General features: G+C 35.2%; 3 protein-coding genes across 4 annotated transcripts in view; 1 reads left to right on the forward strand and 2 right to left on the reverse strand.

The window, feature by feature from the left end:
- Positions 1-9,455, reverse strand: part of stk16 (serine/threonine kinase 16) — a 15,827-nt gene extending 6,372 nt beyond the window's left edge. The window contains exons 1-7 of the mRNA XM_056463178.1: positions 9,400-9,455; positions 7,515-7,647; positions 5,104-5,323; positions 3,256-3,389; positions 2,565-2,685; positions 2,372-2,467; positions 654-775 (exon numbers count right to left, since the gene is read on the reverse strand). Coding sequence (XP_056319153.1) covers positions 654-775; positions 2,372-2,467; positions 2,565-2,685; positions 3,256-3,389; positions 5,104-5,323; positions 7,515-7,600 — 779 coding nt within the window. The 5' untranslated portion in view covers positions 7,601-7,647; positions 9,400-9,455. The remainder of the gene's footprint in view (positions 1-653; positions 776-2,371; positions 2,468-2,564; positions 2,686-3,255; positions 3,390-5,103; positions 5,324-7,514; positions 7,648-9,399) is intronic.
- Positions 9,456-10,675: 1,220 nt separating this feature from the next.
- On the reverse strand, positions 10,676-24,073 carry tuba8l2 (tubulin, alpha 8 like 2). The gene is made up of 4 exons (XM_056463192.1): positions 23,956-24,073; positions 14,210-14,432; positions 12,731-12,879; positions 10,676-11,708 (listed from the first exon to the last, which is right to left on the reverse strand). The coding sequence occupies exons 1-4, from the start codon at positions 23,956-23,958 to the stop codon at positions 10,734-10,736; spliced, it is 1,350 nt and encodes a 449-aa protein (XP_056319167.1). The 5' UTR covers positions 23,959-24,073; the 3' UTR covers positions 10,676-10,733.
- A 7,235-nt stretch (positions 24,074-31,308) lies between these two features.
- Positions 31,309-119,239, forward strand: ndfip2 (Nedd4 family interacting protein 2). Of its 2 annotated transcripts, none has more exons than XM_056463207.1 (8): positions 31,309-31,565; positions 42,994-43,156; positions 45,734-45,864; positions 52,392-52,479; positions 59,241-59,365; positions 59,511-59,577; positions 61,879-61,984; positions 118,812-119,239. In XM_056463207.1, the coding sequence occupies exons 1-7, from the start codon at positions 31,530-31,532 to the stop codon at positions 61,980-61,982; spliced, it is 714 nt and encodes a 237-aa protein (XP_056319182.1). In that variant the 5' UTR covers positions 31,309-31,529; the 3' UTR covers positions 61,983-61,984; positions 118,812-119,239. The 2 variants fall into 2 exon arrangements, with proteins under 2 accessions (XP_056319182.1, XP_056319177.1); XM_056463202.1 differs by lacking the exon at positions 118,812-119,239 and adding an exon at positions 65,890-69,432 and having other exon boundaries at positions 31,310-31,565.
- The last annotated feature ends 24,940 nt before the right edge of the window (positions 119,240-144,179 follow it).

Genomic DNA, 144,179 nt, shown 5'->3' on the forward strand with positions numbered 1-144,179 from the left:
TACATATATATACATATATATATATATATACATATATACATATATATATATACATACATATATATACATATATACATATATATACATATATATACATATATATATATATACATATATATACATATATATATATATATACATATATATACATATATATATATATATATATATATATATATATATATATATATATATATATATATATATATATATATATATATACACATATATAGTAGTCAACAAGTGAATCAAATACGTTTTTCAAATTTGTCTTAAGACTTTCAATCATTTTCCTTTGGCTTAGTCCCTTTATTAATCTGGGGTCGCCACAGCAGAATGAACCGCCAACTTATCCAGTGTATGTATAGCGCATGTCTTTGGACTGTGGGGAAAACCGGAGCACCTGGAGGAAACCCACGCCAACACTGCGAGAACGTGCAAACTCCACACAGAAACGCCAACTGATCCAGCCAGGGGCTCGAAGCAGCAACCTTATTACTGTGAGCCTACAGTGCTAACCACTGTGATTAAAGGTTTTGATCCACTTTCATCCAATGTTGACAACTACATAAATATACTTGATTAAAAGTAATCAGCAAACATTTCCATCGGGCATTCCAATAAACTATTGTCCTGAAAGTTCTTAAGCTCACCTGCACGGCTGTGGGATGGAGACTGGATTCTGCACAGCGAGAGCCACACTGTCACCCTTCTGAAATATCAAATCATACGGTCCCTCCAGCATCATCATACAGTACAGGACACAACCTAGAGACTACAAGCAGGAAAAAAAAAACAACAGCAAACAGGTTATCCAGACATAACACTATAGACATAAAAAGACCATGTTTACCAATTCCAGACCTACACAGACACAACAGTCTACAAACACACTGAACAGCAATAAAACAACATCACACAGTGTTATTTGCTCATATTCATCAAGTTTCAATATTATCAAAGAAAGCTGTATAATTGTATAACTTTAAAGTTCGTGGTGATGTCAGATTGTAGTTTTGGAGATGTCCTGTTCATAAAGACCTAACAAACTTATGCAATTCTCAGTTCTATTATTTCTCACTAAAACAAGCCTCACAACAGGTAAACACACATCCTCTTCCAGACTGATTAATAAAACTTTCAATTGACTACTTCATTATTGCCCTGATGGTGAAAATGGGCATTATCAGTGTTCTTGGTATTTTTTTTCCATTCACAGCTGTATTCTCATATCCATTGTTATGAATGACTGAGCAAGTCTGTCTTGTATTTTTTCCTCATAAGTTAAGCTATGTGAAACAGGAGCTCATGCTCATCCAGGTGTACAATTTTATTTATTTTTCATCTTTCAAAGAGAATATACTTCAAAATATTTAGCTTGTGTATTCATAAGGGTGCCAATAATTTTGCACATATATATTTAACAGCTTTTTTGTTTGATAAAACTATAGCTGTGTCTCATTTCAGAGGCTGCATCCTCCGAAGGATGCAGACTACAAAGGTGAGTCCTGCGAAGTCCACACAGGCTGAACCAAGCATTTTGAAATGAGACGATCTAGCCTACAGAGGACAGATCTTGTCACCTAGAAACCGTTAATAAGTGGTAATAAAATATGTAGTGACCTTTATTCAAAGTGATTTTAAAACTTATATATATTATATTAATATTAAGTGATCTAAAGGCAAAAAAGGTTTACAAAAGCTGAAAATATATTTCATTTGATCCATACACGTACACATAAAACTGTAAACCATCTATAAAATCACTTTTTAGTAAGACATGTCATACTCTTTTTGTTTATTAACATGTTTAGATATCCAAGTAAACTAAAACCTAATTCATTTAATCCAGAGTTTTCTTTTAAAAACATCCTGTAGTTATTAGCGCGCAATAAATCTTGGGATGTTCGAGGCTGCAGAAGATCCACCTGTTGTATCCTTCCTTACCTGGGAAATGAAGGACACATCTGAAGAATGCATTTGAAGGAGCCTTCGATTAAAAATAAAAATGAGACAGCCTTTGTCGCACCGGGATGACTCAGTGCCGTTCAAATGCATCCTTTAGAAGATGCAGCCTCTGAAATGAGACACAGCTTATGATGTGCTTGCTCTTCTTGGTTGTTCCCAATGAGAGCAATAGTTTTTTGTTAATATTTTAAGCAAATGATCAAAAGATAAAAAATTAGTGATGTTTATCACAGCCTTCCTTGATCATATTCACCAACATGGCCAAAATTAGATTAATATTATATACATTTTAAGTAATATTGGGTTTTGACTGCTTTTGAATTCATGTCATTAATGTTATTTTGGGAAAGAACAAGGTGAATAACTTTCACAAACACATACAAAAAAAAAAAACAAGAATTACCCAAATGTCTGTTCTCTCGTCAATAATACAGTGACTCTCCACATTAAAAAGCTCTGGCGCTCTATAAGAAATGGTGCATCTCTGAGCTGCCCAATCCTGAAAGACAAAAAAAAAAAAAATCCATGAATCACTGAATGTTTTATTGGAATGATAACTCTAAATAAAGTGCTGCTTAATATTTTTCTCCTCTAACCTGGACTGTCATGGCCTCCCGTGACCCCCGGACCTCAATCCTGGCTTTGTTCATGGAGCCCAGGTCCATTAAAAAAGGACGATCATTTTCATCCAGCAAAACATTGGTGGGTTTCAGATCTCTGATTTCAGAAATAAAATACAAGTTAGAGTCATAGGAAGATATTATATACTAAAAAAAGGGCATCCCTGCCATGATATAATAACTTATTTGGTTTACTATTACTTGAAGTATCGTTAAGATTTATATAAATGAGACTTTCTTTGTTTTTTACTTTACATCTTCATGCTTATTTTCAAATAAAAGCAACTTGTTATTCCTTTATAATAAGGTCTCATTTGTTAACATTGATGAATTAGCTAATTTGAACAAAACATTGTGTTTAACAGCATTTAAAAGTATTTGTTAACATTCGTTAATAAAAATATGAATAGCTATTTGTTTATGTTCATCCTTATTAACCATTAACCATTATTAAGGCAACTTCTGGTTAAAAAATATATCAATAATTGTTGTAAGTAGCAGTAATAAAGATAATTAAATGACATTTAAGTTTTCTTCGCTGTTAGTTTATGTTAACAAACACAAACTCATTGTAGTGTTGCATTTGCATAAGCACTATAATGTAATTAACAAGGCAGAAATAGGGCAGTAATTCATGCTTCAGCTTGATGGTTTTTACTTTTAGTACCTGTGTGCATAGCCTTTGTCATGAATTGCTTTAAGTCCTTCACAGATGCCATGCAGAATGTGTAAGATTCGGCTCTCAGGCATAAAGCTTCCCTTATCCCGCAGCTTTTCCAGAACAGACCACACGCTCCCCTTCTGCACAGAAACAATTTTAAAAATCACATACTTATAAGGCAACACACAGCATGTAATAAATTAACGAATATTTCCACAGTTAATTGATTACATTCTAATTTTTGCATGTGCATTCATTGCACACACTAAGTTTTCTAAAATATTATGCTTGCATATGAAAATAAGGCATTATTTTATTAAATATGCACTAATTTGCACACATTTCTACCAAAAATTCAGAATACTAGATGAAGTCAGTTTAAAAATCTTGTTTTTACAAAAGAGATTTTGGGAAGCTATTTTTATACCTCAATAATTCAGAAACTACAGCAAACAGTCCAAAATACATTTTCACAAATTCTTTTTTGCACAAAAAATGTTTGTATATATTCACGCAAATTATGTATGAACATATCCCCATGTAAAACTTTTTATAATATACAGTAGTTATGAATTGCATTGTGAAGTCTGGTATATAAAAAACTAATTTTGAGAAAACTGCCTTTATAAAATATGCATTGCAAATAAAATCTTCAGACACAAACTGAAAAAGTGCAATAAAAGAAACACATGAAACATTATTTTGGATGTTTTCTTTACATTATAATCTCATAATTGAGTGGTGCATGAAAATAAAAAGTCTTTTAGCCTTTAGTGTCTCGCCTTAAACAGCTACTCTTATATTTATTATAGGCCTGGGGTATGACTTATACAATTGCGTAAAAACCTTATATAAAAACATACTCTGGAATAAATTTTATTCAATTTATGAATGACTATGGCTCATGTGATTATTTAAAGTGGTTCAATTAAGTCAATATTTTAGTTAACCCTTATGCGCTGTAGGGAATGTTTTCATCCACTCTGGGGTGATTTTAAGTCTTAATTTGGCCACAATTTTCTCTGTGTTTCAGCAAATGGAATGATTTTTGGTGAAAAATCTTATTTTGACACATATTTTGTAAAAATGCTTTGAATTTTTTCAAAAATTCAACAATAAACTCTGGGAAAATGTACTACCCTTTCATTATGTTGGGGGCTGTTTTTGCCCAATTGACTTTCATAATAATGATATTTTTTGATTTCAAAGCCTTGACACTATATAATCATGCATTCTTGATTGCTGCTGGTTTTCCCTGTTGGGAAGAGGTAAAGTTGATCATCAGTTGCAGGGCAAAAATAGCTTAGTTTCTGGCTTAAATTTATATGAATATATGGAGTATAGTGTGTATGTGAGACCTTTGCGAAAACGATTTGCGATTTGAGAAAACTAAAAATAAGCAGCTCAGCTCTCCGAACACAGTAAACATAGTAAGTGTATTTATGCATGCACACTATAATTTGTTGTTTTAGACCATAGAACTCCACCTTGCACAGGCCTCTCTAAAGGGTTAATGATGCCAACTGATGATCGACAGTAAAAATAAAACTTTTACCTCTTCCAAACAGTGAAAAACACCTACAATCAAAAACGCAAAATAATTTGGCGCCATGGCTTTGCAATCAATGAATGTCATTATAACGGAAGTCAATGGGGTAAAAACAGCCATGAACACAATGAAAGGGTAGTTAATTTGAACAATACACAAAGGTTAAATATCTTTACTTATTGTTTACTTGCAGCAAACACACATTCTCCCATCAAGTTTGTTTTTTTATAGAACACAACATTTCCACCACCATTCTGTGTGTACGGCATGTTTATAAGATGAGGCAGAACCCACAATCCACTCACACTGATGTAGGGGAGCAGCAGCCAGGCTTCACACTTGCCGCTACGCTCCATGAAGGTGTGTGCGGTCAGGCTGAGGACGTTCGGGTGGTTAAAGAGCCGATGCATCTCCACCTCAGTCTGAGCCTCCTTACGGGCCTCACGGTCATGGCAGAGGATCCGCTTCAGAGCATAGAAACGGCCATCATGCGCACCTTCTACCAGGTCCACATAGCTGAAACCACTAGACAGAGTGGAGAAGATGGTCATGTTCATGATGATGATGATGATGATGATGGTGAATTCTTATTTGATACCATGTCAGCAACAAAGGCTATTTTCATGGCAAGAATCTTTCAATAACAACTATACAATGAAAAACAACAAACTATTGAATACATAAATTAAATAATATTTTTTGCGTTAATACTTGATACAAATCCTAAAAATACTTCTGGTGACACTTTGCTACAAATGTCCTTAATATTCAGTAGTTATGAATTACATTGTGAAGTCTGGTGTACAAAAAAACTCATTTTGAGAAAACTGCCTTTATAAAATATGCATTGCAAACAAAATCTTCAGACACAAACTGAAAAAGTGCAATAAAAGAAACACATGAAACATTATTTTGGATGTTTTCTTTACATTATAATCTCATAATTGAGTGGTGCATGAAAATAAAAAGTCTTTTAGCCTTTAGTGTCTCGCCTTAAACAGCTACTCTTATATTTCTCATAGGTCTGGGGTATGATTTATACAACTAAAAACCTTAAAAAAAACATACTCTGGAATAAATTTTTATTTAATTTACGTATGACTATGGCTCAGGTGATTATTTAAAGTGGTTCAGTTAAGTCAATATTTTAGTTAACCCGTATGCGCTGATCGGGATGTTTTCATCCAGTCTGGGGTGATTTTGAGTCTTAATTTAGCCACAACTTTCTCTGTGTTTCAGCAAATGGAATGATGTTTTCCATTGGAAGAGAGTTTATTTCGTAAAAAAAGCCTTCTGTAGTCATTAACAGCAGGACAGTCCAGTAGACCATTTAGGACGGTCATGATTAAAGAATTATATTTATAACACTTATGATAAGGTTTTATTAGTTAGCATTAATTAACAATACCTGTTTCCACCATAAAGAGAACAATATGCTAATTTTCTGGGTAACTACTAATCAAGTGAATATTATTAATAAGAAAACATGGGGTTCCTAAAACCTAAAAAACCACTGTAGATATGCAATTACGAAAGATATCATCACATGATTTGTTGATTTTTATTTTGCATATTTATTTAGTTTTTTATTTTTGTTATGTATGTAACGTGCATTTTTAAAGTCCTTTATTTTTGTGCATATTTTATTTTTTATAAGCCTGGAAACTTTTCCTGTTTCCTCCTAAAGATCCAACAAAAAAAAAGTGTATAATCACATGACTTGTTTATATATACAGTTGAAGTCTAAATTATTCGCCCTCCTGTGAATTTTTTATTCTTTTCCAAATATTTCCCAAATGAAGCTAGGAATTTTTCACAGTATTTCCTATAATATTTTTTTCTTCTTCAGAAAGTCTTGTTTTACTCTGGCTAGAAAAAAACAAAAAACATTTAAGGTCAATATTATTAGTCCCCTTAAGCATTTTTTTTCAATTGGCTATAGAACAGACTGTTTTTGAGAGAGAAATAGAGATATAATACTAGTTAATAAAAATGCAACTGTTAATTGTTACTTAATTTTAACCCAGATCCATTTCATGTTATGGTTATTTGATGTTTTATTTGTTAACAGGAACTAATAATGAAGAATATTCTACAGCAATTATGAATCTTTAGCAATGTAACATTAAAAAGAAAAATGTTGAAGTGTTATCTTTATTTTTATGAGACCGGCTGCTTAATCATTTCCATTAGAGCATAATTCTAAAGAGTATCAAAACACATTCTCAATACTTTTCATCAGTAATAGCAATCATGTTTGGACTAACACTGCTCTGGTTTTGAAGGCCTGAAACTGAAGAGAGGGAGCTGGACGCAGACTAGGTGCAGTCACAAGGTGAGCTGCATGCAGGGGCATAGCGGACATGTGTGTGTGTGTGTGTGTGTGTGTGTGTGTGTGTGTGTGTGTGTGTGTGTGTGTGTGGTTGGGGGGGGGGGGTATCAGCTGTATGAGATCATACCATCATATAATTATTAATCACCTGTTTCTAAATGGTCTGTCCCTAAAAGTGAGACCCCCCAGGTTGCTACGCCCCTGGCTGCATGCAATGCTTTTTAATGCGCACACCTAACCCTACCCCTCAGTGACATCACTAGCTCCATTGAGCGCATTGCCTGACATTGACATCGCATGTCTGAGATGTGCAGTCTCAGCTTGCAAATCCAAGTCTGCATCTAGATACTATTGAAACTGAACAGTCTAGTAAAAGAGTCTTACCCTTCTTCTAGTTTCTGAATGAAGTAGTATCTCTTGTTGTCAATGGTGATGGCACTGCGAGAGCAGATACACAAAGCCTGGCCCATCTTCTCTGGAGCATCGCTTAACACCAACCATGGGTGGAGGAGAAGCACTGAAAGTCACCAAAACCGGATTACTTACATTTATATGCTTTTCACAATTGATTCCACTCCATTTCTTCAGATCTCGATTCTATTATAAGGACAAAGGTGTCACTGAAGACTAGAAGTAATATTGCCCAGGCTGTTTTGTGTGAAACTGTTTTAGACTCAGGGTTCCCATTATCTACATTATTCCCATATATATGTTTATGCAAGTTTAGTTTTTATTATTTTTATTATTAATATTATCATTATTGGTCCACTGTAAATTGACAAATTGTAACATTTGAGCACAATTATTGCATTTGCATTAAAAGTATTAGAATAAAACTCTTAAAAAAAATGGTTAATATTACATTAGTATTATTAATAACAAAGTTTTTTCGTAATTAAATTAAAATAATTCTAAAATTATAATGTAACCAAAATTCAAATAGCGACTAACAGGTCTAAATAAAAACACGCTGTTATTTTTGTATTGTGGTCCACAGCCAGAAACGAGAAACTGTTATAATGCAAAATAACATGCCTTCAGTAGATAAAAATGTTATGTGGTTTACAGCTTAATACAGTATATCCAACTTCAATCAAGACATTTTTAAACTAATAATACTAATACAACTGTCATCATTAGCATAACACTTATGACTAATATTAGAAAACGACACATTTTAAGATATTGTATGGTCTTATTAGGCTTACATCAATAAATGTGTTGTTTCTGTTTTAGTATAAAAGGCTGCATTATATATCATTATATATACAGTTTATTAACCCTCCTTATTTACTTATCTTTTTCAAATATTTCCCAAATTATGTTTAGCGGAGCAAGGAATTTTTCCACAGTATCTCCTATAATATTCTTCATCTTCTAGTTAAGCCTTTAAATTATATATCTGTAACTATAACCTTGTGGAAATATGTCTGTAGAAATGTTCACCATCTACTTGGTAAAAGGAGCCACTTCTCTGTATTTTGTATTACAGAATAAATATCCTCTTTTCTCTGTCTTTGTAAAGCACCGTACAAATTCTTTATGAATCAGACAATTTTAAAAGCAAGACAATTTTGACAGTTTACAAAAGCCAGAGTCAGTGTCTTATTTCCCACTAAAATAAATTATTTACAAGTTGGTTTCAGATTGGGATATTCAGACATTCTCCTTAACAATAGAATTTCAGATAAGTATTCTTTGCAAAGACTAAATAGGGAAATCATATTAGCAGCAAATGACTATCAAAGTACAACATTGTTCATAGTGAATTAGATAGTGTTGATGTTGTTTAGAAGTCATACTTGTATGCTAATTCCGCTCGAATATTCAAAGTAACATGGTAAACAATGTAGTGACTTCCAAATAAACGAATGTACGAATATAATGTACTTTACCTCTATATTATTTAGAGTGCACTTAGGAGCTTTCTGACCAGCTCCTAATATTATACCCCCTTGTGTGTTGAGCTCAAAGCATGACAGACTATACCTTCAACGAGTTGCTGTAAAACAAATTGAATTCATCCCTAATTCTTTGTGAGATAATTCATGACTGTTGTTTCACACATTGATTTGATTTGTCGGCTGCAGTAAACGTGGCGTCTTCGAGAACAGCTGGTTTGTGTTTCGCATTGGGTGTTTTCAACGAGAGAGACCCGAATTATCCAGCTTTACAGTAGTAATTATTAGCTTGTTGGCTAATGTTTTTTTTTTTAGATATTCGTTATGAATTTAACCGAAAGGGTACTAAATTGAGAGAATTCGTTTACCTTTATAAGACGTTCCCTCTGTCCTCCGCTGCTGATTTATCGGGTTTCTTCCGTGTACAAAGAAAACGTAACCGTGACGTAAACTGACGCCTGCCGGATTAACCCAATCAGTGCTGCTAGGCCTTTTTATTGTATAAACATTAGAAGCAGAAATGCGAATGAAAGAATAATGATAAAAAATAAAATTAATCTTATGAGGCGTTATGTAAATGTAATCTGTGTAATTAAATGTATTGTATTATTATTATTATTAATATAATGTTTTAACCTCTGGCAACTCTCTCTTTCTCTCTCTCTCTCTCTCTCTCTCTCTCTCTCTCTCTCTCTCTCTCTCTCTCTCTCTCTCTCTCTCTCTATCTATCTATCTATCTATCTATCTATCTATCTATATATATATATATATATATATATATATATATATATATATATATATATATATATATATATATATATATATATAGCTTACTGTTAGAATAGGCCTACTCTCTCTTTTTTTCAAAAATATTGTGCGATGTATAAGTTTGTACATATTTGCATAAAAAGAGTTTCGGGGAAAGAAAAAAATGTAAATAAAAAAAAATGCTTGGCTAAATCTCAAAGAATGTTCAACTCTCTTTATTAATCAGTGTTTAAATAATAAGTAAGGTGTGGGTAATTCATGTAGCTATGTAAATAATATCATTATAGTATGCAACAGATAGAGAAATATATATTAATTCATGTATTTGCCAATTATTATATATAATGTGAATGATCTAACTATAAAATATTTTAAATATGTATATGTTGGTCTGTAATAATGTGGTAATGTAATGTAATGTAAAATTTGACAATGATAATTTCACGCAGACAGAACATTCATAAAACTTTTTAATTAATTACAATTATGTTAGTTTATTATTTTTTTAATTATTTATTATATAAACACTGAGGGCGACGCAGTGACGCAGTAGGTAGTGCTGTCGCCTCACAGCAACAAGGCCACTGGTTCGAGCCTCGGCTGGGTCATAAAAGGACTAAACCGAAAAGAAAATGAATGAATGATGAAATACCACATATTAAAACCAATAAATATTTTAAAACCAAAATTAATAAAAATTATTTATATAGAGAAATAATACATATTATATCAAAACAATATTATATAATAATAACGCAGTATAAAACATGATAATAGTATTTACAAATGTTTCATTGTCAATGTTAAGAGTAATAAAAAAGTTTAATTGCATATTCTCACAATCTCAGCACCACATAAAAAAACACAACAGCACAATTAAAAGCTTTACTTTATTTAGTTTTTTAGTAGAAAAACAAGCAAACACTTTTCTCTTTTAGAACTCTTCCCCCTCCTCATCTTCCTCAAACGAATCAATGCCCACTTCTTCGTAGTCCTTCTCCAGAGCTGCCATATCTTCTCGGGCCTCAGAAAATTCCCCTTCCTCCATCCCCTCACCCACATACCAGTGCACGAAGGCTCTCTTGGCGTACATCAGGTCGAACTTGTGGTCCAGACGAGCCCAAGCTTCAGCAATGGCTGTGGTGTTGCTTAGCATGCAAACGGCTCTTTGCACCTTAGCCAGATCTCCTCCAGGAACCACAGTCGGGGGCTGATAATTGATGCCCACTTTGAAACCAGTAGGACACCAATCCACAAACTGGATGCTTCTCTTGGTCTTGATGGCGGCGATGGCCACGTTGACGTCTTTTGGCACCACGTCTCCCCTGTAGAGCAAACAGCACGCCATGTATTTCCCATGCCGCGGGTCGCACTTCACCATCTGGTTGCTGGGCTCGAAACAGGAGTTGGTGATTTCCGCCACAGAGAGCTGCTCGTGGTAGGCTTTCTCAGCGGAGATCACTGGAGCGTATGTGGCCAGAGGAAAGTGGATGCGAGGGTAGGGCACTAAATTGGTCTGGAACTCCGTCAGGTCGACGTTTAAAGCACCGTCGAAGCGCAGAGAGGCAGTGATGGAGGAAACGATCTGGCTGATGAGCCTGTTGAGGTTGGTGTAGGACGGGCGCTCGATATCTAGGTTTCTCCTGCAGATGTCGTAGATGGCCTCGTTGTCCACCATGAAGGCGCAGTCGGAGTGCTCCAGGGTGGTGTGGGTGGTCAGGATGGAGTTGTACGGCTCCACCACAGCCGTAGACACCTGTGGAGCTGGGTAAATAGCAAACTCAAGCTTGGACTTCTTCCCGAAGTCAACCGAGAGACGCTCCATCAGAAGGGAGGTGAAACCTGAGCCCGTGCCTCCACCGAAACTGTGGAAGACCAGGAAACCTTGCAGTCCTGTGCACTGGTCAGCCTGCGGGTATCAAATAATTAAAAATTATTTTTAAAGAGCCACTGAATATTGGTTGATGAATCAACAAATTCGTAGTCATGTTTAAAGTACAAGCTTTATGGGACATGCATGAGATGGCTATTAATTTAGTTTAAAGGGGATCTATTATGCAAAAATTACTTTTATAAGGTGCTTAAACACAGTTGTGTGGCAACAATGTGTGAATATAGCCATCCTCTAGTGGTAAATATGAATTAATTCAATTTTTATAATCACACTTGATAAAATAGAAACACTTTGATCAACATTCCCCCTTTGTACATGTTATAAGAGGGGAAAACCCCGCCCATTAGACATCTTTCCCTCATTAGCATAAATGATCCTGAGTGAGAAGCAGCTGTTTTAAATCTGCCACATAGGCATTTTAGCTCCGCCCTCTTTTCAAAATAGTGGCTAGGAGCACAATCTCATTTGAATTTAAAGCAACAGTCACCAATTAAAAACATAACACAATTAACCCTACTCAAACACAAATCACAGTATTTAATATTCTAAGTTGGCACAAATGACATCTGATACACATTTTTCCTTACTTGAGGTTGCCTGAAACGTCTTTTTGGTGGCAAAAGCTGGATATCTGTTTAATTATCATTTGACACATTTAATTAAACTGTTTTTTGCAGAAATAGATTTAATCCAGAAATGAGAATTGTGACTTCATATGTAGTTCTACTGAAAAAAATGTCTAATGTCACTTTTAAAAAAAAGGAACTAAATGTGTTACATGGTTACTTTTTTAAGGAAAGTAGCGTAAAAGTATGCATTGTTATTTTTCCATTTATTTCTTTTGTAAAATAAATATTAAAATAAGTAAAGCAGTAAAAAAAATTTGCATTTCTTTCAAGCAAAAAATACTTTAGATTGTAATGTATTCCTTTTTTACTCTAACCAAATAATCCACACATATTGCCTGAGGTGAGGAAATGAGCAATTTTTTAGGTGAACAATTTCTTTTGTAAGCTAATGTAAGTGTTTGGCATTACCAGTTTACGAATGCGATCCAGCACGGAGTCAATGATCTCCTTGCCGATGGTGTAGTGACCGCGGGCGTAGTTATTCGCTGCATCCTCTTTTCCTGAGATGAGCTGCTCGGGGTGAAACAGCTGGCGGTAAGAGCCTGTGCGGACCTCATCTGAAACAAAACAGGATTACATTAAACCAAATCCTGATCTAAAACTATTTATATGTTTTGAAATGGTTTCGAAATGAAAATTAAATATTAATATTTAATTTTAAATGATATTGGATACTTTATCATATGACATAATACAAATTTAAAATTATTTAAAGCGCTCAGCATAAATTAGTTCACCCCTCGCAGATCTCTATTTTAAATGATTATTTTCTACAGGATGCTTTGCAATAATATGTCTGTCCATATACATTAGATTAGTCAGTATCAAAGCCAAAACTGGAATGAATCTAACAAAAAAATTGTACATAATGTTGGTGTTTTTAGTTTAATTTGTACATTTACAAATTTTAGTGCTTCTTAACCATGCTTGATTGATTGTATAATTTTTGTATTGTTTTTTAGGTTGACAATTTTAACATCTGTCCAGGGACAACTGATGAAAAGTAGCCTTCTGGCTAATTCTTGTGCATTTGCAGAAATACTAATTAATGTACACTGTCCCTGCCAAATAAACAAATAAATAAAATAAATAAATAACTAAAAAATGAAGATCACTGTGCAAAAACTAGCACCTATTAAATACAATTTTATAAACAAGAAAAATTAAGAGAAACAAAATAATATATTAAATTTAGTATTTGTATTTTGTAATTTTTATTTGCAATAACTAGTTTGAATTTAAACTTATTAACTTTCCGGATGTGTTATATTTCTATTTCTAAAGATGTTAGGTGACCAAATTTTAATGGATATAATTATTTATAAAATTATTATAATTTTTTTTTTAATTACATGTAAATGCACCAAAATATATTGTCTAAATGTTCTCACTCATGCTGAGAACTGTATATTTAATGTAAACAATTGCACAATCCCACATTACTCTTTATACAAATTTAAATAAATTAAATCCATATTTACTTATATTAGATATGCAAAGAATGCTAGGAATGTTCAAAATATATTTATTACTATTTTCTACTTAAATATATTATTTTTATTATATTATTTACTACTTATATATATATATATATATATATATATATATATATATATATATATATATATATATATATATATATATATATATATATATATATATATATATATTATATTTACCTTTATTATGTGGAGTTCTGAGGAAACCACTGGAGCATTCTTTGTCTTATTCATAATTAAAGTAGTATTAAAAGCATTACAGATAGCAGATGCCGACATCTTTCTAACATGACTACACTAATGTTACTCTGTGTTGCATGTGGTATAATGGTAAAATCACGTATGCATGTGCTCCTGTTTCCTTCAATTAAACCCTGTGATGATTTACCAATGACTGTCGGCTCCAGGTCTACAAATATCGCCCGGGGTACGTATTTGCCGGCTCCAGTCTCGCTGAAGAAGGTGGTGAAGGAGTCGTCGTGTCCGCCCACTGGTTTGTGGCTGGGCATCTGCCCGTCCGGCTGGATGCCGTGCTCCAGACAGTAGAGCTCCCAGCAGGTGTTGCCCATCTGGACACCAGCCTGACCCACGTGCACAGATATACACTCACGCTGAGGAGAGGAGATGAGTCACATTAGTGAATGAGGGATGCTCAAAGTCAATGTGAAAATCACAATCACTTAATCAATATCGATCAGCATATATACTTTCTTACCACACATTTTTTTGTAGTCCTGTGCAAAAATGAATCGTATCGTATACAAAATAAAAGTTTGTTTTTACCTAAGTGTGTGTACTGTGTACATGTATTATTATGTATATATAAATATACACATGCATGCATATATTTGAGAAAATGTTTATTTATATTTAGATCTAAAATATATTTGCATGTGATACCAATTATATATACGTTTAAATATCCATGTAACAAAATTGTGTTGCATAGCTTTGTTTTTATGTGTGTATTTAACACACACAGGATGCGATTAATCGCGATTAATCTTTGCCCAGTACAAATCTTTAGTCTTTTTTAGTTTGTTTATTCATTTTGATAAAGTAATAATATTCATCAACATCATCATAATAATAATAATGATAATATATCTTTTCAGTAACCAATATCACAAACTCTGAGTGGCTTCGGATAAAAAGGAACAAACCTAAAATTAAAATTAGAAATCAAAAACTGAAATATTACATTAACAGCAACAAAATTTATAAAAAGTGTCTATCCAATTAATACACAATAATAATAATAATAATAGTAATAATAATAATAATAATAATACGGTGGTGCAGTGGGTAGCGCTGTCACCTCACAGCAAGAAGCTGGGGAACCCACGGCTGGGTCAGTTGACGTTTCTGTGTGGAGTTTGCATGTTCTCTCTGTGTTGGCGTGGGTTTCCTCCGGGTACTCCGGTGTCCCCCACATGTCCAAAGACATGTGCTACTGGTGAACTGAATAAACTAAATTGTCCGTAGTGTATGTGTGTGAATAAGTGTGTATGGTGTTTCCCAGTGATGGGTTGCAGCTGGAAGGGTATCCGCTGCATAAAACATATGCTGAAAAAGTTTGCGGTTCATTCCGCTGTGGCGACCCCTGATTAATAAAGGGACTAAGCCAAAAAAGAAAAGGAATGAATGAATGATAATAATAATATTAATAATAATAATAATAATAATAATAATAATAATAATAATAATAATAATAATAATAATAAAAATACTACTACTAATAGTAGTTATACTAATAATAACAATAATAATAATAATAATAGTAATAATAATAATAATAGTAATAATAATAACAATAATAATAATAATAATAGTAATAATAATAATAATAGTAATAATAATAATGATAATAATAATAATAATAATAATAGTAATAATAATATTAATAATAATAATAATAATAATAATAGTAATAATAATAATAATAATAATAATAATAATAATAATAATAATAATAAATGTATATGTATTGCATTTTCCAACTGACATTCCAAATAAATCCACAAAAAATCTGTTTACTTTTCTTACTGCACTTTATTTTTGCTTTAGGTCTATCCAATAAAAATGACATAAGGCCCAAAATGTAAACAAATTAACTAATTTAATACAATACATTGAATTCTTGCATTTTTAAGAATTTTACAGATTCTTTTTTTCCAAAAGAAAAACGGGCATGCGTCAGTTTACATTTTAATGCACATATTTTATATATATACATGTCTATCCAATAAGAAGCCCACACCCTTGAGTTTTTTCCAACTAAATAACAGCTGTTTAAAATTTTAGTTTCGCCCACCAGGGGGCAGACGAAAACCCAAAACGTTCCTTTATTATTATTATTATTAGAGTGAGGGTGGTCTACTCCAGTATCCCATTCACAGATGACTGACGTCTGCAGCTGACAGGAATCAGGACAGAAAAATGTGCCTATCAGATTCCTCAAAAAGCCACCAAACATGTTTGTCATTGTAAGTTTGTTCTTATCTACATATCAACCCTGAGATAACAACGTCTGAACCGTCCTTGAATGCATACTGTGGCGCGTTATAGCCTAGTTAATCACCTCTGTTTGTTTGTAAAGGGAGTTTCCTGAAAGACTCGACCTGTAGGCCTTTTACGATGTGACACTAGAAACATATGGCAGACAGACCTACTAACCCTCACAGCCGTTATTTTCTCTTCACACATACACACACTAAAAACCTTCCACAAACAAGACTGAAGCAGCAAGATGAGGCTTGAGGTGTCGACAACAGCCCCGACAGGTTCAAATCAGAGCTGCACCCTAACGAGGAATTCATAGTATGCGTCCTAAAAGAAAGTTGAAGATCAATGAATGGAAAAACTGATAATGAGTATGAGGAGGTAAAATGGGAGATGTTGTTACTTGCAATTTTATATAGTAGGCTTTACTTATGGTTCAAATTGGCTGTTTTTTCTTTTATCAACATAAATGCATTTATTTGATCAAAACTGACTGTAAATACATAGTTGAAGACAGAATTATTAGCCCCCGTGTTTATTTCCCCCCCCCCCCAATTTCTGTTTAACAGAGAGAAGATTTTTTTTCAACACATTTCTAAACATAATAGTTTTAATAACTAATTTCTAATAACTGATTTATTTTATCTTTGCCATGATGACTAAATAATATTTGACTAGATATTTTTCAAGACAGCTTAAAGTGACATTTAAAGGCTTAATTAGGTTAACTAGGCAGGTTAGGGTAATTAGGCAAGTTATTGTATAACAATGGTTTGTTCTGTAGACTATTGAAAAAAAAAATTAGCTTAAAGGGGCTAATAATTCTGACCTTAAAATGGTTCATGAAAAATTTAAAACTGTGTTTATTCTAGCCAAAATAAAACAAATAAGACTTTCTCCAGAAGAAAAAAAAATGATCAGACATACTGTGAAAATTTCCTTGCTCTGTTAAACATCATTTGGGAAATATTCAAAAAAGAAAAAAAATTCAAAGGGGGCTAATAATTCTGACTTCATCTGTATGTGTTATTTATAACTTTTCAGTTATAAAATGTACTTGTTTTTAAATGTTCTTTTGAGCTTAGTCGTCTAAGCGTTCTGAAAAGATGTTGTGCTTCATGGTATTCAAAAAAGAAAAAACAGCACGCAGCTGTTTTCAGCATTGATAATAATAAAACATGTTTCTTAAGCAGAAAATCAGCTAATCAGCCATATTTTTTGAATAAAATTTTATTTTAAATAGCAGGAATATTTGCTGAATTTTTATATTATATTATATTATATTATATTATATTATATTATATTATATTATATTATATTATATTATATTATATCATATTATATTATATTATTCATTAATTTCAGCTTAGTCCCTTTATTAATCCGGGGTCACCACAGCGGAATGAACCACCAACTTATCAAGCACATGTTTCACGCAGCGGATGCCCTTCCAGCCGCAACCCATCCTGGGAAACATCCATACACACTCATTCACACAGGTACACTACGGACAATTTAGCCTACCCAATTCACCTTTACCACATGTCTTTGGACTGTGGGGGAAACCGGAGCACCCGGAGGAAACCCACGCGAACGCAGGGAGAACATGCAAACTCCACACAGAAACGCCAACTGACCCAGCCGAGGCTCGAACCAGCAAGCTTCTTGCTGTGAGGCGACAGCACTACCTACTGTGCCACTGCGTCGCCTATATTATATTATATTATATTATATTATATTATATTATATTATATTATATTATATTATATTATATTAAATTATATTATATTATATTATATTATATTATATTATATTATATTCCTAAAGTGTGAAATTTGTTATACAAATTACCAAGTACCAATTTTGATTAAAATTGTTATACAGTAAATAAACCCAAATTGCCAAACAGACGGTTGATGAATGACAGAGCAAGGAATTTTTCACAGAGTTTCATTTAATATTTTTTCTTCTGGAGAAAGTCTTATTTGTGTTATTTTTTGTGTTATTATTATTTTTTTAAACCATTTGAAGGTCAATATTACTAGCCCTCTTAAACAATACATTTTTTTGATTGACTACAGAAAGAAAACATTGTTATAATAACTTGCCTAATTAATCTAATTAACCTAGTTAACTTTTAAATAGCACTTTAAGATGAATACTAGTATCTTGAAAGGTATAAACTCGCATCATGAAAAAGATAAAAAAAATCAGTTTATAGAAATGAGTTATTAAACTATTATGTTTAGAAATGTGTTGAGAAAAATCTTCTTCCTGTTAAACAGAAATTTGGGAACAAAATATACAGGGGGCTAATAATTCAAGAAGGCTAATAACTGTACATATTGTGTTGCACAATCAAAATCAAGGCCAACGTTTTCATTTCCAGGGAATTCAAGGACTGCTAATATGCAAATTGTTAAGTTACAAGTATCTGCCAAATGCATAAAAGTAGGTGTTGCCATTATGCAGTCAAAACAACGATGCAAAAATGAAAGTCACGTGGGGTTGCAATAAAAGTGCTCTGTAATGATTCAGCCCTTAAATCTGTGCCTGTGCTCCAGAGAGATGGCCTACTTCAGCCTGAGAAGAAATATCCAGACTCTGCTTCTCCTCTGTGGGCTTGACTCTTCCTCTGGATTCACTCTCCTGGGGTTGGGGCTCTATTTTTACCCCCCGTCCCTCTCTGTCTATTGGTGTGTCAGTGGGGAGGGGAATGGGACATTACACAGGCACATGGGACTGCCTAGTTTGGGCATGGCAGCCAGGTTAGAAGTTATTTATGGGTCGTTACAAGTCATCTTTCCCCACTAGCTATTCAAACCCTCCTCCACCAACCCATGAACACTTTCTACTCATCTTTTGACCTCACAGTTAGCTGATACCTTGTTTTTCTGCATTTTTTTTTTAACTTGCACGAATTCTGTTGCCTCATAAATTTCACATCATCTCAGAATACATGCAAATTATAATACATGGCCTGGGGAAACCAAAATCAAAGCTTAAACTAGAAATAAACAGATATGTATGTTTGCAAACAATAGTTGTTTTTAAAAATTGCATTAGCTGACAATACAATATTAACTCAACATCAGAGATGAATCATATTTGAATAATTCACTTTTTATATAATTTGACTGGTTTTAATGGAACAATATGTTAAACTTTTTCATTAAAATATTCAAAATTATATCCTAAATTATATATATTGCTGACCTCTGAACTTACATTATCCCAGATGTTTTAAAGGATGTTCAAATCCAGAGAAATAAGCGATTTTAACTAGTGACATGGACCTGTGCTAACACGCCAACCTGATTCCATCTAGTAGGACATAATCCTGGATTAACATCTACGTTGATCCTGGAACAACATTCCAATCAGCCAATCAGAATTAAGGGATATGTTTACCGTTTATGTTAAGTTTAGGCTTACGATTAGGTCTATGCACTTCTACATGATTGTTATCCAACTATAATTCCCCTCTGATTTTGGGAATAATTTTGAGTTATGGTTGGGTTTAGGGGTAGAGAATAGGTATGGATTACATTTTCCAACTAAAATGATGTCCTAGGATCAACATAGATGCTAATCCAGGATCACATTGTACTTGGCAAAATCATGATATGCTGTCTTAACATGTCATGCTAATGAAGTGCTAATGCTAATGAAGTCATACCCTCGATTTCTAGTTTGGTTTTATAGAAAAACCAAAGATGCTTTAAAATCTGTGTGAATCTGAAGTTGCTGAGACTCTTATTTGAGTATTTTGATGTACTTCCAACTGACATTGAATATTGAGTAGGGGGTGGGGCTTTCTTTTGTGCATTATTCCCTCATAGCTGACTAGCAGTTAGAGGGGTGTGCTTAAAAAAGATATTATGTGAACAGAAGGACCGACACTCCAGACGCGGAAGCAAATGGTCAGACTTTTGCTGAAGATTACCGAAACAAACTTTTTTTTTCAATGCATTAACTTGCACAAAAACATTTTCACCTTTAAAATAACAACATGAGCTTGCAAAATAAACATTGTAAATTTTGTTTCACACTAACTAATATGTTGTGCATTTTATTAGACTGCACAATACAGCATTATAACAGAAGCCTAAAATGTTTTAGTATTATAAAACAGCGTCTTCCGACATAAACACGAGCCAAAGAACTGGAAGCAATGGACTGTGGCATAATAAAAGCTTTGCTGCTTGTGCCACGTCTCTCATTAGCAATTGATTCAGGACTTTCATTTCACTCCTTAGGCTGGTTTATACTTCTGCGTAGAGTGATTGGCGTGACCCACGGCACCTGCCTTGCGTGTTGCCGTGCATTTATCCTTTTGTGTGCTGTTTGTGTTGCTCTGCAATAAACAATTCAATTCAATTCACCTTTATTTGTATAGCGCTTATACAATGTAGATTGTGTCAAAGCAGCTTCACATAAAAGGTCATAGTAAAAATGAACAGTGTAGTTCAGTTTGTAGTGTTTAAGTTCAGTTTAGCTCAGTTCAGTGTGGTTTCATAATCACTACTGAGAGTCCAAATATTGAAGGGCAAATCCAACGATGCGCAGCTCTACAGATCCCGAACCATGCAAGCCAGTGGCGACAGCGGAGAGGGAAAAAAAACTTCACTAATGGCGGAAGTGAAGAAAAAAAACCTTGAGAGAAACCAGACTCAGTTGGGCATGGCCATTTTAATTTCTCCGCTGGCCAAACGTCTTGTGCAGAGCTGCAGTCTCAGTGGCGGAGGCTGGAAGCTGGCCTCAGCGAAGACTAGTCTGTCTCTGGAGCGTCACAGGAATCAGTCTCATGTTTTCCACTCTTCCATGACCATCACAGTAGCTGCTCAGGATTCGGCCTGGTCCAGGATATGGAAACCTTGGGATCATCTCGTTGTTGGTCCGAAACACATCCGAAACACTAGCTGGCAGTAAGTTTTTATGTTCCTCTGTGTCAAGTTTCTTTGCTGGTATTTTGTTTTTTCTGATGCTACTTTAATGTACAAGTAGCTAAAACTCGCATATTCTAAGACGGGAACTGACGGACATGCAACAACTTTAATCATAAGGTAAACACAAAACAAAAGTTTTCGTCTGGAGCTCCTTCACGGGAATCGACACTCGTAAACACTCGCTCCAACAGGTTCGCACGGCTCTCACCCACGCCCATACTCATCAGCGCTACCAAGCCGACCAATCACAGAGCTTACGCTACGTGTGGTTGCGACGTGTAGTTACATTTTTTTTAGAGGTGCGCATCAGCATTGGCGCCACCCACAGCGAGAGGTATGCAACCGCGCGAAGGCAGTACCAGAGACCATACATGTGTGCTTGACGCAGAAGTATAAATCAGCCTTTAGGGGCCGATCACACCGAATGCACTTTTTGCGCATGTTTTGAGCTAAAGAGGCTAGTTTTTTGAATGGTTTGCTAATGGCTGCGAGTGTTTTGTGTGCTGCTTATGTGCCCTGTGTGCCTCGCGTTTTTGCAGCTGTGCGCTTTGTGTTGAGAAAAGGTAAACTCTGATCGGAAAAGGTGCGTTACTTCAGTCGTGTCTTTTTCATTCTCCAATCAAATGAGAGCAGAGGCGGGGTTTCCGTTGTGATGACAGCAGTGTTTGTGTTGACTACGATGACTATGGAGATTTTTAAAAATGGAAGAGAGACTAGTGGTCGCTGTTTCAAGTTATCCAGATCTGTATGACTTTGCAAATCTTGAACATTGCAATATTATTAAATATTACAATTATAACAATATCGGCAGCAACACTCGCACACAATACGCAGCTGATTCAGTCATTGCCTAGTGACATAAAAAAGCGAACTGCGCTTCTTTTTTTCTTTTCAACAAAGGCAGTGTGTTGTGCCTCGCGTTTTCAGAACGGAAAACAGCATTTGGTGAGATCGGCCCCTTACTCTGCTTCAACTTTATAAAAGGTTTTGAATACTTTAGCTCATCCATCAACATGATTTTTAGTGGAGTCCTGTAGGATGTAATCAAGACCAAAATTCCCATGATTCCACACTCAGTCACATCATCATCAAACTATGCCTTTGTTTGTTGCAAACATGCGCCGTCCAGTGGTAAAAATTTCCTACTTGTGATGTTTAAAGTAGTTTCTATACAGAAATGTATTGGGGAGACCTGTTTGGAGACAGTCATCATTTTTTGCAATCTCATTAGGTGGCGCTAGTGACAGAATCACACGTGAAACAGTATTTGCAACCTACTTTACCCTTTACTTCACATATCTGAAACAAAAAGTGCTAAAATTTGATTGATTAGAACAGTCAGATTTGCATGAGTTGAAACAACGCCCAAGTAACTGCTTGCCTATTTGTTAACACAATAGCTTTCTTTGCTCAGGCGTTGTCAGTGGAAAAGGAAAATCATGCGTGAACTTAATTCAATTTGATAAATGATTATGCAGGGAAAAAAATATGTTAAGTATTATGTACTTTGATAACCATAAGAACTGAAGTTAGTTGTAATATTTATTTTTGTTATGAAATTGACTTGAATGAAATTATCTTTAAAGTGACTTACATGAACTTGAACTTTATTCTGTCTAATGATTGCAAAAAAAAAGCAAATAATTGACAAGGAAACGAAGGTGATATGACAGTCTGTTAATCGTTAACATGTGGTAACTGACCTGGGCTCATGAATTTGTAAAGGAAATAAAAGAAAACATTTTTTTAGTGTGACATTAGACAAAAGTATTAAGGTTTTAGTCCAGACAATCACTGATATGACTTAATAAATCTTAAGGAATATTTTTCAAGGTTTGGGTGGCATCCAAAGCACCCAAAAGATAAACAAAATGGCCTCAGGAGGGTGATTTGGGTCTTTTAAGTATGTGAAAACCATTTGTCCCCAGAGTCCATTACAAACTATCTCCTACACATGTGGTTCTAATATCTTTTCCATTAAAAAAACAGACCCACAACACTTCTTTGGGTGACTTGTTGGCTCTGACGTTACAGTTTCACAATGTAGGTGGATTCTGAAACCCACACAATGTTCCACTTATTTAACCAAAGCTTGAGCTATATTCACAAACGCAGAGGTCTGCTAACTGATATATACAGTTACAGCAATAAAAACTATTATTTTCACATTCAAGCTCATCAGCACAAATGGATTTGTATCTGGCTCATAGGACACACACACTCATAAAAAAGAGACCAAAAGCCACATCAGCGCTCAGTAAAATCCCAAACACACCCATAACCACACTGCTGGAGGCATAAACCTTTCAGCAGTTTCCATACTAGTGGAAATATGGTTGTGAAGTGTGCTCAAAACTAGCTATAAAAACAATATGGCAAATAAAACTACACATTTAAAGAGACAGACTAAATTTAGCTATACAGGAGAGATATATGAACACATATATATTTTTAAATAACTAATATAGGCCTATTGAAACTCTAAATGCATATGTGATCATTTTGTCTAGCAGTTGTCTACATCTTTAAACATAGTAATTTGTAAATCTACTGTATTATTAAAATACTCAATTGATAAATGTGCAATGTGTCGACTAATACCTACATGATTGCTCAATATGTTTACTTACATGCAAATCATTTTTCAATGTATATTTATATTATAAAATAATGCTCTACTTACCATTTTGCTTTAGGGTTGAATTCGTTTTTTTGCCTGGAAAGTATTGTAAAGAGCTCTTGCCCTCTCACTGCGTACCTGCAATGTGGTATGAGTGAGACAGTCTGACAGACTCACTGACAGCAGCTTGACTTTATACCTACAGCAGCAGCAGCAGCACAGAGGAGGAGCAACAGACACTCACTGCAGCACTCACTCCCCACACTTATGTAGGACAGTATATTTAGACACGTAATGAATAATGACCAGGCAAAACAACAACAGCCAGATTTCATTAACATGTTGAGGAGAATTCAATTAGGGCAATATACAGGACGCTTTAAAATAATAATAACAATAATAATAATAATAATAATAATAATAATAATAATAATAATAATAATAATAATAATGATGATGATGATGATAATAATAATATTAATAATGATAATAATAATCATCATCATCATCAAAAGCTTTTCAGTAAATTAAAACAAAGATGAATACACTCTTAAAAAAAAGGTGCTAAATAGCACCAAAACTGGTTCTTTGGCTCGTAATCACAGGGGAACCTTTTTTAGAACCTTTGACAAATGGTGCTGTATAGAACCATAAGAATTGCTATATATAACCATAAAATGGTGCTAAATATAACCACTAAATAGAACCATACGTGGTGCTAAATAGCTCCAAAACCTCTTTTGCTGGTAATCATAGCAGATCCTTTTTGGTGCTATATAGCGCCAATCTTTTAAGGTGCTTTATAGAACCATAAAAAGTGCTATATAGAACCCCAAAAGGGTGCTAAATAGAACCACAAATTAGAGCCACAAGTGGTGCTAATTAGCACCAAAAGTGGTGCTTTGGATCGTAATCTAATGGCTCGTTTCCACTGACTGGTACGGTACGGTTCGGTTTGGTACGGGTCACCTTTATCAGGTTTGCGTTTCCACTACCAAGGGTACCCTTTAGGTGGGCGTGGTGTATGATAGAAAGTTTCAGTCTATGTCATTTTCGCTCGAGGAAATGTCTACAATAAAGCTGTACGAGTCGCTCACATATCATATGAGAAGCACTTCTCACAAAACAGATGCTTTACACACATAAATACTTATGTATACTGTTTATTACTAACTTTTCAATGAACATGAGTTGATTATAACTGCAGATCAATGACAATGCAAAACAGCCTACTGTAACTTCTGTAATTATATTAAAGAACTAAATAAATGAACATATATAAACACATACAGCCCCTTACAGTCTCCGATATGTTACCAACTACAGAAGAACTACATATAGCAGACATTTCGTCTGTATTTAGGTTCAAAACAACACAAAATATAGCCTACAGTCAGTGAAAACCTCTTATCTGTATCTGTAATATTCAGCAGCACATGTCGCCTCTGTTAGACAGCAATTCCATCATTCCTGGTTCATATTAGTCCAAAAGGTGAAGATAATAAGTTCATGTTTGCTGAAAAATAATGTGCTCCTTTTTTTTCCAGCTTCTTCTTTGTTTTTTTGCGCTTCACTCTCGCGTTTGTCAGTGCCTGACAGGATCAGGTTTCAAAAGCACGTCAATAATCAAGCGCAGTTAATTATCATCAGCTCAAGAAGTTTGTTCTTTCATATATAGACACGCGGCGAGCGCAAACAAGAAAGCGAAACCGCTCGCGCTTCAAACTGCCTTGTTAAAAACTACGGGGCACAGGATAATTCTGCTCTATGCCTTTGTGGCTTCATCCAGACGACAAGGTTTGTTTGAGCCCAGGTCGACCATGGCTCGTTATTATATGTAATTATAATTCCGCTGTAATCTCTCGGCTCGTCGGCTGTATATTTCAAACATGGCGGTTTTTTTGTTTTTTATTCTGGCTTGTTGCGTAAGCGAATGACGTATCTCTGTAAACCAGTAGCATTCAGCTGCGCGTCTAGCTCCGCCTTTTGGTACCCTTTCTTGTGTTTGGTACCCTTTCGAAAGGGTGCCGAAAAAGTGGTATGGTACGGTTTTGTACGCCTTTTGACAGTGGAAACGGCCGTAAAAGCGTACCAAACCGTACCGTACCGTACCGTACCACTCAGTAGAAACTGGCCAATAGGGAAACCTTTTTTGGTGCTATATAGAACCTTAGGAAGTGCTATATAGAACCAAGTTTAATAGGTTCATTATATAGAGCCCTAAATTGTATGAATTCAAGTTTGATGAAACGAATCCAGAAAAGTACACATTTTTAACATTTGTTCAGATATACAAAAATGTTTTTACAATCAATGTTTTTAAAATTGCACTTTTCCATACTCCATAAATTAAATAGCAAAACTAATCATTTTACATTTACAAGGTTAAATTACATTCAAATTAAATTTTAATGGTTTTACTTTTAAACAAAGATTCATAAACTTGTTTACAAATGCAGTACTTAACTTTCACATCTCTGAAATGAGGAAGAACGAACCATAATGCAGGTAAAAATACATGCACAATTAAAACACCTAATAGTAGGTATTTTAAGAATTTTAATTTACTACTAATGAAAGTATGCAGATTATTTGGGGCAATTCTGTATCTGATACATTTAAAGCATGTAATGGAGTACGACTAAGAGGTTTACTTTCGTCTGCTCTTTTTAATGTTTACGTGAATGAGTTGTAGGACTGGCTGTGTGCTTGGTGATGCTATTATAAATCATTACATGCCTGCTGATGATTTGGTTATCTTTTTCCCAAGTAGCGCTGGTTTTCAGCAGCTGCTTAATATATGGGCAGAGATATGATGTGCAATATAATTTTGAAGAGTGTTTTCACGACAAGTAGAACCAGAGAACATAGAGATATATTTATTATTTGTCAGGGCAAGTTTTAAGTGTTAGTAAAACTGTTACATGTTTTGGGCATGTCATTACTGAAGATGTGAGTGATGATAATGATATGTACAGGGAACGTCGAAAGTTATATGCTCAAGCAAATATGCTGGTGGAAAGTTTTATTTATGTTCGGAGCAGGTTAAGGTTAACCTCTTTAGAACTTATTGCTGTTCTTTATAGCCTACACAGCTCCTCTGTGGTATAATTTTAAATAAGAGAGTCCCCATAAGCTGCAGGTTGCAATGATTGTAAAAGGATTCTTCTTAAAAAACATAGATGGTGCAGTGCAAATGAATTATTTTGTATGGAGTTTGATAATTTTTTGCTTCGATGAGAAATTCGATCTATAAGTTTATCTGTAGATTGGAGAAGTCTTATAATAGCATTTTAATGTTGTTGATAAACGCTAGGCTTACTGAAGGGTGTTTTCAGTCACCTTTGATGAAATATTGGCATAACTGTCTTATTTGATGTATATTGTGTGGTTTGTATTGTTTTGTCTGTCTTTTGTACTATTGGACCTAGTGTCTGGAATAAAGAGAGAATAATAATAATAATAGGCGGTTCACTCCGCTGTGGTGACCCCTGATAAATAAGGGACTAAGATGAAGGAAAATGAATGAATTAATAAATAAATGATATTTCCTACGCATTTACATTATAAAATGTCTTATGCACAGTCTTTGCATTATTTTCCAGTAGATGGAGTTATAAAATAATTTAAAAATACAGTTTCTGAAAATACATTCTGTGTTCTGTTTTTAATTTGGCTAATTTGTTTCTGGCTTAATTTACACTTAATTTAAGCCTTTTCATTGCACTTTAATGTCGTTCATTCATTTTCTTTTCGGCTTAGTCCCTTTATTAATCTGGGGTCGCCACAGCGGAATGAACTGCCAACTTATCTAGCAAATGTTTTATGCAGCGGATACCCTTCCAGCTGCAACCCAGTACTGGGAAACACCCATACAGTCTTGCATTCACACACATACACTATACGGCCAATTTAGCTTATTCAATTCACACATAGCGCATGTCTTTGCATGTCAGACACTAGCAAAACGGAGCACCTGGAAGAAACCCACACCAACACGGGGAGAACATGCAAACTAAAAGCCCCTTCTTGCTGTGAGGCGATCGTGCTGCCCACTGAGCCACCATGACACCACACTTTAATGTGATGCTTAGAAAACTTTATAGTAAATATATAATAAATAGATAGATAGATAGATAGATAGATAGATAGATAGATAGATAGATAGATAGATAGATAGATAGATAGATAGATAGATAGATAGATAGATAGATAGATAGATAGATAGATAGATCACAGACAGACAGACAGACAGACAGACAGACAGACAAATAGACAGGCAGACAGACAGACAGATAGACAGATAGATAGATAGATAGATAGATAGATAGATAGATAGATAGATAGATAGATAGATAGATAGATAGATAGATAGATAGATAGATAGACAGACAGACAGAGAGATAGACAGATAGATAGATAGATAGATAGATAGATAGATAGATAGATAGATAGATAGATAGATAGATAGATAGATAGATAGATAGATAGATAGATAGATAGATAGATAGATAGATAGATAGATATATAGATAGATAGATAGATTAACTAATGAACAGTTCCTAGTTCCTAGAACAGTTTTTAGTTCCTCCTTTAAAAAACAATTGATATATTTAATAGAATGTTTTTTTTTTTACTTTGACATTTCTTTGCCAGTACAATTGTCATTTTGAATTGTCATTGGAATTTGACATTGACATTGTGACATTGACACTAACACAATGACATTGTAATAAGGGCTATATCAATAAACATGAATTGAATCTGTGTTTCTTTACTGGAGCCTATACATCTCTTTCTTTCTTTCTTTCTTTCTTTCTTTCTTTCTTTCTTTCTTTCTTTCTTTCTTTCTTTCTTTCTTTCTTTCTTTCTTTCTTTCTTTCTTTCTTAAAATGGATTTGCATTAAGCCTATAGCCTACTTGTGTATGTATTATGTCTAAAAGGTGCTTTTCTTAGCACTTTTTCCGTTGAATGTTTACTGGAGTGAGTTTAGTGGAAACACCAGTGAATGGTGGTATTGTTTGGATCTGGCGCCGCTTCATCGCATGACAACAAACAGTCATGCTGAAGGCTCTGTGTGAGGAGGCCCTCTAGTGGCTGAACAAGAAATCACACCAGAAACAGTCTGTTAAATCTAATCTCTAATCAATCAATCAATCAATCAATCAATCAATCAATCAATCAATCAGTCAATCAACTTTAATTATATAGCGCCTTACTAGGGACTGCGCAAAGTGCCAAAATTACACATTAAAACACATAAGATGGTAAGAACACAATCTAAACAAGAATGTCAATGAAACAATAAAACAGCCTTTAGCACTTGTGAATATCATGCAGACCTGGTGCAGTGCAATCTGAGCTGCATCCAATGGTTTTTCGTGAGCTCACCTAACCCCATCCTAACCCTAGACCTCACAGTAACCTCCATTCAGTGCATTGTGTCTGCAGTCTCAGATTGCATCATCAAGGCTGCATTCAGATATTATTGGAGAATCATGACCTGAGCTGCTTTTAAATCTTTGCACAGTGTTACCTTTTATTCAGTCTTTTTGCATTGCTTTTCATAATACTAAGTTGTAAGAGGGGGGAATTGTACATTATACAGTGTTTGGCTGCTTTGAAAAACACTAAGAGAAACAAAATCTGTCTATATTTTAATGTATATAACATATGGGATATTTTATCATTTTGATCTATATCCTTTTTTGTTACTTCTTGTTTTGCCTATATGTAATGGTTTATTTGCTCGAAACTAGTTTATGTGCTATATCTGTAAATGCTATATTTTATGTAAATTGTGGAAAACTTGAAAGTTCTGAGGTTCTGGATTTGTTAGGTATTGGTTCGAGTAAATATTAATATTAAATAAAAATGTGTTGTTTTTCCCTGAAAATTACTAATGATCCAAATAATGTTTTGTTTTTATTTGTCATGATTTTATCTTTTTTCTGAAGTTGAAACATTGGAACCGAATATAAACATGTGTAAAAACATTTAGTTATTTTATGGAAAAAGTAGTGCAATAAAAAATGACAACCTTTAAAATTTTAAATGAGGAGAAATATCAGCAGTATACAGATACATGCCATTTAGAGTGTGAGCTACATAATAAATAAATAAATAAATAAATAAATAAAGTGGTCAGCACTGTCACCTCACAGGTCGCTGGTTTGAGTCCCAGCTGGGTCAGTTGGCATTTCTGTGTGGAGTTTGCTTGCACTCATTTACTGTGCTCTGGCTTGTGAATGAATGTGTGTTACCCAGTACTGGGTTGCGGCTGGAAGGGCATCCGCTATTTAAAACATATGCTGGATAAGTGGGCGATTCATTCCGCTGTGGTGACCCCTGATGAATAAAGGGACTAAGCTGAAGGAAAATGAATGAATGAATAAATAAAGGATATTTTCTACGTATTTACATTATAAAATGTCCTATGCACAGTCTTTGCATTATTTTTCCAGTAGATGGAGATATGCATGCTTGATTTCAACTCAGTCTGTAGTTGTTGACCCTGAAGAATCAGTGCTGTGGCTCTTTGACCTTCATTTGTGATTTTAGTGATAAGACACAGACACGGAAATTGATCAGCGAACGAACTGTGACGTCAACTGTTGAGATTCTCATATTAATACGACAATGTTGACATAACACTTCTTGGCAGGTCACCTTGAATTACACGTAAATGACAAAAACTGAAATTCAAGGGAAAAGGGGTGTAAATTTTAGTCAGATTTTCCAAAACCGTACAAACCTTATTAGCTACAAGTTACATAAATAACGGCATGCTAAAAAACGTTTCTTAAGGGCCCTTTATTAATGAGAAAATACATAAATTAATCCAAGAAATCTATAAAAACTAAATCGTTAGTGATGTTTATATATATATATATATATATATATATATATATATATATATATATATATATATATATATATATATATATATATATATATATATATATTTTTTTTTTTTTTTTTTTTTTTTTTTTTTCTGCTGCCAAAAAACTTGTTTTCTGTCAACAAGCAAGACAGTTTTAATTAGATTTATAGTTGAGAACATAAACGCTGTTTTTATAGAACTTTAACGCATTTTGCAAATATATTTCAAAGTCATATATCTATGAGTCAACATTTACAAAAACACCATATAAACAAAGAGACAAAGGGGTTACATAAATTAAGCACAGCAAAGTATACAAGTTTAAAAGATGTACACCAAGAGTTTTAAAAAAGGGTGTTTCTTTGAAAAATGTACATTTGTGGATGTGAAATTTACCCAGAAAAAAGCAATTAATATTACATTAAGCAGGGGTCTAGGTTCAGAGAGTAAAAGAATATTATTTTGGGGATATAAATGACTAAATAAAAACAGTTTGACGTGCATAGTGCAACGTCATGTTTGCGTCACCGAAGTCTCCTCCCGCTCGCTTTGTTTCCTGCGGCAGGACGCGACTGCATCTGCATGAGCGTTTGCGTTAAATCATGGCTGTTCTGTAAATAAAAAGAACTGCCTTTATTTCTGTATATGAAAAATTCGTGCCATATGATCATCGAGTAACATCGAGACCCGCCTTTAATTTGAATTAATCAAGGATTTTCTGTTTTTATTCACCGCTTTCTGGGCTGGCCGTGTATGAAAATGGACCAGGCGGCGAGCCGCTACCAAGTGGTAAGCCTGAATCCACGCAACGTTATATAAGACGATCAAACATGCCTTGTTATACAATAGACTGACATCTCCGTTATGTTGTTTGGTTGCTTTTTATCCGGCTGTCTTTAATCGTTCACGACTTCCGCATCATCACCGTTACAAAGTGCGCGCTGATGTTCAGAGGTCCGCTAAGTGATGTATTGAGGTAAAGTTGGTTTTCTAATCGCACATTCGGACTTTCTCTTTAATATAGTTCCAGAAAAAGTATTCTTGCAAATTTTAAATATGGAAATCATTAGCAGACAATGACTATCAAACTACAACATTGTTCACAGTCAAATAGTGCTGATGTTGTTTTGAAGTCTGCGATTTCAGACCGAATATTCAAAGTACAATAAAGAAATCGTGTCACATGTTGTCACTGGTCAAAAACGAACGAATGTGCAAATATGAGACAAACTTTACCTCAGTAAATGATGATTGACGTCTTTGATAAGTTGTAATAACTTTTTACTGTCCGAGATATGATACAGTAGGTCGTAGTCCATGTTATTTGTAGTAGTAAAGCCACATATCTACAATTAAATCATCACTTTTTAAGCAGTGCATTGGTAATAAAGCAATGGAAATAAAAATAAACAGGACAACTACAGTTTTACTATAGTAACACAGTGTTTCATTATTAAATAGGCCTAAGGAACATGGTGAGAACATTTTTCAAGTCATAACCACCGGGTCAGACAGATTTGTTTTTGCTTTTTCTGCACTGAATTTTAACAAAATATGTGGATTATGCCGAATGATTTTACGAGTATTTAAACTAAAAACTTTAACACGTGAAATAAAAAGTAATAACTTTTTAACTTTTATTTTTAGGTTTACAATTCGAATCACTTAATTGGTAAACAAAGTCTCTATAATATATTTACTAAAAGGCAGAAATATTACTTTACAAACTGTATTGTACTTAAATTGTATAAACATTTGGAAATTATTCAATAATATTACTAAAATGTATATAAAAACACCATAAATATGTATATTTCACACATTTACATAAGTAAACAAAGAGACTCAATGAAGGGCCAAAAAAATCTGCGGATGATTCTGTGTGGGCCTAGTTGTGGGTTTTGAAGACTTCATCTATATTGATATGCTTTTGCTGTGTTCAAATGGAATTTGATGTTTACACGTTTCAAAGGGATTGAGTAAAATTTTATGGATAATACTAAGGCCGCAATAGTGCATTGTTGTTATCGTGATGATGCATAGTGTTGTCATATACTGGGATTTTTATCTTGAATATCTTAAAAATATTGACACACTAGTATTTTCAGTACCAAGTAGCTTGTCACCAGAGCATTAATTAAAATTACAGTTTTTATTTATAGACTAATTTCTTTGTTTCATTGACCTGGTCCAGATTTTTGCTTGGTCTGTCAAAATCTTCACTTGCCCAGATGAAACTGCCCCTTCTAGGGGGCCATTTTGGTGACTGTCGCTTTAATTTCAAATAAGATTGTCCTCTTTTTCAAAAGAGGGTGAAGCTACAAATGCCTGTGTGTCAGCATAGTGGCTATGCTAATGAGGAGATGTTGTTACTAATGGGCAGGGCATTTATGTCAATCAAAGTGTTTCTACAGACTGTTTTTATTTTTGTGATTATAAAAAATAAGAATATTAAAATATAAAAATAACCTTATAAAAGTGATTTTTGCGTAATAGGTCTAATGTATTATTAGAGTACAAACTACTTACCTAATTTACATTAAGTTAAAACATCAGTGAAGACAAGTGAGCAGTCAGTTATACAGAAATAAGCGACAGAACAAAAATACCGTGCTTGACGTTCTTCTGATAAGTCTGAAGTTGATTTTGTCTTTTGTTGTTGATTAATATTAGAGACGGCAGCCGGTTGCTGTCACCTGGAGCAATTTATTCCACATATACTATCAGTAGAAGCACAAGAAGGTGTAAAAACTGTACATTGGTGTGCGGAGAGAAAAAATGCACAAATTGTATTCAGCATTTGGTATGTATTGGAGCTTTCGAGTTTTGAGTAACACTAATGCATTCCAGTGCATTTTGTGGTGTGCACTTGTAAATTTTTAAACCTTTCAGGAGTTGGAATGTCCAACAGTGTTTTAAGAAAAGTGTTTGGAGTTGGGTGTTTTCTGAAGCATTTTACATCATAGAGACATCTTTGAAATATTTCTATGCATTTTGGTGCATTTAAACATATTTTGCTAGCCTGTTGCCTAGTTTTTTTTGTTTTTAGATACTTGGATGGATGGATGGATAGATAGATAGATAGATAGATAGATAGATAGATAGATAGATAGAGAGATAGATAGATAGATCGATTTAATATTAGAGTACAAACTACTAGCCTAATTTACATTAAGTTAAAACATCAGTGAAGACAAGTGAGCAGTCAGTTATACAGAAATAAGCGACAGAACAAAAATACCGTGCTTGACGTTCTTCTGATAAGTCTGAAGTTGATTTTGTCTTTTGTTGTTGATTAATATTAGAGACGGCAGCTGGTTGCTGTCACCTGGAGCAATTTATTCCACATATACTATCAGTAGAAGCACAAGAAGGTGTAAAAACTGTACATTGGTGTGCAGAGAGAAAAAATGCACAAATTGTATTCAGCATTGGTATGTATTGGAGCTTTTGAGTAACATTAATGTTTTCCAGTGCATTTTGTGGCGTGCACTTGTAACTTTTTAAACCTTTCAGAAGTCGGAATGTTCAATGGTGTTTTACGAATTTGGAGTTGGATTGTTTCAGAAGCATTTTACAACATAGATACATCTTTGAAATATTTCTATGCATTTTGGTGCAAACACATTTTGCCAGTCTGTTGCCTTGTTTTTGTCCATTGGAATGGTTTAAATGTGTTGAGCCAAAAGAGAGAGAGAGAGACACACACAAAGTCAAATAAAAGTTCTCTGGGTTTTAAGTCACTGTATCATAAACAACAGAAGTGTGTTATAATCACAAGTTAGTGTGTGTTGTCCACCCCAAACAACATCGCTCTGGCTTTGACCGTTCATGATTCATCTGAATCAAGATCCTTTCGTTTATTATGGAAATCATGTCTACTTACTGCTGGAAATGTTTATGTGACCTCTTCTAGATTATAATATAATATATTTTACAAACAGGCAGCACGAAAATGCTATGAATTACCATTGTAATATATAAATAGGGCTGCACAACATTGGAAAATATGACATTGCAACATTTAGTTTTTGTGCAATATATATTTTGCCAGACATTTTACCAGGCCTGTCACAATAATCAATATATGGACTTATCGCACAAAACATGGACATGACCTCAATCATTTTTGGTGATGCAATGTACAGGGTGGGCCATTTATATGGATACACCTTAATAAAATGGGAATGGTTGGTGATATTAACCTCCTGTTTGTGGGACATTAGTATGTGAGGGGGCTCATGAAAGAATATAGTTACGTTAAAACCAAGCACACCATTGTTTTTCTAGTGAAATTCCCCATAAGTTTGATGTGTCACATGAACCTCTTCCTATTGAAAAAACAAATGTTGGATCCAAGATGGCCAACTTTAAAATGGCCGCCCTGGTCACCACCCATCTTGAAAAGTTTGCCCTCTCACAAATACTAATGTGCAACAAACAGGACGTGAATATCACCAACCATTCCCATTTTATAAGGTGTATCTTTATAAATGGCCCACACTGAGTATCGCCCATACATAAAAAGCAATTATAAACATTTTAGCTGATGTGCAACATCTCTATCTCTATTGGAGGTGTCAGTGTCAGTATGAAAAAACATATAAAAAACACTATAGTATTTACTCTAAATTACTTTAGTTTATTTTCATGTGGGTATCTGACAATTGAAAATAGATTTGGTAGCAGATATCGCAGCTTTTGTTACCTTTTACCTTGCACTTTTTTGTTAACTTTTTATTTATTTAGGATATACATTTTCAATTCAATTCACCTTTATTTGTATAGCGCTTTTACAATGTAGATTGTGTCAAAGCAGCTTCACATAAAAGGTCACAGTAAATTGGAACAGTGTAGTTCAGTTTCCAACATTTAAGTTCAGTTCAGTTTAGCTCAGTTCAGTGTGGTTTAAAAATCACTACTGAGAGTCCAAACACTGAAGAGCAAGTCCAACAATGCGCAGCTCTATAGATCCTGAACCATGCAAGCCAGTGGCGACAGCGGAGAGGGAAAAAAACTTACTAATTTGCCGAAAATGAAGAAAAAAACCTTGAGAGAAACCAGGCTCAGTTGGGCACGACCATTTTAATTTCTTCGCTGGCCAAACGTCTTGTGCAGAGCCAGAGATTAGGAGCTATACATTTTCACATTCTGATTCCAATGCCTAATTATTAAATTGCTAAAATGACTATAATTAAATGAAATATTGCTAAGAATAAAATATTATGTGTTCTTTTGAAGAGTGTACTTGCATTATGATGCTAATATTGTAATTCTGGCATTATATAATGAGTGGCATAAAATGGTCTTAAAATAAAATTAATATAGTTTATCGTAATATAGTTTGGTGCAATATTTTGGATGACAAAAATAGATATCATGACAGGAATAATTGAACTGAATAATTGATGCTGAAACAATTTATATTGTGCAGCCTTAGTAATTATAATAATATTTGAACATAATAATACAAATAACACCCTGACTCATTTGAAAAACAACACATATATTTGCCAGGTAAATATATGCACTGACAAACTACAGCACAGATTGTAGACTTTGGATTTGAGTATCTGTTCAAGGCTAAAGTGGACTTAATGTTTATTCATGGTTTATCAACAACCCTGTTACTTTGTGCTCTGAGAATCATGGGATATTAAAAGCACAGCCGTCTGATATATTTTCATTTCCAGAGAACAGCACAGCAATTGAAACCCAATTCCTGCAGTGTTGAGCAATTCATCCAGCAGCCCTCAGTATGTTTTCTATTCGCTGTTTCGATGAAGGACATTAAAACTACAGCTCGCTCTTAGTCACAAACTTTTTTGATCTCGCTTCATGCTAGAATGTTGCCATAGCGACCACCGCAGAATAGTGCTTCTTTAGAAGTGTCAACAAACAGGCGTAGCTGGTCTTAAGATAAATCGACATTTAGGTGGTTGTGGTTGTGCCACATGAACTGTTCTCAGAAGTGTCTTGCTGCAGTTTTTTTTAAATATCTCAGCCTTCTAGTCCTTCCTCTTTCTGTATTTTATTAATCTTGCACCATCATATCGATTTCTTCCACAGAACATTATCTTTGTCAGAGCGTTTTATCACAAGTTTTATAATTCTTTTAAACTTTGTAGGCTGATTTGCTGCCTCCATTTTGTTTTTCCACATTCAGTATACACAATATTGTTTTCTGGTATGCTTTTAACTGTTCGACTCCTCAATTCTTGTTGTGGATTGTGTGGACCGTAAAACTACACATTCCTTTCTGGCCAATCATTGCTTGCTGTTTTAATGACATGCGTGATGTCATCAAGAAGTTGGAACTAGCAACATAGTTTCAGACACGAGCTGCGTCTCAAATGGCACACTATACTCTATGCACTCATGCGCTATGTACTTATGCACTTACACACTCAACAGCATAGTATATGTATGTATAGTCCTCCCAAATGGAGCACTAATGTTTTTTTACTAATCGGAAATTCAGTTTCCCTGATGACGTTTGGCAGTTGCCAAATCAGTGAAATAAATGACCAAACTATCAAATATTACCTGCCATGAGTATAACCGCATTCACCATCGGAAGGCGCTATAATCACTCTCGTAGGAAAATTTTGCTTGCACAATCCAAAATGTATAAAGTTATCCAACATGTGCACCCGATAGCTCCGCCCCTTCCGCTACGTTAGCAAAGCTGCGGTCGTTGAGTGCGTGAAGTGTCCATCATTCCACACTTCATATATAACCGGCTGAATGAGTGCATCATCTGGGTAAATAAAGTGCACTTATTGTTTTTAGAGTTTTCAGTGTGAACGCACTTCTTACACTATTTATACTACAAAATGGCGTAGAATAGTGCATAAGTATGTGATTTGCAACGCAGCTACATAAACAAAAAAAGGCTAGCGGCTAATCAAAGTCCCTTTAAGGTGAGTAATTTCACTCGGTGGCCATCTTTGAAACGCCTCTCAGGCAGTATACTCGGGCATTCTGAATGAACGGGGAAACCTCAAATTCTCCAAAACTGTTTGCCAAGCTTATGATTACATTACATATTTGGAATCACCAATAAAATTAAACAATAATTGTCTCATAAGCTTCATTTCTAAACGTCTGAATCAAACAAAATTAGCATTTTTTTCAGGTTGCCTGAGCTAATGTGCATGCGCACTCTAAAGAAACGAGATCACGACACCAACCTCATTTAAATTCGAGTTACACATTATCATCCTCTGGAAAATGATCGTCAGATCGCGCTGCTTTTCAGAAGTAATTCACAACTTGGTCCTGATGGTGAATCTCCTCCAGAAATGACAGCAGCTCTTTGTTTACAAGTTTGTGGGCATTTGAGTAGTTGCTGTCAGTCACGTGTTGTGCGTTTGACAGTGTGCCTCGCGTTCATTTCATACAGATTACAAACCCAAAAAACCTGTGTTTTCATGTATAGTTGGTTTATTTCAAAGTACAGATTTCAGGCTTTGTTTGGATATATTTCTCATATCTGTGAAGCAAGTATTCGCTGAGATTCCAGTGCGATTGTTTACTGTCGTAAAATCACACGTCTGGTCCGAGCTTCGGAGAAACATCTTGTCTATAGTGATCGATGTTTGGCTTCTGTACTAGTAGATGGGGCTTCATTTACCATATTGACCGTTACACTTTTCCCCATTCAAAACTATAGGAGTAACATATCTTGTGTTATCTATAGTCTTTGGGCTAATGTAGCAGTGTTAGCTGAGGAAACATCAAAAAGCCAGGAGTTTTGTCATTATACATCAACAAACTGCATTGTATAGTTTCACTTAGCATCATCACCTCTCTTGGGTTTCACAGTACTTGAAAGTTCTTTAGAGAAAAGTTTATGTGCTCCTGTTAATTTGGCATAGATGTGATGAATGTGTTGTGGGGGACTCGGAAAAAAAATCTTTCATGCTAGTCATTTTGTTGGGAGGTTGAGAAGCATTCCACATGTAATGTTGGTTGTCGGTCGACAGACTTTATGAGGAAAAAAAATTAAATTCTAGCATCCTGATGGCCAGTGTTGTTTGCAACTTTGTCCGAACTGTAGGCTTGTTTTATTGTTATTCATTTATCAGTGTTGTGCGGTCTGGTCATTATGGACAATTAATAATAATTAATTTTGTTTAATTCATAGGCTAGATTTTTCACTCTGTTACATTAATAATTTAGAAGCACTTAGGGTTTTTAAAATCGATGTTAAGTGACTGTTAGATGGCAATAGTAGTCTTAATGTTATCTATCTATCTATCTATCTATCTATCTATCTATCTATCTATCTATCTATCTATCTATCTATCTATCTATCTATCTATCTATCTGTCTGTCTGTCTGTCTGTCTGTCTGTCTGTCTGTCTGTCTGTCTGTCTGTCTACAGTATCTATCTGTCTACAGTATCTAATTTTAGAATCTTTGTTTTTAGCTTAAATTGTAGATAACATCTATCTATCATGTCATGTTTTATATGATATAAAGAATGTAAAATGACTTGTAATGGAGTAATCAGAGTTATTTAGTGCAGTGTTTCTTAACCACGTTCCTGGAGGAACACCATCACTGCATGTTTTGGATGTCTCCTTTGTCTGTCACACCCATTACAGGTCTTTCAGTCTCTGGTAATAAGCTGATGATCTGACTCTAGTGTGGTCTCTGGCTGTTTGTTGTATTTTTGTAATGCTCATCAAGGTTGTCTACTGGTTGTCTTCAATGCAGAGCAAGAAAGCGCACGTGATGATAACAGTGTAACTATTCTCATGCAGACTTCATTGAATCTCTAATCCCATTTTTATTCACATTTCATCAAGGCTAGCAGCTGAACCTTAGAGCATTGACCTACTGTATGCATGCAGAGAGTTCTGTGGCTCTCAGCCCTGTCAGGAGGCCTCAGATGTTATCAGGTGGTGGTGTGGTGTTGTGAAAGATTGTGTCACAACTTGATCTGTTTAACTGACAAGCCATTGGTCATCATTTTATTATTTGTAGTTGGAAGTACCCAAGCACGTCTGTAGGATAATCAATGAGCTGTAAACAAAAGGTGTAGTTATTTTCTGCCATTGCCACACATTTTGTTGTTGTAGGTGTGTGTAACGTCTGAGCTATAACCGGAACTATAACCATCTGAGTCTATTAATCTATGAAACAGACTTATTTCATCAGGTTGAGTCCACTCGTTTGGACGATGCTCACAACGCATAAAACAGGTGCAGCTGAAGGATCAGTCTTGTGCCTCTGTCCCGTGGTTTGCATTACCGCCGCTCTCCTGTTACTGCGTGAATCTCTCTGTTGGCAGACAGCTGTGCATCATACTGATCTCTGATGTGCCAAATGCGTCCCTGCAATCTTGAACTGTCATAATACCCAGAGACCTCAATGCTCGGGAGACGTTTTCAGGTCACTTCATGCGGATTAAGACTTAAGCCTTCTCCATGTTTTATTTAGTGCCTGTTTTCTTGAAGTTTAGCTTTACAGATTGCTTTGTTCACTAAAGGGAGTGGGCGGTGAGGTTATGCCACCCAGGAGACCGACTTGTTGACTCGACTTGTTGACGTGTTCCTTGCAGTGTTAGATGATATCCTCCTCCCTTCATTCAGTACATCGCGGTGTCTGCTCTGTCAACATGAGACACAAGGATTTAGGTCCAATCCCAATTCTACCCCTTAGCCCTTCCCTTTACTTTTACCCCTCGTTTTGTGCGTTCACATGAATGGCTATTGGGGTGTCTCTATTCTCTTTAGCTTGAAGCCGTAGGGCTAAGGGGAAGGGCTAGGTAGCCATTGCAATGGAGATTTTCCAGGGCCACACTAGAGACTAAGGAGTACAAAATTTCCCAGAATACACCATTTACAACGGCAACATGGCTGCATATGCTAGTCAGGAGATTCACAAATTAGTGTTCTTTGACATTATTAACAAGTTTTACTAGGGTTGGGCGATGTCGACCAATTTGGCATTGTACGATGTCTAATGTGAAACCGCGATGGACGATGGCATCGTTGTTGTAGACGGTGGTGAATTATTTATGAATAATTTATTAATTCATAACGAATTAATTATTTGTAGCCTACCGTTTCAACTACCTGACCCACATGCTCTTTGTTTTACCCATAACCAAATCATAAATAAATAAAGATAAGCTACACACAAATTACCAACTGTCAATCACTTTTTCCGCAGGACTCTGGCATGAATAGGCAGAGTGATCTGTGTTGTTATAATGGCGTCGGTTTGTTAAAAAAAGGTGCACAACCAACAGTATCTGAGGTTTTCACAAAATTTACTTAATACAAGCATGAAAGCGAAAGATTGAAGCAGTGTACCGACGCTGTGACACGTTACCTGATAGATACAAAAGACAGAAGAGTCGTTAGATAAAGACGAGATGAATTAAATATCACGTTTGACAACTATAGTGAGAGAACTATATACTATATAGAACAATAGTGATCCAGCGGTACATCCTTTATAAACTGTCCAATGTGCACTCCTCTCAGTGGTTTTGTGCTTAAAACATCCGCTGCACTGACTGCCTGGAGCTCCGATGTGCGTATATGCTAGAGTGCATGACAGAGAGAGTGTGTGGTCACGTGATGTGCGTTTTCATCGGTATAGTATGGATGGAGATCTCTTCAGAAACGCTAGGTGAAACGCCAATGTAGACGTGGATCGTTTTTTGTTCTAAAATGCCATTTTAAAACTAAGACGTATTAGTGTAAACACATTAGTGCTTGTTTTGCTGATGTGACGGGGGCGGGGCGGAGGATTTTGATGCCGGCTCAGCATGGTGATGGCTATTGGCCATCAGCCCAACACTAATTTTTACAACAAACAAGCACATGTTTTAATACACTCATAACGGCGTTCATGTTGTACAGTCATGCTTAAATAAAAAAAAAAACATTAAAAAAGCTATAGCTAAAATTTTGCTATCAATAATCCATAATAATAACAACTCCTGTTCAACTCCTGTATAGCAGTCCCACAACATACTTTCACATCTGTCACTTGATGACCCTAGAATACCCTGTCAGAAAAGTCTAGTGCAGAGATGCCCAAAGTAGGGTCCGTGGGCCAAATTTGGCCCATTTTAACCTTTGGTCTGGCCCACCATTCTATCTGAGAAGAGAGTGAGAAAGATGGAGAGGTTTGGGGCGAATTCCTTTCTAATTTGACGTAATCTGTATGTTTGTTTGATGTTTTATTGCTAAACTACAAAAAAGCAAACTGAATTAAAATGTTTTAAATGTAAATAAATCTGACTTTTAAAAAGGTAAATAATGTTGCTCGATGGATAGAGGACTGAAGACATCAGTGAGCAAATCAAGGCAAAATAGTGTAACTCCATTCTGTCATAAATGAGATTGTTTTAATGTTCATTATAAAATGATGCTGTATTAGTTAATAAAAAACAATCTTTTCCAGTTATTTTTAAAATATTATTAAATAAACTAGGAAATTAACCATGCATACTATAGTTACCTTAGGCTCACAAGACTCAGTAAAGTTTGGTTTTGGCCTTTTTTTATAAGAAAAAGTTTGGGCACCTCTGGTCTAGTGGCTGGGAAAGACGCTTTTTACAGTGTTTGCTATAATGCTAATGTTATTTGCCTGTGTTTACATTGATGAATATGGCCACAGTGTTAATGCACAGTACAGTTACAAGCTTATTGCCACATTATATCATTATGACAACATGATATTGTTGCCTTCAGTGGTTTCCTGAAGTTTGAGTCCCGGCTGGGTCAGTTGGCATTTCTGTGTGGAGCTTGCATGTTCTCCCTGTTGGCGTGAGTGTCCTCCGGGTGCTCCGGTTTCCCCCACAGTCCAAAGACATGCGCTATAGATGAACTGAGTAAACAAAATTGGCTGTAGTGTATTATAAGTGTGTGTGTGTGAATGAGAATGTATGGGTGTTTCCCAGTACTGGATTGCGGCTGGAAGGGCATCCGCTGCGTAAAGTATATGCCGGAATAGTTGGTGAACTCTAAAATAGAGACTAAGGCAAAGGAAAATAAATGAATAAAAGAAACTTTAAAATATAAAGATAAGAAAATAAAAACAAAGAATAAAAATGATTCAAAACAGACTGAAATGTGTTACAAAGGAATAAAAAAGAAAAGAAAAACATAATATGATCTGTCGGACGTAGCACAGTACTCATTCGTCGTCTTTCTTCAGTCTGAATAGTTGTGTTTGTGTTCTTCCTCAGTTGCACAATGAGGATGACTCCTCTGAAGGGGCCGCCAGTGCTGAACCGTCCACATCCACCCAGGCCGCTGGCACTGTGGAGGGAATCAGCAACCTAGCGGTGGATACAGAAGCTCCACCTCCTCCTTATGCCAGCGTGGCACTCGGAGCAACAGCTGCACCAGGTATGGAGACCCCAAAAAAAAAGATCACTTCTAGAGTAAGAATGAGTTTACATGGGAGGTGTCAAACTCAGTTCCTGGAGGGACGCAGCTCTGCAGTTTAATTCAACCCAAATTAAACACACCTGATCAAACTAATTGAGTGCTTTAGGCTTGTTTGATACCTATAGATAGGTGTGTTGAAGCAGGGTTGGAACTAAACTCTGCAGGGCTGCAGCCTTCTAGGAATTGAGTTTGACACCGCTGGTTTATTTGGACAGCAATACTCGGATTTTAATATGATTAAGACAATACTCGGATTAAGAATCTAACACATAAACAGCACTTATTGATGATCTTAATCCAACTAAAGTCATAATCGAACTAAACAGAGGTTGAATTAAGACATGTGGAGTGTTTACATGGTAGACTCCTAATCAGAGTATTGTCTGAGTCGTATTAAAATCAGAGTATTGATGTCCATGTAAACCTACTCATTGTTTCCATTGACTGAAACTAGCAGTAATTAGGTTAATCACAGCCTATATTTAATGAAAAGAGATGTAGATGTGTTATCCAAGCTTTAATGATAAGGAAAGTCCCTTATACTTGGGGTCATGTATGATGTATTTCTGAGCAGTTATAGTTTAAGATTTCACAAAGGAACTGAATCAGAATTTCCATATGAACAGATCAACATTTGTTTTGCGTTGTGCAATGCAGTAGGGCCCTTTTTAATGCCTGCTGCATCATGTCTGCTTGTGAGAGCTAAACTACACTATTTATAAAGAATGATCATGTGACTTACATTCGCCATATGCCCTGCAAATGCAAAAAATAAGTCTCACAAAGCATGCGATGCAAGCACATGAGATGGAAGGATGTTTTTGCTGAATTCTTGTGCTTCCATTAAGCAGATTTTGAGTTCACAATTTGAAAGATGCTAAAAATGCAGCTAATGAAATATTTTTGAAATGAATTATTGTTTTCATTCAGCAAGGATGCTTTAAGTGGACCGTAAGTGATTCCTAAATGCATTTATAGGACCCTATTTTAACGATCTATGTGCAAAGTCTAAAGAGCATGGTGCAAAAGCATTTAGGGTATGTCTTAATCCGCTTTTTTAAGGACGGGAAAAATATGGTTTGTACCCTAGCATATGGGTTGTGCTTATTCTCTTAATGAGTTATGGTTGTGTTTTGAGCATAACGTGCATTAAAACAATCAGAGACTCATCTCCTATTCGCTTTAAGAGTCAGTTGTGTCCCGCCAAGGCACATTTGCTGTTTACATGGTGGACTTTGTAAGTGGAAAAACTGAACGCTTCACTAGCGCGAAAATGGTTAAACAGACCATCTGCAGTGAGGATAAAGAACGAGCTGCCTCCTTTCGGTCTCTTTACTTTCTCTTTATTTTACCTTTACGCTACTTTACTCATTTACTTTCATGGAATAAGGAAACAGCACTCCTCTGAAGACATCCATCAGTCTACATATTTAATTATGTTTGCTAAGTGCAAAGATTTGTATCAAAACTATTTGCTAAATTCAGTTCTAATTTCCAGCAAATAATAACGAAGTGTGGTCAAAAAACTGAGTTATCCAAACACACGTCCTATTCTTATGGTGATGCATACGTCTCCAAAATCCAATTTGTTTTTATTAAAACAAATCTAAATATGCATATAATAAATAATATTACTACTAATAATAACATTATACGAATGCAAATTGAATAAACTGAAAAAAGCTCCCCGAGATGAAGGCATGGAGGCAGTGGTTTTTATATTTGTAGAAAATAATACATTTTGTAACATTTTAATCCTTAATTTTTTTTCATATGTAAAGATATTTGTGTATTGCTGTACATCCTGTGTGTATTAAGCAATGTGTAAGCGTTTTGGACCTGCATAGTTTAGACCAAGTTTCAGTTGATCAATGGCGCGGCCTATTTCAGTTCTTGAAAGTAGCAGTGCGCCTTAACACACCTCCTTTATAGAACAGAACACCCATGATACCACAAAGTAAAGCAAATGGATTTGCTATTTAAACAACGTAGCGCAAAATGTGAAAATTAGGGTCGCGCTGTTCTGAAAATGGCAACAGATCACGCCAAACACATCTTGCATCTAATTGCGCTGGGTGTATGATAGGATATCAAAATTGTGCAAGGACTTTTTGTTTTTCAAAGAATCCACAAATTTATTAATAAGCTATTTTTTTGTCCAAGAGAAAACAAAGTAATTTTTCTTGAGAATCAACTTAGAATATCAGAATGATTTCTGAATTCATCATGTGGCAGCGAAGATTAGTGTAATGATGCTGTAAATTCAGATTTGTATCATAAGAAAATTACATTTTGAAGTAAATTATCTAAAGATATTCTGACGATGTTCTAAATAAAAGTCTGTCATTTATTTACTACGCACAAGGCAAAACTTACTGCAGATGGTGAGTTATGCATCATAGTCATTCATCAAGGAATTTTTCTCAGCTCTCTAGAAATGAACAATAGTAATAGTGATTGTAATACTCCTTTGAAGACTCGAAACTAGAAATGTGTGACGAATTGCTGACCTGTGTTTTTTCAATTGTTTTTCAGAGAGCACATTTGTAGGGGACTTTCCCGTTCCTCCTCCATACAGCATTGCCACGTCTCTGCCCACATACGATGAGGCAGAGAAGGCCAAAGCAGCAGCCATGGCTGCATCAGCGGTGGAGGTCATTCCACGAGTGAGTTTCTCATCCGCCTACAACACCACATGCTCTGCAGAAACAAATACCAAGCCCTATATTCACACGTCTTTCCACTAGGACTGAACCATTTCAGAAAATAATAGATTTTGACCAATATTGGCAATTTAATTTAATAAGTAAATCTAGGAGGTTGTTATCGCTGAATAAAACTTGACAGGATTATCGGCTGTTGTCGGACTGAAGTGCTTTATTCTTGACAAACAACCATCCTGTATGTACTTTATCCATCTTATTACTCTACTACTTGCCGCGAAATATAACAATTGGACACAAAATATTCTAATGAGCTGGAAACAAATCCCAAATTATAATCTTTTATTAATTTTCTAATTAAATGCAAAGCTGATAGAAGAGAAAACAGCTGAATAGAGTTGGTGGAGCATACAAGATGGCGCCAAACAATCAAAAAACGCAAATCTGACAGCAACAGAAACGGTTGAATGGAGAATATATTAAACAATGTATTATTCATTTACAAGACTGGGCCGAACAGTTAAAAACAACAGTAGTGACAGACAAGCAAATACAAATTAATGGTAATGTAAGTATATGGATGTGAAGGTAGACCTATTCAATGACAGTCAGGGTGATTCGCAGTTCCCAGATGAGCCTGTGTTATTCAGGGGTTGTTAACTGGGAAAAACACCTTGAAATATCACAACTGACCAATCAGAGGTTTGTTAAACTGAACTGAACTTCAACACAGAAAACTAAACTGACACTGTTTCAATTTACTATAATCTTCTATGTGAAGCTGCTTTGACACAATCTACATTGTAAAAGCGCTATAGAAATAAAGATGAATTGAACTGAATTGAATTAAGTATTTCACACAGACGTGTTATAACTAAGGTATAAAGTACATCCAGCCAGGTGGTATTACAGAATCAGCTGTTGTATATGACCGAAGGGATTCATTTTGCAAAAACTACGTACTTTATCTAACTTATTACATGGCTACTTGCCACAAAACATAAAAATTAGACCCAACACATTGTTTTGAGCCATAATAGTTTATTAATTCTTTAATTAAAGGCGAAGCTGACAGAAACAAAAAAAGTGAATAGAGCATACACTTACCTATGCATTAATCAGATTAATGCTGACAAACAGTATCTACATAAAGATGTGAAACTATTCACTAACACTCAAGATGATTCAAAGACTCTTATAAGCCTGTATTATTAGTTTCAGCAGTTTTTAGTGCTTTTAAAATCAAGTATTGTGATATCATTGCTTTTTATTGTCCAGCCCTACTTTTAGGGTTGCAAAAGTATTAGAGTATCGAGACCAATCACTACTTTAATTTTAAAAACATCTATTTCCTGCTAACATTTGAGCATTAAATACCGCTGATTGGCCATTATGTTCACATGCTCAACAGATATGACTGTGATTGACTGTGAAGGTCATTGGTTTAGACACTTGAGCGTTTCAAAGCCACGTCAATCAGTCGATCCATCAGCGGATCGCTCATATGTCATCTTATAGATAGATCGGCAGATCTATGCAGCTTTAAACCACTCTAGTGTCAATGTATCTGTGTTTCTTTCATTCATTTTCTTTTCGGCTTAGTCCCTTTATTAATCAGGGGTCGCCACAATGGAATGAATTTATCCAGCATATGTTTTACACAGCGGATGCCCTTCCAGCTGCAACCCATCACTGTGAAACATCCATACACACTCGTTCACACACATACACTACGGAAAATTTGGCTTATCCAATTCATCTATACCACATGTCTTTGCACTTGTGGGGGAAACCGGAGCACCCGGAGGAAACCCACGCGAACACGGGGAGAACATGCAAACTCCACACAGAAACACCAACTGACCCAGCCAAGGTTCGAACCAGAAACCTTCTTGTTGTGAGGTGCACGTGCCACCGTGCAGCCTGTATCTGTGTTTGTACTTGCTAAACAGCAGTGAAGAGTGGTAAACCAATGACCTTCATGGTCAAAGTCATATCTGTGAACACAATGGCCAATCAGCGACATTTAAGAACGAGAAATTTAACGTTTTTAAAATTCCAGTACCGATTAGAACCAAACTTGATACTTTTGACAACCCAACCTACTTTCCACTACGGCTTATTAGAGTCCAATACTTTCTCTCAACAGGACAACAAAAATCTGTAGATGCTTTCTGATTAGCTTTTAGCATCAACATAAAGGAGACATTTTTGGAGGATGTGGTGTGCCATAAAAGCCTTGACCTAGAAAGAGAATCCCTCAGAAACTCTGATTTCTCTGAGCTCAGATCTAGATGTGTTATGCAATGCGGCCCCGAAAAGTATTTGAACACTCTTAAGATTGTCTGAATGTCGTCGCATTAGATAACAGAACGTCAAAGCAGCTGACATCTGCAGACAAACTGTGCTTTTTCTCAGAACTATCTTCCCCTTTCTGAGGCTTTTTTTTTTTGCTGTGACTTTCAGTCCAAGTCCAAGGTTTCGCTTTAAGTCCAAGGTGATGTGTTTGAAACAGAATGCCAAATTACTACCTGCTGAATACTAAAACATTTCAAATGGTGCATAGTTTAAATGTTTAGGGTCTATATTTATTTAAGAAAGGATTTTTAGAGTGATCAAAAGTAACCGACAAACCATAACCATAAAGACCAAACTATAAAGGTGGAACTAAAACATATTTTAACAAAATGTATGTTTATAAATTCAATTCAATTCATCTTTATTTCTATAGCCTTTTACAATCTGGATTGTGTCAAAGCAGCTTAACATAGAAGTTCGAGTAAATTATAACTCTCAGTCCAGTTTTCATAGTTGAAATTCAGTTTAGTTCAGTTCAGTGTGGTTTAATTTCACTGCTGAAAGTCTAAACACAGAAGTGCAAATCCATTGATGCGCAGCTCCACAAGTCCCAAACCAAGCAAGCCAGTGGTGACAGTGGCGAGGAACAAAACTTCACCAATTGACGAAAGTGAAGGAAAAAAAAACCTTGAGAGAAACCAGGCTCAGTGTGCACGACCATTTCTCACCAACTTCTTGTGCAGAGCTGCTTTCTAGGCGCAGAAGAACGCTGGACGTCCATCGTGGAAGAAGCTGCAGATGTATGAATAGGTCACTGGTGGGTGTTCAGGCCTGCGCACGAGATCAATGCGAACTGTTACTGGGGTCTTCAGGAATCAGTTTCATGCTCTCCACTCCTCCATGACCACCACAGCATCTGCTCAGAATACGGCCTGGTCCAGGATTATGAAGAGCTCGAGATAAGGAAAATGATATTAGATATTAGAGAGTTCATAATGATATTAGAGAGTTTTTAGTCAGGAATTATTTTACGGGAAATGTTTAAAACTGTCTTCTGGAGGAATTTCACAATATTTATCATTGATTGAAAGATATCTTTTTATCAGTGTTGTTTTTATTGCTATGTTTTTTGCACAGTGCATGATTATCAACAAATTGTTATAATTGTAAATTATATATTGAGTACTTGGTTGTGTTGACATGAATATAGCCAATGTAGCTGACATGGCATTAATAAAAAAAATAATGAGTGAATGAAACTTGAACTTAAGGAATATAAATAAAATGTAAAGCATGATATGGTAAATGGTTTCATAATATGACCCATGGACTTCTCTCCTTGTCCTCTCAATTTGACAATTATATCCTCAACATCATACTTCATGCTAATTTTCCGAGAGACTGAATTTGGGGTTTGTTATTAGTTGTCATCAAAATGAAAAGAAATAAACACTTGAAATACATCAGTCTGTGTGGAATGAATGCATATGTTATACAAGTTTCACTTCTTTAATGGAATTAGTGAAATCAACTTTTTGAAGATATTATTGAATTATATGACCAGCACCTCTATACACAGTAGTCAACATTTAAAGTGGATCATCACCTTTCATCAAAGTTGTCCTAAAACTATTAACCCATTCTTGTGCTAGGACAATTTTCCAAAATATCTCACTTCAAATGTTGTCGACTTTAGTACACAAATATAAGGGCGTACTCGCACTATGCTATCCGAACCGTGCCCAGGCCCATTCCCTGGATCGTTTGAAAAGTGTAAGTGCTCTGAATCGGGCTTAGGCACAGTTCAGTTGGCCGGCCCTGGCCCGGTTGGAAGAGGTGTGCCAGGGACTTTTTCGTATGGATTTATTAATCATTCTTACTGTTCAATGAACGCAAACTGTCTTAGATTATTAAAGAAGCAAACCCCTCACTGCTTGACAGTTGCACCTTCAGCAAACCTCCTAATTCCTGCAGCACGAGGACTTTATGATTGTTTAAAAATTGGCTGATCTGTTCGGCGAAATATTTGACTGCGTGTCACTGCATCCCAAAACGACTAAAACAATATAACTAAAGAAATCTCCACTGTGTTGTGCGAGAGCGCTTACTGAACAGCGCATCATCGATGATGTAAGCGTGCCCAGGCCCCAATGTAATGTGAGTGTGGGCCGTCAGGGGAAACGGCAGGGGGGGACAAGCGTGAAACAGAAACAGAATGAATCAGAGTATTATTGAAGAGTTTTGCTTGTTATGGAAGCTCAGCAGCTCTGTTTGAAGCTTTGGAAGGAATGCAGAGTTTTACTGGGAGCTGCTGAAGGCGTAGGTTTGATTATAAAGGAGCAATTCACATAAAAAATGGTAATTATGCCATTTACTCACCCTCACGCCATTCCAGTGGAGTGGAACACAAACCATTCTGAAGAACTTTAATGTTGATCAACAGTGGATTCATACAGTTAAAGTGAATGACTGTAGATAAATAAAATAAAATAAGATAAAAAATAAAAGATAAATAAAAAAAAATAAAATAAATAAAAAAATATATATAAAAAAAAGATAAATAAAAAAAAAATGAAAATATAATAAAATAAAATATAATAAAATAAAAATAATAATAAAAAAATAATAATAATAAAAAATAAATAAATAAATAAATAAATAAATAAATAAATAAATAAATAAATAAATAAATAAAATAAAGTGAAATAAAATAAAAGATAAATAAAATAAAATAATAAAATAAAATAATAATAAAATAAAAAATAATAATAAAAAAATTTATAGTAAACCCAGTAGTTCTGCAGTCACTCTTTTGCATGTATTCTGAATCAAATATTGTTTTATTTTTCCTTTTTTTCTATTCTAGCTTGAATTTTCTGAAACGTTTTATTATTAGGTATTTTCACGTGGAATCACCTGCTGATTTCCTCATCATAGAAAGCTGTTCTGTGACATCCGAACACATAAAATATAACATGGAAGTCATATTGACCGATATCTTTCTGATCTTTTGATTTATATTTTCATTCATTCATTCATTTTCCTTCGGCTTAGTCCCTTTATTCTTCAGGGCTCGCCACAACGGAATGAACCGCCAACTTATCCAGCATATGTTTTACACAGCGGACGTCCTTCCAGCTGCAACCCAGTACTCGGAAACATCCATACACTCTCATTCACACACATACACTCCAGCCAATTTAGTTTATTCAATTCACCTATGCACATGTCATTGGACTGTGGACAACATGGGAAGAACATGCAAACTCCACACAGAAATGGCAACTGACCACCGTGTCGCCCTGATTTATATTTTATTTCCCCAATTTATACTGTGAACAAAATTATGTTGTAAACATATGTAAAAGGTCATTTGTAACTACGTAACTGCTGCAGTCATCAATTAGGTGATTATTTAAAGCAGTTTTATTTAAATTCAAATGTTATATTATTTATTATGCTTGTTTTTTAAATCACTGATTATAACAGTGTGTTTATTTAGTTAGCTTCAACTTATTTTTTATTATTTAATCCGACAACTAATATAAACATTTGTTTTATGTAAATATTTTTTTCTTTCTTTTAAGAAGTATATTTATTTAGTAATAGCTTAAACTTGGTTATATCTATTTATTTTATTTTTTATTGCTTATTTATTTAGATTTGATTTATTTATTTTGGGGTATGACAGCTGGTGAAGGCCTTGTGGAAATAATTTGTTGTTGTGTAAATTATCAGTGGTTGTTGCTTCAGAACATTGTGAGCGTTTCCTTTTAAAAGCAAAACATAGACGAAACTCACAGAACATCCATTGCAAATGCCCTTGAACTGGAAAAAAGCTCTTCTGAAGGGACTGTCCCGGCTTTTAGAGCACTCCAAGTGTCTTTCTAAACAAAACAAAAAGTCATACATGTTTGAAAAGCCAGAAAATTAAGATTTGTATCACTGTACTGTTGTCTTTTATCATTTTTTTCTATAACTAAAGAGACTCTTTCAGAGAATTCAGTAGAGAAAACTGCAGAGATTGTGATTCAGTAAGACAGCAGTTGTTTAGTTGTTTGCATCTATACCTTCAGTATATGCAAATGTCCTCTGCTGTGATTGGCTAACATAACATTTTAGTTAACTTTCAGTGTTTAGCTCACTTTTGACTTTAAATTCACTTCTAAACACATGATTTTTTAAAAGTTTAATCATGTTTTGTAATTATTATGCATCTGCTTTTTGGAAAGGATGAAGATTTTCCGGTTCGGGATGACTTCAGTGATGCAGATCAGCTCAGAGTGGGAAATGATGGGATCTTTATGCTGGCCTTCTTCAGTAAGTCATGCATACGGGTTAAAGACAGGCATCAAACAATGTGTAGCATGTATGTATTTTGTATCCCATTAGAATGTTTTTGTCTCTTTTTTTATCATTTATAGCATTTTTAAAGAGGTCTATAAAATGACAGTTCCTTATTCTTTTATAAATCGTTTAATTTTCAAGCAAATGTCAGATTAAATATGTGTAATTTGTACAAAAACTAAAATTTTACTCTGTCTGATTGATGATGGAGCATAATGTTGTTTTCTGTTTTGCAAATGTTTTCTGAAGCATGACAAAACAGCATTATAGTTTGACCTAAAGTAATCTCAGAAATAAATAATCAGGTTACTGTAGGTCAGAATGCACTAAATATTATCTCAAAACACTGAAAACTCACATATACTTCTCTTTTTTGCAAATGTTATCTAATTAAAATCTAATATCTAATATCTGAAAAAAGAGCTGTGTTAAATATGCATTCTTTGCAAATAAAACCACTTTTACACGTTTATTTTCAAGCAGACACCAAAATGCTTTATCTTTAGTTTGTCATGAATTGTTTTTACACACCTATTTTGGAATAGTGTATTATTGTAATCACACTAGGTTGTAAAACTGGCACACCTCGCTGCAGCTGGAAGTTTATGAGAATTATTTACATTATTCATTAAAATACCCTAAACCCAACCATGAAAGTAATGTAAAAACAGTAACTATACCCACAAGGGGGTTTGGTGGATTGATCCTTCTAATTAAAGGTGCAGTAGGTGATCTACCAAAATGCTAACCGGTTAGCATAAGATCTTTGAAACACAGTCCCTCCCCTGCCGTCCAAAGCCACGCCTCCTGATATCATGAACACGCGCACCTTAAAGATGACAGCAGACAACCCGCTAGATCAGTGTTTCCCAACCCTGTTCCTGAAGGCACACCAACAGTACATCTTTGTACTGTGTACTGTGTACTGTGTACTTTGTACATAAGGGATGTCTCCCTTATCTGAACCATTCATTTCAGGTTTTCAAGTCTCTTCTAATGTTCTGATGATTTGATTCAGGTGTATTTGAATAGGGAGAGATTGAAAATGTGTACTGTTGGTGTGCCTTCAGGAACAGGGTTGGGAAACACTGCACTAGATCATGTCATTCACCAGTTATAAAACTTTACCGTACTTTATAACACTGCAGTTCTGAATGAAAAACTGTATTATATCTAGCACGTTTTCAGTTGTGCAGCAAGCTGTCATAATGTGCAATTTTTCATGCATGCAGGGATCACTGGTCTCACTCTCTCACGTTCGTTGTCCTAAATTGACTACTGTGTGCTTATGGCTCGTTTACACTGAGTGGTACTTTACGGTACAGTGCGGTTCTGTACGCTTTTATGGCCATTTCCAATAAGGCTGCACGATTCTGGCAAAAATGTGAATCATGATTTTTTTTATGCTTAAAATCAAGATCACGAGTTTTCTCATGATTCTGTTAATGTAAAATAAAGGTTAATATGATAAGCCTATTATTATTGTTAATTCCCAAACATATGGTAAAACAACAATAATAATATTAGGCCTATGTGTTGCTCTACTGTTGCTTACAATGCAAAATTTTGTATAGTCATTATGGTGAACTTGAACAGACTTTCAATATGTCCTGTTTGTTATTTCACAGTAAAATCATGACATCAGAATATAACCAATCATAATTATAAAGTTGATTTATTATGTTTAAGACATGTGCTTGTCTTCTGTCATTGACAACATTATTAGACCATTTGTTTTCACTGGTAAAATTAGAATTTTGTCATTATCAGATTCCTCCTTGCATTATATTCAGCATTATATCTAGGCTAGGGTTGTTATACTGACACAGTAAACATTTATTTTCATGCACACCACTATGAGTAGACCTACACACAGGCCTAATATTATTATTGTTGTTTTACCATATGTTTGAGAATTAACAATAATAATAATAGGCTTATCATATTAACCTTTATTTTACATTTACAGAATCGTGAGAAAATCGTGATCTTGATTTTAAGCAACAATTTTTCACATTCACATTTTTGCCAGAATCGTGCAGCCCTAGTTAGCACTGACTGTGGGCTATATTTCATGTGTTTTTGAACCTAAATAAGGACTTAATATATGCTGTGTGTAGTTTTTCTGTAAGTGGTAATATATTGGAGACTGTAAGGGCCTGTATGTGTTCATATATGCTGCATTTTTTTTATTTATTTCATACAATCGCAGACGGTACAGTAGGTTATTTCGCACTGTCATTGATCTGCAGTTATAATAAAATCATGTTCATAGAAAAGTTAGTTATAAACATTTATACAGAAGTATTTGTGTATAAAGCATCTGTTTAGTGAGAAGTGCTTCTCATATCATATGTGAACGACCCGTACAGCTTTACTGTAGACATTTCCTCGCGTAAAAATTATTTCGTCTGAAATTGTCGTACACCATGCCCACCGAAAGGGTTCCATACTGTACCACTCAGTGGAAACGAGCCATTTGTGGCGTGCAGGAATTACACTTATTACTAAGCCATACTTATATGCTATTTCAGACAGAATATTCAGAGTAGCATGGTAAACAATATAGGGAGCGCATCACAGGTTGTCATTGTTAAAAAATGAACTATTGTGATGTGAATATAAAACCAACTTTAGCTCAGTAAAGCAGGCTAGGCTATTTATATTTTATATATACTAGGAATAGCGCTATTTACTTATGTTTTGTTGTTAAACTAAATGAAAAACTACATTATCGATGCTGTAAAATGTCTCTTATGAAACTGAAAATAGTCATATCAGTCTTTTGCTGGAAGATTTCAGCAATAGTATCTGGATGCAGCCTTTTTGATGCAAGCTGAGATTGCATTACTCAACGATGCAATGTCAGACACAATGCACTCAAATGGAGAGAGTGACGTCACTGTGAGGGGTGGGGTTAGGTGAGCCTATTAAAAAGCATTGGACGCAGCTCAGATTGCACTGCAGCCAGATCCCAATCAATTTCAGTGCAACAAAACTGAATTCGTAACACAAGAAAATAGTTTTAAAACGTAACATTACCCGTTTAAAAGAAATACTTCAGCCATGGTGTTGTTGTTCCTCCAGCATGCAAAAGTAACTTCACTATTAATTCAGGATTTGAAAAAGTTTTGATTCAGCATTTGTTTTTACCGCTGTGACTGTCTCGTGCATGCAGGAATGCGAATATGGCGGATCTGCGTGAACAGAGGTGCGCAGTTGTTCAAATCTACATTTGTTCACAGACACACTGAAAAAAAATTATTTAAAGATGATTCCTTGGATTTACTCAATTTCTTTACGTTAAGTGGTTGTAAACAATTTATTTGGGCTAAATTTAAACAAATTAAGTTGAACATTGTTAAATTTAATTTGTTTGTTTAAATTCAACACAATTAAATAGTTTGCAACAGTTTTGCATGCAACACTTTTTTCAGTGCAGTTTGGCCTCTTTATCAGAATTATGGGAATTATCGGCCTGACAATATTAAACTTTTTTTAAATCTAATGCCTTACCCAGAATCAAAAAATACATATAAATACATTTACATCATTTACTTTAATTATTACTATTGAAATGTGAAGACACTTTAAACCAGCACAACAAAAAAGGTTTCTAGAGGCAATCACCTACTGCACCTTTAACTTTAGTTCCCCCTGTAGGACGTCAAAATAAGATGTATTGGGGGTCAGTCCTTTATATTGAGAAGTAGTTTTCTCTTACCTGTATCTTAAAAAATAATATTAATAACTAAAGTAATATATAATATAAAAATACATTTGACCACCCCTATAATGGTTCATACCATTGTAAATGCATAATCGTGCCAATCAGTCAATGCGAGGGATAAATATACTGGCCCATCTAGAGCACCGATGGACATCGTAAGTATTCAAAAGTAAAAGTAAATTAAAATTAGACGCATAGTTTTTATAGTTTAACCTAAAGCAGGGGTCACCAATCTCGTTCCTGGAGGTCCGGTGCCCTGCAGGGTTTAGCTCCAGCTTGCCTCAACACACCTGCCTGTATGTTTCAAGACCTTGATTAGCTAGTTCAGGTGTGTTTGATGAGGGTTGGAGCTAAAATCTGCATGACACCGTACCTCCAGGAACAAGTTTGGTGATCCCTGACCTAGAGTAACCTCGGAAATAAATAATCAGAGGTTACTGTAGGTCCGAATACACTAAATATAGGCCTAATGTTACCTCAAAAACACAGTATGTTTTATTGTTAAGTTAGTTGTAATAATACATGTTTAAATACATATATTTTATTAACTAAAGCATGTATTACACTAACATTGCAGAAAAAGGTGAGTCCTCTCTATGGTCATTGTAAAATTCGCACTCTGGATTTCTCGTTTAATTACCTTAACGTTATACCTAAACCCAACCACCACAGTAATGTAAAACAGTAATTATACAGAGTATTATTCATATTATTTATTAAATTACTCAGTAAATTGCGTTTCATTAACACTCCAACTCTAACTCCACCGCTAACATTAATGTAAAAATACAAATTGTTGTAAAGCGTCACAAAACTTAGACCATGTTGACGTGAGTATCCGCAGCTGTATCCCGTGTAGACTTTACCGCGTAGTTGTTGCATTAGTGATCTTTGTGCGCCATCTGGTGGTAGTGTTGTGTTGCATTATGTGTTTACATAAACAGTAAATCGTGTTTACTCCGTGCTATGAGCATGACAGTGCAGTGTAGATGATCACAGTCCAGTCTTTTTTGATTAATTATTACTCACTCTTTCATTAACAGTGCATTGCTATCTCTCTATCAGATATTTAAAGGAATAGTTCACCCAAAAATGAACCCTCCACTTGTTCTTAACTATAGTTTCTTCTGTTGAACACAATATGTTTTTCAATAAACATTCAATAAATTCTTTATTTTTAAAGCCCTTTTTACAGATTGTGTCAAAGCAGCTTAGCTTGAATGAAGTTCTGGTAAATTAAAACAGCTTCAGTTCAGTTGTCACGGTTTAGTTCAGTTCAGTGTCACTGCTGAAAGCTGAAACACTGAAGACCAGCTTCACCTATTAATCTGAAATAATTAATTATTTCCAAATAGAGGTATTCATCAAGGAGCCCTAATAAGGTCAAACCAAAATGATCTGATCAGAAACACTTAGTTCAACAAGATATCAAACTTCTGTTCCAGAATAATCACACCCTTGTGTCTGTGCATCTCACGAAAAAAACCAACAACATATCACAGAAGAATAATGAAAAAAACAGCCATTCACTTCTTCTAAATATTTTTTTTTTTTTTTTCAACAGAAGAAAGGCATTCATTCATAAAAGTTTAGAACCACTTGAGTCTGAGTGAATGCTGAGGACATTTTCTTTTTTGTGTAAACTATCCCTTTAATCAGGCTTTTCAAAACTGTATTTGTTGAAGTCTTTTGTTCAAAGGCAACAAAATTTTACTTCATATACAGTGCTCAGCATAGACGAGCACAAACCCTTTTGAAAATGAATATTTTTATCCATTTATATATATATATATATATACAGTTGCAATCAGAATTATTCAGTCCCCTGATTTATTAGCCCCCTGTTTATTTTTAGCCCCAATTTTTTGTTTAACGGAGAGAAGATTTGTTTAACGCATTTCTAAACATAATAGTTTTAATAATTCTTTTCTAATAACTGATTTATTTTATCTTTGCCATGATGACAGTAAATAATATTTGACTAGATATTTTTCAAGACACTTCTATAATTTTGACCTTAAAATGGCTTTAAAAAATTAAAAACTGCTTTTATTCTTGCAGAAATAAAACAAATAGGACTTTCTCCAGAATAAAAAATATTATCAGAAAATACTGTGAAAATTTCCTCACTCTGTTAAACATCATTTGGGAAATATTAAAAAAAAAAGAGAGAAAAAAAAATTAAAGGCAGTTGAATAATTCTGGTTGCAACTGTGTGTGTGTATATATGTATGTATATATATATATATATATATATATATATATATATATATATATATATATATATATATATATATATATATATATATATGTATATATGTATATATATATATGCATATATGTGTATATATATATATATATGTATATATGTATGTATATATGTATATATATATGTATATATATATATATATATATATATATATATATATATATATATATATATATATATATATATATATATATATATTATTGTAAAGCAAATATGAGATTTTTGAAGAGTGTACTCATTTATGCTGAGCACTGTATATGTACTTAGTGATTTCATATTCTTAAAAAGCACATTTAATGCATGCAAGGTGCCCAACATTTAAAATAAAGAGATTTCAAAGTTCAGCTTACTAGCATCTTTAAGTACAAAATGATTACTGTATTTTTGAATAATGGTATTTCATGATTTGGCCTGTCACAATAATCAATGCCACAATGTTCCCAATGCCTAATTATTAATTTATTAAATTGTTAAAATTACAATAAACCAAATATTCTTAAGAATAAAGTATTATGTGTTCTTTGCAAAACTGTACTTGTGTTGTGATGCTTTTATTTTGTCATTCTGACATTATATAACGAGAGGCATAAAATGGTCTTAAAATGACAATATTATAATTTATCACAATATATTTTGTTGCAATATATCGGACGACAAAAGATAGATGTTGTGACAGGCCTATTTGCAGTCATTCTTCATTAATGTAACATTTTCTCTTTCTGTTTCTATGACTAGTGGCCTTTCTTTTCAACTGGATCGGGTTTTGCTTGTCCTTCTGTTTGACCAATACCATTGCTGGTCGATATGGTGCTATCTGCGGCTTTGGTCTTTCTCTTATCAAGTGGATCCTCATCGTCAGGGTGAGTCTCAGATGAATAAATCTGACTGTTATCGATTATCTGAAAAAACACACAATTAAGAATGAATGGACTTTAAGTACAATGACCATTAAAAGAAAAACATGCTCATTATGAATGTGATTTATATTAGTCCTCCTCTTTTCAGTTTTCAGATTACTTTACCGGATACTTCAATGGACAGTACTGGCTGTGGTGGATTTTCCTGGTTCTGGGTGAGTTTTTAGTTTATTTTATGGTGGTTAACCCTTTAACTACCCCACCAAGATCGTCGTTAGTTAACACGCTCAGTGCATTTTATTTCAACACATCTCATAATTTCTTAAATATCAACCTCTACCAAATGGTAGATATGTCGGTTTATGGTAAAAGTACCAGAATAAATACATATATTATGAAAAATCTGAAAATATGAAGTGTAGGACAAATTTATTCAAAAAATATTCAAAATAAAACTTTTTTGAATAGTAAATCACCTTTATTGTTTGAAGTATGCCATACAATATTTCAGATTATCATTCAACATGCTTTCTTGATTAATTTTTTCACAATAAAACCAAAATCAAGTGTAGTAGTGCAACAGAATTATGTTTTTTATGGAAACCAACAATGCTGTGTGTGTAAACCATTATTTAAAACAGTCATTCTTTAAATGACTTTAACAGTCATTATTTAAAACAGTTAAAACATGGTCAACCATTTTGTAGAGCGTCAAAGTCAAAGGGTTAAACAGGGTTTGTAAGGTTTGGGGACGTGATCATAAGAGAATGAGTGTCAAAATAATAGGTTTGCTTTGTTTGAGTCAGTCACCACCGATGATTTCATATAGTACTCTCCTGCCATCTGCTGGTTAGCTGATTACAATACAACTCGAATTCAATTCAGTTCAAAATACACCTGTGGAAAAAAAATCACTGGATTTATTAGGAATGTTTTTGAGTAAAATGTTAATATTTGTTTAATATCTGATAAAATTTCATCCAAATTTGAAATAAAAATGTTGTCATTTAGGGCATGTTGTTTCACAGAAAACAGCAATTGGTCCGAATAACTTAAAAGTAATGTTTTTATTTGTTGTGATTTGAAAATAAGGGTCTTGCTAAGAAAGATTGATTTCGGAACTTTTTTTGGTATAGTGTTGTCTAAAAATGTAAATTTAGGAAAAGAAATGTCATTAAAAATTGACACAATAAAAACTATAAATCGTAACTTTAAAATTTGGATCTGAATTTTTTTCACACATGTAGGCTACATGTATATAGTTGAAATCTAAATTATTAGCCCTCCTGCCCATTTTGAAAACTACGTATGACTACATTTTGATCCACATATGAGATCTACAATCGGCCACTCAAGACTTCCACACTCATATTCATTGAAAGAGGAGGAAAATTCTATTTGTGACTCGTGTACGAATATTATGACGATAAAACATATTTCATTTGAGTGCGTATTTTGAATTGATATTAGAGAAGCATTTTTATTCAGGAAATATTTTAAGGGAAATGTTTAAAAGGTGTCTTCTGGAGGAATTGTACAATATTTATCATTAATCAAACTAAAAGATTGCATATGACTCTTTTTCAGTGTTGTTATATGTATTTTTTTTTGTTTGTTTTTTTGTATAATGAATGTTTATTAAGAAACCGATATGATTGCATGTTATATATTGTATATTTAGTACAGGTTTTGTCATGAATATAGCAATGCTGCTGATATGGAACTAAAACATACATACATACATACATACATACATGCATACATACATACATACATACATACATACATACATACATACATACATACATACATACATACATACATACATACATACATACAAACATACATACATACATACATACATACATACATACATACATACATACATACATACATAAATAAATAAATAAATACATAAATAAATAAATAAATAAATATTAGTCTTCATGTAATGTTTTAATTGTTACAGAATATTAAATATAGGAACATTACCTTCCTCGGTTAGACATCACTTGGAAAATATTTTTTAAAAAGAATAATAAACCTCACCGGATCGAAGGATAATAATTTTGCCTTCAATTGTTGGTATATATTTTTGTAAGCACAATGAAGCTCTGAATGAATTTTAATGAATTTGAGCAATTAATAATTGTCGCATTAGTGATTTGCTGCTATTTATAAAGCCCTTTCAACACCATGATTGGACCCAAGGCGCTGTACAGAAATAGTTGGAAATAAAATCAACATCTAATAGGAAATAAGACTAAAGATCATTACAAAACTACAAAACAAGGAAAGTGAGACAATGATAACAAAAATATCACACAAAAAATACACAGAGGTATACAAAAGTTGTATAAATTACTAATAAGGTTGCACATATTTTCTCTTCATGTATGTGTAGTGGTGTTCATAAAGCCCTGATATGCATAAAACATTCATTTTTAATGGATGGAGCGGCCAGAGCCCCGACCCGATCCAGTTATGACCTTTAACCTGTTTTCCTTCCTCCCCAGGGCTCCTGCTGTTCTTCAGAGGGTTTGTGAACTACCTGAAAGTCCGTAACATGTCAGAAAGCATGGTTTCTTCACTCAGAACACGCTTCTTCCTCCTGTACTAGAGGTGAGGATGACTTTACACACGCTTATAAAAAAGCTAAACATCCCTTCAAATATATTCATTCTATTTGTTTGTGCATTAGAATGCATCGTGAGCAAAAAATGAAGAATAAATAAATAACGAATATCACATATTAACATAGTTTGCTGTAGGCCCCCTTTAAAAATGTCATTCAGTGTAATATACAGTTAATGTCAAAATTATTTGCCTTCCTGTGTCATTTGTGCTGTTTAACAGAGATTTTCAACACATTTCTAAACGTATTATTTTTAATAACTAATTTCTTTTGTCTTTGCCATGATGACAGTAATATTTACTAGTTATTTTTCAAGATACTAGTATTCACCTTAAAGTGCAATGTAAATGTTAAACTAGGTTAATTATATTTACTATAGGCAAAGTCATTGGACAACAGTTGTTTGGTTCACAGCCAATTGAAAATATTTATTTCTTAAGGGACTATTAATATTGACCTTTAAAAAAACCTTTACAAATTAAAATAAATTTAATAAGACTTTCTCTAGAAGAAAAACTATATTATAGGAAATACTGTGGAAATTTCCTTGCTCTGTTAAACATCGCTTAGGACATCTTTGAAAAAGAAAATCTAATATTTGTATCTTTAACTGTATACCTACAATGTCTTTAACATGAATTTTGTAATTACATATGAAAACATGCTGTTTAAGGATTACATTTGACCCCAAAACACTCATTTTAACATGGAAAAGTGTCATTTCAAACCTTTTCATAGTGTCATTTAAAATCTTGACATGAACGATTTCAGTCATTTTAAATATAATAAAATCTATTATGATCATTTATTCTTGCATTATTAATAAGTACTGGATATAATAAATATACAAGTGTTTTGTTCCTCTGAACCTTATTTTACTACTATTTTAACATTTTTACAGAAGTTATTTGAAATGTACGTGCATTTCACATGGATATGTTTCCAGTTTTTACATTTTATTTGATACAAACACAAAAACAGGACATCTCATCCTTAAATACAGCTTTTACAACAGAAAATTGTCATTTCAGTAATTTTATTTGGTTGTATTTAGGACATAGGGCAAGAAATAGTACACAGTAAAAAATATGACATGACAAAAAGTCATGACAACCAATGCTTTTATGTTACTTAAACGTATTTTAAGTTAATCAGGTTGCAACAAAATTGTTTCAGTTATACTGTATAAGGTTCAGCTTCATATTTTTAGTCAGTTTAACAAATGTAAGTCGAGATGACTAGAAACATTCATTTGATTCAACTAAACAATTTTAAGGCAGTAATATTTTTTTACAGTGTAGCTTTAGTTAGGTTTAATCATTTTCATTATTATCTTTTATATCAAATTTTTTGCATTACAGTTTTTGCAAACAAAATTTTGTATCTCAGACTTTATTTTAGTATGATATGATTGCTTAATTTAAAAGTATAATGTTATTGTAATGTAATTTAATTGTATGTATTATATATGTTTGTTTTATTAAAGTAGATTTTATTTGTTTTAATATTTGATACTGAAATTTGGTCAACGATTGGATATGGAATGACATCATGGGTTTAATTAGATTATTTGTAACCAATTATTCAATGGGCATTACAATTTAAGCAGTTTAAGTGTGTTTTGGGCTGAAATTATTTTATTGAAATTATTATATTTATTCATATTTTATTATCATTTACTTTAAAGTATATTTTTTCTACTATAATATCATATTTTTTTATGTGGTAAAATGTTTGACTGCTGCTACTGAATGCTTTAAGAGACCAAAGCTGCCAATTTTTTTTTCCTGTGGTAAGCTTAATTACTGTGGCTGTCATGTTATGTGTTGAATGTTGCCTTGAGAAGAAACATTTCCTCTTTGGTCAGGAATTGCCTAATATGCATAATAACCAAGCTGGAAAATAACCAAGCAAAACACACGCATAGCCAAAAATCATCTTTTGATATTTGAGATAACTCGTTTGCTCTCAGATGACTTAATAAAACGTCGAAAGCAAAAGGAAAAAGCGCTTTTACTGAGGCTGATTGATGCAAAACATAAAAAAACTATTTAATTGTTTTTAATGATTTAATTAAATGAAACTATTTATTTTATACAATCGTAATAATTACAAATAAAATATAATGTATAATTATTTAAATAAAATAGATATTCATTCATTTTCTTTTTGCCTTAGTCCCTTTATTAATCTGGGGTCACCACAGCAGAATGAACTGCCAACTTATTCAGCATATGTTTTACGCAGCGGATGTACATCCAGCAGCAACCCATCACTGGAAAACACCCAGTCTCATTAATACACATACACTATGGACATTTTAGCTAACTCAATTCACCTATACCACATGTTTTTGGACTTGTGGGGGAAACTCGGAGCACCCGGAGGAAACCCACGCGAACACTGGGAGAACATGCAAACTCCACACAGAAACGCCAACTGACCCAACTGAGGCATTTTCATAGTGCTACCCACTGCGCCACCCTGACGCCCATAAAATAAATATTTATACATTCATTCATTCATTTTCGTTTCGCCTTAGTCCCTTTATTAATCTGAGGTCGCCACAGCGGAATGAACCACCAACTTATCCAGCATATATTTTACACATAAAATGCTGCAACCCATCACGGGGAATAAAATATTTATAAATAAAATAAAACGGTTAAATTAAAAATAAAATGTTCATAAAAAAAGTCACAAAGTTATTAATAAAATAAAAATTATAAGCATGAATGCGCTCTTTCCGGCAATTTTCCTTCTGCATTCACACAGAGCAACGTTCCGGCAAATCAACGGTAATGTTACAACTTCTCTTTCCGGAAAATTACCAGAACAAATTTACCAGTATTTTCAAAAAGGGCCTGTTCACACATACAAACCTCTCCGGAAAATTGCTGGTAATTTTCCTGAAAGGTCTGTATGTGTGAAAGTGGCTATTGTCACCTCACACTGACCACATCACATACATTTGGTAACAGCGCCACCTACTGGTAAAGAGTTATAAACCAATAAATTATTCATATGCTTACATTTTACTTACATTTCCACTCAAATGAACTTCACATGTATTAGGAACTCATTGTTTTTATTTGATCTGGTGCTCTCTGTAGAGCTTTCTGCTCATGGCCTCTGGACTGATTTGGAATTGTGCCTCGTGAATTGCTTGGCCTCGCTATTGCTGCTTGCAGCTATATTTATTATTATTATTATTATTATTAGTAGTAGTAGTAGTAGTATTTTAAATTTAGTTACGTTCTAATGCTAAATTTAATTCTGAAAACCCCCCGGGTTCATCAAGATGGCGCCGCGGATGGCCGCCTCGGTGTGGGGCTCTCCAGTGTTTGCACTGCTTTTGTTAGTCTGTCCTGTTTTTTGTTTATCAAACACAATCTGTACATACAACTCAACATCCAGGTTTTTTGACTAACCGCATCTGTTTAATGTTCATCATTTTTATTTTATTTTATTTTTTTCATATTTATTTTGTGTTGTCACTTGTCACTTTATGTACACTGGAAGCTTCTGTAGCCAAAACAAATTCCTTGTGTGTGTGAAGCACACTTGGCAATAAAACTGATTCTGATTCTGAAAATACTAATTCAAGTAACAAAAGATGTTATATACATATTTTACACTACACTGTCGAAGTGCCTTTTATTGAAGCAAGCAAACACATTTTTTTTGGGGGGGGGGGCTGGGGTTGAATTTGTTCCAGAGTACAAGAAGAACTGATTATGCTTTTGTTCACTTGGACATGCAAGCCGGATGTAATTTGCTTCATTGATAATAGCTCTCATAACCTTGCTTAGATGCAGTTTGCACAATGAAGGCCGTGGTGGCAAAGCTCCAGAAAACAAGCTTCACTCTCATTCACTCTGTCTCTTTCAAGGTCGCCTCACCAAAACATTCCTCCCTAATGTGAAATTCCTTCATGATTTGCAACCCGTCAAATGAACTGGACTGGATCCCACTGAGGGGAAGAGGAAGAAGAGAGAGAGAGAGAAAAAACAAACAAACACAAAACGAGTATCTCTGCCAAACGTTCTGAACTCAACCCGGTGAAAATGAACTCTGAACGAGAGCAAATCAACTCCCAGTATTCATTTTTTTTCACTTCAGAATTTCCCTGCCTCCCGAAAACTTCTTAATACTGTATTTCAAACATGCACACACACACAAACTTCTCAAACACTGCATGAAAAGTAATGGATTTATGTGTTTGGGTCTCAAAAAACATAAATAATCTGCAAAAATGACTAGGAAATATGCAGTCAAGACCAATGTTGGGTAAGTTACTTCAAAATGGTAATTAATTACTAGTTACTAATAGTATCATTAAATTACTTTGTCTGAAAGGTAACTTAATTTCTCAATATGTAATTTAATTACTTGACTCGATGCTAGGGCTGCACAATATTGAAAAAAAATGAACATTGCGAGATATATATTTTTTATTCTGCGATATATATTGCTAAAGGAATACATATTTAGATGTGCTGAATAACTATTTGGAAAGAATTGATCATTTTAGATTGATTGGGATGATTCTGTAAGGGAGTGCATATGCATAAAATATAAACAATCTACAAGCATAGACAAATTCAATAAAGAAAAAGATATAAATTAAATCAACAGCGTTTGATTGTTGAACTGTATTCAGGTGGACAATAATTGAATAATCAAATGTAAAATAACACTGCGCAGTCTTCGTTTTATAAACAAGTTAATCGTTAGTAATTTGTCACAGTCACAGGCCTTCACACTTGCAAAATGATCAATTATAATCTAGACTCCACATTGCGAATGACTATTGCGAATGATCACATTGCGATATCGATGCTGAAACGATATGTTGCGCAGCTCTACTCGATGGCACTTAAAATCCTCGTAAATTTCAAGCATACCTACTTAAGTCATGGCTTCTTCAGCATGTGTGATCATCGGACGAATCGAACCTTTTAAGATCTTTGCTCAGTCCAAAGTCCAAAATTTTCATATGCGCTTATGTTTTTGTATCCAAATCCAAAAAGTTTGTCATGCGCACAAACGTTGCGCACCGAATCCAATGCGTATTAATTATTCCGTTGCGAAATAATTCATAAAACAAGACAAAATGGAGTCTTCGAATAGTGAAGTTGATTTTGTTGTCAGGTCCCTGCTTAACAAAAGCAACCTAACAACACCTTAGCAACCACTCAGAACACCCTATCAACTGCCTAACAAGAAACATGCTAGATCCAACAATCCATACTAGAAACATGTTAACATGTATGTACTCATCTACTGTATCTCTTCCAACTGCTTCAAAATTCTTTAAAACTACTTTAATTATTTAAACTTTAAAACTACTTCAAACTTTCAGACTGTAATTAATCCGTTGTGAAATAATTCGTCAAACAATACAAAAGGGAGTCTTTGAATAGTGAATTTTGTTGTCTTCTCCCTGCTTAAGAAAATATTGGGATTTTTTTTTTTGGCGGTCAAACGTTTTGGAGACAGTATTGACACAATGTGAGGTCAAATAAATTTTTTTACGATAAAAATTTTGGATTCGTTGTGCAAAAACATGATTTATTTTGTTGAAAAGTATTCAATACACAATATTCTGCAAATATATTTGTAAAATAACACTGTAAAAAAGTTGACTCAACTTAAAATTGTAAGGCAACTTACTGCACAGCTTTTTTTTTTTTGAGTTGACTCAACTTAAATCTTCCATGAATTTTCTGACTTAGGTTAAAAATATGGGTGTCACACTAAGGGACAACAAACATTAACAATTCTATAGTGGTTTCCAAAAAGTTTAATACACTCAATTTTTAAAAAATGTAATTAAATACATTCATTTTTTGCTGCTTGTTCAAGGTACATAATCAAAATGAGCTGAAAATCACAATTATTGTGATGCTTTTGGGACAACTTAATTGCTTCATGTTCAGTCCACTTTTGTGAGTGTGTTAACTTAATCGATTTGTGTTTGGACAACGTACACTGTAGAAAATGCAGGCTTCCACAGTGTGAAAAACTCTCAGACAAAAAGTTTACATGTGCACGTAATGGGCTTCAGTCACATGACTTTGAATGCACTAAAAAGTGTAGGGTTCCACACAAATCAATTAAGTGAACTTAACACTTTTTTTTTATGTTCAATCCACATAAATTTGTTAAGTTGTCCCAATGAAATCTCAAAAATTGTGTTGATTCAGCTCATTTTAAATACGTAGTCTGAACAAGAATAAAGCTGAGTGTGGGGTCCTTCAACTAATACTAGTTTTCAGTGGAATTGCCGAATTAGCATATAGTGTCACACCAGAGGAATGTATCAGTTATAGAAACTGTAATATATGAGTGAAAGATATGAGTGCTATTTACAAAAATAGCCACTCTTAAAATTAGCCTTAAGGGATTTATTTATGATTTTCTTTTTCTTTTCTAAGAGTTGCCAAATATATGCTTGAGACGGTCACACCAAAGGACAGTTTTTGACAGATTGGCCTAAAAAAATCTAAATATATAATAACACAGCAGTTTTAATAACGAGATCCATGGAAGACAGAAATGTTTACTGCATTTTAAATACTAACTATATTCATTTTTGACCTTTGTGGCAGTAAAAATACTCACATCACGTCAACAAACGGACACTGAACTGTTTAATTTATGCACAGCATTTTAAGTAACTATAATTAGATTACCTACAAACAAAAAGTAATCCTCTTCATTACTTTTTCAGCGTAAAAGTAACTTAATTACTGTAACTAGTTACTTTGTGATTAATTACACCCAACACTGGTCAAGACATCCTATGCAATGTCTTTTAACAAACTTGGCTAGATTGATGATACTAGACTAGTTTAATTCCCCTTGCTTCATTGCATCCAAGGCCTTGATTGTATTGCAGTATAATAAAAGTACAGTTTTAGGTAGAATTTGACTCTAGTGAGCTAATTGCACAGTTTCTCCTCTTCTTAACTCTCGCTTAACTTTATAGTAAATGATTAAGTTACTTCATTGATGTGTTTCAAACTGGAAACAGAATTTGTACTTATCCTGAAATATATATATTTGCCTTTTGCACCTTCGTTTTGTTTCCCTCCTCCCTCTTTTTATTTGAATGTTTGTCGTTATTAGGTTGTGCTCAAGCTGTGACCTGCTTAGATGACTTTAGTTACTTGAATGCCTGAATGCTAATCTCATTTGTTTCTATTAATCACAAGCCTCTTCAGCAATATCGGATATTCAGAGAAATGCATGGTTAACTCAGCAGTTTAAGAGACTAATTCAGTAAACAAACAATAAAATAGTGAACTTAATGTATGTGAAACAGCCAAACTGTTTTGTTGGGATAAGGATTTTGGATGAGATGATTGTGTGCTGTATGTTTATTCTCTTGTCTTGCATAATGCCAATAAAATTGGAAACTCTGCGGTCATTTTGTGGTGTTTCGTTTTAATGTCGGCTTATTTTTGAATATTTAATTCATTAGCTGGTTAGTAATTAAAACCGTTATTATATTTCAGTAACGTTTGTAATCTTCTATTCATCTTAAACGCATGCTGGATTATCGAGATGAATAAGTTTTCAATACTTTAAACTGTAATTTTACTTTTTTATTTTATTTTATTTATACAATCATCCACACAGATGTTTACAATCTTCTATTCATTTAAATGCATGCTGGATTTATAGAGAAGTTATAAATAGTTTGAACTGTAATTGTATTTTATTTATTTTTAATTTTTTAATTTTTTTGTTTGTTTATTTATTCTTTAATCCCTCCATAGAGAAATGTGGAATCTTCTATTCATCTTAATTGCATGCTGGATTTATAGAGATGAATAAGTTATAAATAGTTTTAATTTTAATTAATAAATAAATTATTTAATTTTATTTATACAATCATCCAAACAAACAATATTTATAGATAAGTTATAAATACTTTTAACTGTAATTGTATTTTATTTATATATTTATTTATTTATTCATCTGTATAAAAATGTACAATCTTCATATCATCTTAAATGCATGCTGGATTTATGGAGACGAATAAGTTATAAATACTCTTAACTGAAATAGTTATGTATTTATTTATACATTCATCCATATACAGACATTTACAATCTTCTATTCATTTAAATTCATGCTGGATTTATAGAGAAGTTATAAATGCTTTTAACTGTAATTTTTTATTTATTTATTTATTTATTTATTCATTCATACATACATAAATTTACAATCTTCTATTCGTCTTAGAAGCATGCTGGATTTATAGAGATGAATAAGTTATAAATATACTTTGATTTAATTCAATATAATTTAAATTATACAATCATCCGTGTGTATGGATGATTGTATAATTTAAATTATATTGAATAAATTATAATTTAAATTATATTGAATTAAATCAAAGTATATTTATAACTTATTCATCTCTATAAATCCAGCATGCTTCTAAGATGAATAGAAGATTGTAAATTTCTGTATGTATGAATGAATAAATAAATAAGCTATTTATATAAATTTACAATCTTCTTAAATCTTAAATGCATCCTGGATTTATAGAGAGAAGTTATAAATAATTTTAACTGTAATTGTATTTTACTTATTTATTTATTTATTTATTTATTTATGTATTTATTTATTTATGCATCCATCCAGAAATGTACTGTCTTCTATTCATCTTAAATGCATGCTGGATTTTGAGATGAAGAGGTTAAAAATACTCTTAAATGTAATTTTTATTTATTTATTTATTTATTTATTTATTTATTTATTTATACATAGATCTATACAGATATTTATAATCTTCTATTCATCCTAAATGCATGCTGGATTTATAGAGATGAATAAGTTACAAATAATTTTAACTGTAATTGTATTTTATTTCTTTATTCATATGTCCATACAGAAATTTACAATGTACAATTAAAAATGTCACGCACTGGTCCATGAATGAACAAAAATGAATCATTTTTATAATAATTTTATACTTCTCATTTTATGCATTGCCACTGTTTTTTAAAATAATAACAATAATAATAATATTAATAATAATAATAATAATAATAATAATAAAAACTGAAGTATATTTAAAAACAAAATGTGTGCTGTAATAAAAATAACACACATACACAAAAACCTCTCTTACAAAACTGACATCCATACCAACACACCCACACAATTATAATTACATCATTTTAATTCTTCTGCCTTGCAGTGCTTAAATGCTGAAAACAGGAAAAAGGTGATTATTTGCTGCATGCAAAGGCCAAACTTGAAGAAATGTGCCAAGATATTACACTTTTTTTTATACAGTTACTATTTTGAAGTCTTGCCAACAAAGTGGAGGCCTGTTAACAAAGAATGCATGACATTTTGCTTAAATGACACTTGTATGAAATACTGCTTTTTTTAATGGGAACATTTTGTCCTGCTCATCCTGACAGGAACTATTTTTGTACCTAGAGTAAAACAGATTTATGAAAGGAAATGTCATTTGCCACTATTTATCCTGTTTGCGTTAACACTGCCAAAATGATCAACCAAAATAGGTCACACTTTACAATAAGGATTTTTTATTAATGTTAGGTCATGTATTTATCAATGACCAAAAATAGTTTAGCATTTGTTTATCATAGTTATACTTTTACAAATGCACTATTAAAGTTTACTAACTCAAATTATATAATAAGTACTTTATTTCATTAAAGAGGACCTATTATGCAAAAATCACTTTTTAAAGGTGATTAAACACAGTTGTTTGACAACAATGTGTGATTATAATCAGCTTATAATGCTAGAAATGTATTAATCTTATTTTTTATAATCACTCTTGGTAAAAACAGTCTGCAGAAACACTTTGATTGACATCCTCCCTTTGTACGTGTCATCAGAGATTGAAGGCCCCGCCCACTATTGATATCTCCCTCAATCAAGTCTTTGTTTTTGAGCCTTCCACTATGCTGACACATAGGCATTTGTAGCTCCACCCTCTTTTGAAAAGAGCACAATCTTATTTGAATTTAAAGCGACAGTCACCAAAATGACGCAATTAGGATCAAAGCCTAAAAGGAGCAGTTTCAGAGAGTTATAAAACAATATTTGTGGGTATTTTGAGCTGAAACTTCACATACACACTCTGGGGACATCTGAGACTTGTTTTACATCTTGTAAAAAGGGCCACAATAGGTCTCTCTTTAATAAAATTAGCAAAAATGAATTTAATATACTGTAACTGATGCAATCTGATTGTAAACGGTTACACAAAAATAAATGAAAAAGACTCAAATATCCATAATGCACAAGTAACGTGATAACACACTTTACATTTTAATAATATTGATGCTGTAAAACCTTGAGACTATCAAAGTTGCATATTGAAAACATTCACATATGAATGTTATTTATTCAGTACCATATAAATGCCAAATCAACATCTTCACCTAATATCCACCATACTTAAAAAAAATTATAATTTCATTCCTTCGTCTCTACCACTAAGTGGCACTTTTTCCTCTAATTCTCTAACCCGTGTTCAAGTTTATACATACACACACACACACACACACACACACACACACACACACACACACACACACACACACACACACACACACACACACACACACACACACACACAGAGACAGAGACAGACTCTTAATAAACTTTTAATGAGTGACCCATTTACATAACGCCTTTCCGGTCGGCACATGGTATGGCTGTTGTAAACTGCATTCTTCCGCTCTTTTCTTCTTGATGGACGCCTAGTTGCTCCCAGTCATTCACAGATATATTCACAATATTGGTATATCATATACCGGCATTGTATTTAAAATACTTGAAAATTAACATTTACACGCAATAGGAAAATCATGTCCAAAATAGATGTCTTTTTGTATTAATATTTAATTGTTACTTTTGGAGTTCTTGCATGCATATAAAAATAAAATTTGTGCATTTATTGGATGCATTTACACACAAAGATGATTATGTAGATGAAGACCATATAAACGTCATTTAATAATTTAATATTAAAAGTGTTTGACATTACAGGAAAAATGAATGCTAATTCAGTGTTTTAATTTAATAATAATAATAATAATAATAATAAAGGCCACATAATACAAAATGAGACCCAATAATTGAATGTTAAGGATTTTATTTGTTATTATTAATATTTTATTATTAATAATATTATTATTATTTATTTTATTCTTTTTATTTTATTATTATTTATTATTATTCATTATAATTTATTATTATTACTGTTATTATTATTATTATCATCATCATCATTAATATTATTTGTTTTATTATTTATTTATTTTATTATTATTATTATTTTATTATTATTATTATCAGCATTATTATTTATTGTTATTACTGTTATTATTATTGTTTTATTTCATTATTATTTTTTAATATTATTACTGGTATTATAATTATCATCATCATTAATATTATTTGCTTTATTATTATTATTATGAATTTTATTATTAATAATATTTTAATATTATTATTATCATTATTATTATTATTATTATTTATTATTACTGTTATTATTATTATTTATTTTATTCCTTTTTATTTCATTATTATTATTTTATTATTATTACTAATTTTGACTTTTGTGCATACAAATAAATGTAAAATATTTAATTAAATTTGGTGATGTTAAATTTACAGGTTTCAACATATACAAAGACAAGTGTTTGTATGGTTAATGCAAACACATTTAGTCACACGTTGAGAGTATGTACAAACTACACTGTTTGTGTGTGTGTTTGTTAGAGAAAGCGCAAGGGCCATGCTGACAATTGCTGTCGGCAGCATTTTCAGTTTTTTTTTTTTTTTTTTTTTGTTCCTGGCCACGTCTAAAGCAAGTAATGCACCCACTGGCCTCTCCTCCTCCTCCTCCTCCTCCTCCTGAAGGCTTTCCGGCCCGGCGGGTAAATAGTGTGTGTCCTGGGCTCCTCCACTCAGTGCTCCACATACACAGGTACAGAGAGGAATGTCACGGGCTCCGTCTCAACCTGCACTCGCGGCCCGCCTGCCTGCTGCTTTTCTTCCTCCTGTTCACTCTTAATTGTTTGATCTTCAGACTGTGGCCTGATGCAACCAAAACCAAGTCGACAAGTCTATCTTGTGTGATCATATTGAATCTTGTTTGCAGTGGAGATGCATAGTAAGGACGGGAACTGCAAACTACCATTGCAACCAAACTAGAATACTCCAGTTATGATCATATAGAAGCAGTTTGGCAGAGTATTAATAGGATGTTTAAAAAATGTATGTTAATGAACAGTTTCTGTATTTTGTGATTCTCAAGTGTTTATTTATGATTGTGAATTGCATTATGGGATGTTGATCTCTGCTCTGATGACTTTTAATGTTGAAAATTCAACTCTACGGTTTAACAGAGAGACTATTATTGACATTTTAGTAGTCTGAAATAATATAATGTATAAGAAGTAATATATACACACATAAATCTGTTAATTAACAGAAAATATACTGGCAGTTTATTACAAGGTTTTTTGTAGCGTAATATACAACACCAACCCAGACTATATATCACTTTACACTATTAAAAGTGTTCATAAAATTCACTTTTTTAAACTTTTCAATATTAAAAGTTGTTGGAAGAAAGATTAAGATCCCATAACGCGATAAATAAACAAGTAAACACATAAAAATAAATAAAAACATGAATCACAAAGGGAAAACTATAAAAAAAAATATATATAAATGTATTTATTTGTTGTTTCTCTATAAATATTATATAGTGCAAAATATTACATGGTGCAAAAAAGAAAAAAATAGTTGACGGGACATGCTATGATTTTTAGGGTCATAAATATTCTCCAACTGATTGCAGGAATGTCAACAAGAATTGTTGCATTGTTGTTCTGTTCGTCGTCTTCATTTTGTTGCTACAAACCATGATTTGTTTTACGTTCCTTCTTAATACAACATATGTTAGAATTAATGCTCCTTATAGTACAGTACAGCAGTATTTTGGATGTAAATTGCTAAAAGTCATGAACCAAACCAACCAGCACAAGAAGAATAACAACATTAACTTTGGTTTTACCCAAAGTTTATGAATCACTTTTATTGTGATTTCCTCATCGTGACATTCTGATTGGTGGAATTTTTTTACAGCATTATGGGTAGTTTCCAACACAAATTCTATTAAACACAATTGTTGTAAAAAAAAACAACAACTTTTTCCGAGCTTTTCAGAGCTCACAAACGCTTTGTCTTTAAAGATTTATTTATTTATTTATTTATTTATTTATTTATTTATTTATTTATTTATTTATTTATTTATTTATTTATATTTATTTATTTATTTTTATTTATTTATTTTTATTTATTTATTTATTTATTTATTTTTATTTATATTTATTTATTTATTTATTTATATTTATTTATTTATTTATTTTAATTAATTAATTTATTTTTATTTATTTTATTTTATTTTATTTTATTTTATTTTATTTTATTTTATTTTATTTTATTTTATTCAGGAATCCAACTGCTGCACTGTATAGTTCAGATATAAAGCCTTCTTATTATTGTCAATGATTATGAACAATCCAGCTTTGATTTACTGCTCTTTCAATAACACAATGTAAGCCAACACATTTAGATTACTCTGATTGTTGCAGTATTAATAACATCAATACAGTTGTACACAATGATATATAAATATATATATATATATATATATATATTGCTTAAGGGGGCTAATAGTAAAATGGTACTTAAAATGGTTTTAAAAAATTAAAAACTGCCTTTTATTCTAGCTGAAATAAAACAAATAAGTCTTTCTACAGAAGAAAAAATATTATAGGATATACTGTGAAAAATTCCTTGCTCTGTTAAACATCATTTGGGAAATATTTGGGGGAAATAACTTCACAGCAGGGCGAATAATTTTGACTTTAACTGTATATCCTAATTAGAGAGTTTTGTTGCATCATGTCGTTTGTTCTTTCTTTCTTTCTTTCTCAAAATCAAATGTGTATTTCTGACTGAACTGTCTCTTTAACATAAGCCTCTCTCTCTCTCTTTCTCGTTTGCCCACAGTTGACGGGTTGAGGGTAAGTGGCGCCCGGGGCCAGCATGGCACAGTGCCACCCCTCTCTTGTATGTTGTCAACGACCTGTCAGATGCCTCGAAAAAACTTCCACCTGTGTTTTTCAACACACTTCTCGCAACAGGCTTCGCGAGAGCCTCATTCAACAGCACGTCCGATGAAAAACTGCCTGAAAACAAAACCCATCACCTTGACGAATAACAAAACGTAGGTCTAAGAACAAATACATCGGAAAGCCGTGTTGTTAAGCGATAGTTTTTTATTTTTACTGATAAAACCTGACACCTTCATGCCTTCTCGGAGCTTCGGAGAGCACCAGGGAGGGGATGAAGAGCAAATCCACTGCCTTTCAAGTGGGCAAGAAAAGCACCACAGTGGCTTGGCTTTCACTTGTTTTTCTGGCACGGACGGCCGTGCCTTTTCTAGATCATTGACAGAAAACCGCAAACTGTTTGGCTGTGTTCCTGCTTTCAGTAGATCAGCGGAGTTCACTTTTACATTTTTTTTAATCCTGGAAAATGCAAATTTAAGATATTATGTGGTCAGTAAGTAGAACATCAAGTAAAATTGGGGATTTCAGAACTCGTCACCTATTAAAAACAAACTGAGAAAATAAAATTATTCACTTGGATTAACAATTTTTTTTTAAGGTAACTAGTTGGAAACAATTGATATGGGCTGAATTTAAACAAATTAGGTTGAACATTACTAAATTTAATTTGTTTGTTTAAACTCAGCCCTTATAAATTGTTTGCAAACTCACTGTAAAAATGCAGTGTTTGATTAAGTTTTAAAAATGTAAGTAGATTGAGCACAAAACAATTAAGTTGACCCTAAAAAACTCAAGAATTGTCTTGATTCAGCTCATTTTAAATAAGTAGTTTGAACAGGCAGCAAGAATAGTTTTTGAGTGCATTTACCTTAAAGCTGCTGTGTGTACAGTTGAAATCAGAATTATTAAATCCCCTTTATAAGTTTTTTATTTTTTTATTTCCCAAATGATGTTTAACAGAGCAAGGAAATTTTCACAGTATGTCTGATAATATTTTTTCTTCTGGAGAAAGTCTTATTTGTTTTATTTCGGCTGGAATAAAAGCAGTTTTTAATTTTTTTTAAAAACATTTTAAGGTCAAAATTATTAGCCCCTTTAAGCTATACATTTTTTTCGATCGTCTATACAAAAGTGTCATGAAAAATATCTAGTCAAATATTATTTACTGTCATCATGGCAAAGATAAAATAAATCAGTTATTAGAGATGAGTTATTAAAACTATTATGTTTAGAAATGAGTTGAAGAAAATCTTCTCTCCTTTAAATAGAAATTGGGGGAAAAAATAAATAGGAGGGCTAATAATTCAGGGGGGTTAACAATTCCGACTTCAACTGTAAGTTTGACACCCAGTGGTTGAATTAGGGATTGTTTTCCTGGATCAAAACAAACACAAGCACAGTACTGCTGTTTTCAGGTCACACTATTAAATCGCTTGAGTAAAATATTAATATAGTGTTATACATTTATTACATGTAAAATTTTTAATTACATATAAAGATGTATTATTGCCAATATTAACTTGCTATTATTTCCTTCATTATAAATGAATCCATTATATAAATGAAACCTGTCCAATTTAGATCTTTCAGCAAGGCCAGCAAACGAGTATCTGCTATATTGACTCTGTCAGATAATAACGACTGATCATCTATGATGACTGACAGAAAACTGTTCAGTCTGTTATATTGAATGGCGATCGGAAACAGCGCTCCCCATTCGCCCGTCTCGATCGCAATATTTGTGACATAAAGTAAAGTAAACACTATTGTTTATTGTGTACAATATTTATTAACCATATATATCAAAATATAGGGATGACGATGTCCAAGAAGACGTTAATAACATTAACATCTGTTGTAACCATATATGGTTTGCCTAGATCAGGCATGTCCAAGCTCGGTCCTGGAGGGCCGGTGTCCTGCAAAGTTTAGTTCCAACCCCAATCAGACACACCTGGGCTAGCTAATCAAGCTCTTACTAGGCTTTCTAGAAACATCCGTGCAGGTGTGTTGAGGCAAGTTGGAGCTAAAATCTGCAGGACACCGGCCCTCCAGGACCGAGTTTGGACACCCCGGGCCTAGATTGTGTGTGCCAGATTGTGTGTGCCAGATTGTGTGTGCCTAAAACGTGTGTGGTTCTACAGGCCTGCAGCTGGATATTATTGCTCAGCTCGGCTCTTTAATGTTTCTTGTCACCCTTCAGAGAAACACTGAAAATACGGGAGAAATACGGGAAAATACCTTTACGGGATGATAGCGGGATTTACCTGTAAAATACGGGAGAATCCCGGGGAAAGTGGGAGGGTAGACAGGTATGACTGAATGTTTACAAACTGGTTATTCGCCGTATATATTTAGGAAACATACTGTTGAACAGGTTGCGGATTTTTACTGTAGCATTTTTACAGTATTTTACCGTTGAAATTGCGGCCATTTTTTACAGTGATAAACAGGTATGTTCACTTGGCATGTTTCTTAAATATCTGCAAACATATTATAGTATTTTTATGCTTTAGAGGAGTCAAAAATTTACACACAGCACCTTTAAAACATTTTAGTAAATCAAATGAATCTTTTGTTCAGTGTAACACTTTCCACTGAATTTGTTAAACTTGTGCCTCAAAGTCCATGTTTACAATAGCATCATCATGCCTAAAAATACGCCGACCATATGTTTTACCAGTTTTCAAAGCTATTGAGGAACGTGCTATTTCGCAAACAAATAAAAATTTATTGCTTTACGATTTTTGGACACATCTGACGAGGCCGACATCACAGGCAGTGCAGCTGTTGGATTTAATAAATCACCTCAGCTTTGTTAACGATAAAGACGGGCCTTGTTGCTATGTCAAGGATTTGCTTATGTGCGTTTCTAAGCTTCGAACGGTCGACGTGAGGTGTAGAGAGGTCAGTTCCCAGAGCCAGAGCTTTTACAACTCGACCCGAGGGTCATCCTGTCACTTTGGCAAAGATATCTGCAGTTTGGTGTGAAATGTGATCAAAGATGAAATGGTTTTGGGTTCAATTTATAATGGCAGATATCGCAAATAAAAATAAAAACGATTCATTGGATTTCAAGTTTTCAAGTTTTTTTAAGGTAAGTGGGTGCAAACTATTTATACAGCTGAATTTAAACAATTTAAATTTAGTAATGATCAACTTCATTTGTTTGCCTAAATTCAGCCCATATAAATTGTTTGCAACTACTTACCTTAAAAAATTTAGTGAAGCATTTTTTTTCAGTGTAGTATATGCAACACTCCAAACTTTTTGTTGAGGTCAGGATATTAGAATGAGATCTGAAGGATCATGTGACATTGATGACTCGAGTAATGATGCTTAAAATGTAGCCATAAAAGACCTTTTACAGATTTTTTTACTGTATTTTTCAAATCAATGGCTTGTGGTGACTATAAGAGACCTCTTAACCCTTATGTGGGGATGTTTTCATCCACTATGGGGTGATTTTGAGTCTTAATTTGGCCACAACTTTCTCTGTGTTTTAGCCAGTGGAATGATTTTTGACGACACATTCACAAATTTACTACCATTTTGTTATGTTCAGGATGAAAACATCGACTAAATTAAACTGCTGTAAAATGTATCAGATAAATGTTGCTTACTTTTTTTGCATTAATTAACATTAGTCCAAAAGTACTAAAAGTTTTTAGAATTTTTGACAAATTCATACTTGATGTCACTGAGTAGTTGATCGCCCACCCCTCCGCCACCCACCCACCCACCCTAATTTTTTTTTTTTAACTTATTTTCAACTTTAAAAAAAATAACTGTGCACTAGATTTTACAACATTTAAAACCATTGCGTTGTTAGTTTTTGTGCAGCATAAGATTTACCTTTTTTCTTGCTAATTTACTGTTCATGGTTTCATATGGGAAAAATAGTTCCAAAAGCTACAGATAAGAACATTAAACCGATATTGTAAATCTGAGCTGTGGATGATTGACTTTCATCATTAAGTGCATGCACAGTGATAATAGTCCATCGATAAGCAGAAATGAGCAAAACTTTATGTACAAGATTTACATTTTTTCTTGCTAATTTACTGTTCATTGTTGTTTTTGCCCATTGACTTCCATTATAATGACATTTTTTTGATTGCAAAGCCATGACACCATATAATCATGCGTTCTTGATTGTTGGTGGTTTTCCCTGTTGGGAAGAGGTAAAGTGATGTGTGTGCAAGGGTTACAAAAAGTATCTGCCACCAACCTTTCAAATGGTGGTATTATATAATAATTTAGTCAATGGGAACTTTCTGGAATGACCAATTATATTAAGTACACTGTGTTGAGTAATGGCTCCCACAATGCTTTAAACTCAGTGCGAGCTAAAGCATGCATAAATGGAAAGTGTAATAATGCAACTTCCAAATATTCACTTTTTTTGTAGCCCAGGCTCACATAATAGCATTTTCTGCATAATATTGCACATATAAGCTAATTAGAAGTTTGTGAAAATAAGTAAAGGGAACAACATTATTAATATCTACATTTTTTTGTAGCATTTTGTAGTATGGTGCATGCAAAAAAAAAGTTTTTGAGTTTTAGGGAGTTTTTGGGAAAGTAGTTCCAAAACCTACAGACAAGGAAATGAAACCGATGTTGTAAAGCATGCATAAATGGAAAGCGTAATATTGCAATTTCCAAATATTCACACTTTTTTTGTAGTCCAGGGTCACACAATAACATTTTCTACATAATATTGAACATAAAAGCTAGTTAAATGTTTGTGAAAATTAAGTAAATGGAGCAACTTTAGCAAAATCTACATTTTGTTATTGTTCTATGATGACAAGCACTGTTTTGTTTAGCATTGACTGTGCTAGAAATGACCAATGCACACAATAAACCTCTAATTTAACAAACTTTTGAGAGGATAATAGTTCCAAAATCTACAGATACAATCTAAAATCTGAGCAAGGAAATAAAACCGATGTTGTAAAGCAGGGGTCACCAATCTTGGTCCTGGAGGGCCGGTGTCCCTGCAGGGTTTAGCTCCAGCTTGCCTCAACACACCTGCCTGGATGTTTCAAGTATACCTAGTAAGACCTTGTTCAGGTGTGTTTGATTAGGGTTGGAGCTAAAATCTGCAGGACACCGGCCCTCCAGGAGCAAGTTTAGTGACCCCTGTTGTAAAGCATGCATAAATGGAAAGTGTAATAATGCAACTTCCAAATATTCACACTTTTTTTGTAGCCCAGGCTCACATAATAGCATTTTCTGCATAATATTGCACATATAAGCTAATTAGATGTTTGTGAAAATGAGTAAAGGGAACAACATTATTAATATCTACATTTTTTGTAGTATTTTGTAGTATGGTGCATGCAAAAAAAAAAGTTTTTGAGTTTTAGAGTGCTAGAAATTACAAATAAGCACACACACACACAAAAAAACTCTAGTTCAACAATTTTTGATGGGAAAGTAGTTACAAAACCTACAGATAAGGAAATTAAACCGATATTGTAAATCTGAGCTGTTGATGAATGACTTGCAACTTTATTTAGTGCATGCACAGCGATAATAAACTCCATCGATAAGCAGAAAGAAGCAAAACACTATGCTTCGAGAGCAGAGTGAAAATGAAAAATGGTGGAGTGAGAGAGAAGGGTGATGTTTTTCTGGAAGGATATGCGCGTGTAAAGGCTGTAAAAGGAGACGCGTGTTTGCGCTCCCTCAGGACTGAAGAAAGGCCTCAGTGGTGTTGAGTTAGCAGTGGAGCCAGCTTGCCTGCCTGCCAGCCATTCTCTCTCTCTCTCTTTCGCTCACTCTCTCTCTCCTTCGCTTCCTGGTACACCCCCGCTTGACAAGGTTAATCTGTCCTGATGATGAGCAGTTGCGCTTGGCTCCGCTTTTTTCGTAGATTCCTTCCGATAACCGTAACCTGAACCCTGCGCGCGCGAGATACGAGGCCGGAGAAGCGGCGCGCTGAACAACGCGCGCCTCCGACAACAAGTTCAGCTTTTCCTTTGATTCCTTTTTTCAGCCAGAGAATGATGAATGTCTGAGGGAGAAGAAGGTGCATCATGTGTTTCGGTGCAGTTTTGTTATCTGATTAAAGAACACGCTTTACTCTCACGAAGGGAATCTAACCAGGTGTCCAAGCCAATGACAAACAAATAAACACAAAGAAATAAACTAATCCGTCATTTTGTATAAATAATTTTGTAATATTTAAATTTATAGGCCTAGAAAAACAAATCTTACATTTTTTTTGTTGTAATTAATATATGTATACGTAAATAAGAAATATTTGCTATTTAACAATAATTGATAGTAATATCTACTACATACGGTGTAAGTATAATATATTAGCAAAGTAGTTTATTACAAATTCTATAATGTTCATAAAATATTATAAAATTAGGTTGGAAATTTCTGGAAACATGGCGCAACCTCTTTGTGATTTTATGCTAGAAATGCTCTCTCTCTCTCTCTCTCTCTCTCTCTCTCTTCTCTCTCTCTCTCTCTCTCTCTCTCTCTCTCTCTATTATATAGTGCTCAGCAAATCTCTCAGTTAAATTAATATTTTCTATAGGAAACTTATTATCTGAAGCTAATCTAACAAAATTACTTACAATAATGGTTAAAAAATTAGTAGCTCAAATTTATATGTTAATTATAAAATATTAAATAAAATTTTCAAAAGTAGAAAAAAATATAATAATAATAATAATAATGATATATATATATATATATATATATATATATATATATATATATATATATATATATATATATATATAATTTTATTTTTAATTTTTTTAACATAATTTTTTTAAAGATAAAACTGCTTTGTTTAAATGCACCAATATATATTACCCACATTCACTGAGAAATGGATACAAATATTCATTTTCAAAAGGGGGTGTACTCAATTATGCTGAGCACTGTATATGTGTGTGCGTGTGTGTGTGTGTGTGTGTGTGTGTGTGTGTGTGTGTGTGTGTGTGTGTGTGTGTGTGTGTGTGTGAGTGTGTACATGTAGCCTACATAATTTAGCTTTTAGTATTTATATGCAAAGGCACAGGAAACAGAATAATATGCCTATATGTGCATGCAAAAGTAATAAAAAAGTATTTGTTATTTAATAATAATAATAATAATGGTAAAAATAATTAGTATCTACTACATAATATATTATAATACATAACCTGTTTATTTATTCAAAATAAAGTGAAAAAAAAATATATATATATATTTTTTCCCCATAAAATGACAATTGACCAGAATGACTAATGTTCTCATTTATGAATGAATATCAGGATTATTAAACCACTTTGATTTCCTGACTCTCCTGAAGTCTAAAAGTGAATATAAACATGTCTGAAACATGTTTGTGATTTTATGCAAGAAATGAAAATGCTCTTTATTTAGATATTTTGCCTATTTTATTGTAGTTTTTAAATGAACATTTTTGCCAGCATTACAGAAAGAAAACAGTCGTGTAAGCACACAGCTACATTATCAGTAGATCTCTTGTGTAATGGCACATTATTTTCTCCCTGTTCACAATGAATAAATTGTGAAGACTAATAAAGTCAGACAAAGTTTGTCTTTTAATGGCTCTAATTCTCCGGAGAATGATCAGTTTAAAACACAGACAGCCTTTGTGAGCAAAAAGATACCAAGGATGGACTCACAGGCATTTTTAAAGACAATGTTTTAAATAAGATTTTCTCTACAGCTCCTTAACTCAAACAACCAGTAGATTACACATAGCTGTAATAGCTCAATGCCTATTAGCAAAACCTGAATCAATAATACAAATATATCATTGTCAATCATCAATATACGATCATCAATATTCAAAATTTCCATCACACTAGAAACAGAGTACAAAAAAAAAAACATTAAAATGTAAAACAAATACTCCATGGCATCTTCTGGTGAGCGCTCAGAATCTCCAGCTCGCAGCGCCTGGACTTGTGCCAACAGGAACAGGTTCTAGGTGAACTGAATCCTGCCAGCTGTTGCCTGGTCGTGGCCATGGAGACTGGCGCACAATATTTGTATTAGGCTGTGTGGAGGGACATCTGATACAGACAGTGCAGAGCGGCTCGCTGCAGCTGTCCCAAAAAAACAACTTTCCCCTTGCCCTTCCCGCTCCTCTCTCCGACTGCTGACCATGCGGAGGCGTTTGGGTCGAGCTGGGTCATCTTTAGGACAATATATAGTACACTACAGGAGAATAGGGTTAAAAGAACTAATAATTATTAGCATACTCCCCTGGTGTCAAGATAATAGACTTGTTTTCATTGGCTTTCACTGGTTTTCCCTTTGTTCCTTTACTTTAGTATCACCTGTATTTATGTAGTTCAGGTTATTGTTTGGTGTTTATAGCAAATCCTTTATTGTTTGTTCATATTTGGCTTAATAAATCTTATTGGATTACATTTACTGTATCTGTTATGCACAAAAGCCTAGCCTGACACACAGTCATCCTTTGTTAGAGTAGCATATTTTTGATTATAAGTGTTATAAAGGTATTCTTTTTTTGAGGTTTTAAATGTTGTATTTTTAATATTAATATTAATACTCATTTTAAAATTAGTATTGTTTAACCACATTAATTTCAAGACTCTTCTGAAGTTAAAAAAATGAGTATAAACATGACTGAAAACATGGCACCTCTTTGTGATTAAGTTATTTATTATTATTATTATTTTCAATTTAGATTTTGGGCTACACGGTGGCACAGTGGGAAGCACAATCACAGCAAGAAGGTCGCTGGTTGGAGCCTCGGCTGGGTCAGTTGGCGTTTCTGTGTGGAGTTTGCATGTTCTCCCCATGTTGGCGTGGGTTTCCTCCGGGTGCTCAGGTTTCTCCCACAAGTCCAAACACATGCCCTATAGGTGAATTGGGTTGGCTAAATTTTCCGTAGTGTATGTGTGTGAATAAGTGTGTATGGATGTTTCCCAGTGATGGGCTGCAGCTGGAAGGGCATCCGCTGTGTAAAACATATGCGGGATAAGTTGGCGGTTCATTCCGCTGTGGCGACCCCTGATTGATAAAGGGACTAAGCCGAAAAGAAAATGAATGAATTTAGATTTTTGCCAGCATAGACATGCACGCACACACACGCACGCACGCACGCACGCACGCACGCACGCACGCACACACACACACACACACACACACACATACACATATATACATATCTCCAAAATGTGACCTTGGACCACAAAACCAGTTTGTTAGCATTGGACAATATTTTTTTTCAGAGGCAATTATTTGAAAATCTGAAATATGAGAGTTAGATAAAAAATAAAAATCTTAGAAAATTGCCTTTCAATTTGTTCAAATTAAGTTCTTGGCAATGCATATTAATAATCATAAATTAAGTTTTGATAAATTTATGGTGGGAGATTTACTGAATATCTTCATGGAATATGATCTTAATTGTTTTAATTTTTAAAGATTTTTTTGTGGCATAAAAAAAAAAAATAATAAGTTTGACCTTACAGAACAACCCAAATATTTTTATGAACTACCAGAAAAAAAACTAATTGTAAAATTTGTATGAACACATCTCTGTAAAAATCTTCAGAATATATATGCATTTTGGATGTTTTTATTACATTACACTATAAAACACTCAGAAATAAAGTTACCAAAACTCACTAGGTAGGTACATTTTCTAAAGGTACAATTTTGTACTTCTTAGTAGGTACTAATAATCAGAGTAGGGGAAAGTTACTTTAGAAAGTAATGCATTACAATATCGAGTTACTCCCCAAAAAGGTAACTAGTTGCATTGCTTAGTAACTTTATGGTAAGTAATGCGATATGTATTTGAGTTACTTTAGAGTAACTTGTTTTGACCTGGCTGAGGCTTGATCTCTCAGAACTTTTTTTTTTTTTCTTTTCTTTCTTTTCTTTTTTTTAATAGAGGAGCTCTGCAATTAACAACACACTGTATAACCTACAGTCATTCATTCATTCAATCATTTTCTTTTCGGCTTAGTCCCTTTATTAACCCATCTCCGGAATGTATAACCTACATTTATTTATTAAAAAAAAAGATAAAAAAATTGCAGGATAATGTTATCTGAGAACTTCCTGACGTCAGAGCTCTACATGCCGTATATTCAGATTATTGAAAGTTTAAAGCAGGGGTGCTCAGAGTTTTTCTTATGAAGAGCCAAACACCAAACATAATTGAAGGCTGTGGGACGAAGGTAAATATAGCAAACGGTATCACAAAGTTGCCATGGGTAATCCTAATTTTTGAAATAATATTTAAAAATAAATAGAAAGCATTACTTTAAACATATAAGGTTAACTATTACATTTTATAATGAATTTATTACAGTGAAAACAAACAATTCCTTTTAAAACACAATAGAGTTCACTGCACATTTAAATGAACCTGATCCATTCGCAACATTTAATTTAAAGATTTAATTCAAGCTGGATTTTTTTGTAGCCACAATAAAACAAACAAGCAAAAGGTTGCGTTAAATTAGCAATCTCTATTAAAGGCAACCACCCCACCCCCTGACCCTCCCCATCATTTTTGCGTTTTTCTAAAATGGGATGGCGGCCCAAATCAAAGGCTGTCATGGGCCAACTTTGGCCAGCAGGCCCTAGTTTGGGCATCTCCAGTTAAAAGCAATGTGTTTGCCACTTTTATACGGTTTGTCTTAAGTAAAGTTACTGTCCATCGAGACGATCCCCTTTTTTTTTCTTCGGTGCGTTCAAAATAATTAACTCATTCTCTCATTGTCTGTTAGATTTTTTTTCCCTCTCCGCTGTCGCCACTGGTTTGCATGGTTCGGGATCTATAGAGCTGCGCATCGTTGGATTTGCTCTTCAGTGTTTGGACTCTCAGTAGTGATTATTAAACCACACTGAACAGAGCTCAACTGAACTGAACTTAAACACTACAAACTGAACTACACTGTTCCAATTTACTATGACCTTTTATGTGAAGCTGCTTTGACACAATCTACATTGTATAAGTGCTATACAAATAAAGGTGAATTGAATTGAATTGATTCATTGTGACTACTTTTAATTCAGCAATTAATTTTTTCAAAGCGAATTAATTAGCGAACTCGCATTACATTTTTAAAAAAGTAACTCAAATATAATCACTTTTTTTTCATTAAGTAATGCGTTACTTTATTCGTGACTTAGAAAAGTAATATTATTACATAAGTCATGTTACTTGTACCCCAACATTGCTAATATGTAACGTGTCAATATGGACTCTTTAGGTACATTTATCTTTTGACAGAGTTCCACTCAATTGACAAATACTGCACCTTTACTTCTGAAAGTGCATGAAAAGCTTAAAAAGAAGCCTCATATTTCACAGTTTAGCATAAAAAACAGTTTTGCCTGCAGCATCTCGCCTTAAATAATGAAAAAATGGCATAATGGATCACATTTCCGCCATGTGTTGTTTTAGGCTCAGTAATGAACAAGCTGTAACGTCTGTAAACATTGACACTCTGTTTAGAAGATGCCACCTGGTTAACCTTTGCCACAAACCTCCCCTCGCCAGGCGCTGCGGTATTGACAAAGAGGACAAATGAATATTGTTTGACAAGATTGTGGAACGTGTCCAAGGCTGTATAACATTTTAGCGGTGCGCTATATGAATCACCGGTGGAGGCCAAATCCACAGTACAAACCACAATCTTGTAGCTCATTCAACAGGCTTGCTTTGTTTGTAAGCTGTGTGATGGCAACAGTTTGGTTAGTTCAGCGCATGCGGTATGCAAAAAGAGTCAACATACGTACTGTATATGTTTGCACTATGAAAGCTTTAGATATTTATTTTGAACTTGTTGTTATATGATGATGTTGTTCACTGACATAATTAATTGGGATATCAGATGGGAATAGTAGGCTACTGAGTATTTTTTGGGAATATCAGAAGGCCTTAATATTCAAACTTTCAATGATTTTCAATGCTAAATAAACTGAGCAGGCCATTTCATAACAAGTTTATATAATTATGATGTGTTATAATACTTTGCAATAGAATCAGTTTGTTAACGTTTCATCATTTAGCTAATAAATGTTTAATTCAAGTTTATACGCACACACTTTATTGTTTTAGTTCTTTTTAGTTCTTATTTTCACATTCATTAATTTCACATTAATGAATCCTATTATAAGGTATTCATTCATAATGCAAGGGTTTGTTTTTTTGGAGTCAATTGATATACACTACCTGACAAAAGTCTTGTCGTCGATCCCAGTTATAAGAGCAACAAATAATAACTTGACTTCTAGTTGATCGTTTGGAAAAGTGGCTGAAGGTAGATTTTTTTCTGTTGAATCATCTGTTGAACTGCATCCCAATTATCACAAATACTGCAGAATACCTACTGGAACCAGCATTGACCCAAGATTCTCAGAGAAATCAGTCAAGTTAGATGAAGGAAAAATCATGGTTTGGGGTTACATTCAGTATGGGGGCATACAATATATCTGCAGAGTGGATGGCAACATCAACAGCCTGAGGTATCAAGACATTTGTGCTGCCCATTATATTACAAACCGCAGGAGAGGGCAAATTCTTCAGCAGGAGAGCACTCCTTCTCATACTTCAGCCAACACATCAAAGTTCCTGAAAGCGAAGGAGGCCAAGAGCTCCAGGATTGACCAGCCCGGTCACCATATATGAACATTATTGAGCATGTCTGGGGTAAGATGAATGAGGAGGCATTGAAAATGAATCCAAAGAATCTTGATGAACTCTGGGAGTCCTGCAAGAACGCTTTCTTTGTCATTCCTGTTGAATTTATTAATAAGTGATTTGAGTCATTGCCGAGATGTATGGATGCAGTCCTCCAAGCTCATGGGAGTCATACACAATGTTAATTCATTTTCCACAGCACCATGACTTTATATTCTATACTGGACATTATTTCTGTTCAGTGACAAGACTTTTGTTTAAGCAAAGTCAGACATTACTGTCCTAATTAAGTATTTAAAAATCAGGGAATGATCATATTTTATTTTGGTAAAATAAGCGTAATCTAGAGGCCTTTTCCTTTCATATAAGCCACTTCTGATACCAAATGATCAACTAGAAGTCAAGTTATTATTTGTTTTTTCTAAAACTTTCATAGGCAATAGACTTTTGTCATGTAGTGTAATTTGAGTTATTTAAAAATCTGTAAGGAGGATCTTCAAACTTTTCTGAAGTTAAGGTTTTTCAGTTTATGTGTTTGACTATTGTTTTTACAGTCATGCAGAAAAAAAATTTATTTAAATTTTTCGACCCATATGTATCGAATATTGGCCCTCCAATATAAAGAGTTTCCATATTGGTGCATCCCTATATATATATATATATATATATATATATATATATATATTTAGATTGTAATGTGTTAATAGTTGATGAATAGATGACTGACTTTCATAACTGTTAATAGATTGATTACATTAAAATGCTTTATATCTATCTTGCATTTTAAAGGAAGATGCAGATTTTCTGTTTTCTCATTTTTATTTTTCAGTTTGGTCCCACTTTAAATTAAGTGTCCTTAACTACTATGTATAGTGACACAGAAATTAGTAATTCGTTACAATTTACTTATTGTGTAAATACATGCGTTTACTGTGTACTTATGCGTGATTAAATACCTGTATGTAATTACAGCTGTATTTAACTTCTGTTATTACATTTGTTTATACACTGTTGATCATCCCTTACACCTTAACCCTCTCTTAAACCTACCCATACCACCAAACCTGTCCATAACCATACCCTTATCCCAACTCAAGAGCACCACAAGTGTTCTCAAATACATTATGAACACAGTAAGTACATTATATTTATTTTTTTAAAGCAATTACATACAGTAGTAGTTAAGGACACTTTTTTATAGAAAAGTATAGTACTGAATATGTTATTAATTAAAGTTTTTTAAAATCTGTCTTATATCTTCCATTATTATTATTATTATTATTATTATTATTATTATTATTATTATTATTATTATTATTATTATTATTATTTAAATACTACTTTAGAATCAACTATTTAGTTTAATATCTTTTTTTATTCTAATAATTACAATAAAAATGATTTAATTAAATTTAATTTTATTCATTAGTTATGTTTTATTTTGAATGGTCAGATTTGTTTTGACAAACATCCACGTTCGCTTCCCAGAAAGTTTATGAATTGCTTTTTTCCTGTCGGGTGTGATATTTCACAAACACACATGAAAACCATTCCGTTTACATCCTTTGTTGACACACTTCACCACAACTCGGTTTGTGACTTTATAGAGGGACAAAAAAGACTGTGTGAGCAGTGCAAAAGTAAATACTGACCACAGATCAGTCACTGGCGGCTTTTTGTCTAGTTATTCCCTTAACTTGACTCCGTCTTGGAAAGGCAGGATATCTTTTCATGTTCATTCGGTGTTACAAGCATTAGACGTATCTTCTAAAACTGTAAAGTTCCCCCAAAATTAAAAATAATAAGGACAATACTGTAAATCTACTCACCTTCAGGCTATCTAAAATATAAGTAACGTTAAACTCTGCATGAACCAGAAGTTGCTGCAGACTTTTATAACTGAATATTGAGTAGGAGGCGTGGTTTTGGCATTAAACTCTGCATGAACCGGAAGTTGCTGCAGACTTTTATAACTGAATATTGAGTAGGGGGCGTGGTTCTATTTTTTCTCTCCTCCTCTTTTCACTGGCTATATAAATATCTATCTGTCTATCTATCTATCTATCTATCTGTCTGTCTGTCTATCTATCTATCTATCTATCTATCTATCTATCTATCTATCTATCTATCTATCTATCTATCTATCTATCTATCTATCTATCTATCTATCTATCTATCTATCTATCTATCTATCTATCTATCTATCTATCTATCTATATCTGTCTGTCCATCCGTCAGTCCGTCTTTCTGTTGAAACTGTAAGTGACATTAAACGGTGCATGAAGCAAAAGTTACTGCAGACTTTTAGAACTGAATATTGAGTAGTGGGGTGTTTTTTTTTCTTTCGCTCCTCCTCTTTTCTTCAACTGGCTGCAAAATAACTGTTGGGGGGGGGGGGGGGGGGGGGGGGGTCTAAGCATATTTCATCCAAGCCATCAAACTGATATCATCAGAGAAAGACTGCTATTTCAGTGTGGAAGCGATTGGTTAGATTTTCATAAAGGTCCAATAGAAATTAAAATAACATTTTCAGATGTTAGTATCAGTATGTTATTCAGGGATGTCTATCAGCTAGTGTGGTAAAAAAACAATGATAAAAATAGCATTTAGAAGACATAAAACTAATATAAACATGTGAAGATTGTAGTTTTTCACTTCTGCCTAAGTTGAGCAACAATTTTTTTCACGTCACCTCATACTTTTTTATGTCACCTCAAATGCTCTATATTGTCTGACATACCCCGCCTCCTTAAAGACACTTATCGTTTGCTTTTCAGTTGAATCGTTTGAGCTCAACCACTCTCAGTGACAGAGCTGTGAATAAACAAAAAGCTATTGATGGTTTTCTTTTAAAAAGGGGAGGAGCTATGTAGTGCCCTCCTCTCTTTTTCACTTAAGATTACGTCAAACCACGAATAAAAAATGCACATTTCAAAGCACTTCACGGGACTTTAAGATTGTCAAAACAAAATTTCAATTTTTTATTATTAAAATCTTAAAATTAGCTCTGCACTAGCAAAATAAACATTACAAATTTCATACAGACTTTAAAGAAGACTTTAAGGTAAATCATGGTCTTAGTGTATACATATAATGTACGTCAACAATTATGGACACTTTCAGAGTATTAAAAACAAATTCAGGCAAAATTATATTAAAACAATCAGTCTGTGCAAGAAACTGAACATCAGTTACATTACCATTAATTCCCAGCCTAGGCAAACACTTTTGTACTACTGAGGTTTAAATATACAATGGGGGAAATCAGTATTCAACACGCCACCATTTTTCTGAGAAAAGTTTCTAAAGGTGCTGCTGACTTGAAAATTTCACTAGACGTTGGTAACAACCAAAGAAATCAATATATGAAAAGAAAACAAATCTAAATAGTTTACAAGTGAAGTTATGTGTATTAAAATGAAATGACACAGGAAAAAGTAAAGGTGTAAAAAGGCAGTGAAAGCCCAGACAGCAACTGAAATCTTTCAGTACTTCTTCAGCAATCCTCTGCCCTTTGTCAGTGTAAATCAGGGGTGACCAACCATGTTCCTGGAGATCGACCTTCCTGCAGATTTCAGTTGCAACCCCTATCAAACACACCTGCCTGTAATTATTAAGTGCTGTTCAGGTCCTAATTAATTGGTTCAGGTGTGTTTGATCAGGGTTGGAGCTGAACTTTGCAGGAAGGTCTATCTCCAGGAACAGGGTTGAGCAACACTGCTGTAAATGTATATTACCTGCTTCAGTCCAACATTTACATTAGCAGGATGATGAAGATGAAACCAGGGTGGACATTTCAGCAAGACAATAATCCAAAACACAGTCGAGGAAACTCTCAAATGCTTTCAGAAAATGAAAATCAAGCTGTAGAATGGCCCAGCCAATCACCTGACTTGAATCCAATAGAAAATTCAAAACAAAGATCAGATTTGATAGACGATAGTCACAGAACCATCAAGACTTTACACACTGTTGAAGTCCGTGAAAAACTCACACCTGAGCAATGCATGGGACTTCATTCTCCATATGAGAGTCATCTTTAACTATGTTGTTAATATTCACAATTTTGTCTAGCCGTAAAGAGGTTACATAAAGACATCAGGAGGTTTCTGCCTCTTCTAAATCCAAACAAATATGCAGCTAAACAAACATTTCGATGCTGAATTTAACTTATTTTTTTGTGGTCTGAAATGACACAGGCAACTTAATATTTGAATGCTGATCATTGGCTTGTAACAATATTTATGAGGCAGATCATAACATGTGGCAAAGGCTTGCTTGTACCGCCGTGGTGTTGGTGGCTAAAACCTTCGCAACCCACCTCTGTGTTTTCTTAATAAACACGCTCTGAACAGGGGGACTTTTATCTTTGCACTTATGCGCCCATTAATATTTTGACAAGTAAGGCTATTTTTGTCCTTTCCTGAGTATAATTATGGTACCAAATGAACACCAATTATATGGTGGTGCTAAACTACCCCAAATCAACTTGGCCTTCATTTCCTCAGCTCAATTTTCCACTTATCAGAGGGCTGAGGTGAACGAAGCAGACGTGTTTGGATCAGCATTAGAGTCTCCATACCGCATGACATTTAAAGTGCACTGATGGTATCTATCTATCTATCTATCTATCTATCTATCTATCTATCTATCTATCTATCTATCTATCTATCTATCTATCTATCTATCTATCTATCTATCTATCTATCTATCTATCTATCTATCTATCTATCTAACGATCTATCTAACGATCTATCTATCTATCTATCTATCTATCTATCTATCTATCTATCTATCTATCTATCTATCTATCTATCTATCTATCTATCTATCTATCTATCTATCACTAACAAAAACGTAATATAACTTAATATATAGCTTAAACATGCTAACAACAAGGCATGCTAGCATTAAGTTGAAACATGACAGCAAAATTCTAAAACCTTCTACCAATTGCTAGACTGCATGACCTTAAAATCTTCAAGCTTCTAAACTAGTTAATTCAAGCTGAACATCTTCAAACTTTTTCAAAAAACATGTTTACAAAAGTGTTTTATTGCTGGTTATGACAGAGCAAAATGCATGTATCTGAATTTTTAGAGCTTTAGAGCGTAAAAGTCAAAATATTTTTATCAAGCTATCGCATAATCACAACATGGGACTTAATGTTTAATGTTAAATCTTCTGTGGCCTTGTTACCATCTCTGTTCAATATAAAAAGTAAACTGAGAATTACACTCTACAAAATAAACTAAGAATAAAAACAATGGAGTAATGCAGCTAGTGAAATGTAAACTAGTATTTCTTTTTTTTTTTCAGTGGCAGCATATTTATCTCTTTAGATTATTAGAGGGACAGTTTGTATTTGCATGTGGTGATAACAGTTATACCACAGAGTCTCTTCCGTGTTGTAATAAAACACCTGTGCTGGTAATGCACTCTCTCACAGCGCCACACAAAGAACATGTTCATCACAGAGGTGTCATATGCAAAATATGTACCTATGCAAACATTCTTGATGATCCTTTCAAGCCTGTAAAAAATGTGCAGACACAAATGCAAATTATAAATAAATGTCAATTCCAATAAATATGTGCATGTTTGAATTAAGTTTATTTATTTAAACCCAAGAAATAAGCGGCACCTGATTCCATTGAATGCTACACAAGACTTTCCTATGACTTTTGCATTGGAGTTTTGTTTGAGTTATTGTTCATTTAATCTAGATCCATTCATTTATAATGAATGCATGCATTAAAGAAATGTATTTATTTCATCTCAAGAATTGACAAACACTTGACTCCATTTGTGACTTCTTCATGATTTTTTTTACTTATTGCTGGTTTTGTCCAGTTCCATTAATTTATATTCATTATTTTATATAATAAATAAATAAATAAATAAATAAATAAATGTATTTTTTATGAATAAATAAACAATAAATAAATAAATAAATATACTTATTTTATATAAGAAATACAAACATAATAAAATAAAATAAAATAAAATAAAATAAAATAAAATAAATAAATAAAAATAAATAAATAAATAAATAACTTATTTTATATAAGAAATACAAACCTAAATAAAATAAATACATACATACATAAATAAAATAAAATAAATGAAAAAAATTATAAATATACAAATAAATTTTTTTATATAATAAATACAAACCTAAATAAATGAATGAATAAAAATAAATAAAATAAATAAATACATGAAATAAAATAAATAAAAATTATAAATATATAAATAAAAAATAAAAAAATCAAATCAAATAAAAAAATTAAAATATATATTTTTATAAGAAATACAAACCTAAATAAATAAATAAATAAAAATAAATAAAATAAATAAATACATAAAATAAAATAAATAAAAATTATAAATATATAAATAAAAAATAAATAAATCAAATCAAATAAAAAATAAAAATATATATTTTTATAAGAAATACAAACCTAAATAAATAAATAAATAAAAAAAATAATAAATACATAAATAAAATGTAAAAAATAAAATAAATAATAAATACATAAATAAATAAATAAATAAAATAAATAAATAAAAAATAAGCTTATTTTATGTAAGAAATACAACCATAAATAAATAAATAAATAAACAGAGAAAGAAAGAAATAATAAACACAAACATACATACATACATACATACATACATACATACATACATACATAAACTTAATTAATTAATTAATTAATTAAATAGTTAATTCATTCATTCACTCATTCCCTCATTTACCCTTTCATTCATTCATTCATTCATTCATTCATTCATTCATTCATTCATTCATTCATTCATTCATTCTCTCATTCTCAAGATACACCTGATTCCAATTAACATTGCGTGACTTCTCCATGACTCTTGCTGTTTGCATTTAGTTTGAGTGATTGTTGATTTGGTCCGGTTCTAGTTCAGCTGAAGCACAACTGCTCCGGCAGAGTTTAGTGAAAGTTGCTCCAGCGTCACATGTTTGGTCTGGGGGCCTGCGATCCCACAGGTGCTGCTTATAAACTTGGCAGAGCACAATGTGGCGAGTGTCCCGGTCAAACTGCAGAGACCATGATAAAGACCACCTGCTCTCCATCTGACTGGTCATAGAGGGGTCTCTGTGACCCTGCAGACACACAGACACGCACAGCCTGCTGTCACTGAGCTTTATCCACCTCCACTTCCTCCACACATTTCTATTGTTTTGGTAAGAAACCAAGACAGACCTACCCTAGATGAGCTGAATCAGAAATAGCTTCAACTTTCAGGCTATTTTGACAGTATAGAGAAATAAAAAGAATAGCTATGACTATTGTTTTTATTACATTTTACACTGTATGTAATGGGTATCAAAAGTATTGTTTATTAATGTATAATTACACGAGAATCTGTTCATGTGCATACCTGATATGTACAGTTGAAGTCTAAATTATTCACCCTCCTGTGAATGCTTTCTTTTTAAAATATTTCCCAAATTATGTTTAACAGAGCAAAGAAATTTTCACAGTATGTCTGATAATATTTTTTCTTCTGGAGAAAGTCTAATTTGTTTTATTTCAGATAGAATAAAAGCAGTTTTAAATTTTTTAATACCATTTTAAAGTCAATATTATTAGCCCCCCTTAAGCTATATACAGTTGAAGTCAGAATTATTAGCCCCCCTGAATTATTAGCCCCCTGTTTATTTTATTGCCTAATTTCTGTTTAACGGAGAGCAGATTTTTTCAACACATTTCTAAACATAATAGTTTTAATAATTCATTTCTAATAACTGATTTATGATTTCATTAATGGTAAAAATGGCGTCACGGAGGTGCAGTGGGTAGCACGATTGCCTCACAGCAAGAAGGTCGCTGGTTCGAGTCCCAGCTAGGTCAGTTGGCATTTCTGTGTGGAGTTTGCATGTTCTCCCCGTGTTGGCGTAGGTTTCCTCTGGGTGCTCCGGTTTCCCCCACAGTCCAAAGACATGGGCTATAAGTAAATTGAATAAACTAAATTGGCCGTATGTGTGTGAAAGAGTGTGTTGGGTTGCAGTTGGAAGGGCTTCTGCTGCATAAAATGATGGAATAGTTGGTGGTTCATTCCACTGTGGCAACCTCTGATAAATTCAAAGACTAAGCTGAAAATAAGGAAAATGAATGAATGACTGAATGAATGTTTGAATGTTTTGCAGTGAGAGTTGTTTACACTCACATAACCTGGAGTTATAGAATCATATTCAGTTTTAAAATAATAGCATTGTATATCATTTTTACTGTAGGACCACATTGGGATTTAAAAGAAAAGTTCATCCAGTAATGAAGATTTGAATTCGTACAAATTTGGATGTACAGTTGAAATCAGAATTATTAAAACCTTTCTGAATTTTTTTCTTTTTCAAATATTTCCCAAATGATGTTTAACAGAGCAAGGAATTTTTCACAGTATGTCTGATAATATTTTTTCTTCTGGAGAAAGTCTTATTTGTTTTATTTCAGCTAGAATATAAGCAGTTTTTAATTTTTGAAACACAATTTTAAGGTCAAAATTATTAAGCAATTTTTTTTTCGATAGTCTACAGAACAAACAATCGTTATACAATAACTTGCCTAATTACCCTAACCTGCCTAGTTACCCTAATTAACCTAGTTAAGCCTTTAAATGTCAATTTAAGCTGTATAGAAGTGTCTTGAAAAATATCGAGTCAAATATTATTTACTGTCATCATGGCAAAGATAAAATAAATCAGTTATTAGAAATGAGTTATTAAAACTATTATGTTTAGAAATGTGTTGAAAAAATCTCTCCGTTAAACAGAAATTGGGGGGAAAATAAACAAGGGGGCTAATAATTCAGGGGGTTTAATAATTCTGACTTCAACTGTAATGTATCCAAAAGAGCAGCTCAAACATTTTGCTAAATATCTGCTTTTGAGTAATGCGGGCAAATGTATTTGTAACATTTATTTAGCAGTATTGTTTTGGTATCAGTGATGTACTAATGCAGTTTTAGTTTTGAATATATTTTATAATTGTCAGTTTTAACTTTATTCCAGTTTCAGTTTTTTTTTCATATTAAAAGCATAAGTCATATTTAATTAAATTTAATTTTACATAAAGTTCAAATGAACAGAAATTATATATAAAATAAATATTTCACAGTAAACAAACTGAGAAAAGAAAATATTATATTTTATATTATATTGTTATTTTTAATTTATTTTTAGAATATAGACTTATTGCTGATTATCTATGGCACTAGGTATAATGTATGTGTGTAAAAGAGTGTGTATAGGTGTTTCCCAGTGTTGGGTTGCAGCTGGAAGGGCATCCGCTGCGTAAAACATATGGTGGATAAGTTGGCGGTTCATTCCGCTGTGGCGACCCCTCATTAATAAAGGGACTAAGCCGAAAAGAAATAAATGAATGCTAAAAATTAATATTTATATAGAAACAATATTTAATATTTGTATATATTGCTTAATATTTGTATAGAAACAATGATACAAGCTTTTCTTGAGATTTTTATATAGTTCAAATGAATGTTTGAAATGTGAATCTGTGGTATCTTTGTGAATGTATTTACTTTAGAATAATTTAAAGACTCTTGACATACTAACTGTCTGTTATTACAATATAAAAGCCATACTGACCAACCATGAGAGTAGTTCTAAAAAATCAAAGAAAATTATACTATAATTTGCTCATCCTCAAGCCATCCTACTTATACTTTTTCTCGGATAACCAAATAAGATTTTCTGTAGCAAAAATAAATTAATATTTGACTAAATTAGATATCAGAAAAGACTTCTTGCCTATTTTTGTTTTGAGCATTGCTGCAGCAGGAGCAAATCCTTTTTTTCTATTCTAATTTATAGTCAAAGATGATTAATAATGATATTATGCAGAGTCTAACTGATGTGCAAGTGTAGGGATTAGTACTGGGGGTTATTTTCAGGCACAGTGTAATAAAATTGGTCCTTCAGCAAAGTTCCTTGATTATTACGCTGGAATAAGAGTATAGTTCTAGTCATATCTGCCTATAAAATAGAAACTTTAGATTTTACATCAGCCATGTACACAACGTAATTAGGAGGCAAGCTTTGAATAGTCAAAAGTCTTTGGTCTTTTTTGAGAGAGTTGCTAATGGTCTAATCCGATTCATTGATCTATGCTAAGCTAAACTAACCGCCAGACCCCGGAGATTGGCTGAATGAATTAAACAATGTTAAAACTCAACTCTTTAACTCTTGGGAAGTTATAAAACAAGCATATTTTGTTTGAAAGTGGAGTGTTCCTTTAAGGATGGCCTCTGGTACAACATGTGCTTCTGGTGAGAAAGGCATCAGCATTTGTACAGCTGAGGTCAAAAGGTCAACAGCCCTTAATGAAGAAAAGCTTGTAGTGTCTAATTTGGAAACACAAGCACATGCTTATCAGGTGATCAATGGAAGTTATTTTACCAAGACATCGGTCACAAGTTGTTTTTGATAAAAATCTGCCTGTTTAGCTCAAAGGTTAGTTACACACCAGCGGTGACCTTAAAGTGCTCATCACAGTGGGGTTGGAATAAGGTTAACGGCAGGATTTTTCTTTCTTGCATTCAACTAAACAATGGCCTTCCCTTGGGCTACGCGAGAAGGAAACAATAGACAAAGGAAATGCCCTAAAACAGGCTGAAGAGTTATCCGTTTTATAACAGGGTCCAGATAAAAGCAGCGTATCGTTCAGATGAATTGCTTCCAGTGAGATTAATGGCAGGGAAACAGACTACATCAACGTCATTAATGTTGAAATAAGCTTATGATTCTGTAAAAAGCATCAGATTTTCCTCAGTGGTTAGCACTGTCGCCTCACAGCAAGAAGAGTGCTGGTTCGAGTTCCAGCTGGGTCATTTGGCATTTCTGTGTGGAGTTTGCATGTTGTTACCATATTGGCGTGGGTTTCCTCCGGGTGCTCCGGTTTACCCCAAAGTCTAAACACATGCGCTATAGGTGAATTAAATAAACTAAATTGGCCGTAGTGGCTGGAAGGGCATCTGCTGCGTAAAAACATATAATGGAATAGTTGTTTTTTTATTTCACTGTGGCAACCCCTGATAAATCAAAGACTGAGCTGAAACTAAGGAAAATTAATTAATAAATGAATGTTTGCATGTTTTGCGGTGAAAGTTGTTTACACTCACATCACCTGGAGTTATATTCTGTTTTAAAATAATAGAAATGTGTATCATTTTTACTGTAGGACCACATTGGTATTTTAATGTAATGTATCCAAAAGAGCAGCTCAAACATTTTGCTAAATATCTGCTTTTGAGTAATGCGGGCAAATGTATTTGTAACATTTATTTAGCAGTATTGTTTTGGTATAAGTGATATACTAATGCAGTTTTAGTTTTGAATATATTCATGATAGTTTTTATCCTGTCATTATAAGACTTTTGAATAAGACCAATTCTTAAACACTATTGATAGCTAGTGTAAAATAGTAAATCAATAAATAGTTAAACTAGCATAAATTATTAATATTATAACTATTATAACAAAAGGTGAAATAGGTATTTTAGTATTAAGTTGCTCTCTACTGAGATTTGTTTTTAAATCAGATTATATCTTGTATAACTATATTTTAATATTTTTATGAAATTACAAAGCTTGTCTATCATGTTAGGATTTTATAATGTTTGTATAGTGATGTTTTTTATGTTCTTGTTGGGTCTGTTGCAACGTAATTTCGTTCTGCATTACAATTTTATTGTGATGTTTTGAATGACAAAATAAAGGAAACTGAACTGATATTTTTATAATTGTCAATTTTAACTTTATTCTAGTTTAGTTTTTTTATGCATCTTTGTCATTATTATTTACTTTTCCCCTTTTTCGATAAGTTAATTTAATTTGATTTTACATAAAGTTCAAATGAACATAAATTATATATAAAATAAATATTTCACAGTAAACAAACCGAGAAAAAGAAAATACTTTATATTATATTGTTATTATTTATTTACTTTTAGAATATATATTTATTGCTGATTATCTGTCTGTCTGTCTGTCTGTCTGTCTGTCTGTCTGTCTGTCTGTCTGTCTGTCTGTCTGTCTGTCTGTCTATCTATCTATCTATCTATCTATCTATCTATCCACCTTTTACATATCATTTTTAGCATGTCAGATCAAATTAAACAAGAAAAAGATGAAATACGTAATTTTAAAATCTTGTTTATTGTCATATTGTAATTAGAAATATATTAATCACTATTAAAATTCAAAGTGGTTTATCATGATCTCTAGAGACTTCACTAACATTTATTTAGCTGTGTTGTTTTAGTTTCAGTGATGTACTAAAGTATTTCTGTTAATATAAATGGATATTAAAACTAGTTTCAATTACTTTTCATGCATCTTTGTCATTATGATTTACTTTCATACAAAGTTCAAATGAACATCATGAATATTTCATAGTAAACAAACTGAAAGATATAGAATTATAGATTATTAAATATTTTTATTTTTAGAATATAGATTTATGGTTATAATTGCTTTTTAGCATCCAATAATTTAATTATATTATTAAAATCTGGTTAAGTATTAATTAAACAAAGTAAATCTTGGTAATTACTATGTTATTACAAAATAAACCACATTTTTTTACCTATAAACAAGTTTCCAATCAATCAATCAATCAATCAATCAATCAATCAATCAATCAATCAATCAATCAATCAATCAATCAATCAATCAATCAATCAATCAATCAATCAATCAATCAATCAATCAATCAACCAGTCAGTCAGTCAGTCAGTCAGTCTGTCTGTCTGTCTGTCTGTCTGTCTGTCTGTGTATCTATCTATCTATCTATCTATCTATCTATCTATCTATCTATCTATCTATCTATATCTATCTATCTATCTATCTATCTATCTATCTATCTATCTATCTATCTATCTATCTATCTATCTATCTATCTATCTATCTATCTATCTATCTATCTATCTATCTATCTATCTATCATCTATTTTTAGCATATATCACATCTTATTAAACAAGGACAAGCTGAACTAAGTAATTTTATCCCAAAACAATGGTTATGGTAATATTGTAATTATAAATATATTAATCACTGCTAAAATTATTTCTTTGATTTAAAGCAAGTGTTTTTTCATCATGATCTCTAGAGACTTCACTAACTGGGTCATATGGTTTGATTTTCACACTGTAAAACTCTTTTTACTGACAGAACCCCAGCTATTATCCATACTAATGTTCATTTTTCTCCCTCATTTGTAAGTTTCAGTGTTAGATTTTGTAATTTTAGATCGGTGTGGGAACTGTGTGTGCCGTATTCATGCATGTTAAGCACATGTGAGTGAGTTCAGTGCGAAAATATGCCAGCGGCTGGTTGCAATAAATAATGTGCGAACTGTGATTTGCGTTCAGACTTGCATCTGTCACGTGCTCCGCAGAGGGCCTCATCTGCGCAACAAATGAACATGGAACATATGTGTTAACCAGATGTGCATTTTGAGGAGAGAAAGAAAAAAATAGACTTGTTTGGAATACCACTGTCAAGACTCCATTTGCACATTGTCCATCCAAGTCAAATTTGAGGAAAATCAGAGTTCATGAGCCTGCAGAAATAAATCCACAGCTTCATTACTTAAGAACGACATAATAATCTCCAAACATTTGTTAGCCTTATCTGCATGACTACCACATCTTTCTGAATAGTGAAATTCAGGAATAATTGTGCAGTAAGGTGACACAGTGGCTCAGTGTATGGCACTGTCGCCTCACAGCAAGAAGGTCGCTGGTTCGAGTTCCGGCTGGGCCAGTTGGCATTTCTATGTGGAGTTTGCATGTTCTTCCTCTGTTGGCATATTGTTCAAATTTTTTTACAGGTCATATATCATTTGCATTTAAAAAGTAAGCAGTTATAAAATAATTAATGACATATTATTTATTTATTTATTTATTAAATTTAATTAACTAAGCAACTTTTCTACTGGTAACTAAATTTTAGTTATTTAAATATGCAGTTGAAGGCAAAATTATTAGTCGTCCTGAGAAAATTGTAGTTCTTTTTAAAATATTTACCAAGTGATGTTTAACAGAGCAACCAAATTTTTACTTTTATTATTTATTTATTTATATATTTATTTATGGGGAAGGTCTTATTTCTTTCAGTTTGGCTGTAATAAAAGCATTTATTTATTTATTTATTTGTTTGTTTATAATAATAATAATAATAATAATAATTATTATTATTATTATTATTATTATTATTTATTTTATTTATTTTATTTATTTTATTTATTTTATTTATTTATTTATTTATTTTTTACTTAACTGCTTATATATATATACTGCTGTCCAGTAACTTGCCTAATTAACATAGTCGACCAACTTATGCCTTTAATTGCACTGTTTAGTTGAATAGCTTGTCAAATATATGGACTGTCATTGACTGTTAATAAAAGTTAGTTATTAAAATTATTATTTTTGAAGGTAAAAAACAGAGCAGCCACATTTTTACTTATTTATTTATTTATTTATTTATTTATTTATTTATTTATTTATGTGTTGTTATTGAAATTATTATTATTATTATTATTAATATATATATTTTTTTTTACTTAACTGCTTTTTTACATACAGAATATCTATACACAGAACAACCCATTGTTGTCCAATAACTTGCCTAATTAAATTAATCGACCAACTTATGCCTTAAAATTGCACTTTTTGGTGCTCAGTGGTTAGCACTGTCGCCTCACAGCAAGAAGGTCGCTGGTTCGAGTCCCAGCTGGGTCAGTTGGCATTTCTGTGTGGAGTCTGCATGTTGTCCCCATGTTGGCATGCACTATAGGTGAATTGAATAAAATAAATTGGCCGTAGAGTATGTGTGTGAATGAGTGTGTATAGGTGTTTCCCAGTACTGGGTTGCAGCTGGAAGGGTATCCGCTGTGTAAAACATATGCTGGATAAGTTGGCAGTTCATTCCTATGTGGCGTCCCCTGATGAATAAAGGGACTAAGCTGAAGGAAAATGAATGATTATTGTTTAAAAAAAATGTGTTCCATTAAACAGCACTCTGAAAAAGATATTACATTTCACAAGAGGGTTAATAATTTTCATCTCAACTGAATATTATACTTAACACATAATCAGCTGATCAAGAACATGTATTTTTAACAACATCTTAATGAAACGAACAAGATAGACATCATAAGAGAAACAATCCAATGAGATCATTTGGAGATTCTTTAAAAAAAAGTTCACCCTGCATCATTTACTGTGTGTTTTACAATTGTTAAATTGTAGCAATGTGACAGAACCCCAGTTCTAATTCCCCCTAATGCTTGTTTAAGTCTCTAACAGGGATCTCCAGTCCCCAGTAAATGATACTGACTCCACGCGGTGAAGCCATTTGCCCCAAACCCAGACACAGCATGTAGTCTTCATGCAAGGACACAATGTGTTTATACAGTAGGCTAGTGTAGTGAACACACACATACTACAGCCTTGAAGTGACATTTGTTTGCGGAGCCCGATTCCACCAAGTTATTTTCCATAATGCAAATGATATGGCGTGTCAAAGGTGTTGTTCTTAGGTCAAAAAATGAGCCATGCAAACATGCGTGGAGCAACAGTTGGCCAGCATTTTGCATAGGATATGCAAAAACAGCTGCGGTGGTGAAGGTTATCATTATGGAGGGACGGAAAAAAAAATGAGAGGATACAATAACTGGTTGTAATGTAGTATCATTTTCAGTTGTCGGAAACCAAAACTGTGGCCTTCATGCGTACGCCATGCAAATTAAATGATGTGTAAACAAGATATATTTATGAACATTGCTTTGGGTTGTACTACTTCCTCATTTGCGGATGGGTATGTTATAGTTACGTGCAGGGCCGGAGTGGGACTCTAGATTTTCAAGCCTTAGACCGGCCCACTTCAGTTCACGACTGACAATATTAAAATGACGTCATTTCCAATTCAGTACTTCACAGTAAAGATTTCTTTGAACAGTTACCACAATGTAATGTTTACAGTATAACAATCTATTTTCTGTAAGAATTGGTGCTCATAAATATCCAAACCTTGAAATGAAAAAATATCAAATAAATACAAATATATATTAAGCTATATGTATAAAATCAAGATTAAAATTAAATGTATTGAATTCTCTAATGACACTATCACGTCTATTTCAAGGAAACAGCAGCTTCTATAACTTCAAATGTTTTTTATAAATATGAGAACATTAAAGGGTAGCTAAATCTCCAACACTATTCTTTAAAACATCTCAATGTCCTTTTCTGCAATATCTGAATATATATTCTGTGCAAAATTGTTCACAGATATCCATTCCTTAAACACAAATCTCCAACATTGAATCAGTCATCTGCACATCAATAACTGTCAGGTTCAGCTCAGCTACTAGATACAATCTCCAAAGACTATGTTGAATAGTTCGGACTGCTGAGCGAATCACTGTACAACCCTTCCTACTCCCCAAGAACTGTACTTATCCAGAGCGAGTAGAAGGGCTGCCAAAATCACTCTGGACCCCTCACACCCAGCACACTGCCTCTTTGAACTTTTACCTTCTGGTCGACGCTACAGAGCACTGCGCACCAGAACAGCCCGACACAGAAACAGTTTCTTCCCTCAGGCAATCCATCTCATGAACACTTGATGATAATAATTGTGGAACCAACATCACTACTTGCTATACACTATTATACACATATACACTTATTTAACAACACACTTTACATGCCAGTTTGCACATAACAGCTGCACAGATAATGTTGCATATAGTAATAAACATGTACATACACATGTCAATCTGTATATTTGCACTCACTACTTGTATTTTTAAAAATATATTTATTATCTGTTTTTTGTCCTGTCTCTTTAATTCTGTTGCACTGTAGAAGCTCTGTCACCAAAACAAATTTCTCGTATGTGTGAACATACCTGGCAATAAAGCTCTTTCTGATTCTGACACAAATAAAGAATAAAACCCAGGTTACTGGCAAATTAAAAGCCCTTATAGCATGCTTCGGCATATACCCCATTCACATCCAACATACTCACTTATACACTTATATATATATATATATATATATATATATATATATATATATTAGGAAGTGTTACAGCCAGGGATGGGCGGTATTTATGATACAAGTATTTCAAATATGTATTTCAAATACAAAATAGTATTTTGTAATTTGTATTTGATGGGATTTATGAAAATGGGTTAATATTTTGGATCAAAATACTTTAGTGTCTTGTATTTTTGTATTTTTAAAATACTGTAAAATACTTTGTAAGAAGTCTACATGATGACATCATAAAAATGCAGCCTCGGATTGGTGCTTTATCAGTAATTTGCCTAAGCTTGAGATCAGACCAGAAAATTGACTAATATTGAAGAAGGTGGTCAATGATTGGAGTATGGTCAATGATTGGAGTATAACATCTGATAGATATCATATTGGTAACGTCCACACAACATCAAGCTGTAACATCATTAGACTTTGATATTTGGTTGATTTTAGGTTGCTTTGGAAAGGTTTTCATTTTCAAGCAAAATGCAATGTTGCGTGATGTTGGAGTACGTCAATCTGACATCATGTTGATATCCTGTGCCTGCTGTTATTTGTCTCTTGTACATCCTAAAGCGATAGTTCACCCAAACATAAAAATGTACTCACTTTTTACTTTTTCCATACACTTTTTCCATATCTCTATGCGTTTCTTCATTCCGTTGAAGCTGAATCCCTGTAAACATTGATGTCTGTAAAGAAAATACACACATATATATATATTAGGAAGTGTTACAGGCAGGGATGGGCTGTATTTATGATACAAGTATTTCAAATATGTATTTCAAATACAAAATTGTATTTTGTAATTTGTATTTGATGGGATTTATGAAAATGGGTTAATATTTTGGATCAAAATACTTTAGTGTCTTGTATTTTTGTATTTTTAAATACTGTAAAATACTTTGTAAGAAGTCTACATGATGACATCATAAAAATGCGGCCTCAGATTGGTGCTTTCTCAGGTATTTGCCTAAGCTTGAGATCAGACCAGAAAATTGACTAATATTGAAGAAGGTGGTCAATGATTGGAGTATGGATGGAAATTATGCAAAACACATAAAGAAAATAACAGACAAATGGTATAGGTATATTTGAAAGCAAGTCCACAATCATTGAAAATAGTATACTGCGCAAGGCTAAGACCAGTCATATATAATGACAGTATAGTGCCATTGCTTAGGAAATGAGATTGGATGAAATATCAATCCAAAAACAGGATTATGGAGCCTACAGCACATAATCCTTATCAGTCTCAGTGCTGCAGTTGGACATGCAAAGGAAATAAAATAAAAAACACTTTAAAATGGTGTTCAGTCAGGGGGTAAACTGTGACACTTCCAGTTAAAGAAGAACTGAAAAACTCTTGGAAGAATGAGTATACTGCACAAATAATAGTAGATTTGGATGGATTGCTGAAGTAACATTAAAATAAGTCCTACACTAGCAATCTATACAATACTTCACTGGCTGTTTCAAATGCCAGTTGTTGATCTGCAGGCAAAAATGAAAATAACCTCTTTATATATATATATATATATATATATATATATATATATATATATATATATATATATATATATATATATATATATCATCCTTTTAAAATTTAAGACTATTAATAATATAAGGGATGGTGTCAGTTTTACTGGCCACGCAATTGATGGAAACAAAATAAAGAGATGCAGTACTATGTTCCAACTCATTATCTGCATTACATGGTTTTTACTGTGATTAAAGATTTAATTTGTACAAAATGTATACTAAAATGAAAGAGAAACAAAAGATTATGAATACCTCCTCATGGTCGAAGTAGAGGTGAATGAGGGTGCAGAGAAGCTGACCTCAGAGAAACACTGTTGCTGTCAATCATTGTTTACTTCACTAAGTCAGTTTAATGGTGAAGGGACTGATCTAATACAGGGGTTTTCAAACTTTTAGGACACCCTCCCCCCACCACCCCTGATCTAATATGCCTATGATACAAGGTTTGTGAAGAAATTTCGTGCTCCCTTGTAAAAGTATTTTGTAGTGTTTTCAAATTACAGAATACAGTATTTTATTCTGATTTGTGGCTGCTGTATTTTGTAGTTTATTTTGATACATGTAAAATTGATGTATTTGGGATTTTATTTTATAATACATTTCAATGTACAGTTGAAGTCAGAATTATTAGCCCCCTTGTTTATTTTTCCCTCCAATTTCTGTTTAACGGAGAGGAGATTTTTTTTTCAACACATTTCTGAACATAAAAGTTTTAACAACTCATTTCTAATAACTGATTTATTTTATCTTTGCCATGATGACAGTAAATAATATTTGACTAGATATTTTTCAAGACTTCTATACAGCTTAAAGAGACATTTAAAGGCTTAACTAGGTTAATTAGGTTAACTAGGCAGGTTAGGGTAATTGGGCTAGTTATTGAATAACGATGGTTTGTTCTATAGACTATCAGAAAAAATATATAGCTTAAAGGGGCTAATAATTCTGACCTTAAAATGGATTTTAAAAAATTAAAAACTGCTTTTATTCTAGCCGAAATAAAACAAACAAGACTTTCTCTAGAAGAAAAAATATTATCAGACATACTGTGAAAATTTCCTTGCTCTGTTAAACATAATTTGGGAAATATTTAAAAAAGAAAATAAAATTCAAAGGGGGGCTAATAATTCTGACTTCAACTGTATTTTTGGCCATCCCTGGTTACAGGTTTTCATTTTTCTTTAAAATATTTTCAGTAGAAAGAAAGTCAAACAGGTTTGGAACAAGTGACATTTGAGTAAATGATGACAGAATTTTCTGTTTTGTCTAACTATTCCTTAAAATAAAATCCAATATTTGTTCCACAAAAGTCATACAGGTATGATTATTTTACAGATCAACTGTCCCTTTAATATTAAGTGTTAATAGCTTCATAACTATTACATAGCTGATTCTTTCTATATACAGAAATGCAGCCACAGATCACCGCAGAATCCCAATGTGGTCATTCAGAGAAAGAAATCAGAGGCAAAAAGAGAGAAAGGTTGCCTTCTGCCAGTGCCGGACACAAAGCTAGGATTGTTCGTCCGCTGTCTGTCTGTTGGCGCTAACAATGTGCCATTCTGTACCGTGGTAGAACTTAATTTATTCCAACTCTTTGCCCTGACCTGTAATCTCCCCTCCTTCTCGTCAAGCCCGGTTCCTCTCTCAACCCATCTGACCCATCCATGCCTCATTTGCTCACTCTTCAGCATCTCCAAAAAGGGCCCCCAACGCACCCTCCCCTGACTGAGGCCCCCGGCTGGATCCCTGGCGGACAGACCCTGGCTCTATTCCCTCTCCGTGCACCGCATCCATTCCCTCCCGAAAAAAACATTGGGAGAAAACAACCATCAAGTGTATGTGTGTGTGTATGTGTGTGTGCGTTTGGGGGGAGGGGGCTGCAGTGCAGCGGGAGGAAACAGAGCCGGCTTTGTCAACGCCAACGGCAAAAGTTCTGGAAGCACTTTCAATCATTTACACCATACCCAGCACTCCAAGGCATTAATGCGATCAACATCAAGTCTGTTGTGGGCATTTTGTCCTCCCTCTCTGTCTTTCTCCCACTTTTCTCTCTTGCTTTTTCTCCCAGTTCGTTTTCTCCTCTTTTTTTTTTTGCTCTACAACACTCCCCTAGAGTGAATAGAACGCTTGCTAACATTCCAGGCATGCACTCCCCCCCCCTCGACCGCCCCTCCTAACCCGAAAAACACAAGGCAACGACAGTGGGTATTGAAACGGGAAAAGAAGCCAAAGCGGCAGAGGAGAAAAAAGGAGCTTGGCACTGCATGCTGACGCTGGTTCTTAATAAGTAACTTCCTAAGCATGGAGAGGTTTGAACGGCTGCTGGGGAGGGAGGGAGAACAGGGCCTCCGTTTGCATAAGTCCAACTGTACCGCAGGTCGGGGCTTACGGCTTTCAGATCCACTCAGAAGATTTAGATGAGGAATTAGTCTGCATGTTATGCACCGTTGCTGTAATGTATAAAAAGAGAGAGAAAAAATGACACTTGCTGTTTGTTCAAACTACTTATTTAAAATGAGCTGAAACAACACAATTCTTAAGGTTTTTTTTGGGGGGACAACTTGATTGTTTTATGTTCAGTCCATAATTTCATAACATAATCTACACAAATCGATTGTGTGCAACCCAGCATTGTGTACACTCCCTGACAAAATTATTGTCGCCTATCCAAGTTGTAGTAACAGCAAATAATAACTTGACTTCTAGTTGATCATTTGGTATCAGAAGTGGCTTATATGAAAGGCAAAGGCCTCTAGATTACGCTTATTTTACACAAATAAAAAATGATCATGCCTTGATTTTTAATGATTTAATTAGGACAGTAAGGTCTGACTTTGCTTAGACAGAAGTCTTGTCACTTAACAGAAATATTGCACAGTATAGAATATAAAGTACAGTGGAAACAGAATGAATATTGTGTATGACTCCCATGAGCTTAGAGGACTGCATCCATACATCTCTGCAGTGACTCAAATCACTTATTAATAAAGTCATCTGGAATGACAAAGAAAGCGTTCCTGCAGGACTCCCAGAGTTCATCAAGATTCTTTGGATTCATCTTCAACGCCTCCTCCTTCATCATACCCCAGACACGCTCAATAATGTTCATGTTTGGTGACTGAGCTGGCCAATCCTAAAGCACCTTTACCTTCTTTGCTTTCAGGAACTTTGATGTGGAGGTGGAAAATGTGTCCTCTCCTGTGATTTGTAAAGTAATGGGCAGCACAAATGTCTTAACACCTCGGGTTGTTGATGTTGCCATCCACTCTGCAGATCTCTCGCACGCCCCCATACTGAATGTAACCCCAAACCATGATTTTACCTTCACCAAACTTGACTAATTTCTGTGAGAATCTTGGGTCCATGTGGATTCCAATGGGTCTTCTGCAGCATTTGTGATGATTGAGACGCAGTTCAACAGATGATTCAACAGAAAAATCGACCTTCTGCTACTTTTCCAAATGATCAGCTAGAAGTCAAGTTATTATTTGTTGCTCTTACAACTGGGATTGATGACAAGACTTTACAATAAGGTTTCATTAGTTGATGCTAGTTAATGTATTTACTAACATGAACTATGAGCAATACTTGTTCAGCATTTATTAATCATAGTTCAACATTTGCTAATGTCTCATTAAAATCCAAATTCATGCTTGTTAACATTAATGCACCATGGGTTAACTTGAACTAACAATGAACAACTGTTTTTCCATTCCATAACATGAACAAATACTGTAGTAAATGTATTGTTCATTGTTTGTTCATGTTGGTAAATACATTAACTAACATTAACTATTACCATCTTACTGTAAAGTGTTACAGTATGGGCTATATTAACATTGATGCTTGCATAGTACTAGTAACTGTTATCACCGTTATTAGTAACCAATTTCTAATAGCAATTACAGCAAATGCTCGCACATCCCCAAGATTGTTGAGGAGCGCATTATAAGATGCTCTCAAATGCCTCCAATGGCCTCTTCAGGCCTTCTGAAAAATCAGTGTTATTCTCCACATTGCAACCACGTCCTCCACCCACCTTTTGTGACAAGCTCCTCCCATCACCAGACCAACACTTGGCAGCTTTACCACTTGGCAGAGTCCCGTCTCTGCCACCCAACACCCCCCTCCCTCCATCCCTTTCCTCCTCCTCTGAAGCAATGGGCACCAACAATCTGTGGCATTGTGAGAATGAAGCGGCCGGTTTGTTCCGGCATCTGGTGTCCCCGTTTTAGGGCAGCCGCTGTGGAACGTCCAAAAAAGTGCAGGGAGTTGAAGAGGGAGAGAAAAGGTTTACTCTGGTACGCTTTCTAAACAATTCTGAATGCCTTTTGTCCTGTAAAGATGGTTCAGCAGACGTTCTGCTTTCTGAGAACTTTGTGTTGGCTCAAAAAGTAGAGAATTGTCAAGTTAACCACACTGACAGCACTTTGTTTCCCCCACAGTCCAAAGACATGCGCTATAGGTGAACTGAATAAGCTATAGTGTATGTGTGTGCATGTAAGAGTGTATGGGTGTTTCCCTGTTGTGGGTTGCAGCTGGAAGGCTATCCGCTGTGTAAAACAAATGCTGGATAAGTTGGCGGTTCATTCCACTGTGGCAACCCCTGATGAATAAAGGCACTGAGCTGAAGAAAAAGGAATGAATGAGTTTCATTTCTGTTAGTATTTTTATCTTTATGTTTGTTGCATAATTTCAAGCTCCAATTTTTAATTCAGGATTGAACTGTAATTATAAAGGCCTTGTCTTGAATTGTGCATATCTATGCTACAACTGCACATAAAACACAAAATATATCACAGTTTTTTTGTTGTTTTTTTAACCGCTAACAAGCGTTATGCAGTGCTAAAGCCACATTTTCAAAATTGTTCACACATCAGCCAAACAGAAGTCTATGCAGAGCAAACTGAATCATTTTTCGTTGCTTTCACACAAACTGCATGCACTGAACGCATTTCTCAAATTTTTTGGAGAAAAAAAAACCCTAGTGTCATTTATACTCTACAAGCGGCAAAATTCTATACATGCTCAGCACATTTTTCACATGCTAACAAACTCAATATCAAACTGTCAACAACCGACCGAGGGTAAATTCCATGCATTGTGTGTGTGTGTCGTATTTATTGTTAAACAGAAAGAACTAGTAACCAGCAAATGGCATAATCAGTCTAAGCTGATTGCAATTGCAACTCTGCTTTTATCCACTTTTTTTCCTGAGCATGTCATGAACTATTTTGGTTGATAATGGAAATACATATATATTATATGCACAATACAATGTCTATATTTTAATACATGTACTTGTAGATTGAAGTGGATTGCAATACATGGCAGGAATTGTTTTGTTGTATGAAGTTGTTACTACTAAAATAGATTTTACTATGTTAGCAACAAATTGCAGCATTTTTCTTTTATTCTTAACAGTAAAAAGGTGGTAAATGTAATTTTAAAAGCCTTGTCTTGAATTGTGTATATCTATGCTACAACTGCACATAAAACACAAAATATATCACAGTTTTTTTGTTGTTTTTTTAACCGCTAACAAGCGTTATGCAGTGCTAAAGCCACATTTTCAAAATTGTTCACACATCAGCCAAACAGAAGTCTATGCAGAGCAAACTGTGAATCATTTTTCGTTGCTTTCACACAAACTGCATGCACTGAACGCATTTCTCAAATTTTTTAAAGAAAAAAAAAAACACTAGTGTCATTTATACTCTACAAGCGGCAAAATTCTATACATGCTCAGCACATTTTTCACATGCTAACAAACTCAATATCAAACTGTCAACAACCGACCGAGGGTAAATTCCATGCATTGTGTGTGTGTGTCAAACAGAAAAACTAGTAAAGACTAGTTAAACAAAAACTAGTTAAACAGAAAAAACTAGTAACCAGCAAATGGCATAATCAGTCCAAGCTTATTGCAATTGCAACTCTGCTTTCATCAACTTTTTTTCCTGAGCATGTTATGAACCATTTTGGTTGATAATGGAAATACATATATATTATATGCACAATACAATGTCTATATTTTAATACATGTACTTGTAGATTGAAGTGGATTGCAATACATGACAGGAATTGTTTTGTTGTATGAAGTTGTTAATACTTAAATTTTACTACTTTACTATGTTAGCAACAAATTGCAGCATTTTTCTTTTATTCTTAACAGTGAAAATGTGGTAAATGTAAAATTACATACTGATGTACATGAAATGTTATTCATACTTAAAAACAAAGGTTTATTTTTGTAATCCTGTCTGTTGTTAGTGTTTTTTTAGGTCAGTGTGTTATAAATAAAATGCATGTGTTGTGAATTAGAATTGTTTTCAGTGGTTTGGTAAAACAAGCCGTATATGAACTTTTGTGTTGGTTTGAATAAGTTTTGGAGGTGAGATGTGTTTTGGTCATGTTGGTAATGCACAGTGTGAGAACAGTTTTAAAAATGTGGCTTCAGTATTGCACAATGCTTGTTAGCAGTTGAAAAAAAAAACTGTAATAACCAGTAAGCAATCTTCACGACATAGGCTCAATCTGAAAACGTAGCCCTATATATTTCTGGACATCGCAAATTATGTAGCCAGAGGTACGTATGGCTGCATTTCATCTTTAAAACGAACACTACAGGGCAGTTTGACACTGTATGATTTTTCCACTGTTTCCAGTTTGTCCAGCTTGCAGCATTTGTCGGTGGACTTGAGACGCAGAGAGAAGTTGGCCACAACGACAGGGTTCGAGTCCGATGAAGAACGGTTCCAGAAAGCAGGTAAAACAAAAGCCAAAAAATAAAATAAACAAGTAAACAACAGGGTGAGAATGTGGTAAAATTTGAAAACATGGTAAAAATCATACGAGCGCCTTTCTTTTTCTGGATTTCTTTTCAAAATATTGCCGGTTGGGTTTAGCGAAGTGGGTGGGCACTGGTCAATCGGTGCTTTTTAAAACACTATCGGTTGGGTTTAGGGAAGGGGGTGGGTGGAGTATCGGTCAGTTGGTTGGACAGTCAGTCAGTCAGTCAGTCAGTCGACAGCGGCCTCTGGTGGATTTATGCAAGATGAGCAGACAAGAATGGCTCTTGTGAGAGAAATCTGAGATCTCAAAAAGCGTACACAGCAGCCTCTGGTGGATTTGTGAAAACAAAAACTGCAACAAAAAAAAAAAAAAAACATAGCTCCTGGGACGTATTTGGCGCTCTCCAGAAATGTATATAGGGCTACGTTTTGAGAATGAGCTTGGGTTGAATCTTCTAGTCTTCTATCCAGAATACCCTAGTAAGTGCATAGTACTGAAAAAGGCTAGAAAACACCATAGAAACTAGGGAACAACCATCAAGAGTACCTTAGTAGCCACATAGCAAGCCTTGGAAACCACCTACAACACCCTTGCAATGACATTTTCAGCGGTTTTGCATGTCTAAGCACAACTCCTAATTTCTTTTTAAAAAGTCAAATTATTGTTTTCTTTAACATTTGCAACATATCATATGGCCTGCAAATATCGCTGACTATCACAAGTGAAGTTTACTCTGTAACAAATGAAACGGCAAGGCATGAAACCTCTCACACAGACTAATGTTTCCATCCGGCATAGAAAAACCACAGTGAGGTTGGACCTCTGCAAATCGGCAGCCCACTATAGTTTCCTATGCTCCTTATTCATTTAACTTTCATAAAGGCCAATAACAGCTTAACCAACAGTCTCTAAGGTGCACGTTGCCATGAATAGGCTATTAGTGTGGACAGGAAGGGGAAGCGTTAAACCATGGGGGGCCAACACATGGTTTCCACACAAGTCTGAATGGGTATGGATTGTAAATAATTGCATACAGTTTCCATGTGAATGCCTGTCCCTCATGGGGCCTGCAGACGATGAAAGTGTTGTTCCTAAAGTTTAATCATAGACATTCACTCACTTTGTGGCAGTGATAAACAGACAGGACCACCAGGCACTATGATTTCATTCTCTAAAACAGACAGGTTTTTTCTTGGTTGAATCATGCTATACACAACAAAACCTGCATTAGCTATACCATTTGTTACATGTATATATAAATACATGAAGTTGCATTGGCATTTTTGAGGTGCTTAGTTACTACTGTCTTAATTCACTTCAGTTGCTTGTAAGCAGCAGAAACATTCTGCAATAAAAGGCAAGAAAATAAGGGGTACTTTATTGGGCAACCCAGACTCATTCTGAAAACATACCTCTATATTCATTTCTGGAGAGCGCCAAATACATCCCAGGAGGTATGTTCTTTAACAGTTTTTGTGTTCGCAAAACACCAGAACTCACTGTGTATGCTTTTTGAGATCACAAATATCTCTCGCGAGTGTCATTCGCGCCTGCTGTTCTTGCGAAAATCCTACAGAGATCACTGTCGACTGACTGACCGAAAACCCAACTGACAGTTTTAAAAAGAAATCCAGAAAAAGAAAAGCCCTCACCTCATTTTTACCATGTTTCCAGATTTTACCACATTCTCACCCTGTTATTTACTTGTTTATTATATTTGTTTGGTTTCTGTTTTTGTCTTACCCACTTTCTGGAACCATACTTCGCCGGATTCAAATCCCATCGCTGTGGTCAACTCCTCTCTGCGTCTCAAGTCCACCGACGTACATGGGGAGCTAACTAGACAAACTGGTCACAGCGGGAAAGCTGTCCATACGGAGGTAAGTGGTCAGCTGGTAAGTGCGGAATGGAACGACTTCATAATACCCCATAGTGCTCATTTTAAAGACAATATGAGGCCATACGTACTTCTGGCTACATAATTCGCGATCTCCAGAAATGTATATAGGGCAAAATTTTCAGAATGAGCCTATGTTGTTATTGGAAATATATGTAATGACACAATGCAGAATAGATAAGTTTTGAGTGAGCAACTGCTTGAGAATTAAGCCTCCAAGGGTCTTATATCTTCATTTGGCCAGGTTGTTAGTCCAATTTCCACTTAGCATAAAGTAGTGTGTTTTTAATATCTCTTAGAGTTATCCAGCAGTAACACGAGAACTCTTAATATGTTCAAAAATACCTGAAACGGAGAGATAATCACTCCTGGAACAGCTCTTTAATTTTTTGGTCTCTGTACCCCTGTAACTAAAGAAATATTTATCCTCCGAGAAGTAATTAAGTACCAGAGTACCTGGGAGGTTTTCTCTCTCTATCTCTCCATCTCTGACTCTCTTTCTTTGTCTCACACACTCTTCCTTCTCTTTAATTTTCTGTTAAGTCTTCATTCACCCCCCTCACATCCCAGGCAGGTGACAACCCAAAGCTGCCTCTGATCTGATTCTTCCCCTTCAGCCTTTTTGAGAAAGGGGGAGTGCACTCAAAAGCAAGCAGGTTCGGGATTCCAGGGACGTTATTTACAAAGCCTTCCTCCCTTTCGATGCACAGAATGGCATGTCTTCTCCTCCTCAGGGGCCCTCAGGCAGGCCTCTGCTGCTGGGGCCGCTTTCTAAGGAGTTCTTTCTTCTGGGTCATAGTGTCCAGGTGACCACAGGATGTTGTTGAGAGGTTTTCCAGCCTGAGCGCATGGGTCTGTCTCGCCACAGGGACTTCCTATTTTGGCTGCAGCCAGGCATTAGCAGCAGCCACATCGTGGAACTCCGCTCCATGTGTGTCAATGAAGAGAAAAACTCAACACTTACCACTTGTTGGCTGAATTACCTACAAGCCTACTGATCGTAGAGTAAAAACAACAGCAATTAAAAAGAGTCTTGTTAAAAGCTCAAAACGAATGTTGATGGGCACCATTTTTCGGGGAAAGAACCACACTTATGCACTTGAAATAATGTCTTGCCATTTGTGTAACTATATTTGCACAGTAAACCTTACCGTTTGACCCTACCTTCCATATTAATCAAGCTGGAATGCCAAGTGAAAGGAATTCTGTTTGGATTGGCCTCTCTCCAGAAATGTCCATGGTCCTGTTCCCGATGTGCAGATGACATTGTAAGCCGGGACTTATTTCTTTACAACTGGTGTTAGTTGTATCCAGATAATGTATCCGTGCTTTTCAAACCAACCACGTTTGTTCTCTAAGATATTACATTTTCTTTCCCAAATTGAAACCTAGTCACAAAACGTGATCACGGGTAGTCACAAAGAGTCCTTTGTTGTGCGAAACCTTGCACCTGTGCTAATTTCGCAGACGATACCTTTGGCAGGAGAGGGTCTTTTTTTTCCCCTTCTTCAGGTATACCCGAGCTGGAGAAATCCAAGGCATGTTGGCCCGCTTTCATACTATTTACAAGTTTCTTTTTGCAGGGACAACCCATCGGGAACACTCTGCGCACACATTTCAATGTGAATACCGCAAGGTTTTAGGACAGGCTTTGGGACACTTAGCCGGGAATGTTAACCAGAAAGTCACGCTTCCTCACCTCAATTGCAATTCATGGCCCCATTGGTGGGTTTGCACCTGCCTCCGGTAACCTGACACTTGAGCCCCTGGCCCCTTCATAGTTGTTTGACAGACTTGAGAGATCAATTTCCTCTAGTTGGAGACCTGAGTGCTGTTCTGACACGGCTTTTCCTCCAAGTCTGGAAGGCTGACAAGGTGAGCCTGGAGGGACAAAGGACATAAGGTACCTGGGGTCATTTTTAGCACTTTTGACTGTATTATTAATGGTGCTTGCTCAACCTTATTTGAACAAACCTCTTGTCATAAGTATTAAAATTTGGTGGGTAACCTGTCCTGCACTGTTTGAGCTACAGGTATGATTGATTCTTCAAATTGTGAGGCTTGTTGAGATTTTATTTGGCTGACAATAAAAAAAAGTCGGTGCTTTTCTTTAAAGCAGGACCTGAGGCGTATCTAGGGATGTTGCAGTAACTTGAAGGTGGACCAATAAGGAGACCACCCTAGAACTGTGGTGTAAGATTTTGCACAAGTAAAAACCACTTTCTTAGTTTTTATGTCTTTTAAATTTACTGTGCTGCGTGTTAAACGATCCGACAAAAGGATATGAGGGATATTTCATGGGAACGTGGGAATAATAAAGTTCTTTACACATTCCAACATGCCAATCCTCTTTTCTCAGTCTCACAAACAAATCTTTTGCTTGCTTGTCCTTTAAAATACAGCTTTTTTAGGCTTAGCCAGCTTAACACCAAATGAGTGGAAAGTGACAGAACTCCAATCCCCCCCCAAAAAAAACCCCCCAAAAAACAGAATAACACTCGATTTCTGAGGGGCCATGCTTCCACGGATTGGATGCAACCTCTCTCTGTCCCAGCCGACTTGCTCAATGTGGAAATCTGTTTAAGATTAGGTCTAAAAATAAATCAACAGAGGAATGTTTTCATGTGTGCAGATATTGGGACCAGCTTTCCCCACAGACCATCTTGGCAGGATGGGTCGGACCTCCCTGGTGCCTGAGGACCCAGAGAAACAGCCCCAAATCCTCTCGGAAATTGCTGGTTTGATATAATAACATCACAGGAAACCACTCGAAACGTCACTTTTTTGTGCAGCATTTGACTGTGCTGTCCTGATTTTATTGTTCAATCAGTCACAGATAGCACCTCTGGGGATCATACAAGCTACAGCATATTTCTTCTTATCTTTTTGTGTATCGATGGAATTCTGTGAGTTTCACCTGTAAAACAAAACATGATAGCACTAAATGGTGTCCTGGCAAAACAACCCCTGGTGTAGATCCTCACATCAACTATGAACATGCGGTATTAATCTTGTCTTAATCTCATACTAATCTTTAAGTCTTAAAAATGCACAGATTTATTTGTACTGAGTGGCGAATTTTAAACTACAAATAGACAACTTTTAGGCGTTTGTGTCTTATTTCAAAGAGTAGTTTTATAAAAATGACACGTCATATTGGTGTAAACTTTAGCAAAAACACAATTGTTGTGAAAATGTTGACATCGTTCAACATTCATATTTCATGGTTTCTGTCAACGGCGGACTACAGGACTGTGTTTTTGGTAATACTGCGTGACATTGCCACCTACTGGACTGGCATGACAACATCTTTAGTTATTTTTACAGTTCTGTGTGAATGGGGATTGAATTACAACATTAACTATGTTTCCATCCAAAGATGCAAATTAAATTTAATTGCAAAACTGAAATATCCAGCCTGATCTCATGAGGAAACGTAAGTATTTTACGTTTTATCAGTTAAGTGGCTAATTCGTATGAATTCATACGAGTTCAGTCATACAAAAATGTCCGATTTTAATTAGGAGGCGTGGCACCCAACCCAGCCTCTAAACCTAACCGTCATTGGTGGATAAGCAAATCGCACTAAATTGTACAAATGAGATCATATGAATTTATACGAATTAGCCACTAAATCAAAAAGTCACAAATTGCCGTGAGATTTTGTTGGAAAATCACATAAAAGATTTGCAAATAATGCTGCGTTTCCATCCAACGAGTCAAAGAGATCTAAATCGTCACTTCCTAATAAACTGGTGCCAAATATCAAAAATAAAAACTGAATTCGCTGAGGTAGGAGAAGTTGGGTGAATCCTTTTCTCACATAATAAATTATTTGCAACTTAGAAGACAAAATGCAATGAACACGTGGGGAATTTGAAAGACGTAAGATACTCTTTGGGACCATATAAACTCAAGATAGTTCTGGAGGTAAAAATAATATTATAATAATAATAACACTGAACCATTAAGGGTGACAGTCAGCCCACTGGTTTGCCATTAATGCTGTTTTTATAAATATCAACAAATATATTAACAAAAATCACATGACATTTTTTAAATGTGCAAAGTGGAATTTATTCGGTTAAGCATTGCCATTGTAATTTATGTGTATTTTTCTATCGGATAAAAAGTTCATATAATTTTTTTAATGCGTGTTTTCAAAATGTATGCGCATCTTGGCCTTTCCATCAAGGGGTTTTTATGCGATATTTCAAAATGTGTATAAAATTAGGTGGATGGAAACATAGCTAATGTTATCAGTATATGACAAATGCTAAAATACAACTGATACAGAGGTTTTTATTACATTTCATCCTGGTTTTTCATCTGTATCAAATTACACCCAACACTGTTGGTGAAATATTTAGCATGATACATTTGTGTTGCGATAAAGCTTCATGTTGAGCGATTCTTTGCCTCCGAATAGTACATTTAAAATTTAACATACATCAATTAATTGATTATCCCACTTATTCCAGTCATTTTCTACGTTTCCGACCAGTTAAAACTAGTTTTGTACAATATTTGATCAACTTTTTATCAATTATGACAGTTTGATCTCCTGTAGTCCCAGCATTGAATTAGGAGCATAAAAATTGAGCATGTAAATGACACAGGCATTGCTCATATAACATTAGCTACCTCTTTGCAATTATTATAGTGATGTGTACCGTTCTTTTTGTGTTGTGAGAAAATGCAGTGAGTTTTTGTAAATTATTTTGCGTTATGAGAAAACGCACCAAGTTTTATTAATTATTGCAGCGCATTTTTTTTATGTGTATCCTTTGTGAGGATTTGCAGCATGTGTGCTGTCAAATAGATGAAGATCTTTTCTTAATTTACTGGTGTTTTTTGTAATTGCATGTGTTTTCTTAAATTGCTGCACGGTACGTTCTCTCAGCCACAATACCAGTCAGAATCAATGATTTCAACAGACCATGGGATAACTAAAAACAAATGACACTTAGGTAGTGCAATGCAATGACATTCAGACTATTTTTTCAAGTGTCCAAATATTTTGGGGGTTTATATATTTAACTCAAGACTACTATCAACTATGACAACACACGTAGGTAACCATTGCATCAGATTTTGAATCTAAAACTGCAGTACATTTTGGTAAACCAATTATTGTGTGAGAAAACAATACCATCCCTTTATAAGCATGTGCTGTTTTAGCGTGCGTGGGTTGTGTTAGTTTCCTGTGATGAGATGGTGAGGTTTAACAGACATTAGCAGACGACATCAACATTTAGGGTTTTTTATTACACGCGTGATTTGTAGTGTCTCTGGCATAAATGTGCAATCATTTTCATTAAGACCAGATTTCTTGTGGGAGTAGAAGATATAAACTAACTGTGAATCAGAGAATTTGATGCTAGTAAAATTGCAACAGGTCAGAAATTCAGGTAGGACCCTTGTTTTGGTGGTAGCAACGGTTTAGGGATTACATTTTATTCATTACAAGTTTTCCTGTAATGTATTGCCAATATGTAACTGCGCCTGTTAGTCAACTAAGGAGTTTGATTTGCATTAAAGTATCAGATTTAATTACAGTTTCTTTCTCTCTGTGTTTCTTTGTCCATTTTCCGGTTTAAGAAGTCATTGTAAAGATCTTCATGAATGTTCTCCTGCTAATATTTCGCACTCATAAACAAATTTAAAAAAGTACGTTGGACAAAAGGTAATGTAGCATGAAATGGGCACCGAATTAAAGTTGCATTGACTTGCTAACACAAACACTGGACACACTTCATTTCCCTTTTATACTGATGACGCAGTTAAGAAAAAAAAATATGGACATGCTTTTACAATTTATTTGATGTGATTGCAAACTCAGAGGGAAAAAATCAACATGAATAAAGATAAATTATGTTTAATATATACAAATATAAAAGATTTGTATAATTTTATCTACTTTTAGTGTTTTCTGTTTCTGTTTTAGTTCATGCATATTTATTACAGATTTTAAGTGCAATGAGGAAATATGTATAATAATAATAATAATAATAATAATAATAATAATAATAATAATAATAATAATCATAATAATAATAATTATGCATATTTATTACAGATTTTAAGTGCAATGAGGAATATGTATAATAATAATAATAATAATAATAATAATAATAATCATGCATATTTATTACAGATTTTAAGTGCAATGAAGAATATGTATAATAATAATAATAATAATAATAATAATAATAATAATAATCATGCATATTTATTACAGATTTTAAGTGCAATGAGGAATATGTATATTAATAATAATAATAATAATAATAATAATAATAATCATGCATATTTATTACAGATTTTAAGTGCAATGAGGAATATGTATAATAATAATAATAATAATAATAATAATAATAATAATAATAATATTCATGCATATTTATTACAGATTTTAAGTGCAATGAGGAATATGTATAATAATAATAATAATAATAATAATAATAATAATATTCATGCATATTTATTACAGATTTTAAGTGCAATGAGGAATATGTATATTAATAATAATAATAATAATAATAATAATAATAATAATAATAATCATCATGCATATTTATTACAGATTTTAAGTGCAATGAGGAATATGTATAATAATAATAATAATAATAATAATAATAATAATAATAATAATAATAATAATAATAATATTTATGCGTATTTATTACAGATTTTAAGTGCAATGAGGAATATGTATAATAATAATAATAATAATAATAATAATAATAATAATAATAATAATAATAATAATAAAATAATAATAGTAATAATAATTTATTTGTTATTAAAATAAGCTTTATTCTGGATGAAGGGCCTAGTTTCAAATATCTATAAACCCCCAATCTATCTGTCTCCACCCTGTATCCTTCCACCTATTGAATGAGGACATGTTTCCTATCCGCTAACAGGTTCTCTCTTGTACTGGAGGTGAATGGTGTGACACTCACTAATCCCTTATCCTAGACTGCTCTGTTGCTGCATCTGTTTTCTGTTACACCCTCCTTATAGACTACAGCAGCTGCTTTGCTTTTTTTTGTCCAGTCAAAAGCCGGCAGCTAGCTCCATGTGGCTCTCTGCAACTCTCACATGGTCGCCCACTGAAGCTAAGCAGGGCTGCACCCGGTCAGTACCTTGATGATAAAGCTAGGTTGTTGTTGGAAGCCTGCAGTCTGTGTGGGTCCTAATGCCCCAGTATAGTGAAGGGGATTCTATACTGCTCAGTGAACGCCATCTTTCGGATGAGACGTTAAGCCGAGGTCCTTACTCCAAATTTGCCCACTGACTTCTGTAATTGCCTCCTAACCATCCCCATATCGTAATTGGCTTTATCATTCTGTCTCCTCTAACAGCACACAAAGGCCTCTTCACCCTTCACCTTTGTGTATTACTCCGCCCACATACAGTCAGCAACAAGCCGAGGACAGTCTACAGTTTGACAAATATTACTGCTGTTGGACAACATAATGCACTTTTGAGTCAAGAATGTAGTTGTTTAGATTGCAACTATGCAGTTTATTTATAAGAATAGTGCCTATTTTAAAATATTTACAATTTCTGAGAGACAGCTCGTTGGCGGACATTAGCCTGCCATACTGAGTAGACCAAGAGTGTTGACGTTTTCATCTCTCTCTCTTTTGTATGTTGTAGTGCTGTATTTTTAACGTTACCATAAGTCAATAGCCGCGTTTCCACTATCGCGCCTAAAGCGAGCGAGCCAGGGCGAGCCAAGGCCAGTCGGGTTTCCACTATCACTTCCGGGGCGTAATCGGGCCAAAGCGGGGCTTCCTTGGGGCCAGCGTCCGGCCTTTTTCGGCCCGCCGAATACCTTGGGCCAAGGAGGGCCAACTGGGGCTTCGGGGCGGGGTTACGTACAAAGGCAGAGTTTTCCTGTCAGGTAAAGAGGAGACAAGATGCTTTCTTCCCTTACATTTCTTTTGCTATCGCACTTGATCAACTCACTAAGAAGAAGAAAAAATGGATAGCAGACAGTACTGGTCAGTTGAGGACACCAGGGCTCTTCTGAACATTTGGGCCGAGGAAAATGTTCAGAGGCAAATAGACGGCGTTTGCAGAAATGAGGACGTTATCGCTTCGGTGTTCTCCATCTTCCAGCTCTCGTAGTGATGCCAGGTTGTGTTTGTGGTTATAATTTGAGTTTTGTGACGTGTTGTGTGACGGGTTGTGTGACGTTTGATTTGGGGGACGTTCTGGGGGCGGTGTTTGCGTGACGCGCTGCGAGCAACTAGCCCGACAGTGGAAACGCGACATGATTTCGGCCTCATTTCTCAACCTCCCGGGCTATTGGCCCGGCCTGGCCCGATTAAAGCCCTGGCTCACACTGGCCCGATAGTAGAAATGAGGCTATTGTAGTGCATTGAGTGTGAGATATGGGACTCACACATCAGGAATGTATGTTGTGTTGGCAGAAAGAAAGATGAAATGCCAGCATCTGTTTAGCGTTTTTCCTTCTCGCAAACACAACAACAATCTGGTAGTTATTGCGCTGCTTTTTTCGGGGTTAGCTATTGTGATATTGTAACAGTCAAACGGTAATGTTTGATATGCATTATATATAAATGTCATGTCCCCTTTAAGAGGACTTCTTCTGTGGTTGTTTTAGCTTTGAGATGTAAGCATGCATGTATGGGAGCTCAGTTCAGTTCTAGCGAGCTCCGAGGAGAAGTGTGATGGTCGCTCTACCACTGTATCATTCCTTTATTTCAATAATGTAACATTTTATTTTGCGACTGATGTTTGAGTGTCTTTTTCTTTTCCTTTTGCCTACTCATTATCGTTAAACAGTATGTTGACAGCACTTTGGGAGAAATGCCTGCAGCCTCGTGCCAATGCATGCCTCCCACCAGTGCTGATATCGCACTGCTACTTGTGTGCTATTGCTCATATATATATATTAGGGCTGTCAAAAAAATTAGCATGCACTGTGATTCATTTTAAATGTTTAACGCGTTAAAAAAAACCCGCAGTTGCAAAAAAACGCAGTTGCATTTTTTTTTAATTTCCTGTTGTGGCCGACATGTGTTCAGGGACGGCGCGTGCATAGAGGTGACCTAGGCGGCCGCCTTGGGCAGCAGAATAGTGAGTGAACCCCCCCGGTCCTAACTTTCATGCACGAACCGGTCACTTTCTTTTTCTCTTTCGGGTTAAGGGCGGCGTGATTTGCCTGGAGCGTTCCAGACCGTTTGCCTGGAGCGCTCAGCTTGTTCGTGTGTTTAATGTGCAAAGAAAATTGGATAAGACCAAGGACGCGCTTTTAGAAGGAAAGTTTCAGTATAAAACAATTAATGTCGCATCACCAGGCTGTCCAGCGTTTCCTCCAGAGTTTCATGCAATTTCGAGTGTTTCATATTGAATCTTTAGACTTTAACTGCAGTTCAGCAGTTCACTCTCATTCAGCATATTTTCATTCAGGATGTTTTAATGGAATTTGTTACCTCATGGCGAACGGAAAGAAAAACCTCTGCATTTCGGGACTCGCGTGATCCTTTAAGGTAATCAAAAATCGCTGCTTACATGATAGACTCTTAATCAGTATTATCTTAATCGTAAAAGCGGAGTATTGGTGTCATTGTGAATGTACTGTAGTGAAAGTGGCAAATGAAGTCGCAAGCTGTCAAAGACACAGCCCTATTCTCTGCCTTTAAGCTGCGTCTGTTATGAAGCGGACAGGAGACAGAGGTAAGGAAACGTTAGGGTGTTTATTAAATGACAACAAGGAGCACATGAAGGATAGCCAGGAGGATCAGGAATGATGTTGGGGTCTTTTCCTCCGTGGCTGGGTAACAGGAATACACGAGGATGGACAGCACACACCAGATACAGCTGACAGAGGATGACACAGACTTGGAAGGACTGGAAGACAGGACGATTCGGGAGGACCAGGAAGACTAGGAGGAATACAAAGAGAACAGGTAAGTAAATCGTTTGTTTTAGCTGAGGATGACTACGCTGAGTGGTCGCTCAGTTGTCCGCTTTCGTCGAGACGAGCCCGGACAATGAGCGACTGGAGTGCTGTGCTTTTATCTGGTGCTCGTGAATGTGATGCAGCTGTGTGCTCATTAGAAGTCAGGTGATGGTGATCTTCGTGAGTGGGGGTCGTGAGAGCCTGACCAATCCATGACAGTACCCCCCTCCCCAGGGCCCGCTCCTGAGGGCCGACACCTCCGACGCCGTGGTGGTCTCCCTCTGCCTCTAGGCGCTGGGAACTCAGGGTGGCTCTCATGAAACTCCACCATGAGACTAGGATCGAGAATATCAGCTCTGGGAACCCATGTCCTTTCTTCGGGGCCGTACCCTTCCCAGTCCCCCAGGTACTCCAACTGGCCACCACGACGTCGGGAACGCAAGATCTCCTTCACTGCGTAGACGGCTCCTTCTTCTAGGAGCAGTGGAGGAGGGGGTTCCTCTTCGTGGTCAGGCTCTGTGGAGGGAAGAACAGGATCGTGATAGGGTTTCAGGAGTGATACGTGGAATGTAGGGTGAATACGGTAGTGAGAGGGTAATTGTAGTTTGTAGGTGACGGGGTTAACCTGTTCCACGATGGTGAAGGGACCAACAAATCGGGGACTTAACTTGCGAGAGGGCAGTCGCATGCGTATGTCCCGGGTGGATAGCCACACCTTTTGTCCGGGTGTGTATCTGGGTTCTTCAGACCTTCTCCTATCGGCGGTTACCTTGCTTCGACGGACTGCCCTCTGCAGATGTTGATGAGCCTCGTCCCAGACTCTCTCGCTCTCCCGGAACCAGTGATCCACTGCGGGGACATCAGATGGTTCGCCATCCCAGGGAAAGAGCGGTGGTTGGAAGCCCAGGACGCACTGGAATGGCGTGAGTCCGGTGGAGGGTTGCCGCAGTGAATTTTGGGCATATTCTGCCCAGCCCAAATACTGGCTCCAGGAGTTCTGGTGACCACTGCAGAAGGTCCTCAGGAACCGTCCCACCTCCTGAATCTTCCTCTCTGTCTGCCCGTTGGTTTGGGGATGATATCCAGAAGAGAGGCTGACGGCCACACCTAGGAGCTTGAAGAAGGCTTTCCATAGACGTGAGATGAACTGTGGACCTCTGTCCGACACAATATCTTCTGGAATACCAAATGACCTGAAGACTTGATTAAAGATATTGTCGGCAGTTTCAAAGGCTGTGGGAAGACCTTTCAGAGGGATTAGTTTGACAAACTTTGAGAATCTATCTACTATGACTAGAATACAGGTATTACCTTCTGACGAAGGGAGGTCAGTGATAAAGTCCACTCCTAGGTGTGACCAGGGACGGTTCGGAATCGGCAAGGGATGGAGCTTTCCAGCGGGTAGATGACGTGGGCTCTTGGATTGGGCACAGTCCTTACAGCCCTGAACATATTGCCTCACATCCCTTGCCATGTTTGGCCACCAGAATCGTTGGGATACTAGCGAGAGAGTATTGTTGATCCCTGGATGTCCAGTGCCTAGCGAGGTATGTAAGGAGTGGATCAGATCTACCCGGTGTTCAGGTGGTATGAACTGCCGATGAGGAGGGCATCCCGGCGGAGCAGGGGCTTCCGGAGTGGCAACGACTGGAGGAGCGTTCCAGGTGATCGGACAAATGGAGATGTGTTCGGGAAGAATCTTCGTTGGGAGTTCTTCATGATCGTGATGCTCGTGTAAACGAGAGAGAGCGTCTGCTCTTAGATTCTTGGGTCCTGGACGATAGGAAATGGAGAAATCAAAACGTGAGAAGAAAAGTGACCATCTGGCTTGACGTGGACATAGTCTCTTGGCCTCTTTGATGTATTGGAGGTTTTTGTGATCTGTGATCACCTGGAACGGATGTTTGGCTCCCTCCAACCAGTGACGCCACTCCTCCAAGGCTAGCTTGATTGCTAGAAGCTCCCTGTCTCCTATGCTGTAATTCTGCTCCGCCGGGCTCAACTTCCGAGAGAAATAGGCACAGGGATGCAGTCGGGGCGGTGTATCATGATGTTGAGATAATACTGCCCCGACGCCGGTGGTGGATGCGTCCACTTCCACCACGAAAGGAAGATTTGGGTCAGGATGAGTCAGGAGTGGGGCCCTTGTGAACTCCTTCTTAAGAAGGCGGAAGGCTGCGGCTGCTTCTTTGGTCCACTCCAGTCCTTTGGGTTTACCCTTGAGGAGATTAGTGAGAGGTGATGTAATCCTGCTGTAGTCCTTGATAAACCGTCTATAAAAGTTAGCAAACCCAAGAAACCTCTGGAGCTCCTTAATGGAAGTGGGTTCTGACCAGGATAGAACAGCCTCAATTTTCTTCCCATCCATACGTATACCGGTTTGGTCAATGATGTATCCCAAGAAATGAATCGACTTCTGGTGGAATGAGCATTTCTCCGCTTTGAGGTAGAGGTGATGTTCTCTCAATGTGTGTAGGACCTCCGCAACGTGTTGGCGATGTTCGGCCTCACTCCGGGAGTAAATGAGGATGTCATCTATGTACACTATTACACAGTGGTGAAGAAACTCCCGGAGGACTTCATGAATGAAGTTTTGGAATACGGAGGGGGCGTTGACCAGACCGTAAGGCATGACCTCATATTCATAGTGGCCAGTAGGGGTCACGAATGCTGTCTTCCATTGGTCCCCCTCACGTATTCTTATCAGATTATACGCGCTGCGGAGGTCCAATTTAGTGAAGACTTTAGCTTCTCGGAGCTGTTCCAAAGCGGCTGGTACCAGAGGAAGGGGATATCGGTATTTTACTGTACCGTTATTTAGGACCCTGTAGTCGATGCATGGACGCAGCCCTCCGTCCTTCTTGGCCACAAAGAAGAAGCTTGAGGCGGCTGGTGATTTTGAGTGACGTATGTACCCCTGACTCAGAGCCTCCCTTATGTAATCTTCCATTGCCTGATTCTCTGGAAGCGAGAGCGGGTAGATCCTACCTCTTGGCAACTGGGCATCTGGAACTAGGTCGATCGCGCAGTCCCATGGCCGATGCGGCGGTAGCTGGGAAGCTCTCTTGGGGCAGAAGACATCATGAAAGGAGCTGTACTCCTTAGGAATGTGGATAGACTGCTTCTCAGGAGGGCTCTCGACCGATGTTGCAAACAAAGAAATGGGGTTCCGACCTTGAAGAGGGAGATTTGGAAAACAGGCAGGTGTACATCCAGATCCCCATTTCTTTATCTCTCCTGTGCCCCAAGAGATGATGGGATCGTGCTTCACCAGCCACGGGCGCCCTAGAATGATGTCCATATTTGCACCCTCCAGAACCAGAAATTGAATCCTCTCTTGATGTAACAACCCCACTTGAAGAAGGATGTCTTCGCATTGTCGATGGATACGGGTCGAAGATCGAGTGCACTGGGTTATCGGTTGTATCTGGTATATATGCGAGGACGCCTCAGTACGGAGGTGGAGTTGACGACAGAGGGATTGGGAGATGAAGTTCCCTGCTGACCCGGAGTCGATGAGGGCGGTGACAAGGAGAGAAATAGAGGCAGTAGTTATTTGTACGGTGGTAGTAAGTGGTTTACATTGTTCAATATTCGTACTGAATACACTCACTGAAGTCCGAATGGGACGAAGGGGACACTCCATACGGGTGTGTCCACTGACACCGCAGTATAGACACAGACCCCGGGTCAGCCTCCTCTGTCGTTCCGCTGATGTCAGTCTTCCAGACTCTATTATCATGGGTTCTGGTTCTGGAGAGGCTGTTGACTCAGGCGATTGGAGGAGTGCAGACGAGGGGGTGATGGTGTCCTGTTGATAGGAACGGAGACGATCGGAACATCGGAGAGAATGTTGGATGAATCTCTCCAGACCCATTGTATCATCTAATGTGGCCAGTTGGATTCGGAGAGTGGGTTCCAAGCCGAGCCGGTACGTGGTCAACAACGATCTCTCATTCCATCCACTTGCAGCTGCTAGAGTGCGAAACCGGAGAGCATATTCCTGTGTAGATAGAGTACCTTGCTTTAGATGATACAGCTGCTCTCCAGCGGCTACTTCCCCATCAGAACGTCCAAACACCTCTTTGAAATACTCCGTGAAGGTAGTGATGGAATTCATGACCGGCCCGGCTTGGTTCCAGATCGTCTCAGCCCATTTAAGTGCAGGTCCAGAGAGTAGAGATACGATGTAGGCGATCTTCGACTTATCTGTGGGATATAGAGAAGGTTGCATTTCGAATATGAGGGAACATTGTAACAGAAAACCATTGCACTCCCCCGCTCCGCCTGAGTAGGGCGCTGGTCGGGCCATGGGACTGGAAGGAAGGGCCGAAGAAGAAACTGTGGAGGCGGAAGTGCTCGGTGCTGGTGGTGCGTTGGAAAGTGGAGCTGGTGGCTGTAGAATCCGCTTCAACTGGTCCACCAGCTCTTGAAGGTGATCGGGGGTGCTCATGTTGTCGTCGTTATGGGTCCGGGCTTCTGTTATGAAGCGGACAGGAGACAGAGGTAAGGAAACGTTAGGGTGTTTATTAAATGACAACAAGGAGCACATGAAGGATAGCCAGGAGGATCAGGAATGATGTTGGGGTCTTTTCCTCCGTGGCTGGGTAACAGGAATACACGAGGATGGACAGCACACACCAGATACAGCTGACAGAGGATGACACAGACTTGGAAGGACTGGAAGACAGGACGATTCGGGAGGACCAGGAAGACTAGGAGGAATACAAAGAGAACAGGTAAGTAAATCGTTTGTTTTAGCTGAGGATGACTACGCTGAGTGGTCGCTCAGTTGTCCGCTTTCGTCGAGACGAGCCCGGACAATGAGCGACTGGAGTGCTGTGCTTTTATCTGGTGCTCGTGAATGTGATGCAGCTGTGTGCTCATTAGAAGTCAGGTGATGGTGATCTTCGTGAGTGGGGGTCGTGAGAGCCTGACCAATCCATGACAGCGTCCATGAGCCCTCACATTTCATAAGTTTGACGTGTTTCCCCCTTCAAGCTACTTTTGTAAAGCGTCTGCTTCACGTGCAGTGTCAGAATCCTTGCTTGTAAAATACAGCCAGACTTTAGAACGCTTAGTTTCAGCAAATTTGATGAAAGCGATCATGCGTGTTGATGAATCTGAAGAGATCCCTCGCTAACTGGGTCCGCTGTACTGCGCGCGTTTTCTGTGGGTGTGTGTGTGTTTGTAGTCCACCTACAATCCAACATGGAAATCGTTTTTGTTTGTTATTGGCATATGTTTTGAAATTCAAATGGCACTTACATGCCTGTGTTTTTATCTCTGTAATAAAAGCTCACTGCACATTGCGATGCTGGTAGGGTGCATGGTGTAATGGAGGGAGGGGCAAACTCCTGTCCTGCAGAGTTTTGCTCCAACACTAATCAAACACACCTGAACATGCTAATCAGTGTTTTTACGATCATGATCAGGTGTGTTGGATTTTCATTGCGTTTGATTACCCACACTCTGCAGGACACCAGCTCTCCAGGACAGAGTGTGCCTATCCATGGTCATATATATTCCCAGTCTAATAATGTGCAATTATTAGAATGTAGTTTAGCTATGTAGTTGCTAGGGTGTTACCAATGTGTTCGGAAAGGTAATTAGTGTAGTTGCTAGGGTGTTGTTATGGTGCAGCTACTGGGTAACTATTAGAACTGCTAAGTAGTTGTTAGGGTGTTACTTCTGTGTTCTGAGTGGTTATTAGTGTGTTGCTAGGGTGTTACTAAGGTGTTCTGAGTGGTTATTAGTGTGTTTCTATGTAGTTGCTAGGGTGTTGTTATGGTGTAGCTACTGGGTAACTATTAGAACAGCTATGCAGTTGTTAGGATGTTACATATGTGTTCTGCGTGGTTGTTAATGTGCTGCTAGGGTGTTACTATGGTGTTCTGAGTGATGATTGGTGTGTTTCTTTGTAGTTACTAGGGTGTTGTTATGGTGTAGCTACTGGGTAACTATTAGAACAGTTATGCGGTTGTTAGGGTGTTACTTATGTGTTCAGAGTGGTTATTAATGTGTTGCTAGGGTGTTACTATGGTGTTCTGAGTGGTTATTAATGTGTTGCTTGGGTGTTACTAAGGGGTTCTGAGTGGTTATTAATGTGTTGCTAGGGTGTTACTAATGTGTTCAGAGTGTTTATTAGTGTATCGCTATGTAGTTGCAGGGTGTTGTTATGGTGTACTTACTAACTATTAGAACATATCTATGCAGTTGCTAGGGTGTTACTAATGTGTTCAGAATGATTTTTAGTGTGTTCTGAGTGGTTATTAGTGTGTTGCTATGTAGTTTCTTGGGTGTTGTTATGGTTGCAGCTACTGGGTAACTATTAGAACAGCTGTGGAAGTTGCTAGGGTGTTACTTATGTGTTCTGAGTGGGTATTAGTGTGTTGCTAGGGTGTTACTAAAGTATTCTAAGTGGTTATTAGTGTGTTGCTAGGGTGTTACTAAGGTGTTCTGAGTGGTTTTAAGCATGTTGCCATGTAGTTGTCAGAGTGTTGTTACAGTGTACTTAGTAACAATTAGAACATATCTATGCAGTTGCTAGGGGGTTATTAATGTGTTCAGAGTGTTTATTAGTGTAGTGCTATGTAGTTGCTAGGGTGTTGTTACAGTGTACTGAGTAACTATTAGAACATATCAATGCAGCTGCTAGGGGGTTACTAATGTGTTCAGAGTGTTTATTTGTGTATTGCTACGTAGTTGCTAGGGTGTTGTTACAGCATACTAAGTAACTATTAGAACATATCTATGCAGTTGCTAGGTTGTTACTAATGTGTTTAGAGTGTTTATGAGTGTATTGCTTTGTAGTTGCCAGGGTGTTGTTATAAGTTACTGAGTAATTATTTGAACATTGTTATGAAGTTGCTAGGGTGTTAGTAAGGTGTTCTGATTGAATATTAGTAGCTATTAAGAAGTGAGTATTAGTGGGTTATTGGTGGGTTGTTATGCAGTTGCTATGTTACTAATTTGCTAGGGTGTTAATCAGTTGTTCTTAGTGATAAATGCTGCATTTCTATGCAGTTGCTAGGGTGTTATTAAGGTGATCGAAGTCACACTTTTATTAAGGTTTTCTTAATTAAAAATATATTTTTATGCATATTGCATTACACAACTTTAACTTTTTTTTTGCTTCTGCTAATATTAAATGATCCTTCACAATACATTTCAATAGCAAACATGGTACAATTTGCAAGCTGAAGTTTAATACTTAGGATTGCATAACACTTCGAAACCCTGACCATATGAGCAATAGTAATAGCGACGCTCGCCTTAGCAAACACAATTATTAAACTTTGGCTGACAGAGGGATCCACAGCTGTTCGGAGAAACCACTAATAAAACAGGCCCATTAATCATGCGCTTGAGTTTAATCCCAGTTTCCGAGATTTATGGAGCTTTAATTGAATTTAGTTGCAGATCATGGGAAATCCGTTTAAGAAACAAGCATAGCGCAATACTTTATGGAAAGTAGCGTTGTATGGGGAACCATTCGGAAGAGAGTTTATGTGTGTGTGTGTGTGTGTGTGTATGACTTGCTGAATGACTGGGTGGCTGTCCTTCTCAGTGTTTGTTAAAGAAATGTGGCCTGACCCATTTTTATTGCCCTTGTGACGAAGGATATTTTCATTATTGCAGCTGCCCAACTCACATTTAACACAACCTGTTTTATACTGAATATACACCTCCTCTTAGTTTGAGCAGCTCACTCAGCATTACTTTAAAAAGGTAATTTTTTTTACCGTTGTGGTTACGTGACCGTGTTTGGCTTGCAGGTTTGTGTACCTCGAGTTTATAACTCGCATCTCAATGGGTCTTTTCAAAGGAAACTCGTATGCGAGGAGCCGTGACTTACACACGGTTGGAAGAGATAGAACAGCGATCTCAAACTGAAAGAGTGGTTTTATGCGCTGAGGTTATGTTTGCATATTTCAACATGTGTCCTACATCTCTAACGGATTTCATAGCTAGTAAATTTACATATATGCAAACGTTTGTACAAGCTTGCCTTCATGTTTGTAGCTCACCTGAATCACGCATTGTTTAAATATCATAAATTATAGTATTTTGGCTTACAGTTTGTAGTTACTGATGTACCAAGCCTCACTATTACTTTTGCTCAAGGGTAATGTTTTGAACAAAATATATTCAAATAAAATTGTTCATTTCAATATTCAAATGTAATTTACGTACTAGTTTTCACAGTGTTTCCTAAAATGTTTTTTTTCTTCTGGAGAAAGTCCTAATTGTTTTATTTCGGCCGGACATTTAAAAAAAAAACATTTTAAGGTCAAAATTATTAGCCCCCTTAAGCCATATATTTTTTTGATTGTCTACAGAACAAACCATTTATAAAATGACTTGCCTAAATACCATGGCTTGCCTAATTAACCTAGTTAAGCCTTTAAATTGCACTTTAATCTGAATACTTTTTTTTAATAATACTTTATTAAGCAGAAACTTGAATGACAGTATGTACATGACGGTGTCCAGTAAGTACAAACTGAATAGTGTAATCTGCTGGTTTTGAACATAGAGTAATAATGAAATACAGTTATGTAAACAAACAAAACATTACCCTTATCCCATCCCAAGTCGACCCCACAAAAAATGTATGAATAAATAAATAAAATGTATAAATTCATCAATCACAATAAATAAACAAAATAATATGGAGTGGGGGGTTTGGAGGTTATATCTGCAAAGAAGGTCAACATAGGCTCATTCTGAAAACGTAGCTCTATATAGGTTTCAGATGATCGCAAATTGTGTAGACAGCAGTACGTATGGCTGCATTTCTTTTTTAAAACGAATGCTATGGGGCGGTATGATGCTGTTCCTTTTCGCGCTTACCAGCTGACCGCTTACCTCCCTATTGATGGCTTTCCTGCTGTTACCAGTTTGTCCAGTTAGCTGGGCATGTACGTTGGTGGGCTTGAGATGCAGAGAGTAGTTGAGCACAATGATGGGCTTCAAATCTGGTGAGGAATGGTTCCAGAAAGCGGGTAAGACAAAAACAGAAGCCAAAAAATAAAATAAACAAGTAAATAACGTCGAGAATGTGGTAAAATCTGAAAACGTGGTAAAAATCAGATGAAGGCTTTTCTTTTTTGGATTGCTTTTTAAAACACTGTCGGTTGGGTTTAGGGAAGTGGGTGGGCTGGTCAATCGGTGCTTTTGAAAACACTATTGATTGGGTTTAGGATAGGAGGAGGGTGGGTCAGCCGATAGGTCAGTCAGTCATAGGTCAGTCAGTCATTCAGTCAGTGGACAGCAGGAGCGAATGGCACTTGCGAAAGAAATTTGAGATCTCAAAAAGCAAACACAGTGGCCTCTGGTGGATTCGCGAAAACAAAAACTGCAAAAAAGCATAGCTCCTGGGATCCATTTGGCGCTCTCCAGAAATGTATATAGAGGTACGTTTTCAGAATGAGCCTGGGTTAAAAAAGGTAAAGTCTCGACAAAAGAAATCACAGGGTTACACATTTTCTAAAATAAACTGCCCCCAATGGAGTGTTTAATTTTTTCCAAATGTAAAAAAGACATTAGGTTTTTCAGCCAGGACAGATTTACAGGGGCACACAGGGATTTCCAATTTCCAATATTTGCCTTCTGCCTAACAATGAGGAGAAAACGATAATATGGCACTTATTTTATAAAGAAAAAAGAATCAGTAGGGGGTAAATCAAAAATTACAATTATTGGGCAGGATTTCACCGAAATATTAAGAGCACTTGACAATATGTCAAAAAAAGAAGACCAGAAAGAATTCAATCTAGGGCAGGTGTAAAATGTGTGTGTATGGTCTGTCGAGGATATAGAGCATCTATTACATCTGTCATCAGCTGTTATTAAAAGTTTTTTTTACATTTTTCTTTGGTTTAACGGATTCTATGAATGATTTTGAACTGAACAAAGTTCAAACGAGCACAAATACAGGTGGAGCTAGTTTTAGTTTTATTCCACAGCTCCTCATCAAGTTCCAAGCCTAACTCTCCCTATCCTTAAGTATCCTTAAGTGCAGAAAGAGAAGGGACATATACAGAACGAAGCAGGAATTACATAGAGGCGATGCTGTTCTGAGAATTTGGGAGGGAAAATATGTCCTCAATAAGAGTTTTTAAACTGAATACTAGTGTGTTGAAAAATATCTACTAAAATATTATGTACTGTCATCATGGCAAAGATAAAAGAAATCAGTTATTAAAACTATTATGTTTGGAAATGTGCTGAAAAAAATCTTCTCTGCCATTAAACAGAAATTGGGGAACTATGTTCAATATGAGTCAGTTACGATTGTTGAGTAAGTGTATAGAGCTATAAAATAAATACAATGCTCAGATTATGCAAAAAATAAAATAAAAAATATCTTGATAATAAAATCTGGGCACAGTTTGAGGCCAGCTCAAGTGTAATTCCCCCCCAGCCCCCCTTTTGGCATCATTACTCTAAAGTCATTGTGTCTCACATAAAGAAGAAATTATTTCGCAGCATTTTTGTCTGAGATAAAGTGGTCGTTTATGAAGCTGTTGGCGCCCCGGCTCTCGGCACTGAACCTATAAACTTAACAACCCTGTTTAAACATCAGAGCCCCTTTTCCCCCTTGTGAAGATAAGGACAAACATGAAAAGTTGGTGCAAAGGCGCATACGAGACTACTTTAACACTTTAAAGTGCCAATAAAAAGTTTAGATGCGACACCCCACCAACAACTTTGTTCATCAGTGAGCGAGTCAAATTATGTCTGGCCCAAATGAATGCATAAAAGGCACGCCTTTAGTTAGGAAATAGGATTTAAAAAAAAAATAGAACTGTCGCTGCTGTTTAGAAACAGATGGAGACTGTGCTAATCAGTGCTGAGACGTGTGCACAAACACTCAGTGCAGCATGAGTCATCAGTAAAGAGCAGTGCATTCAAAACTGCATCACACTGAACTGACCGTCCTGTTTGCTAACATGGCCTGGAACTGGCTTGGGAGAAGAGGATACCATAAAAGTGCACGTGCATGCAAAAGAGACCCTTTATATGCATATTCTTAACTCGATTATGCTTAATAACTTTTACATGAACTTAGTAACTTATAGAAGTTACTATCTAAAAGAATTAAGTTATGGACAATAACATGGACATCCGTCAGCTAAGATTAACATAATATTTTGATTAAAGGTCTTGTGAAACTAAAATAAAGTTTTTTAGATGTTAGTAAGAGTATTGTTAGTTTAGGGAATATTTATAATCTAGTGCGCTCCAAAAGAAGTGACAAAATGTGTGTTTAGATGATATAAAACTGATATAAACATGTAAAGCTCACAGTTTGGCACTTCCGCCTAAATGAATCAATGGTTTTATTCGCATCACCTCATACTTCAGTCTCTCATGAAATCTTGACCAACCAAATGCACTCTAGTATCTGACATGCCCCGCCCCTTCAATCTTCTCATTTGCTTTTCATTTGATGCGCTTGAGCTCAACCACTCTCACTGGCAGAGCTGTTATAAAACAAAACGCTATTGGCTGTTTTATAAAAAGGGGAGGGGCTACTCCAAGTCCCGCCCTCTCTTCATGTTTCATTTGAGATTATGTCTAACATCGAATAAAAATGCACATTTTGAAGCACTTTAATGTGCTTACATGTGTTGCTTTTGGAACATTCCCATATTGTTCCCATTTTTACATGTTATAGTACATTGCCGAACTAATGGCACACATCATTCTGTATCCACACAACATTCCCTCCAGAATAGGGTTGGGCAATGTCGACAAATTTGGCATCGTATGATGTCCAATATGAAACATCGTGGTGAATGATGGCATTGTTGTCGTAGGCTGCAGTGAATGAATTATTTATGAATGATCAATTACCACCTGTCAATCACCTTTTTTTCCTTGGGACTCTGGCATGAATAGGCAGAGTGATCTGTGTCGTTATAATGCCGTCGACAAACTTGGTAAAAAAGGTACACAACCAACAGGAACCAACTAACAGTATCTGAGATTTTCACTAAAATTACTAAGTACAAGCGTGAAAGTGAAAGATCGAAGCAGTGTACTAATGCTGTGACACTTTATCTGATAGAAACAAAAGACAGAAGAGTCCTTAGATAGAGACAAGATTAGCTAAATATCACGTTAAACAACTAAAGTGAGACGCAATCCAGCGGTACATCCTTGATAAACTGTCCCACATGTACTGCTCATGGGGTTTTGTGCTCAAAGCTGACTGCCTGGAGCTCAGACGTGCGCATATGCTAGAGCGAATGACAGAGTGTGTGTGTGGTCATGTGATGTGCGTTTTCAGTGGTATAGTGTGGAAGAAGGACTTGCAAGAAACATGAAACACTAGTGTGGACGTGGATTGTGTAAATCGCTGCGATGGTGGCGGGGCGGAGGATTGCGATGCCGGCTCAGCATTGTGATGTCTATCGGCCATCGGCAATGGATGATGGCATCGTCTATCGACCCAACTCTACTCCAGAATTTCATGTGTCAACATACATTTTTGTGTTTAAAAGTAGTCTAATAGATGTCTAAACATAAACAGCTTGGCTAAAACAAGGATAAATGTGGGCTGTCAGTGGATATGCAATAGACGTCTAACAATAGTCCAAAACTAGACTAGTCATCAAACAGACAGAAATGAGTGACTACACGTGTGAACTCTGTCTAATCTGTGTATTTGATGACTAGTCTAGTTTTGGGCTGTTCTTAGACATCTAGATTTTCACTGACAGCCCAAATTTACCTGTCATTTAACCAAAGATGTCTAGGTTTAGATACCAATTAGACATTCATTAAACACAAAATAGTTTTCTTTATAGTACCATCTTTAGATTTGGGTGTTTAATTTTTAAGTTCAGAAAATCTTCAAGAGCAGTTAATATGTAGAAGAAGTAAGTGTTTATCCTGTCACAAAATGTGTAACTAAGGATTCTACATGTCTATGACTTTAAAAGGACATCTAATATCTATGTTTACATGCAAGATTCTTAATCAGAGTATTTTCTTAATTGCGTTAATATCAGAATATATTGTCCCTGTAAATTTAGCGACTAATGCCTTGTTTCCACTAAGTGTTATGGTACAGTTCAGTAAAGTACAATTTACTATAAGTCACCCTGATTTCCTTGCTTTTCCATGTGTAATTGCATGCTAATTTTTAACTCAATTATGCCCAGCAAGCATTCTTTCTGAATAAAAGACATCTAATAGATGTCTAAACATAGATGGCTTGGCTAAAACAAGACTAAATGTGGGCTATCAGTGGAAATCCAATAGATATCTAACAATAGTCCAAAACTAGACTAGTCATCAAATACAAAGCAATGAATGACTACACGTGTGAACTCTGTCTAATCTGTGTATTTGATGACTAGTCTAGTTTTTGGGCTTTCCTTAATCGTCTGAGTGAGTGGGCTTGACAAACCACCTGAAGAAAGACTAGTCACTCTTCTCTCTCCTCTCTTCCTCCCTTCCCCTTACTCTAGCACTTAATTCTTTGAGCACTAACAGTTCTTTTGTATAACTAGCACTTCCTATGTGTATTGCCTCTTCTTGTTGAATTACTGAATGTCTCCTCAATTGTACGTCGCATTGAACAAAAGCATCTGCTAAATGATTAAGTTTGGTAACACTTACTGCTTAATACCTATTGATATGCTCCCTTAACAGACAATTTACTAACTATAAGAAACTTTTCAAGTACTAACCTGAACCCTGATCTAACAGTCTACTTCTAATGAGAATTTGTTGGCATGTAGATGCAATGTAACTTAAATTCAAGAAACGGACCATCAAAATAAAGTGTGACCCTAAGTTTAAATGTAAAATCTACTAGATTTTTGCTGACAGCCCAAATTTAGCTTTTTATATATAAATAAAGCTATTCACAGAAGGGCTAATAATGTTGACTTCAACTGTATACTGATTTAATCTTGTAAATTACTTGCATTCCCGGTCACTGCCTTCCATGTAAACCGAGACAACAAGTTATTTCAATAAGCTGAGTTATCAGTGTATGGTGAGCATTCAAACATGCTCATTGTTACTTCCTTTAGAACAAACGGAGAGACATAAAGCCGCCGAGCACATCCAGTCCCAGAGCATGGGCTGGTTAATGATTTGCCCAAGCTGAAGCGCTCTGTTCCTCCTCAAGGGTTTATGTTAAATGCTGTTGTTAGTACTGCTCTTGTGGACGCCATTGTGTGCCGCTGGCTGGTTGTTGGGAGCGGATGAATGGGTTATTTACAGTCGGTCATTAATTATACGACTTGTCAGACTGGGGCTTGTGAGGTTCTGCAATCTCTTCACATTTCATGTAAAAAGTAAAAGATCGCACTCCTAAAACCTGAAATCTCACTCGCTCATAGGAGTACTGTGGGACATTTTATTCTGGGAAACATCTCAGGATTCAAAAAGTCCCAACGTCTTCTGAGTCTCATTACTGGCGCACGAAAAACTATTGGGATTCATTTGTGATTTTTATTTCCTGTGGTCGAGATTTCAACATATTTGGATGTTGGATGACAGGAAAAAAAATGAAATAGTCACAGAGTTCAGAAAATTATTTTGTGATGTTTGTGTGCGATGTTTAGTGAGACGTTTCTTCAATACACTTTTTTTGTCAGACTTTTTTTCTGAAATCTATCCAGTGAATATATTTTATTTAAATCCATAAACAGTATATTTAGTGTTTGTTGTTATTAATATTGTTATCATTATTACTGCTATTAGCAGTAGTACACTGTAAACAAATATCCATATAGTAGCAGTTTTCTGTATTTTTTTATTTTTCCTCTATTTATTTATGCTTTTGAAAAGTGACTTTGGTTGGTGTTGTATATTACGCAACAAAAACCTTGTAATAAACTTGTAAACCATGTAATTTTCTCATATTTTACAGACTTATTTCTCTATATATTATTTCTTATGCATTGTTATTTCAAAATTAGTTATTAGTTATTACTAAAATGTCAGCAAAAGTCAGTTTGTTAAACTGTAGAGTTTAATTTTCAACATCAAAAGTCAACAGAGCAGTGATCAACATCCCATAATGCAATTCACAACCATAAATAAACAGAAAACACTTGTGAAACACAAAATATGGAAGTCATGAAAACACTTGCTTGTGGAGCGAGTAGTTTGACAGTTTTCTGCTGTTTATTATTCCTAGTCATTTCTCCCATAGGCAGCTGAGTCGAAAGTTCTAAAGCCATCGCAAAAACGAGCGCACTTCCGCATCAAAGAACGAGGTCAACAATTGCACGTGTTTTCTTAAATTACAGCACGTTAAGCTCTCTCGGCCACTGTAGAAACTGCTTATTTAAAAAATATTTTACAGTGTAGTAGTCATTCGTTCATTCATTTTCTTTTCGGCTTAGTCCTTTTATTAATCTGGAGTCACCACAGCGGAATGAACCACCAACCCATCACTGGGAAACACCCATGCACTCTCATACACACACATGCATAAACTATGGACAATTTAGCTAACCAAATTCACCTGTACCGCATGTCTTTGGACTTGTGGGGGAAACCCACGCAAACACGGGGAGAACATGCAAACTCCACACAGAAATGTCAACTGACACAGCCGAGGCTTGAACCAGCGACCTTCTTTCTGCGAGACGACAGCACTACCCACTGCGCCACCGTACCACCCTTGAAGTTGTCATGGTATTAATTAAACAAGGGTCGAAGAAATGCTAATGTCACATCAAATTAAATTCACAAAATGATTTTCTATACATCAGATACATGTTTCATTCAAATGTCTGCTTGAATTTTCCAGAAAATAACTAAATTAAAAATATATATAAATGTGAAATATATACTTCTGTAAATATGACACCACATAGATATTCTGACTTAACATAATATACATAATATATTACATGATAAATACATAAGTTATGTAAATAAATTGTAAACCAAATTATATTTCAAATCATTAAAACTTCTTGCTGACAAATTAGTGCTACCCTTGAAGTATAGAAGTAGTGACGTTAGTGCAGTGGGGAGCTGCACTTTCCCTTAAATCATGAACTAAGTCTTTTTCTGTGTATTCCCCACAACATGTTTTACTATATAAATTATCGTGACCTCAAAAAAACCTCCTAAGCGATAATAGAGCAACTTCAGAGCGATAAAAGTCCCCTCCGGGCATATTCAGAGAAACATGTCAATAAAATTGACACATGATAATCTGTTGGGATTTGACATGAGGCGTTGTGTCAGGTTAACATGCTGCAGGTCGACGGGGCTTGTAATCGTTTGGCGTGTTTGTGGTCGACACTAACATTTGATGTTTTCCGTGCAGAGTCATGTGTAGCTTTTGCCTTTCCTGTTGTGTTGCTGCTGTACTGTGATTACACTTTGGCTGACAAGCTCATACATCCAGTAGACGCGCGGGCTTCATGCCCAGTGCACTGTTTACACCATCTACAGGTCCTGCCAATGGCTTTTTCATATCATTTATATGACCTGCTCTTCATTCTGATCCATGCACAGCATACAAAACGGCATTTCCATTGCAATAAATGCATTCAGAATGTTTGCAGCACATTGCTAAATGTGTGTTTTGGGTAGTTGCTGAACTTTTGCCTGTTGCTAAGTTGCTAAGGCATTCTGGATGTTTGCTATGATATTGCTAAGTGATGTTTAATTGCATTTTTGGTTTTAATTTCTAAATACTTGCTGTCCTGTTTTGGATGGTGGCTAGGTAGTTGTTAAGAGGATCAGAGTGACTTTTAGTTGTGTTGTGTTGCTAAGGTGCTTGCGCTGCTAATATGTTTTCAGGGTTTCTTTTTTATCACCAGCTGCTAGTCGGCAGCTGGGTCTCTGCAACTCTCACGTAGTTGCCCACTGAAGCTAAGCGTCGGTCAGTACCTGAATGGGAGACCACATGGGAAAACTAGGTTGCTGCCAAAATTGGTGTTAGTGAGACCAGCAGGGGGCACTCAACCTGCGGTCTGTGTGGGTCCTAACGCCCCAGTATATTGATGAGGACTCTATACTGTTCAGTGAGCACCGTCTTTCGGATGAGACGTTAAACTGAGGTCCTGACTCTCTGTGGTCATTAAAAATTCAGCATCCTGGTCAAATTTTCCCACTGGCCTCTGTCAATCATGGCCTCCTAACCAGTGCCGGTCCATAGGGTTCAGGGGCACTAGGCAAGATTAAAAAAAATTTGGCCCGCTGGTGTAAAAACAGTGAGAAGAAAGCACACAAAAATTCAGTTTTAATATTTAAGTGTATACATTTTTATTAACTGTAACATACTTAACCTATAATACATATGTAAAAATATTTACTCAGATAAAGCCTAAAAACGCTGATTTAAATAAAGAAAATATAAAAGTATGACATATACAAATATAACATGAATCAAATGCACTTTTGTAAATGAATAACACAAATATATGCATAACTAACTAGAAACGCAGGAGAGGATTAGCTTGTTTTTACACAGAGATTTACACAAACAAACCTCTGCATTAGATGTTGGACAGTGGGTAAAATTCGACTGTGGGTAAAACGTCTGGCTGAGATCAAGACCTTTTATTATGTTTGGCTAGCTAAAGCGATTTACTCCCGGGAGGGGGTTAAAATCAGGGGCTGTGCGATTTACTTCCAGAAAGAAGTTGAAATTGGGGGGCACGTAATTAAAGGTGTAAAGCTGAACTTTTCCACCTTAGGTGAAAAATCGAATCTGTTGGAGACGTCCAATAGAATAATATGTACAGAGAAATCCACAGATGAGGGGTGATCATCAGAGAGGGGAAGTCCTAGAGTAAAATGAGAAAATATGATACGCCAGCCTGATCTCACGAGAAAACGTAAGTATTTTACGTTTTATCATGGCTAATTCGTCCAGTCGTGCGAAATTGTACGATTTTTAAAAAAGAGGCGTGGCACCTAACCCCACCCCTAAACCCAACCGCCATTGGGGGATGAGCAAATTGTACTAAATTGTACGAATTAGATCGTACTAATTCATACGAATTAGCCACTAAATCAAAAACGAATTGCCATGAGATGGTGTTGGATACGCCGGTG

The sequence above is a fragment of the Danio aesculapii genome, chromosome 1 (assembly GCF_903798145.1).
Source record: "Danio aesculapii chromosome 1, fDanAes4.1, whole genome shotgun sequence".
NCBI lineage: Eukaryota > Metazoa > Chordata > Actinopteri > Cypriniformes > Danionidae > Danio > Danio aesculapii.

Excerpts from the sequence above, each read along its gene's own strand:
- tuba8l2 (XM_056463192.1), bottom strand. Across the intron at positions 12,880-14,209 it reads CCTGGAGCCGACAGTCATTG|ATGAGGTCCGCACAGGCTCT; the intron begins GTAAATCATCAC and ends GTTTTGTTTCAG. Across the intron at positions 11,709-12,730 it reads TGGATCGCATTCGTAAACTG|GCTGACCAGTGCACAGGACT; the intron begins GTAATGCCAAAC and ends TGATACCCGCAG.
- ndfip2 (XM_056463207.1), top strand. The coding sequence starts at position 31,530 with ATGAAAATGGACCAGGCGGCGAGCCGCTACCAAGTG. Across the intron at positions 31,566-42,993 it reads CGGCGAGCCGCTACCAAGTG|TTGCACAATGAGGATGACTC; the intron begins GTAAGCCTGAAT and ends GTTCTTCCTCAG. Across the intron at positions 59,366-59,510 it reads AGTGGATCCTCATCGTCAGG|TTTTCAGATTACTTTACCGG; the intron begins GTGAGTCTCAGA and ends TCCTCTTTTCAG.